The sequence below is a fragment of the Lutra lutra genome, chromosome 8 (genome assembly GCF_902655055.1).
Source record: "Lutra lutra chromosome 8, mLutLut1.2, whole genome shotgun sequence".
Taxonomy (NCBI): domain Eukaryota; kingdom Metazoa; phylum Chordata; class Mammalia; order Carnivora; family Mustelidae; genus Lutra; species Lutra lutra.
Window position 1 is genome coordinate 42715803 of NC_062285.1, and position 136737 is coordinate 42852539.

At 49.8% G+C, this 136737-nt stretch overlaps 9 protein-coding genes, 2 non-coding genes and 1 pseudogene across 19 annotated transcripts; 8 read left to right on the top strand and 4 right to left on the bottom strand.

Annotated features, from left to right (window-relative positions):
* Positions 1–398: 398 nt before the first annotated feature.
* On the top strand, positions 399–6376 carry LRRC23 (leucine rich repeat containing 23). Of its 4 annotated transcripts, none has more exons than XM_047739656.1 (8): positions 399–626; positions 1147–1290; positions 1374–1483; positions 1936–2189; positions 2830–2960; positions 3551–3687; positions 5083–5378; positions 5966–6375. In XM_047739656.1, the coding sequence occupies exons 2-7, from the start codon at positions 1168–1170 to the stop codon at positions 5354–5356; spliced, it is 1029 nt and encodes a 342-aa protein (XP_047595612.1). In that variant the 5' UTR covers positions 399–626; positions 1147–1167; the 3' UTR covers positions 5357–5378; positions 5966–6375. The 4 variants fall into 4 exon arrangements, 3 of the variants coding, with proteins under 3 accessions (XP_047595612.1, XP_047595613.1, XP_047595611.1); XM_047739657.1 differs by having other exon boundaries at positions 399–538; XM_047739655.1 differs by having other exon boundaries at positions 400–642.
* Positions 6377–6757: 381 nt separating this feature from the next.
* Positions 6758–14919, top strand: ENO2 (enolase 2). Its single transcript, XM_047739654.1, has 12 exons — positions 6758–6820; positions 7995–8093; positions 8602–8697; positions 8842–8900; positions 9203–9272; positions 9748–9881; positions 10113–10335; positions 11458–11655; positions 12918–13119; positions 13353–13461; positions 13628–13686; positions 13981–14919. Exons 2-12 carry the CDS (start codon positions 8009–8011, stop codon positions 14048–14050), a joined length of 1305 nt encoding a protein of 434 aa, XP_047595610.1. The 5' UTR covers positions 6758–6820; positions 7995–8008; the 3' UTR covers positions 14051–14919.
* A 4032-nt stretch (positions 14920–18951) lies between these two features.
* Positions 18952–31109, top strand: ATN1 (atrophin 1). Of its 3 annotated transcripts, XM_047739651.1 has the most exons (11): positions 18953–19313; positions 23894–24088; positions 24214–24351; positions 24505–24618; positions 25268–26482; positions 26534–27330; positions 27560–27782; positions 28136–28832; positions 29732–29875; positions 30219–30399; positions 30551–31109. In XM_047739651.1, exons 2-11 carry the CDS (start codon positions 24062–24064, stop codon positions 30582–30584), a joined length of 3570 nt encoding a protein of 1189 aa, XP_047595607.1. In that variant the 5' UTR covers positions 18953–19313; positions 23894–24061; the 3' UTR covers positions 30585–31109. The 3 variants fall into 3 exon arrangements, with proteins under 3 accessions (XP_047595606.1, XP_047595607.1, XP_047595605.1); XM_047739650.1 differs by having other exon boundaries at positions 18952–19313; positions 25271–27330; XM_047739649.1 differs by having other exon boundaries at positions 25268–27330.
* An 844-nt stretch (positions 31110–31953) lies between these two features.
* Positions 31954–32015, top strand: LOC125108115 (U7 small nuclear RNA). The gene has a single exon (XR_007129796.1). It is a non-coding gene; the product is annotated as a U7 small nuclear RNA (small nuclear RNA).
* C8H12orf57 (chromosome 8 C12orf57 homolog) lies at positions 31955–33765 on the top strand. 2 transcript variants are annotated; one of them, XM_047739659.1, is made up of 3 exons: positions 31955–32064; positions 32619–32795; positions 33548–33765. In XM_047739659.1, the coding sequence occupies exons 2-3, from the start codon at positions 32672–32674 to the stop codon at positions 33697–33699; spliced, it is 276 nt and encodes a 91-aa protein (XP_047595615.1). In that variant the 5' UTR covers positions 31955–32064; positions 32619–32671; the 3' UTR covers positions 33700–33765. The 2 variants fall into 2 exon arrangements, with proteins under 2 accessions (XP_047595615.1, XP_047595614.1); XM_047739658.1 differs by lacking the exon at positions 31955–32064 and adding an exon at positions 32071–32342.
* Positions 33766–34358: 593 nt separating this feature from the next.
* Positions 34359–49436, top strand: PTPN6 (protein tyrosine phosphatase non-receptor type 6). Of its 2 annotated transcripts, none has more exons than XM_047739652.1 (16): positions 34359–34483; positions 39153–39275; positions 39505–39699; positions 42338–42527; positions 42686–42802; positions 42908–43021; positions 43168–43264; positions 43664–43743; positions 43915–44064; positions 45558–45689; positions 45815–45969; positions 48004–48071; positions 48178–48329; positions 48427–48518; positions 48913–49033; positions 49244–49436. In XM_047739652.1, the coding sequence occupies exons 1-15, from the start codon at positions 34470–34472 to the stop codon at positions 49025–49027; spliced, it is 1794 nt and encodes a 597-aa protein (XP_047595608.1). In that variant the 5' UTR covers positions 34359–34469; the 3' UTR covers positions 49028–49033; positions 49244–49436. The 2 variants fall into 2 exon arrangements, with proteins under 2 accessions (XP_047595608.1, XP_047595609.1); XM_047739653.1 differs by lacking the exon at positions 34359–34483 and adding an exon at positions 38892–39058.
* A 4919-nt stretch (positions 49437–54355) lies between these two features.
* PHB2 (prohibitin 2) lies at positions 54356–59492 on the bottom strand. Of its 2 annotated transcripts, XR_007129327.1 has the most exons (11): positions 59221–59492; positions 58972–59056; positions 58613–58692; positions 57070–57254; positions 56517–56646; positions 56306–56409; positions 55810–55887; positions 55345–55421; positions 54888–54893; positions 54512–54709; positions 54356–54468 (listed from the first exon to the last, which is right to left on the bottom strand). XR_007129327.1 is itself a non-coding variant. In XM_047740521.1 (10 exons), exons 1-10 carry the CDS (start codon positions 59345–59347, stop codon positions 54682–54684), a joined length of 900 nt encoding a protein of 299 aa, XP_047596477.1. In that variant the 5' UTR covers positions 59348–59492; the 3' UTR covers positions 54356–54681. The 2 variants fall into 2 exon arrangements, 1 of the variants encoding a protein (XP_047596477.1); XM_047740521.1 differs by having other exon boundaries at positions 54356–54709.
* Positions 55971–56234, bottom strand: LOC125108147 (small nucleolar RNA U89). Its single transcript, XR_007129823.1, has one exon. It is a non-coding gene; the product is annotated as a small nucleolar RNA U89 (small nucleolar RNA).
* Positions 59493–59603: 111 nt separating the features above from the next.
* Positions 59604–65981, top strand: EMG1 (EMG1 N1-specific pseudouridine methyltransferase). Its single transcript, XM_047740522.1, has 6 exons — positions 59604–59908; positions 64353–64454; positions 64560–64701; positions 65084–65142; positions 65222–65371; positions 65708–65981. The coding sequence occupies exons 1-6, from the start codon at positions 59741–59743 to the stop codon at positions 65819–65821; spliced, it is 735 nt and encodes a 244-aa protein (XP_047596478.1). The 5' UTR covers positions 59604–59740; the 3' UTR covers positions 65822–65981.
* A 202-nt stretch (positions 65982–66183) lies between these two features.
* Positions 66184–105816, bottom strand: LPCAT3 (lysophosphatidylcholine acyltransferase 3). Its single transcript, XM_047740520.1, has 13 exons — positions 105574–105816; positions 72646–72753; positions 71842–71948; positions 71131–71224; positions 70927–70964; positions 70328–70506; positions 69374–69482; positions 68532–68618; positions 68259–68425; positions 67295–67442; positions 67058–67216; positions 66823–66951; positions 66184–66574 (listed from the first exon to the last, which is right to left on the bottom strand). Exons 1-12 carry the CDS (start codon positions 105722–105724, stop codon positions 66835–66837), a joined length of 1464 nt encoding a protein of 487 aa, XP_047596476.1. The 5' UTR covers positions 105725–105816; the 3' UTR covers positions 66184–66574; positions 66823–66834.
* An 11282-nt stretch (positions 105817–117098) lies between these two features.
* Positions 117099–121714, bottom strand: LOC125106853 (glutathione peroxidase 1-like; annotated as a pseudogene).
* A 1939-nt stretch (positions 121715–123653) lies between these two features.
* Positions 123654–133126, top strand: C1S (complement C1s). The gene is made up of 12 exons (XM_047739953.1): positions 123654–123834; positions 124712–124876; positions 125155–125362; positions 125495–125672; positions 126739–126864; positions 127309–127508; positions 127715–127868; positions 128285–128400; positions 128792–128870; positions 129276–129404; positions 130284–130358; positions 131887–133126. The coding sequence occupies exons 2-12, from the start codon at positions 124854–124856 to the stop codon at positions 132684–132686; spliced, it is 2088 nt and encodes a 695-aa protein (XP_047595909.1). The 5' UTR covers positions 123654–123834; positions 124712–124853; the 3' UTR covers positions 132687–133126.
* The last annotated feature ends 3611 nt before the right edge of the window (positions 133127–136737 follow it).

A 136737-nucleotide genomic window follows, 5' to 3' on the forward strand; every position in this document is an offset into this window, starting at 1 on the left:
TTTATTTATATTAGATCCCATAAGATTGGTACTATCTCTCTTTCTCCTGACAGGAATTGGGTCATAAATATTAACCACTCTGAGCCTTAGTCTCCTCTTCTTTCAAATATCTATCTCACAGGACTGGTGTCAGCCGAGCGCAAGGCTGGAGTGGGGGTAGAAACCAGACAGCATACTTTGGTGTTTCTTGCTCCTCTTCCCCCTTTAGCTTCGGAGCATGTTTCTTCTGAAGTCACAATACTTTTGCTTTGAGGATGTGCGGTCCCTTTAACGTCTTGAGTGACTTCCGCGTAGCCCTGCCCATCTCCCCTCCCCACTGCCCTGTTCCAAGCCCCACCCACTGCTTTTTGCCCTGGGCCAATTAACGCCCAGACTTCTCAGGACTGGGAAGTTGGATTCCAGACCGGGCGACTACTGGCCCATTTGCTCCGGGGCGGATGTTTCGCGTCAGTTGGTCGCAGACCCCTCGTGGCCCTCTTCTCAGCGGTTGCGCTGTTGTTGTAACCAAGTGTCCCGCCCCATCGTTTCCATAACAACAGTACACAACGCCTCCCGGCGCCTGCCCCCTCTTCCAAAACAATCCTTCCTTGTCAGGGCCTAGACCCTCTCCGGAACCTCATTTTTTAGTAGGGCGGAACCAGGGTCCGAGCCCCTTAGTGAAGGATTGGGTGGGAGGGTTGGAGAGGGCGTCAGTCTGGTGCCCCAGAGGGGACGGGGAAATGGGGCTAGAGAGGGTGGGAAAGTGAAAAGAAATGACTGGAGCAGGGGTTAGGGAAGGCAGGGAGGGGAGGGGTGTAGGAGGTTGGTAGGAGAACCTGGCTGAAGGGGGAGGCGGGAAGACCTGGGGAGAGGGGAAGTCAGGAAGCAGGGAGGCAGAGCTTCGAGAAGACAATTGGAGCCCCTGTGAAGGGCAGGAAAGGCCTGGGAAGGTACCCTGATGGGAGAGAGGTCCTTGGTGGGAAGTCAAGGTGGAGGCTGGGCATCAAAATGAGATGCTCACAGGGATAAGGAGGGAAGCACAGTTGGGAAGAGATCAGGGGTGATGGGAAGGGCACCCCGTCAATGGAGGCCAGGAGCTGAGGGTTTGCTAGAGCTCAGGTCACATTATTTTTGGGGAGGTGCACTGAGCTTGATCTCTCACTCCAGAGCCTTCAGCAGGGAAGAAAGATGTCAGATGAAGAGCTGGAAGACTTTGAGCCAGACCAGGACGATATGGAAAAAGAAGATGATGAGAAGGAGATGGAGGAGTGGGAGGACTACAGGAAGGAGGGAGAAGAGTACTCAGAGGAAGTGAGAGCTGGAAACGGTGGGGTCCTAAGGCTAAGGGAGGGGGTTGGGACAAAAGGGATGCCTGACTCCACTTCTTCTTGCAGTGGATGCTCAATCCCCTCACCGAGGACATGATGAAGGAAGGGCTTTCTTTGCTCTGTAAGACGGGCAATGGACTGGCTCACGCTTATGTCAAGCTGGATGTTAAAGAGAGGTGCGCTTATGGGGGGACCAGAAGAGGGCTGAGGTTGTAGGGTCCAATCTCCTCTCTCACCCTCCTGCCTGGCTGTTGCCACTGGGAGTCTGAATCTCTCTTACCTTGGCCAGTGGAAGGGAAGGATAGAATTTACTTTCCAGGAGCCCTGTGGGTCCCTGCTTCAGAGCTGGCCTGGGGAATTGGAGGCTATGAGGGTCTGTCAGGGGGATTCCTACTGGACTGGACTCCTCCTCTTGTCCTTCAGAGGGTCAGTTCTCGGCTCTTCACAGATGGAAGCCCCTGCTCCCTGTGAAGAACCCACCTACTTTCTCTCCCCCTCCCTCACCACTCCCATCAGTCACCCATTCTTCTCTCCAGTACAAGCCATCTCCACATTGCCCTCTGCTGTAGCGTCTCTGCCAGTCCTTGCTGGATTCTTCACTCTAACTCTGGCCTCTGCTGTCTCCTAGGGACCTGACCGACATCCACCTGTTACAGTCCTACATCCATCTGCGCTATGTGGATGTTTCCGAGAACCACCTCACAGACTTGTCCCCACTCAATAATCTGACCCACCTGCTCTGGCTCAAGGCTGATGGCAACAACCTGCGGAGCGCACACCTGAACGAGCTGCCATACCTGCAGATTGCCAGCTTTGCCTATAACCAGATCACTGACACTGAGGGCATCTCCCACCCTCGTCTGGGCAGCCTGGATCTCAAAGGTGGGTCTTTTAGTCGGGCTACACAAGAGTCTCTCCTTCCTAGCTTGGGGCCAGCAGAAGCGGGCAGTGTGGTCTTGGGCTGTGCCACACAGTAATCTCCATTCATTCATTCATTCATTCATTCAGACAGCCCTTATGATTCACTATGACATTTCTATGTGCTGGAGATGTAGCAGTAAACAAAACAAAATCCCTAGTCTCATGCAGCTTACATTCAAATAAGGGAGACAGACAGCTACCAATGGGCATAATAAATAAATTTATGTATGATGTGGTGAGGAAATAGGTGCTGTGGAAAACAGATTAGGGTAAAGGGACTAGGTAGAGGCACAGGTGGTAATTTCAAACAGGCTGGTTAGGACAAGCGTCAGTGAGAAGCTGACATCTGAGCAAAGAATTGAGGGAGAAGAAGGAGTTAAGCATGGGGGTTACTGGGCAGTCTTCATTCCCTCCTCAAAGGCTTGGATGGACATGTCCATTTGGCCCTTGCCCCAGGGCCCCAGAGGTGTCAAGTCTGGAGCTGTCCCTCCTCATAGACACCTCACATTAGAGGGACAGGATGATACAGAGGCTCCCAACATTCAGGTTCTACCTGAATTGGAATAGCTCTATGAGCTCATACCACCCTCTTGCTCCTTAGGGAACCGCATCCGCAGGGTGACTGGTCTGGACCCCCAAAAGCTGATCAGCCTGCACACACTGGAGCTGCGGGGGAACCAGCTGGAGAGCACCCTGGGAATCAACCTTCCTAAGCTAAAGAACCTCTTCCTGGTAGCTCACTGGGTTAGGGGGTGGTCGGTATGGGGAAGAGGGCACAGTTCAGGGCTGAGGGGTGGGGGGCAGGGTGCCTGGCTTCTAGTCGGCTCAGCTATTAACCTCACCATCATCATGGGCATTTGGTATCATTTACTGAGCCCTTCCTACTTTGTAGGGCTGATAATACATAACACAAGGGAATAGAGACAATTTGCTTTGATACAGGTAGTAGTGTAATTTACAGATATCAGACTAGAGAAGCCACTTGAATGTTAAGTCTTTTTGGCTCTTGAGCTTCTTGATTCTAGGGAGGTGCTGAAGCCATTTCTGCTCAGTGGAGCAGTGGGGCACATGGGCTTCGGCGTGGGTCAAAGCATCTCCTCCTGAATCAGAGGGGGCTTTGGTGGGATGGGGATGGTTACTGCTGACCTTTCTCTGGACTGGCAGCTTTTCCTAGACTTCTTTGATGTCTACCCCCATCTCTACGCACTTCCACTCCCCTCCTGCACCCCTGCACTGCCACTCTTACATTTCCTGTGTCTCTGACTTCTCTTCCCTGTCCCTGCTACCTTCTCCCGATCTCTGTGCTGTATCCTGGGGGCTAGGCCCAGAACATGCTGAAGAAGGTGGAGGGCTTGGAGCACCTAAGCAATCTCACCACCTTGCATCTTCGAGACAACCAGATTGAAACGCTGAGTGGCTTCTCCAAAGAAATGACATCACTGCAGTATCTCAATCTGAGGTATTCACCCCTTCCTGGCCCCACCTTGTCCCTGCCCTGGACCAGGAGCGGCTTCTGACCCCACATTCCTCCCTGGCTCCAAAGCCCCAATCCTAGCCTGCTCCTAGACTCTCCCCTCATCCTCCATCCTGGTCTTTAGCCCTCCTTTCCTTACTGTGTACAGCCTCGGACCCCTGAATCTTTACTAACTCAGTCCACAGTTACTGAGAACGTGTGACATACCAGGCTTGGTGCTGTATTCTGGGAACATCTAAAGGAATCAGAGTTGGTCCCTGTTTTCAAGGGATTCACAATCTGGCTCCAACTCTCTTTTCTTGGTCCTATTCCATGTAAATTTTCTCTGCCCTTCTTCACCTCCTGGACTCCCATTTCCCTTCCCATTTCCTGCCTCTCTTCTCCTGAGCCCTACTTGTAAGGTATGGCTTCCTTACTGGTATAAAAACACAAGATGTTCTCATATTTGAGAAGAGAAGAGTATTTGAAAGAAAATCTCTAGATGGAAAGGCACTGGGGATTGATTGGATTGGTGGGGGGGGTGGATTTTCTTTCAGTAACCCTTGTCCATCGGAGGATTTTATGTGTGTTTCTTTAAGCAAGATGGAAGGTAACTGCCTCCTTAGTCAACATAGCCAAATCCTCAAAACTGGCAAAGGAAAGAGAACCTCCAAGTAGGGAGAGATGGTTGCATCTTGGAGCTCCCAATTCCTGCCATGGCTCCTGGAGAAATCTCTTGTTAATTAGTTCTGCTGTGTTGGTCTGGTAGAGTTGGGGGGGCTTGCTCTTTTCCTATTAATAATCTAGTCAGAGAAAATAGACCCTCCTCAATGGCTACTAACTGGGGTTGTTTGGACATAAGTGTAGGGGAGATGCCCCTTAATGACTGGGAGATGCCTCTGGGGCCAAAGATGCTAGATCCCTAGCTCCAGGCTCCTTCCTAAGGGGAGTACAAACCTAGCACCCACCTCCATGAGCTCAGATCCCAGTTCCTTCTCCACTGGCCTGGGTCCTGCTTTCTAACCTTTGATTAGGTACGATTGATACACAAGCACTTTGACACTGCAAGGGAAATATCCCCCCTCCTCTCCAACTAACGAGACAGGGTTGGTGACATAGCTTTGCTGCTCCAAAAGGAGAACTACGACCAGCATGTTACAGAACAGACCGTGGCACTCACAGTGTTCTGGAAGGGCTGAGGCAGCACTAGAGTAGGGCTGGACAGCCCTGGCTCTGCTCAGGTTATCCAGCTATGCTGATCAAGCCAATCCACAGAGGCAGTGTTTCTAGGGAAACCAGAGCCCGGTGAGAGGTTCTCTCAGGACATATCTTCCTGGTGGTGGGGCCCCCAAAGCCCATTAATCCCCCCCGGGGTGAATCCCTCCTGACCACACCTGGCAGGGGCAACATGGTGACCCACCTGAGGGAGCTAGCCAAGCTTCGAGACCTGCCCAAGCTGCGAGCCTTGGTGCTGTTGGACAACCCGTGTACAGATGAGAACAACTATCGCCAGGAGGCCCTGGTGCAGATAACACACCTCGAGCGCCTGGATAAAGATTTCTTCGAGGAAGAGGAGCGGGCCGAGGCTGATGAGATCCGTCAGAGGTTGAAGGAGACCCAGGAGGAGGAGGCTGAGGCTGAGCATAACTCCGAACTGAAAGTGCCATCCGTGTAGCTCTTCCAGCCTCGGAGGATGGTGAGGAAGCTGACAGAGAGGCGGGAAGAGGAGGCCAAGGGTCTGTCAGCCGGAGCCAGAGAAGTTGCTGTAAGAGGAGGTGGTTGAGGAAGGAATATGGCAAGGAGATCCCTTGGAGAGACCAGGCTTAGGAGTTAGGGGGTATCTTGGGGTGGGGAGGAAGGACCAGAGGGGCTTGGCGGGGAGCTGAGAAAAGGCTTAGGAGAATACGTTAGGAGAGGAAAGTTAAGGGAGAGAATTGGGGTGGCAGGCAGAGATGCCCCTGTGCAGCCACACATGAAGGTCAGCTGGAAAGGACCGGTCTGGGGTGTGGTGGTGGGGGCGCTGGGGGTGGAGGGTGGAGGTGGTGGTTAAGGATGGGAGCTGGGCTGAGGAGAGGAGGCAGGGGAGGAAGATTTTGCACTAAAAATCTGAATCTAAAGATAACAGGAAACAGGGATGAGGGGAAGAAAGGAGGACAGGATAAGGCAGAAAGAGAGTGAGGTGACCAGCCCAGGGGAGTATGGTGGTTGGGCACTCTGGAAAGGGGCACAGGAAGCAAGGGGAATGCAGTAAGGCCCAGGGGCTTTCCTTCCGCCCTCTTCCTCCAGATCAAAGACGCTGGCCCTAAGACCTGAGAAGACTCCCAGAGAGCTCCGCTTCCACATTCAACCCCTCATCCTGAGACAGAGCATGGCTTCTCTTGGCCCAGACCTGGGATTTCATCACAGCCTGCTGCCCAGGCTCTGTAATGGGCACCTGGGCAGCGTCTGGGTGGGTCTGATTCCTGCCTGAAACCTGTGTGTGTGTGTGTGTGTGTGTGCGCGCGCGCGTGTGTCTGGGGGTAGGGGTGTGTGTGTGTTGGGGGGGTGGCTCAGGCAGGTGTAGGGGAACCAGGCCGGGATCTGCCCAGGGGATGCTTGCAGAATTGGCTGCAGAGGAGCTGCGGAGGCGGAGGGGTGTGTGAGAAACAGTTTGGTTTTCAAATAAAGAGACATTTTGATACTCTTGTGTCTGATTGGGGTTGTGAGACACCAAGTCTGTCATAGGCTTCACTGGTGTGAGGCTGTGCCTGTTACTTTCCAGGGTAGCGGGGCGTGGGTGTGAGCGCGCGTGGGTGCCGGGCCTCAGGGCCTGGGTCGCCCCCGCCCCCCCACATTTCTCTTCTCCTGGCCTCCCCCCATCTCCCCCATCGGCCTCCCCCCATCTCCCCTATCCGCCCCCCAACCGCGCTCCTACGTGCTCCTCCGCCGGAGGCTCTGACTCATCGGGGGCTCCGGGTCACATGCGCCCGCCCGGCCCTATCGGCGCCTCCCCCCGCCCGCCCCCCGCCCGCCGCCCGGGAGCCGCAGCCGCCGCCGCCACCACTCCCGCTCTCTCTGCGTCGCCGCCGCCGCCGCCCCTGCCGCCGCCGCCCCTGCCACCGCCACCGCCACCGCCACAGGCTGAATCTGCAGCCCCGAGGTGAAGCCCCGGCTGGCCCCTGCGACCCTCTGGGCCCCCTCCCCTAGCCACCGTGGCCCCCCCATCCCCGCCCGCCCGCCCTCTCCCCTGGCCAGCGCGCATCCCTCGCCCCGCGGCGCTCCGCACCTCCCCCGGGCATTCTCCCTCCCCGACCTTCTGGGACCGCTCCTCTTGGTTTCCGGCTGTTGCCCGCTCCTCATCTGAGCGCCAGGCCTCCCTGCACCTGTTTCTCTCTAACTGCGCCTTTCTCTACCCTTGTCTGACCCTCTCCGCACACCTCTTCGCCTCGGGTTCTGTCCATGTTAAGTTCGGGGTCTTCACGGGCCGTACATTTCTATCCTAGCACGTCCCCTGGCTTTGCATCTGGAGAAACGTCTTCTCCCATTCCTCAGCATCCCTAGACTTCTATCTAGACTCCTTTCTTTCCCACTACCCCCCCACCCATTGCCCCTCTCCTTTTACATTACCTCTCGATGCTGCACGGGGGAGGGATGGGAAGAGGGGAGGATTTGTCTAGGGGATGCGGGGTGTTGGGGAGGGGGGTATTGGGGAGTGGGGAGGATGGGCCCAGCCTTGCCTCTTCCCCCAGATCTCTTCTCCCTCCCCACTCAACTCCCAAGGACTGAGGGCTTCCCCAGGACCCTCTCGCCACTGTACATCTCTTGGGAAGAGAAGGGACAGATGTTTGGGAGAGGGGCTAGGATCTTGGAATGGGGGTTGGGGTGTTAAGTTAGGGTGGGTTGTGGGCTCTGGAGAAGAGGCCCCAGCTACCCAGACAGTCCATCCTTTTCTTGGCTCCAAGGAGAAATGCAAGCCTGGCAGCCATTACACTCTGAAATCTGGGGGAACCCCACCAGAGGGCTGCTGGAGCTACTGAGGGGGCAAGGGAACCTCTCCCAGGGCCCCTCCCTCCTCACTGCGGTGTCCTCCCTTCTCACCGATTGATCCTTCCCCTCCCCCCACTGCAGTGACCTCCCCTTCCTCACTGCATTGACCTTCGCTCCCCAGGGGGTGGGGGGGATCCTTTCTAAAGGCAGGACTGCAGCCAGCTCCTCCCCACCCCCCACCCACTGCAGTAACCTCTTTCCCATCCCTCCCAGCCTCTGGTCCCTCCCACTGATCAGGCTCCACCTCTCTAAACCTCTTATCTTTCTCCTTCCTTTCCTTCCACTGGAGATCTCAGCCATCATGTCGATAGAGAAAATCTGGGCCCGGGAGATCCTGGACTCCCGTGGGAACCCCACGGTGGAGGTGGATCTCCACACTGCCAAAGGTAGTGAGCCTGGCCTTGGGTCTTCCCACAGCCCTCAGTCGGGGTTTTCCCTGGCCCTGGAGGGGGTGATGCCTTGATTCCGAGTGGGGATGGGGTGCTGGGCCAGGCTTACAAGCCTGGATTATGGGGGTTGCATCCTCTCTGTCCAGGGGAGCCAGAATAGGCCAATCTGTATGTCCTGTTTCAGTGTATGAGGTATACCGTTCCAATGCACGTCTGTGCGTGCCCCGGGCATGTGGGCGTGTGTGTGCTGACAGCATAGCTTCGTGTCTGTGGGGTCCTCCTTGTGCATGTGGGACCTCAGCTGCACAGATGAGGAGGCCACTGCTTGTGTGTGTGTGTGTGTGTGTGTGTGTGTGTGTGCGTGCACGCGCCTGTGCGTTAGAGAGCAGTGTGGTGTGGGGATGGGACTGGATGTGGCAGGCAGCTTGGAGCTGGAAGGCTGAAGGAATCCCTAGGCCCCTGAGTATCCTTCTGTGCCCCTCCTTATTTCATGTTCCTCTCCCAGGTCTTTTCCGGGCTGCGGTGCCCAGTGGAGCCTCCACTGGGATCTATGAAGCCCTGGAGCTGAGGGATGGGGACAAACAGCGTTACTTAGGCAAAGGTGAGGCCCTTTCTCTTTTCCAGGCTCTCCCATGCCTCAGCTTTCTACTCTTAACCTTACACCAGTTCCCAACCCCCTTTTTGCATGCCCCCCACTTCTGGCCCCTTCCACCTGACCCAGCTGGGCCTCCCTGCCTCTCCCCAGGTGTCCTGAAGGCAGTGGACCACATCAACACCACCATCGCTCCTGCCCTCATCAGCTCAGTGAGGCCCACTCTTTGCTGGGGGCCAGGGAAGGGGGGTGGGCTGGGGCGCTGGTGGGTAGGACCACGATCCTGAAGGAATCTTGGATTAGGGGAGAAGGGATCCAGGGGAGAAAGGTCCACCTCTTGGGAATCATGGTTACCAAGGAAGGGTGGGAAGACTCCTTTACCGCTCCCTGTCCCTGTGGGGTTCAGGTTCTCTAATCCAGACAGGCTGCTCTCCCAGGAACCCTGGCCAGAGGGGAACCTGCCTTAGGGCCCAGCCTCCATGCTGGCCTGGGGTGATGGTGGCTCTGCCCACAGGGTCTCTCTGTGGTGGAGCAGGAGAAGCTGGACAACCTCATGTTGGAGCTAGATGGGACTGAGAACAAATGTAAGCTGGGCTGGGCGAAAGTGGGGAGGCGGGAGGGGGAGGACGTGTGGAGCACATACTGTGGAGCACATACTGTGGAGCATTAGGAAGGACTGTCAGGAGTTAGCCCAGCTTCCATTCTCCTCCCAAAGCCAGAATAAGAGAAGATGAATTTAACTGCAGTGGGAGGGAGTGACATTAGACAGAAGGAAGAACTTCCTTGCAGCATGAAGAGGGCGAGCTGGCAGGAGATAGCCTATGGTCTCAGGATGCCTAGAAATAGGTGGAGCTCTCTGCCCTTTCCCATCACGTCATGTTTGTGTGTGTGTGTGTGTGTGTCCCCCGCTATTTTCAGGGGAGCACTGATGACATGTTGTAGGAGTGGAGAGGGAGGAGGGGGTCTCCTTTACTGGCTCCTTTTGGGAGTGCAGGTGGAAGCCGGGGCTCGAAAAGATGGGGCCATTTTTGCTCAGTGCCTTCCTCTATAATCTCCCAGCCAAGTTTGGGGCCAATGCCATCCTGGGTGTGTCCCTGGCCGCGTGTAAGGCAGGGGCGGCCGAGCGGGAATTGCCGCTGTATCGCCACATTGCTCAGTTGGCTGGAAACTCAGACCTCATCCTTCCGGTGCCGGTGAGCCCGTGCCTGCCCTGCTTGGGCCTCTCCTGGGGGTGGGCGTTGGGCGGGGGGAGCATGAGACCTTGTGAGGAATGATGGGGGAGAGTGCATTGAGGCAGCTAAAGAGAAAGAATGGGGGCAGGAGACTTTGAGTCTGGGAAATGGGGGCAGACACTCTTGGGTTAACACTCTTGGGGGTGGAGGAGGGAAGTGCTCTGTGAGTTTTCTGTCCTGTGGCCCCCCCAGGCCTTCAACGTGATCAATGGTGGCTCTCACGCTGGGAATAAGCTGGCCATGCAGGAATTTATGATCCTCCCAGTGGGCGCTGAGAGCTTTCGGGATGCCATGCGACTCGGGGCAGAGGTCTACCACACACTCAAGGGCGTCATCAAGGACAAGTATGGCAAGGATGCCACCAATGTGGGAGATGAAGGCGGCTTTGCCCCCAACATCCTGGAGAACAGTGAAGGTGAGGCCAAGAGCCCCACTCCCTGCTTGAAGTTTCACTCTGTCCTGGGACATCAGGAAGGGCCACACACTTCACCAGGTCCTGAGGAGTATGGTGGCCCTTGAGCTAGCTCCAAAAGGTACCAGTACTGGAACTGGGTCCCAGAAAGCCTGCCACATTCACATGCAGGCCTAAGAGGACAGTCTTTACCGGCCCAGCTAGATTTGTTACCTATCTATCTATCTATCTATTTGTAGAAAGATAGATAATGTATCTATATCTGTCTATCTATCTATATATATAGTTTAAGATTTTATGTACTTGAGAGAGAGAGAGAGCGTGTACACGCATGAGTGGTGGGAGGGGCAGAGGGAGAGGGAGAAGCAGACTCCCCACTGAGCAGGAAGCCTGATGCGGGGCTCTATCCCAGGACCCCAAGATCATGAGCTGAAGACAGACGCTTAACTGACTGAGCCATGTAGGCACCCCTTGTTAGCAACTCTAAGTTCTTACTGGAGGCCCTGGGAATGCTGGGAAGTGGTCTAGGTGCCTTTTAGGATCCATCCTGGACTTGAACTTCATAGGACTCTCAGTTTGATGAGATAATATCATACTCTATGGATTCTATTCTAAGTCTGACCCATTTCCACCCCAACCTCTCAGTGAGCCTCTAAGATCCCTAATTTTTCTCTGCCTTGGCAAGAGCTGTATGGTGAATAAAAACAACAACAGGAAGTGGCTGAGAGTTCAGGTTCTGGGGCCAAATTGCCTCTATTTGAACCTTGACTTGAAGAGTTACTGGCTGGTGATCTTTCTTACTTAACTTCTCTGTGCTTGTCTTTCTTGTCTATAAAATGGGAATAATAACGGTATCTACCTCTTAGTATCATTGTACTTAGGTGACATAGTTAGCCCTCCGTAAATGATAGCTATTTACAAACAACCTGTTATGAACAGAATTGCATTCCTCTGCCATCTTAGAAGATGGCCTGCCCTTCCCAGCCCTGGGGAAGACCCCACCAGCAACTGTAGTCAGGTTTCTCCCCAGCAGTAGTCCTCCATCTGGGCTCTGAATTTCTTTCTTACTCTCATTCCTCTTTGCCCACCCTTCCTGCCGTTAATCTCTCTGTATTCCATCCCCAGCCTTGGAGCTGGTGAAGGAAGCCATCGACAAGGCTGGCTACACAGAAAAGATTGTCATTGGCATGGATGTCGCTGCCTCGGAGTTTCATCGTGATGGCAAATATGACTTGGACTTCAAGTCTCCTGCTGATCCTTCCCGATACATCACTGGGGACCAGCTGGGGGCCCTCTACCAGGACTTTGTCAGGGACTATCCTGGTGAGAACAAGGGGTGTGGGAGGAAGGGCAGCCTGAGGGTCAAGGGACAGGCAGGGATGTGTGGGCAACTCTGGACTGTACGTGGTGCTGGTAGGTGTCAGGCAGAGGTCTAAGAAGAGCCTGAAAATCAGGACCGAGCATGGGGAGGAGCCAGGTCCTGAGACCAAGAGCAGAGACAAGCTTTGTAGGTAGTTTAAATTTGCAGGTACCCATGGTGAATCTGTTTTATCTACTTCTGTCCTAATTAAAGTCATGTGTTCCAAAGTTACCAGGATCACAGGGAGGGCTTTGGAAGGAACCAGTGGTGGTGAGAGGGTGACGGGGCCCAGCAGGGAACTTGTATGTGTCAGTGTTTTTTGTTTTGTTTTGTTTTTAAGATTTGTTTATTTATTTGACAGAGAGAGAGAGAGGGAACACAAGCACGGGGAGCAACAGGCAGAGGGAGAGGGAGAAGCAGGCTCCCCACTGAGCAGGGAGCCCGATGTGGGGCTCCATCCCAGGACCCTGGGATCATGACTTGAGCTGAAGGCAGATGCTTAACCGACTGAGCCATCCAGGCGCCCTGTGTCAGTGTTTTTGACTGATGAAGTTGTGGATGCTGAGTGGACCGGCAGGCGCTGTGAGAGTAGAACAGAAAGGCTGACGAGGAGCCGAATTACCCTCTCCAAGACTTCAAGGGCTGTGACCCCCACAAGGAGGAAGCTGGTTTCCATTTTCCTGAGACAGAGCAAGAGAAAGTAGACATAAATGCAGAACGAAGGATTTCGAATAGCATTGAGGAAAAGCTTCCTAGTAGTGAAAGTGGGGAAATGCAAAAGAGTGAGAGTCTTTTGAGAAAGACTCTGAACCATTGGGTTTTTTGGGAAGGTTTTCCTTTTCTTTTTTTCTTTTATTTTCTTTTAAAGATTTTATTTATTTGAGAGGGAGAGAGCATGGGGGTTGGGGGAGCAGAAGGGGTGGGGGAAAGAATCCCAAGCAGACCCCATGCTGAGTGTTTGGAGCCCGATGCAGGGCTGAATCCCACAACCCCGAGATCATCACCTGGGCCGAAACCAAGAGTCAGACACTCAACCAACCGAGCCACCCAGGTGCCCCTGGTAGGTTTTCTGAAAGAATCGAGCTGAGAATCAGGCAGGCTTATCTTGGAGGCAGGGAAGCAAGGATAGGCAGGCTCAGTTAGCCAGGGGAATCTATCCATTTCAGGGAGCCATAGTGGGGAGGTGTTCCTGCCTGATGTGGAGCACCTCCTGCTCTCTCTCCAGTGGTCTCCATTGAGGACCCCTTTGACCAGGATGATTGGGCTGCCTGGTCGAAGTTCACAGCCAATGTAGGGATCCAGATTGTGGGTGATGACCTGACGGTGACCAACCCAAAGCGTATCGAGCGGGCCGTGGAGGAAAAGGCCTGCAACTGTCTGCTGCTCAAGGTCAACCAGATCGGTTCGGTCACTGAAGCCATCCAAGCGTGAGTGTCCTCTGGCTCTTCCTGACCCAGCAGCCCGTTGCTACAGGAAACCTCCGGCAAGTGCTCCCAGCCTCGTCCTGGCACAGAGGCTGAAGAGAGTGGGGAACCTGTAGTCACTTTCCACCCCATGCCTTTTGGCCCTCCCAGAGAGCTTTGTGCCAGACCAGTGTTGGGGCTGGGAAGGGAGTGCCCTGCGTGAGGGGCTGGGGGTCAGTGCTGGTGTGTGGCTGCAGGTGCAAGCTGGCCCAGGAGAATGGCTGGGGGGTCATGGTGAGTCACCGCTCTGGAGAGACTGAGGACACGTTCATCGCCGACCTGGTGGTGGGGCTCTGCACAGGCCAGGTGAGTGCAAGGGAGAGCTATGTGCAGTTGGTGGGTTCTGGTCAGGTGGCTGGGTCTCTCTTTCCACATGTTTTCGGGTGTCAGGGGAATGTCAAAGGAGTGTTAAGTTTTCTTATAGGAGACGGAGGGGCAGCCACTGAGCTGCTTATCTTTGGGCACGTTTCAGATCAAGACTGGAGCCCCGTGCCGTTCGGAGCGTCTGGCTAAGTACAACCAGCTCATGAGGTGAGGATACCTGGGGGCTGGGAGCCCAGGGCCCAGAGGGTTAAAAGCTCTGTTTGCTCACCATCCCACCTCCAGCACCCAGGGCCTGGAAAACAGTAGCTATCCAGAAAATACTTATTTTGGAATGATGGCTTTACTGATTAGCGGCTCCCATAATCACGTGGGAATGCCCACGCTTGGGCCAGGACATCAAAGCAGCTGCTGTGACGGATTTGGAGGATAGGGGCCCCCCGGAAAAGAAGCAGGATCCTCCCTGCTTCCCTGACTCTTTCCTCTCTGGCTCCTCTCTCTCAGAATTGAAGAAGAGCTGGGGGACGAAGCCCGCTTCGCTGGACATAATTTCCGCAATCCCAGCGTGCTGTGATCCCTCTCCTTGCCCGGAGACTAGGAACCCCTTTGCCACTCTCCTGGAACCTCTTTTTTCCTGTTCTGCTCTGTGACACCTCTCCCCAGACCCCCCGGCTGACCTGCTGCGCTCTTCCTTGGCTTGTCTAGCCCCGGCTGTGTGCTCTTCCTCCTCTGGGTTCCACACTCTCCACTTCTCTGTCCTTTCTATTCTCTCTCCTCAAAAACTGGCCATGGGACTGAGGATTATAAGGGAGTCCATGGAAGAACAGTCAGGGTCTGGGAAGGGTGCGTCTGGGTTGGTTGGTGAGGCGTGTTGAGAGGGGCCGTGTGTCACTGTGTGTGTCGCTTCCATCTGTCTTCCATGTTGTGTAGGAATCAGGAGGCATGGCCAGCCGAGGTGGAGGGGCATGCTGGCGGCATGATCGTGCCTGGCCTGAGCTCTTAGTGGATTATTTATTCATTTATTTATTGTTCATTTGTCTTAATCAATTTCTCATTTCTCCCTAACTCCAGTGTCCAAACCTGGCCTGACCGGAAATGAATGTGTGTGTGTGTGTGTGTGTGTGTGTGTGTGAGTGACGTGGCCAGAGATTCCGAGATGGCCTGGGGCTGGGAGGTCTTGCTGGAATGGGAAGGGTAACAGAAAAGGGCCTTGCTCATCAGCTCCTCTGTGTCCACCAGCCCTTAACCGAAAGCCGGCTTGGTCCAGAGGTAGGGCTGTGGGCCCGGGGACTCTTTCCCCTAACTCTCTCCTCAGCCCCGACTTCCCTGTTCTTCCTCCAGCTGCACCAGAGCAATGTCTCACTCCCCTGTGCCACATTCCACAGTTGCCACCACCTCTTTGGTGTGGAAATGAGCACCACCATTAAAGTCTGAATCACAGTGCTTTGTTGTGTCTGAAGAGTCTTACTCTAGTCCATACGAGGGGAGAGAAGATGGAGCACCCGGAAGTTGGTGAACCTGCATAACAGAGCTGGGGAGGACCCAAAAGAGGAGGAAACTGAACAAGTATGGCTAAGATGATGGCACTGGCTACCCCTCCCTGGCCAGGTGGGGACCCTGCTTCCCCTGCCTTGCCAGCAGAAGCCTGGCCCCAGGACCCAGGCAAATGAAGGGTTCTCAAGTCTGGAGTCTGAGCATTCCTAGAAGTGTCAAAGATTTTGTGCATGTGCGTTTTTAGGAAGAGGGGTTCAGAGTGTCCTCAGATTCCTGTAGGAGACCAAGCCATGGATGGACTAGAGAAGTTCCTATCTAGGCGTCTCCCCACGGGCCATTCCGAGCTGCACCAGCACTGTGTGGGTATCACCTGTGAGATGGGGAACTAGGGAGAGAAGAGTGGAAAAGAGTGGAACCAGTGGACACAGAGGAGGGTCTGAGGAAATGGAGTCTTCTAGTAAACTGGGGAGTCAGAACCATGAGTGCTGGGTTGGCCTGCGTAGGGCCCCCATGTGCGGCTGGAGACCCACTATCACTCTTCAGCTCCAAGGGGGCCCTGACTGACTTTGACTGGGGCCCAGCAACCACCCAGAGGGAGAAACCCTCTCTCCTAGGGCTGGGATACAGATGGAGCCCAGCATGTAGGGGCTACACATGGGGAGCTGTGGCCACTAGAGGGAGGCAAGGTTCCGCTGGACGCCATACTCACCCTAAGCTAGGGGTGGGATGGGAGGAATTTCAAGGTTGTCCCTTCTGTGGGCCTCCTAAACTGCTTCTACTCTGAGTTCTGGTCCTGCGCTCTCTGCCATTCTGCCCAGCTCCAGGACTAGAAGAGGATTTGTTCCTGTATGGGCAAGACCCATTTCTCTGTTCTTCTTTCTGTGTCACTGACACCTCAGCCATTTTCAGTTCAAAGAGCTTCTTGCCCCTGTTCCTCTATGCCTCTTTTTTTTTTTTTTCCTCTATGCCTCTTAATTTCAGTGTGGACATCTCATCTTTCCCTTCTCTCCTGTCTCCTGGCGCCCCTTTCCGTTTCCCTTGGGGCACACTGTACTTTTCTCTGGGCCTCTCGGTTTTCTCTGGGGTCCATGATAGCCATCTTTCTTCTCCAACTCCTGGACTGACCAGGACTGTTTCGGACCTCTGCCCTTTCCTCCTTCCTTGCTAGGTGGCCTTCTCTGGCAGCCATGCCCACCCCTAGCCACCCCCCCCCCCCCCCCGCCTGCTCCCGCCAGGTACCGGATTGGATTGGGTTACAGCTAGTTGTCTGGGCCTCCCAGGCCCCTCTCCCCACTTTCCCTTTGTGCCATTGCCTAGATACCAGTGGGTTGTGGGGGGCTGGGGCCATAAAGGGAGCTGGGATGTGTGATGATGGGGTGTGTGTGTGTGTGATGCACCCCAAAGCTGAGTGGTGAGCCTGGTCCTCAGGTCAGAGAGGAATTGGAGGTGGTAGGCCCTGGCTTCTCTGATGGTCCTTATCTTCCATTCCTACCTCTGCCTAAATTTTTCTTTTAGGTTCAGGTGTGTCACCATCCTAGCCTATCCCTCAGTGGTTAAAAAACAAGAGAGAGCAGTTCAGCCTTGAAGGGAGACGGGAAGGGCCTGGGCCACAGGCCCAGTGGGAGACTGAACTGAGAAGTTCAGAAAGAGAGGAAATGCAATGGAGAGTGAGGAGGAGGAGTCTTGGAACAAAGTTGTGGGGGTGGGGAGAAGGAGCTGGGGCCATTCTAGGGCACTGAGGAAGGGAGGGCAGGGATCGGCGGGGAGAAGGAGATAGGGAGCTGGCCTGGTCTCTGGAGGGCCCTGAGGGATAAAAAAAGGTGGGCATGGGCTAGAAAAGTGAGTGGCCAATACAGAGGCTTTGCAGAAGTGTGGTGATTCACTGCTAGGCCACAGAAGCCTTCTGGCTGGGTTCTCCAGTGCTTTAGAATCTGTTAGATCTTTTTGGTAGTCCCAGAACCTGGCTGAGCCTGGCCCAAGGAAGTATGAGGCAAAACCCACTGAATTGCTACAAATCCAACCTCCTTCCTTTCCAGAAGCCTGGTGGGATCCTACCATTCAGGGCCCATCCTTGGCCTCTAGCTGGCTTGCCCCCTCACATGCCCTACTCCCACCCCCAATCTGGAGAACTAGTAAGGGCTCCCAATCCAGGCTCCAGCTCCAGCTCTTCCAGTTTCCCAGCCCTCCTCCCTCCCATTCTCTGGCCTTCCCAATCTCAGCTGCCAAAAATCACCCAGTGTCTTGGTGTCCTTTGTCCTGGGAGATGTTGCTGTTTGGTGTGGGGCCAGGGAGACAGACCAGAAGAAGACACTGGTGGTGGACTGGTGGGGGTGCTGGCTTCAGGCTGCAAGACTGGAAATGGCTGGCTGGCAGACCGGGGGTTGGGTTGAAGGAAAAACCTGTGTTCTGGGGGTGGGTGGGGATTGTCTGCATAGTAGGAGGATTGGGATTGGGGGACCACGGTACCTAGGGATTTGGCTCCACCTTGAGCCTAATCCCCACTGGACCCCTTCCCGGTGGCCCAGAGTACAATCTGTGATGACTTGGAACAGGTTTGAGAAGGAAAATGGAGCCACCACCAGACATAAGGGCCTGAAGATGGTGCCCCGCTCTTATAAATTAATCCCTTCCCTACACGGGGGTGCTTGCCCTCTCCCATTTCTATCATTTCCTTCTACTGCTTTCCCTTCCCATCTCCACTCTGGTCTTTCCCATCTCTGACCTCCCTCCATACTGCCACCAAAGGCCTTGTTTATCTTACATTTCCTTCTAATCTTCTTTACCCACTTCCCCTCTGCCCCCACCCCACTGTATCCACCTTTGTCTAGCCAACCCAAACCCTCTTCAGTTCTCTTGGAAACCCCCCATCTCCAGAATCCAGCCATCCTGGTGTCTCCCCAACCCTTTCCCACCCAGCTCTACAGGTCCCCAAGAATATGCCTCTGCCCCCACCTCCTTCATCCCTTCTTAAGGTTCCTCACCTTTCCCCTTCTCTCCATGCTGACATCTCTGGACTTTCTCCAGCTTTCCATCATCACCCCCGCTTCTTATGTTCTCTATCCTTTTCCCAACACCAATCACCTCCAAACTACTCTCTTCCAGAAACACCATCCGCATATATATATATATATATATATATATATATCTATATCTATATCTATATCTATATCTATATCTACATCTTTTCAATTTCTTCCCCTCCCCATGACCTCAAGCTTCCATCCCATTCTCCGCATCATCGCCCCCACCTCTCCTGCTACGTGTCACCCCAAGCTTTAGTCACCCCTCCTTGTCACATACCTCACTGTCCCCCAAAGCCCCCACGTAGCTCCATTTTCGCAATGTACCCCCATTAGACCAATCTCTGTCACACACCCAACAACCTTCCACTTCCTCTCTGCCACAGACCCCCTCGGCCCCCAAACTTCTCCAGTCTCCCCCCTTCTCTGTCCTTAAAACCGATAGCCCCTCCCACCTAGCCCTCTCCGGTTCCCCACATTCCGCCTCGGCGAACCCCTCCCCGCGCCCCAGCCCCCTCGGCCGGCCTTGGCCAACTCACACAGCGCCTCCCCCTCTCCGGATCCCCCTCTCTCCCCCCTCGCAGCTTGCCTCGCGCTCCCTCCCTCGCGTCTCCCTCCTGGCCCCTCTCTCCTCCGTTCCTCCGCGCTCCCTCCTTCTCCCTCTTCCTCCCTTCTCCCATCCCCCTCTCCCAAGCTCCCTCCCTTCGCCGTCCGCTTTCCTGTGCGAGTCGCCGGACGCGCCGCCCAGCCCGCCCGTAGCCCCGCGTCGGGCCGGGGCCTCGGGCCGGGACCCATTTAGGGGGCACCGCTGGCCTCGAAGAGGGGCTAGGAGGGGGTGAGGCGTGGGGGACGACCGCCCGGGAAGGGGCGGGGGCCGCGGGCGGAGGCCGCCTAGGGGGGCCGGGGATCGCGCGAGTGCGGGCTGCGCGGGGCGGGCGCGGGCGGCGGGCGGGAGGCGGCGGGTCAGAGCCGCGCGGAGGGCCGGCCGGGCCGCGGGGGCGAGCGGCGCGGCGGGGGCGGGCAGCGCGGCCCGAGCATTCCGGGCGGCCGGGGGGAGGTGGCAGGCCTGGGGAGGGGCTGAACGAGAGCGCGGACCGGGATCTGCTCCGAGGGGCAGGCGGGCTATCGGGGCCAGGTGGGGGAAAAGCGGGGGGGATGGGGGCCGCCCTCCGGGGGGGCCGGGGCCGTCGCCGCCGCCGTCGCGGCGGCGACTGAAGCCGGGAAGAGGAGAGGGGGGCGGGGGAGCGGCCGCCGCCGCCCCCCGGAGGCGCCGGAGCCCCGAATCTCGCTCGGAGCCAGCCAGCCGTCCCGAGCTACGACCAGGTAAGACCTGCTGCCGTCCCGGCCTCGGGCCCGCCCGGGTTCTGGCCCGCGGCTCCCCACCCCCACCCCTCCCAGTTCCCCCTCCCGCCGCCGCCGGCGCCTCCATTTGTTATTTTCCCGACCCGGTACCCCCACTGCGGGCTCTGCCCGGGCTGAGGCTGCGGTTGGGGGGGTTCAGGGGGTGGGGCCGGACCCGGTGGAGGGATGGGGGCCCGGGCACCCGGAGGACCGGGAAGGTGGAGGGAGGTGGGAGGGTCTCTCAGGAGGAGGGCTGATGGGGCAAGAGGGTAGCCGGGACCCCGGGACCAAAAGAGAAGCACCGAGGTGGAGGGTTGGCAGAGGAAAAAGCGGCGGGGGGGGGGTGCCCGCGAGAGGGCTTCGGGCGACGGCAAAAAAGGAATGGAGATATGGCAGCGAGGTGGGGCATTAGGGCTCCAGGAAAAGGCCCAGAACCCGGGTTTCAGAACTCGGGGCTGGGGTGCAAGGTATAGAAGGGAAGTGAGAAATGGGGAAGGGGTGTGGTAGGTGGAAAGAGAAGGATTGTAGCTGATGAGGGAGAATGGAACCTGGGGAAAGGGAGGCTCTGAAAGGGCCGAGGAGAGGTCCACCTTCGAGAAGCAGCAGCAGAGGTGTTATGGGGTGGAAGTGGGAAGTGGATGCCTTTGTGATTCGATTTTCTTTCGCCCACTTCAGGCCACCTCTGACCTTGTTTTTCCAATCCCAGCCACAGTTACTTCTTGGAGAGGAGCACACTGGGGCCGAGTAGTGTGGTCCCCCTAGAACTAATGAGGAGGAAGATGGGACCATTGAAGGGAGAGTTAGGGAGAAAGGGTTTCTGGGAGGGTGGAGGAGGAGGAGAGAATTGAACAATCTTATAGGCACTCCAGGCAAGTTGTGACCTCCTCCCTCAAATCCCTAGAGCAGCAGCTGACCCTGGAGCTGTGGTTTCTGTGGAGGGGGTCATATCTTCATTTTGGATATCTTCATTTCACTTCTCTGTTCGGATCTCAGAGATTGCTCTTTGTGCAAGGGCTTGTTTCCACGGGGGCAGGCACTCTCCAGCTCCCTTCCCTGAGGGTGCCATGGAAGGGTAGGAGTTGCTTTGGCAACTGGAGGGGGAGTGGCTGGCAGATGGACTCCTGGGATAGACTCTTGAGGGGCAGGTTCTACCATTTTGTTGCCATAGTAGTGATCCAGTGGGATGTCCTCTAGGTGGGGGTTCAGGATTTTGATGGACCTCAGCCTTTCACTCTGTCGTTGGGACTCTTGGCTTGTTCTGGAAGGTGTTTCTGGTGCTGCTGGTGGATGGGGGGTTCCCCAGGGGGTCCACCCACCTTTCATCCAGCAGTCTGTTGGAACAAGTAGACATGTTATTTTCAGGTCATAGGTGTTGCTCCCGGTTCCTTCCCCTAGGCATGGTGAGAGCATGGGAATGCTCCTGTTCAAGTTACACCATCTTTTGGTAGTTCTTTCTGGCCTCTGCCTACCTTATTATTAGCAACTTTTTGTATTTGGTAGTCCTTTTGCTTCTTTGCACTGATATTCTGACATTTTCTTAAGCTTGAGTCTCCCTGAGTCTCCCTCTGCCTCTGTCCCGGACATCACAACAGTGACCCCTGCCCTCAGCTAACCTTCGACCTTCTATTTCCCTGACCTTGTGGGGCGGGGGCTGGGCTCTCCAACCAGCCCATCCCTTGTGAGGGTGGCCCAGGATAGAGGGCCATGGAAATACTCCGGAACAGGAGCCAGGATAACTGGGTCTAGTCCTCGCTGTACCTCTGTGGCCTTGGGTCAGTCACTTCTCTTTGAGTCTTGGCTTTGTTGTAAGATGGAAGGGGTTATAGATAAGATGATTTCTGAGGCCCCTCTGACAACCTGGCATTCTAAAAAGGCTTAGCTTGGTGCATTGTTATTTAGGAGTCACTTTGGACTGGTTTGCTAGTCTGGCAGGTCTGGAATGACTTTGGGGGCTGGGCCAGCAATCCTGAAATTCACCCTGCAAGCCTTTCCCAGAAAGCCTTGTACCTCGATTGTGTATTCCCTCTGACGTCCTTCTCATATTTCTCCCTTCTTTTCCTGTTCTTAGAGACTCTTTCCCTTTTTCTCACTTTTGCATCTCCCCAGTATGGTATTTGTCATTTTTCTTTTGCAGTAAGGCTGTGAAGGGGAATGTGCATAGTGTGTTGCTGGATACACAGTAGGTGTTCTTGAAGTATTAGTTCCACTGACGGGCTACTAGGGCAAGATGGAGTATAGCTCACCTTGATGCTAAAGCGTGCTCTGAGTTCAAAAACGTCATGTACAGCCCAACCCTAACTGCTCTCCCCTTGCCGCTCCTTTCCCCCAGGATTACCTACTCTTTTATGACTGCTTTTTTCCTTCAAAGCTACTCACTGATAATTTTATCAGATTTTATCTGTTTAAAACAGTGGCAGTAGGGGGAGGGAATCCTTATTGCTGTATTTTTCAGTTCCATTCATGCATTTCTCTGAGCTTTTGGATCTCCTCGCTCTACCTGACTTGGTGAACGGATTCTGAGATTGGGTGAGACATGGGGACTCTCCTCTAGTGGGAGTGGCAAAGACACTCCAGTCACAAATAGTCAACTTTGTTGTGCTTTTGTTGGGATTGTTTTCTCCTTCTCTTCTGTTGGGTTTTGTTCTTTGGATTTTGAGGGGGTTTGACAATGTCTTAAAACCCATCTACACAACAATTCCAAAATGTAATAGTTGTAGTTGAAGAAAGATGGCCGGTTTGCTGGGCAGAGCATGGGTTTTAAGTTCAGAAGACCTGGAGCTGTGTCTCAGCTCTTTGTGACTCTAAATAAATCATTATTTAAGTTTTCTGTAAAGCTTAGGTTCACCCCTCACCGCCTGTCTCAGTAGAGTTCAGTGGAGATGAGAAATAATTACTCAGTATTCCTTGGGAGAAATATGCTATCGACTGTGAAAATGCCATTTACCTAGCCAGGCCTCTGCCTCAGTAATAGGTAGCTAAGTTTACCCTGTTCCCACCAAAGCCAGCAGCATTTTATTCAAAAAGACCTACTGAAGTGAGTGGGCTTACAGGTCAATGGCAAGGACAGAACAGAGCACCCATATATATGTGACACCAGTGGGAGATAGAGAAAGGAAGAAAACGGTGGGAAGAGACTATTTTTGCTCTCAAAAGACTTCATGGTCAATAAAATGGAGAGATGTGACACTTAGCTAGAAAAACAAACAAGTGTGAGTGAAAATAGCTGGCTGTAGATACAGGTACAGACATAGACAGGTGGTGAGGTGTGTGTCCCTGTTAAAGCCAAGTGGGGGTACAGACTCAGAAACTGGTAACTTTGTATTATGTGCTCACTGATCCTCACTGCTTGGGTTGGTAAAGTGAAAGTCCTGACTTTCTAGCCTAAGGGAACCCAAGCACTAGACAGGGAGCCTCAGGGGGGCTCCCAGAAATAAAGTTCTGCACTTTGGGAATACCCAGGTTTGGGCTTGGGATTGGTAGGACTGTGTGCCTTTGTGTTAGAGAACAGGACATTCTTCTCCCACCTACTCTGATGTGAAAAGATTCTCTTCATATCTCTGGGACTGATCTGAGCCTTCTGAGAATCCCCCCCCGCCCCCAGCTTCTGATGAGACTATAGCAAAGTCTAGAAGAAATAGCATGGGCTTTGAAGTCAGGGAGATGTGGGTTTGATTCTGGTGCTGTCACAGGCTTCTGTGTATTTATCACATAAAGTTGGGCAAATCACAATTTCAATCTTTGAGCCTCAGTTCCCTACCTGTATAATGGAAATAAGAATACTGGAGGGTTGGTTATAAGTATTCAGTGAAATTGTAAGGGCTTGACATAAGACAGCACTCAGTAAATTACTATCTGATATACCTTTTTTTTTTTTTTTTTTTTAATATTTTATTTGACTGGGGCACCTGGATGGCTTAGTCATTAAGCGTCTGCCTTCTGCTCAGGTCATGATCTCCGGGTCCTGGGATCAAGCTCTGCATCCAGCTCCCTGCTCAGCGGGACGCCTCCTCCCTTTCCCATTCCCCTTGCTTGTGTTCCCTCTCTCACGGTCTCTGTCAAATAAAATCTTAAAAAAAATTTTTTTTTGAGAGAGAGAGCACAAGCAGGAGGAGTGGCAGGCAGAGGGAGGAGGAGAACCAGGCTTCCTGCAGAGTAGGGGGAGCCTGATGTGGGACCTAATCCCGGGACCCTGGGATCATGACCTGAGCCAACCAACTGAGCCACCCAGGTGCCCTGAGCTACATTTCTTTATGCTCCCTGGTAAGGTTCTGTGGAACTCATGGACACACAGGTATTTCCTAGGTATCATGAAGGGTAAATAATGTGACCTCACAGGTCCATCTGAATTTTCTACTTTCTCCAGAGATGAAAGAGATGATGTTGCAAGCAAAGTCTGCTTCACTTGTAGATAGCCTGGGTGGCCCGCGGGGCAGGCCAGCAATGTCTTATGGAAGCTTATGCCTCCTGGCCCAAAGGCCCAGGGCTGGGCTGCGATAAGCCCAGTGATATCCCCTTCAGACACTATTCCCCAGTTTGGAGACTCTGGTGGTCTCTTCTAACAGGCTTCACTGAAAACAGATCCTGCAAGTTCCAGGTGCCTGCACTGGACACTTGGGAGAACCTGCTGCCTGCTTCCCAGACCACAGCTGTGGAGAACTTGGGGGGAAGCAAAGAAGTTTCTGTATTCAGCTGCCCAGGCAGAGGAGAATGGGGTCTCCACAGCCTGAAGAATGAAGACACGTCAGAATAAAGACTCAGTGAGTAATGCTGAGATGACAGACATGAATGATGAAGGGTGGAGGAACTAGGGGTGAGGGCCTGGAGAAGTAGAACAGAAATAAGGCACACCATGAAGTTAGGTGCTTCCTTCCTTCTCCCTCAGATGTCAATGAGGAGTGGACGGAAGAAAGAGGCCCCTGGGCCCCGGGAAGAACTGAGATCGAGGGGCCGGGCCTCCCCTGGAGGGGTCAGCACGTCCAGCAGTGATGGCAAAGCCGAGAAGTCTAGGCAGACAGCCAAGGTATTCTGTCCTCGGGTCCTCCCACAGGATGCCCAGGCACTGGAGCTGAGGGTGTATGTGTGTGTGTTGTGAGGGAACTTCCTGTCTGGCAGAGGGTGACGGTGGAGGCTTTGGGAGGTAGAAGACAGGGATTTTCTCTTTTCTCTCTAACAGAAGGCCCGCGTTGAGGAAGCCTCCACCCCAAAGGTCAGCAAGCAGGGCCGGAGTGAGGAGATCTCAGAGAGTGAAAGTGAGGAGACCAATGCACCAAAAAAGACCAAAACTGAGGTAAGAGACCCTAGCAGCCATCCTGACCCATTTTCTGACCACTGTTAACTGAAAACTTCCTTTCACTCATGATTCCTACTGTAATCTCACCTGGGATATGAGACCTGGTGCTTATTAAAGGAGTCCTGTCTAACATGTCAGACAGGGATGTAGCCAGGTCACTAGATGACCAGGCAGGGCCAGAGGGGACTGGGAGTGTGGGGGATTCTAGGCTCTTTTTTCCCAGGTCCTGGTTTTCATGAAGGGGCTGGGGAGGAGATTAAAGGTGAGAGGTCTCAAAAGGAAAATGCAGGAGTGGTATTTTTAAAAACCACGGGTTTCTGGCATATATAGTTAATGGGGTGAAAGGAGATGAGAAGAGGGTGGATATGAGCTGGTGGAAGACAGGGATTTGGGTTTAGCTGTGGATGGGGAGAAGGTGCTTGAGATGGACACTTGAGGAAAGAATGGAGTTTCCCAGGGAGGGAAACAACGCTGGCTGAGAATGTGGGGAGGGGGGCGGAATCCCCACATGGTAGGTGGGCTTGAGCAAGAGTATTTATCACATGGTACAGTGGTATGTTGGGAGAAATGATTTTGTGCAAGGGAGGTCCCAAATGTAGGGGGAGCAAGGAAAAAGAAAAAAAAAAAGGTCCTCCTTCTTCTGCAGCAGGAGCTCCCCCGGCCACAGTCTCCCTCTGATCTGGATAGTTTAGATGGGCGGAGCCTCAATGATGATGGCAGCAGTGACCCTAGGGATATTGACCAAGATAACCGAAGCACGTCTCCCAGCATCTACAGCCCTGGAAGTGTGGAGAATGACTCCGACTCATCTTCTGGCCTGTCCCAGGGCCCAGCCCGCCCCTACCACCCACCTCCACTCTTTCCTCCCTCCCCTTCACCGCAAGACAGCACCCCCCGACAGCCAGAGCCTGGCTTTGAGCCCCATCCTTCTGTGACACCCACTGGATATCATGCTCCCATGGAGCCCCCCACATCTCGAATGTTCCAGGCTCCTCCTGGGGCCCCTCCCCCTCATCCACAGCTCTACCCTGGGGGCACTGGTGGAGTTTTGTCTGGACCCCCAATGGGTTCCAAGGGGGGAGGGGCTGCCTCTTCAGTGGGGGCTCCTACTGGGGGTAAACAGCACCCCCCACCAACCACCCCCATTTCAATATCAAGCTCTGGGGCTGGTGGTGCTCCCCCAACAAAGCCACCTAACACTCCAGTGGGTGGTGGAAACCTGCCCTCTGCTCCACCACCAGCCACCTTCCCCCATGTGACACCGAACCTGCCTCCCCCACCTGCCCTGAGACCCCTTAACAATGCCTCAGCCTCTCCTCCTGGCCTGGGGGCCCAGCCAATACCTGGGCATCTGCCGTCTCCCCATGCCATGGGGCAGGGTATGGGTGGACTTCCTCCTGGCCCAGAGAAGGGCCCCACTCTTGCTCCCTCACCCCATCCTCTGCCACCTGCTTCCTCCTCTTCTGCCCCAGCCCCCCCAATGAGGTATCCATATTCATCCTCTGGTAGTAGCTCTGCAGCAGCCTCCTCTTCCAGCTCTTCATCCTCTTCCTCTGCCTCCCAGTACCCAGCTTCCCAGGCACTGCCCAGTTATCCCCACTCCTTCCCTCCCCCAACAAGCCTGACTGTCTCCAATCAGCCACCCAAGTATACTCAGCCTTCCCTTCCATCCCAGGCTGTGTGGAGCCAGGGTCCCCCACCACCTCCTCCCTATGGCCGTCTCTTAGCCAACAGCAATGCCCACCCAGGTCCCTTCCCTCCTTCAACTGGAGGCCAATCCACAGGCCACCCACCAGCCCCAACACATCACCATCACCACCAGCAGCAGCAGCAGCAGCAGCAACAGCAGCAGCAGCAACAGCAGCAGCAACAGCAGCAGCAGCAGCAGCAGCAGCAGCAGCAGCAGCAGCAACAGCATCATGGGAGCTCTGGGCCCCCTCCACCTGGAGCATATCCCCACCCCCTGGAGAGCAGCAGCTCCCACCATGCCCATCCTTATGCCATGTCTCCCTCCCTGGGGTCTCTGAGGCCCTACCCAACAGGGCCAGCACACCTGCCCCCACCTCACGGCCAGGTGTCCTACAGCCAAGCAGGCCCCAACGGCCCCCCCGCCTCTTCCTCCTCTTCCAACTCCTCCTCCTCTTCTTCCTCTCAAGGATCCTACCCATGTTCACACCCCTCCCCTTCCCAGGGCCCCCAAGGAGCGCCCTACCCCTTCCCGCCGGTCCCTCCGGTCACCACTTCCTCGGCTACACTTTCCACGGTCATTGCCACAGTGGCTTCCTCGCCAGCAGGCTACAAAACCGCTTCCCCACCTGGGCCCCCGCCCTATGGAAAGAGAGCCCCGTCCCCAGGGGCCTACAAGACGGCCACCCCACCGGGATACAAGCCAGGGTCGCCTCCCTCCTTCCGAACAGGGACCCCACCCGGCTACCGAGGCGCCTCGCCGCCCGCGGGCCCAGGGACCTTCAAGCCAGGCTCGCCTACTGTGGGGCCAGGGCCCCTGCCACCTGCTGGGCCCTCAGGCCTGTCATCCCTGCCGCCACCGCCTGCAGCCCCTGCCACCGGGCCGCCCCTGAATGCCACGCAGATCAAGCAAGAGCCCGCTGAAGAGTATGAGACCCCCGAGAGCCCAGTGCCCCCGGCCCGTAGCCCCTCGCCCCCTCCCAAGGTGGTAGACGTGCCCAGCCATGCCAGCCAGTCAGCCAGGTGAGCCTCCGGGCCGGGGTGCGGTTGGGCCTGGAATGGGGAACGACAGAGCGAGGCAACGGAAAGAGCGGTGCGGGGAACCCCACTCGTTCTCGTGGTGCTTTCTGAAGTACTCCAGAACTTGGCCTCGCCCTCACGGTCTGCGCGGGCGGGCTTGTGGGCAGGGTCACCGCCGGGCCGATCTGGCAGCTTGCCGGGGCTAAGCGCGCGCCGCCCTCGCGCCCGGCAGGTTCAACAAACACTTGGACCGCGGCTTTAACTCGTGCGCGCGCAGCGACCTGTACTTCGTGCCGCTGGAGGGCTCCAAGCTGGCCAAGAAGCGGGCCGACCTGGTGGAGAAGGTGCGGCGCGAGGCCGAGCAGCGCGCGCGCGAAGAGAAGGAGCGCGAGCGCGAGCGGGAACGCGAGAAGGAGCGGGAACGCGAGAAGGAGCGTGAGCTGGAACGCAGCGTGGTGAGTGCGTCACCACATGCGCCATCCGCCTTTCTGGCCCTCTGCGCCGCTCAGGGTGGGTTGGGGTCATTGCGCCCCCTGTCGGAAAGGAGGAGGCACGGCAGCCCGGGAAATCGAGACGGAAGGATTCCAGCGGGAGGAATCCTCGCATTCCTGGGTTTGGGGGAGGACAAATTGAGATCAGCAGATGGTAGCGGGAGCCAAAATCCCGGAGAAAGAGTTGGGGAAATTCCCGCTTAATTGAGTTCTAGTAAAGTGAAGCGTTTTGATTTTCAGCTGCCGAGACAAATGAGTAGCTCAGGACCAGCTGCCTTTTTCCAGACCTGACACTGTTTTCCCCCTGTATTCCACAGAAGTTGGCTCAGGAGGGCCGGGCGCCAGTGGAGTGCCCATCTCTTGGCCCTGTGCCCCATCGCCCTCCGTTTGAGCCGGGCAGCGCTGTAGCTACAGTGCCCCCCTACCTGGGTCCTGACACTCCAGCCCTGCGCACGCTCAGTGAATACGCCCGACCCCACGTCATGTCTCCTGGCAATCGCAACCATCCCTTCTACGTGCCCCTAGGGGCAGTGGACCCGGGGCTCCTGGGTTACAATGTCCCGGCCTTGTACAGCAGCGACCCAGCAGCCCGGGAGAGGGAGCGGGAAGCCCGTGAACGAGACCTCCGTGACCGCCTCAAGCCTGGCTTTGAGGTGAAGCCCAGTGAGCTGGAACCCCTACATGGGGTCCCAGGGCCAGGCCTTGATCCGTTCCCCCGACATGGGGGCCTGGCTCTGCAGCCTGGCCCACCCGGCCTGCACCCTTTTCCTTTTCATCCGAGTCTGGGGCCCCTGGAGAGAGAACGTCTAGCGCTGGCAGCTGGGCCAGCCCTGCGGCCTGACATGTCCTATGCGGAGCGTCTGGCAGCTGAGAGGCAGCATGCAGAAAGAGTGGCAGCCCTGGGCAATGACCCGCTGGCCCGGCTGCAGATGCTTAATGTGACCCCCCATCACCACCAGCACTCCCACATCCACTCCCACCTGCATCTCCACCAGCAGGATGCCATCCATGCAGGTGAGACTCCTACTACTTTCTCTTGGTTCCTGGCAAGTGATTGGGCTTTTCTGTTCCTCAGGCCAAGACTTCCCTCCTCTAAAGTCTGGCATGAGCCTCTTTCTGGGGATTGCTCCCCTGATCTTTGCCTCCCTGTCATCCCCTCCATCTTCTCATGCCCCAGCCTTGCCACAGGGACTGTAATAGTGCACACCCTACCCCACTTCAGAGTCTAGCATTCCATGCATGGTAGAGGAAACTTCGGAGGGAATGCTACCTTTCTGCCCTCAGACCACACCTCCCAACCCCCTTCACATACCTGTTTCCTTGCTCCTTTGGATTAAACTCTTACCATTTCTTGCCATCTTTCCTCCTCCCAAGTGGAGGTGTTCTCATGTTCTTCCCCATCTCTAGATCTACAGCCTTCCAGAAAGAGCCCTTATAGCTTTGGCTGGGGTATCTTAGGTACTAATGAGCTTTATTTACTGTCCTTTTGCCATATTATTGTCCAGAACATTGCCTGATCTAACCTGATCTAACTGTAAAGTCCTGGTCATTCTGGGCTCCCTTGTGCTTTCTCTCTTAACCTCCTCTGTCTCTTCCTGTCTTACTTCCTAAACTTTCTAGTTCCCTCTATCTCCTTTAAGCAGTCCACATCTCTTTCCTTTTCCTCAGACCCCTCTGACAAACTGTAATCTCCTGTTATTTGGCCTCTGTGTGTCCCTGTGTCCCTTACTCCAGTAAGGTCTTGTCCTGGCCACCCACCAGTTCCCTAGTTCTTCCTTTGCTCTTCCTTGTTCCTCACTGGGTCTTTCTGTGTTTGATTGTCCATCTCTTCCTGGTTTGGATCCATTCACCCACATGTGTGGTTTTCTCCAAACTTGCCTTTTCGTGACACCTTCCTCTTCTCTACCCTCTAGCCTCTGCCTCAGTGCACCCTCTCATTGACCCCCTGGCCTCAGGGTCTCACCTTACCCGGATCCCGTACCCAGCTGGGACCCTCCCCAACCCCCTTCTTCCTCACCCTCTGCACGAGAACGAAGTTCTTCGTCACCAGCTCTTTGGTAAGGATGAAGGTGGGGATGGGGGAGGAGGGTCTGATGAGATAAGGAAGGAGGAGATTGGGTGGTGGGATGGGCCTCTTTGGGATTGGGGAGGGGATGCGGAGGTACCCAGAGGAGCTGGGAATAGAAGGAGGGCTGAGGCCCTGCCCAAGAGAGGTGCAGGTTTGAGTGCCAGGTGGAGGTTTGAATCATCTCAACGGCTGGCAACTTGCAGGACTGGCTTTTCCCTATAAGCGTTTTAGTCTCCGTCGCCTCTGTACGTAAGGAGGCTAGCTGTCTCCCAGCCCAGAGTAAGTGCTCAGCATTCCATCGGTCTTGTGTCCCCCATCCTTCCTGCCCACAGCTGCTCCTTACCGGGACCTGCCAGCCTCCCTCTCTGCCCCAATGTCCGCAGCTCACCAGCTGCAGGCCATGCACGCGCAGTCGGCTGAGCTGCAGCGCCTGGCCCTGGAGCAGCAGCAGTGGCTGCACGCCCACCACCCGCTGCACAGTGTGCCGCTACCTGCCCAGGAAGACTACTACAGGTGCATTGGCTTCCTGGGGCTGGGAGGGGCGGGCTGCGGGTTCCTGGGGTGGGGGGAGGAGCCCCTGCCCCACCATCCAACTCTGTGACAGGGGGCCTGGGCAGGGTTGACCTCAATCTCATGGCTCTGCTCTTCATCTCCTCTCCGCCAGTCACCTGAAGAAGGAAAGCGACAAGCCGCTGTAGGACCTGCCATCAAGAGAGCACCCATGGCGCCTGCATCTGGACCTCCAAGGCCTCCCTCTGGGCCCGCCCCCCAGAGCTGAGGAGGAAGGGGTGCTGCTCCTTAGCAGGGTTTCAGCAGCTGGGCAGAGGGAAGGAGGAAGGGACAGAGGAAGGCCAAGGCTCCTGTGGTAGGCAGAGGTGGGGAGGTGGTGTCGGGGTGGGGGCAGAAAGCGCACAGTATCTTGGACCAGGTCCCTTTTTCCTGTCCCCCTGCTTTCTTCCTACCCCATGCCCAGCCCTTGGTGGCCACCGCCCCTCCCCCACCCCGTTGGTGTGATGATTTCATCTGTTAGATGTGGCTGTTTTGCGTAGCATCGTGTGCTGCCCCTGCCCGTCCCCAGTCCCTGTGCGCGCGCCCCTTCTGCGATGTATGCCCCTTGCCCCTCCCCCACATTAATAATTTATATATATAAATATCTATATGACGCTCTTTAAAAAACATCCCAACCAAAACCAAACAAAAACATCCTCACGACTCCCCAGGAAGATGGCTGTGACTGGTTCTTTGCGGGCTCTGGGGGTGGAGTTGGGGGTGAGGTCGGGGGGTAAGCAGTGCCTGGAAAGAAAGCTGTGCAACAGGACACAGTGGGTGTAGAGATGTGGAATCGCAGAGGAGCTCTTGGCAGGGGCTCCGCTGGAGGGGTACTGCGGAGCTAGTCCCTCCTTGCCTCGCAATGCAGGGCAGTCCAGACGCTGGATGCCCGGGTGGGGTGCGGGAAAACAGGCACGCCTCTGATAGAGTCAGACCTAGGAAGCCGCTCAGACTTTGGAGGCCTTTCTGCTGCTGACCCCACAGCTAGGAGCCACCAGAGTCCAGAATCCTTTTTGTCGAATAGATTGAGAAAGGGTTATGAAGCGGAGGTGCAGGGCTGTAGTTTCATTGGGTTAAAGCGATTAGAACTCCGGAGTCAAAAGTACCCCATGGTTTGAGGAGGGCGACCATTTCAAATACCTAGAAAAGAAATTGGAAGGCGCTACGCTGGCGCGCACACTTGGCGTCCCAAGGCCATTTTAGGAGAGCACGAGAACCGCCTTAGCTTTCAGCGCTCATTGCTGCGAATCACTAAGTTCTCAAAAACTGAAGGGGGTGTGACCAGCCGTCCCAGCCAATCAGCTTCGAGTTGATTTGCATAAGCTCGAATCCAATGTTCCCAAACTCTAGAAATGGGTAATATAAATAAGTCTCTTTCCCCCCCCGTTTTTTCTTTTGAAAGTTGTAACGTCCCCCGTCGCTTATACAGCAATAGGGATTAGAAAAGGCCACTCTGAGCTCACCCTCACCAATAGTGGCGTTCCTGGATACCCCTTGTTCTCTCCAGGCTGTTTCCTGTAGTGTTACAGCTCTTTTAGAATTTGTCTAGCAGGTTTTCCGGTTTTCACCGGAAGACCCTCCCAGTGCTGAGTTTATAACAATAGATTTTTTTTTTTTTTCCTGGCCAAGGTTCGTTCTATCTTTTCGAACGTTCGGTGGTCTATATAAGGGGTGCTTTGTTTTTTAAAGCAGTTAGGCGTTTGTGGCGCGCTGCGCTACGCCCACAGGCTTCCTCGGCTTCCGGCTGCAGCTGATGCGGCTTCCCTTCCATCGGTTTTGGGAGCCACTCTGAGAGGCATCCCGTTTCTCCAGAGCATTTTGTTGGTTTCGCTGCACGTGCAGCTTTTGTTACCCTATGGCGTCCGCTTCGGCCCCACCCGCGGCCCTGAGCGCCGAGCAAGCCAAGGGTGAGAAGCATATTCTGGCCACCGCGTGGGCTTCCTGCTGGAGAAGGGCGCGGGCGGAGGGGACAGAGCGAAGGGTGTGGTTGCACCACCGGGAAATGGGGGCACAGGGTTCCATCCTCTCTCCCCCAGGAGGGGTTCTAGAGCGAGGGAATCTGGGTCGAGTTTATTGGGTTACTCTGGCTTCAGTCCACTAATTTCCTGCCCTCTTCCCTGCGTTCTCGGCTGGGCCCGCCGGCCGTGCTTCGACTCCTACCCGGGGATGCGTCTGCGGTGCAGTGGTCCTGGCGGAGGTAATCCAGGCGTTCTCCGCCCCAGAGAACGCCGTGCGCATGGACGAGGCTCGGGACAACGCGTGCAACGACATGGGCAAAATGCTGCAATTCGTGCTGCCCGTGGCCACGCAGATTCAGCAGGAGGTTATCAAGGCTTATGGCTTCAGCTGCGACGGGGAAGGTGGGTCGGACGAGGGTTGGAGGTGGCGTGGGTCCGGGAGAGGGCGCTGGATCCCACTGGGTCCCTCAGCCGTCCTCCCTTGCCTCGCCACACGGAGGCAGCCACAATCCGATGAACAGTATTGGCCATAGGAGCCGGGAGTCTGTTCTGAACTTGTGCCAGGTGAAGTCCTAAGTGCTTTTTGTACTTAACAGTAATTATATTGTTACCCACTTTAGGATGAGGAAACAGACTCTAGTAGTAAACTAAGTGCTCGAGGTCACAGCAGAGCTGGAGCCGAACCCTCTTCTGATGAGTTCTAGTGGGGTGTCTGCATGGCAGTATGCTTCTGCAGCCCCTCCGGGGGGTTTAGCTGTCTCTGTTGGAGGGCTGGCTGGTCAGTTTCCTTGAGATCGTGGTGTTCCCCAGGGTTACTGATTGATTCAGCCCGGCTGACCCACCGCCCTCCTGTGTTCCGGTTATAGACCTTATGCATGTTCATATGTGGGTTCTTGTGAGTAAATTGCCAGAACGCTTCACCTGATCTCGAGAGGTCGGCTGCTTACGGGTATTTCATTCACTGTTTTGCCTGGTCTAGACCAGGAAATGGTGGATCCAGACTACCCAGGACAGAGGCCTGCTTGTGCCTTGTTTTGTTGACAGCTACCTGACCAGAGGGGTAACAGCCAGTGACTCATGCTCAAGCTGCCCGCCTGCCAAGTCTGGGCACACCTGTCCCCTAAGGACAGCTTGATGCTCCCTTCCCCTTGCAGGTGTCCTAAAGTTTGCCCGCTTGGTCAAGTCTTACGAAGCCCAGGATCCCGAGATTGCTAGCTTGTCCGGCAAGCTGAAGGCACTGTTCCTGCCCCCCATGACATTGCCTCCCCACGGGCCTGCTTCTGGCGGCAGTGTGGCTGCCTCCTGAGGGTCGGCCCTCCCGCGCAGGGAAGACCTTAATGTTCCAGAGGATAATAAACGTGCCTGTGACTTAGCCTCGCGTCAGTCTTTTGTGACCCTGACAACCCCCACCTCCTGGCCCCAGGTTCCCTCCGCCATTCCTGGCTGCTTCAGCTCCCTGTCCTGCTCCTTCGTAAGCTCCTGCTGGGAACGACCCTGCCCCGGGGCAGGATGAGAGGAAGGACATGCCCCTCAATACCCTAGGGGAAGGGGGGGTTGTGTGGTGAGCCTGCACAGGTGCCACCTCCTCTGAGGAGAGGGGCCTCCTGGGCTGTTTTGGAAGCCCCTTAGCTTCTGGGAGCTGGGAGGCTCCCCCATTGGTCGGTGCTCCCTTGGCTGGGGTTACTTCCTGGTCTTGGCCCCCACCTCCCCCCACTCCTTCCAGTGGCTCTGTCAGCTTGAGCTCCAGGTGGAGCTCCAGGTGGCTCCTCCCCTCCCAGGGGAAGGGGTGAGGACAGGGGACACACGGGCCCTGGATGATCCAGTGGGACTGGAGGGAGAGGCCTGGGGCTGTGGGCAGTCTGAGGCTAGCCCCTCCCACCTGTCCCTTCTCCAGGGATCATTAAACCAGGGGCCTGCTGCTCTGGTGCCATTGGCTTGGCAGGCTGCATCGAGGAGGAAGTCGCTGAGCTCCCCGTGTTCCTCCTCACCTGTTTGGGCTGCTGTGCACAGCTGCGCCCATACTCAGCCCCACCCCTTGTGGCCCTCTGCCTGTGACTCCCCCGTCCATCTGGGGAGATGCTGTCCCGTGGGTAAGTCCCCTGGTCCCCCCGGGTGCCACAGTCTCCTTATTAGTTTGGGAGAGAGGTGCAGGGTGTATGCTCCCCACTGGCAGGTGTGGGACCATGAGCGTGACCTGCTGCTGGTACCCCGGCCTGGGTTTTCTTCCTGTCCCTGCTTCAAGATGTGAGGAGCTCCAATCTCGTTTATTCCCCTCTGCCTCCTCCTCCTTGTCTCTAGCACCTTCCTTGTGACAGACGCATCTTTCTTCTCTCTCCATTGCTTGTCTCCCTTCACTCTCTGGTCGCCCTGGTCCCCCGCTTCTGCTGTCTGCTTACCCCAACCCCTGGGTAGCGCACATCACCTGAAACATACCCTGTCTAAAAGGGAAACATACCCTGTCTGAAAGAAAATTCCCCGATTCCCACGGAATTTCCCGGCATCCGGGGTTCGCCCCACTTTCTTTCAGGGTCTCTTCCCTTCCCCATCCCATGCATCATTCATGCAACAGACGCTATCGAGCATCTCCTATAGACCAGGTACTTTGTAAGGTGCTGACAATAATTTAGCAAAGAAGACAGACATGGTCCTTGCTCTCAGAAAGCTTCATTCCAGTGGGAGCCAACAGACAACACAGAGAACCCAATAAGTAGGACTAATTTCAGATTTTCAGAAGTGTCATGCAGGAAATGAGACGGCTTCAGGTGCCAGCAAGTGTCTGGGGGTGCCAATGGCATTGTTAACTGGAGGGATCCAGCAGGGCTTTCCGGAGGAGGGGACAGGGGCGCTGAGAGCTGGATGATGAGGCAGAGCCAGCCATGTGTTGCCCAAGAGCAGAGGCCCTGCTCTGGGCACACGGGGCCAGGGACAGGGTGCAAAGAGAAAGCAGGGGGGAGGGAGGCAGAGACCTGAAACGGCATGTGCGGGCAGGATGGTGTGTCCGCGTGTAGGTGTCTGCCCTGGGCCAGGGACACGTGTAGATGGATGTGGATGGTGAGGTGTGTGTAGTGGGCCTGTGTATGCATGTGCGTGTGTACTCATCTATGTATGACAAGCAGGGTGTGTGTTTGCAGGACCGGAAGCTGATCATGCCTGTGCATGGCCATTGATGAGCTTGTTTATTGGATGCGTACTCTGCACTGTAGTGTGGTGTCAGCCTTTGAACTCCCGAAGGGAGGGGCCGGGCTGTGGACCCCCTGGGGTGGATCCCGCTATGTAGCTCCTCTTTCTGCCCCTAAAGCTCTGGGAGGGAATTCGTGGTCTTTCAGTGGGGCTCAAAATCCAAGATGGAAAGGGTAGTCAGGGTTAAGTCATCCAATAAACAGACCAAGCTTCCCAGGTACCAGAGGGAGGGGGAGAATCCATTTCTGGGGTGTGTGTGTGTGGAGAATTGAAGTTTGATATTTGAAAAAGTAATAAAGTAGTCATCATAGGAAATAGAGACTTTAGTTGAGCTTTAACACTCGGTTATTATTTTGCCTTATTTTTTAGTGAGGTGATAGCATACATAATGTGCATGAATGCTTACCGTGAGCGCTTAACCTGAATTAAACATACGGCCTGATGAACATCACGTCTCATCCACCTGTGCACACACCAGCCAGCGTTCCCAGCTGTTTCCTACAAATTGCCATCTCCCAGGCAATTTCTTTATTTTCATTAAAGGAAATACATACCCATGCGACAACTTTCAAAAAGGGATATGGGGGAAGGAAGACATCCACATGGCCAACAGACACGGATGCTCAACATCGCTCAATCTCAGGGAAATGCAAATCAGATCCCCTGAGATAGCACCTCCCGTTGGTCAGGATGGTTAGAATCAGAAAGATAAGAAATAACAAGTGTTGGTGAGGATGCAAAGAAAGGTGATGGTGGGAACGTCAGCTGGCCCAGCCACTGTGGAAACCAGAATGGAGCTTCCTCAGAGAATTACAAGTAGAAATACCAGGTGATCCAGGAATTCCGCTACTGGATATTTACCTGAAGAAAATGGAAACAGTAATTCAAAAAGATAGAGTCACCCCTATCTCATCGCAGCATTATTTACAGTAACCAAGATAAGGAAGCAACCTAAGTGTCCATTGACAGATGAATAGGTAAGGAAGATGTGGGGTACATATACAATGGAATATTACTCAGCCGTAAAAAGAATAAGATCTTGCAATTTTTGACAACAGGGATGGATTGAGGGGTTACTATACAAACAAAAGTCAGAAACAGATCTGTAAACACAGAGAATAAACTGATGGTTTGCCAGAGGGGAGGTGGGTGGGAGAGGGGCAAAATGGGTGAAGGTGAGTGGGAGGTACAGATGTCCAGCTATGGAGTGAATGAACCATGGGGATGAAAGGCATGGTGTAGGGAAGGTAGTGGTACTTAAAAAAAAATTTAAAAAGATTATTTATTTGTTTATTTGTTTATATATATATATATATATTTTTTTTATTTATTTGAGAGAGAGAGTGAGAGCATGAGCAGGGGGAAGAGGGAGAGGGAGAAGCAGGCTCCCCGCTGAGCAGGGAGCCCACTTTGGGGCTCTATCCCAGGACCCTGGGATCATGACCTGAGGTGAAGGCAGATACTTAACCTACTGAGCCACCCAGGCGCCCCTTGCCAGTGATATTGTAATAATGTTGATGGTGACAGGTGGTAGTTGTGCCATGGTGAGCTGAGGCATAATACCACGTAGACTTGTTGAATCACTATGTTGTACACCTGAAACTAATGTCATGTTGGGTGTCAACTCTACTTTAATTTTAAAAAAGAACAGGTATAGGGATGCCTGGGTGGCTCAGTCGGTTAAGTGTCTGCCTTCAGCTCAGGTCATAATCCCAGGGTCCTGGGACCGAGTCCTGCATCAGGCTCCCTGCTCATCGGAGAGCCTGCTTCTCCCTCTCCCTCTGCCACTCCCCATGCTCGTGCTCTCTCTCTCTCTCTCTGACAAATAAATAAAATCCTAAAAAACATAAAACAGGTATAAGGGAGAAGTAAATGTCACTCCCAGATCTCTCCCCCAGCCACCTAGTCTCTTTCCCTGGGGGGGAGGCCACTGATTCAAGCTTTCTGTGTATCCTTGGTTGGGTTGCTTTTCTTTTGTTTTGGTTTGGTAGTGTTTGTGTTTGTATGAGGAATTACACATGGGGAGCATCACAAGCTTCTGGTGTGTAGGGCTCTCAAGGTCAACCAGCCCCGAGAATATGAGCCACGGCAGGGACCTCAGTCCCTAGCCCCCAGGGGACAGGCCCCTGGTCAGAGTCCTGAGCTCTGGCTGATTGAGAGCAGGCCCCTGGAGGAGAGCCTATGGCTCAGGCACAGGGTGGACAGCACCAAGGGGGATGGCGGCTCTACTCCCCGCCTGCTTCCCTAGAGCTGCATCCCCTCGAGTTCTGTTCCTTGGCTCCACTGCCTGGCTAGGGCACGGTGGCACAAAAACTTGGGACAAGAAGTAGAAAAGGTGGGAGTCTGACAGCTGTGTGGGGGTCATTTTGTCCGTCCCTCTGTCCCAGCGGCTCTTCCAGATATCTGTGTTGTGGGAGGTGAGAGCACCTTTGTATGGTTTGTAAGCACCTGCTTGGCCTTGGCTGTTAGAAAGTCTCCTCTTGGGGTGCCTGGCTCAGTGGGTTAAAGCCTCTGCCTTAGGCTCAGGTCGTGATTCCAGGGTCCTGGGATCGAGCCCCCCATCGGGCTCTCTGCTCGGCAGGGAGCCTGCTTCCCTTCCTCTCTCTCTGCCTGCTTCTCTGTCTACTTGTAATCTCTGTCAAATAAATAAATAAAATCTTTAAAAAAAAAAAAAGTCTCCCCTTCCCTGCAACCCCCAGTGGCCCTGAGCTCCCAGCCTCTGTTTTTGGAAGCCCCCAGGGCCAGCACACAGTAGCTAAAATCACAGGCTTTGGGAACCAGTGTGTGCGTGACATCCCAGAGCTGCCACGTACCGAACGGCCAGCCCCGAGCAAGTTCCCTACATTCTCTGAGCGTCAGGTTCCTTATCCGTAGACGGGAGAGAGAGAGGCACCCGCTTCGCAGAGCTCTTGTGAGGAATAAATCGGCTAAGGCACATCAGTGACATCATAGCACAGTGCCTGGCATGGAGTGAGACTCCATGAAATGAGACTTGTCACTGTCACTGTCATCATGAGTGTGGAGTGTGGACCAGGGCGGGGGAAGAAGAGATGGCGTGTGACCGTGTGGGTTCACATTTATGAAGCACGGCCTTCGCCAATAGGGCGCAAGGCACATTTGTGTCCATATTCCGTGTGTTGTCACGCTTGGGAGTGCCATGCTGCCGGACTCCGATGGCAGATGTGTGGGAAGTGGGCCCCATCCCCAACCCCCACTGCCACCCTGCTTTGCAGTCTCTTCTGCTCTGCTCTAAAACGAGAAGTACAGTGAGTTCCCCCAAGGGGTCGGCCGCGCCCCTTCCTGTCCCCGCCCTGCTGGCTGCCCCCGGGCTGTGGAGTGGCAGCCCCAGCACCAGGACAGGAGGCCAGGGCTGTGAGGTGGCCTGGGCGCTCCAAGCCAAGCCGCACTGAGCCATTAGCCCCAGAGTGCTCGGCCTGCCAGGACTGCCCTGCTCACCTCACTCCCTGCACCCCCAGGATGGTGAGGTAAGGTCCTGGGACCCACGGGACGGGACGTGGGAGGCAGGGGCACCCTGCGGCCAGAGGGCCATCTCCTCACTGCTCCTCGGGGGGCCTGCAGGTGGTTTCACCGAGACCTCAGCGGGCTGGACGCCGAGACCCTGCTGAAGGGCCGCGGGGTCCACGGGAGCTTCCTGGCTCGGCCTAGTCGCAAGAACCAGGGGGACTTCTCCCTCTCCGTCAGGTAATGGCCCTCCATGCCAGCCTGGGCTAGTGTTTCGGCACCTCATTCCTGGTTCCCTCGTGGCAGTGCCTGCTCCCCCGGCCCCCCACTCCAGCACTGATGTGTCCCCTACCCCTGTGTCTGTGCCCATCCCATCCCTCTGTGTGTGTGTGTTTGTGCCCCAGCCCATCCCCCCATGTCCCCACCTCTACTCTTGCACCCACTGGCCTCACCACCGGGTGCCCCGCAGGGTGGGGGATCAGGTGACCCATATTCGGATCCAGAACTCGGGCGATTTCTATGATCTGTATGGAGGGGAGAAGTTCGCGACGCTGACAGAGCTCGTGGAGTACTACACCCAGCAGCAGGGTGTCCTGCAGGACCGAGACGGCACCATCATCCACCTCAAGTACCCGCTGAACTGCTCTGACCCCACCAGCGAGAGGTGAGGGACTTGCTGGCCCACTCCCACTGCTAGGGCTGCCCCACTGCCTTCCCAGTGCTCTGCAGGCCCCTTTCTTCCACATGATCCTGGGCCCGTGTCTCAGGGGACGGATCTCCCACCCCTTTCCCTCAACCCCCTGAGAAAGCAGGGGCCATGGCCTTGCCCTTCTTCAGGGTCCCAGTTGGCTGGTGCCCCAGGCCCTCCTGGGGATGCAGAGGCCTAGTGGCTGCATCTGGTAGTAGGCCAGCTCTGTTGTTAGAAAGCTCTTCTTCCTTCTATGGAGCTGAATCTGCCTGGCTGTAAATGGTCTCTCACTGAGAGGCTGTTGAGGAGGGGCACAGGGACTTGTACAGGAGGACATTTAATGTCTTGTCTGAGCAGCGCGGTGATGATGGGTCTGCTTGTGGGGGCTCCATGGGGCTTGACCAGTCCCTTGACCAGAACACGGAGCAGTGGAAAACTGTGTGACAGGGTTGCGCGTACAAGGGGCCTGGTACCTGGGCACCAGGTAATACTCAAGGCGTTGCCCTCCTCCCTCCTGTCCCTCTCCAAAGACGTAGTCCCCAGGACTGGGCAGGCCGCAGCACGTATGGTCTCCTATAGCATGGGTGGGGGTGGGGGACCCGGACCCTCAGGATCACACGGTGGCTTCTTTTAGCGGCTGCGTCCCAAAGACGGCTCCATCAAAGTGAAGGGCAGCCGAATAATTCCAGGGCCATTGTTTTTCACCTTCCTGGGGCCAAGGCAACTTGCCTTATCCTGTATGTGTGTGTTGATTGTTGTCATGATGGTGACCCTGGGTTCTGCCAGGTTTCAGTCTATCTGAGAGGCATGCCGCTCAACTTACATCTTTATTCCAGTCACTGGTTAAAAGTTGGAACTGGGTGAGGCTGAGGTAAGGGCCTCGTGGCCGCTGGATGCCACTCTCCAAGCCAGCATGAAGCCGTGGGTCCATTCCCTTTGAAGCCACCTCTTTGAGGAGTGAGGCCCAGGCATGGGTGACTTTGTTCATGGTGGCCCTTCTTGGTCCTTGCTTGGTATCCTCTCCCTCTTGCCCTTTTCCTCTGCCCGGCCTGCCACACTCATGGGGGTTTGCCACCCAGGCCCTGTTAAACTCTTCGTGTCCTCTCTTCCTCTTTGCCCAAAGTCAGCATCTGCCCTGCTACAGGGTGGGTTGATGGAGGCCCTAGAGGAGGAGCAGGAATGGATGGAGCTGAAGAGGGAAGGAGAAACTGGGCAGACCCCCCACCGCCCAGGGGGAGCCTGAGTTCCAGAGAAGCAGGAGAAGGACAGAGCTGGTGGCTGGGGGAGAGGGAAGGATTGAGGTAGCGGTGAAGGTTTAGCTGACTCTAAGAGGCCCTTTTGGTTCTCCAGGCCAGGATGCCAGGATGCCCGGCTCACCCCTGACCCTGGGATTTTGTGTGGGAGGCTTTCTCCATACCTCCCTTTGTGTTCCTTGCCCTAGTCGCTGCCCCTCCTCCTCAGAGGAAATTTGCATTTGTCCTGCCAATGGCAAGCTCTCTGCTTGTGGTCAGCCTGATATTTGCATGGAAACTTCCTCATCCTGGGCCAGGGAGACTAGGGTCAACCCCCTCCCCATTGCGGGGTGGGGGGTGGGGGGACCTCTGGTCTATCCCTGAGTGGTGGGATGGGGTGACCTCCCCCACCCGCCAGGTGCTGCTTCTGGACAGGGCAAGAGTGAGCTGGGGCCAGACAGACCAGCCCCTCCCACCTCCCCCCATCCCTGCGGTTGGAAAATGCCCCCTCCCCTGGTCCCTGGGCTGAGGAAACCTCACACCCTCACTTCTCACTCTCTCCCCAGAAGGAGTTTTGTGTTTTTTCCATCACGTGGTTTCCTGTGGGGCTGGGCATTGTGGGGCTACAGTTTCCTCCTGGGAAGGGGGTGTGCTTCGGGGAAAGGTCCTAGTTCTGCTTTCTGCCCTTCTGAGCCCCTCCAAACCCCAGCCTCATCTCCATCTCTGGGCTACCCCAGAGCCCCCCCACCACTTTTCCCATCCCCCGACCCCAGGGTTGTCTGTCTTCCCTGGTACCCAGGGGGAGTTGTCCCCATTGTGACTCCCTCGTGACTCCCATCTCCATTGCTCTCTGTGGTTTGGCCTCTGTGTTTCTCTTGGTCTCCCTCCTCTTTTGCTAGTGCAGCCCTGGCTTTCCTGAGACCCTTCCTTGGTTTCTCCCCTACAGTTCTTCTGGGTATAGCCTGCCTTTCTGCCTCTGTCTTATGCTCTCAGAGGCAGGCTTGGTTAGAACTCCCAAGGCTTCCCTATCAGCTCAGGGCCTTGGGCCAGTGTGATCCATAAGCTTCAGGTTCCTCATCTGTACAATGGGATGGTACCTACCTCTCAGCATTTTGTGAGAGCAATGGACCTAAACATCGTGGTGGATCTGAGGGGCACCTGGCTGGCTCATTTGGAGGAGCATGCCACTCTTGATCTTGGGGTTGTAAGTTTGAACGCCACGGTGGGTGCAGAGATGACTTTAAAAAGATATTTTTTAAAAATATCGTGGTGGATTTGAAAGCATCTAGCACAGTGCCTGGCCCTGTCCCTCTCTGTGAACATCTCTGCTCAGCGTCTGCCCCTGGGCTTAGGTGTCCCTTCCCCTATGTTGCCTTCTCTAGGTGGTACCATGGTCACATGTCTGGGGGGCAGGCAGAGACACTGCTGCAGGCCAAGGGGGAGCCCTGGACATTCCTTGTGCGTGAGAGTCTCAGCCAGCCTGGAGATTTTGTACTATCTGTGCTCAGCGACCAGCCCAAGGCTGGCCCAGGCTCCCCGCTCAGAGTCACCCATATCAAGGTCATGTGTGAGGTAAGGCAGCCAAGCATTTGATAGGGCCTCTTGCCAGGGATCCCGTCTATACCCAGAGCAGGGGTGGTGGCGTGGGTCAGCCTGGGCTTCAGTCCAAGGCTGAGGTCCAGGGAGGGAGACTCAGATCGTGCGGAATGGCCTGACTTGGCATCCCTCAGGGTGGACGGTACACTGTGGGTGGTTCAGAGACCTTCGACAGTCTCACAGACCTGGTGGAGCATTTCAAGAAGACAGGGATCGAGGAGGCCTCGGGGGCCTTTGTCTACCTGCGGCAGGTGAGAGGGGCGGGCCTGGCTGCCTCCTTCCCCTTCCTGAGTGATCCCGCAGACCCAGAAGCTCTTGGGATCTCAAGTCGCTGACTTCTTGCCCTCCCTGCCCAGCCATACTATGCCACTCGGGTGAATGCCGCAGACATTGAAAATCGGGTCTTGGAACTCAACAAGAAGCAGGAGTCGGAGGACACAGCCAAAGCTGGCTTCTGGGAAGAGTTTGAGGTGCATGGTGGGGCCATCAGAGTGACTGGTGTGGGGTCCAGACCCCATGCCCTCTCTCCCCACCCCTTACACTGGTCTGCCCCACCTTCCCTCCGGGCGTGGATGTCCCAGGGGCTAGCACTTTACTTCCTCCTCTCGCCCCTCAGAGTCTGCAGAAGCAGGAGGTAAAGAACTTGCACCAGCGGCTAGAAGGGCAGAGGCCAGAGAACAAGAGCAAGAACCGTTACAAGAACATTCTCCCGTGTGAGTACCCTACCCCTGGGGCAGCCTCCATCCCTCCCCCTTCCCAGGCAGTGTCACCCAGGAGATTCCCCTTCCCTGAGCCAACCTCCCCCCATCTCATACAGTCTCTACCCCCAGCTCGAGGAGGCTCCACCTCCTCACCCAGCCTCCCCTCCTCCAGAAAGCCTCTGCCCCACGAAGTGGAGCCTCCCCACACCCCACGTCCACCATCCTCCTTCCTCTGAAACCTTCATCCCTGCCCCCCAACTCCCCACTGTCGGAGCACTGCCCACAGTGCTCCGACAGCCTCCTGGCCTCAGAGACAAGAATGGCCTGTGAGCCTAGGAAGGGTCTGCCCCAGGGGCTGGTGAGTGCCTGGCTGACCCAGGCCCATCTCGTTTCCTCCCCGCCCACTCCCAGTTGACCATACCCGAGTGATCCTGCAGGGACGTGACAGTAACATCCCTGGGTCCGACTACATCAATGCCAACTATGTCAAGGTTGGTGGTACCTGCTCGTCGAGGGAGGAGAGCCTGGGCCCTGGGGATTCCCCATTCACAGGGGCACTGGATCCAGAGTCACGTAGGCACAGCCAACAAGTTAGGTGGTGAGGGAGGTGGGGATGCGGGGGCCCACAGGCCTGGGGTGCAGCTCTCTACACTTGCTTCTAGAATCAGCTGCTAGGCCCCGATGAGAACACTAAGACCTACATCGCCAGCCAGGGCTGCCTGGAGGCCACGGTCAATGACTTCTGGCAGATGGTATGGCAGGAGAACACCCGCGTCATCGTCATGACCACCCGAGAGGTGGAGAAGGGCCGGGTAAGGCCAAGTCCCATGTGCCCCTGACCCCCCACAGCCCTCCTTCCCAGGGTGTAACACCCATCACCATGAAACCAAAGAGAATCCAGGTGCCAGGGCAGAAAGGAACCTCAGAGGGCAAGGTCCAGCCCTTGTTGGGGAACTGAGGCATAGAGACCATCTTGGGTACACACTGTCTCCCAGATCCCTGCTTCCAACCTGGGGCTCTCCTGACCACCAGACCCAGGTTTTATTTTTTTAATTATTTTTTAAAAGATTTTATTTAGGGGCACCTCGGCAGCTCAGTCAGTTAAGCATCTGCCTTTGGCTCAGGTCATGATCCTGGGGTCCTGGGATCAGCCCTGCATCCACCTCCCTGCTCAGGGGTGAGCCTGTTTCTCCCTCCCCCTCTGCTCTTCCCCTCTCGCGCTCATGCTCTCTCTCTCTCAAATGAATAAATAAAACCTTTAAAAAATTTTTTTAGAGATTTTATTTATTTGACACAGAGAGAAAGCATGTGAGTGGGGCCGGGGGGAGGGGCAGAGGGAAGAGCAGACTCGCAGCTCAGCTCCGAACCTGATGCAATGCCTGGCTGGATCCCAGGATCCTGAGATCATGACCTGAGCCAAAGTCAAATGTTCGACAGACTGAGCTGCCCAGGCGCCCCCAGACCCAGGTTTTAAATAGGCTTTCTTCCTTAAAGTGTCTCAAAGCAACATGCCCCTTCCCACCTGTCCCCATCCTAGCAACAGCCCTCCTGTCCTCTCTGCCTCCTAAGTCTCTGGAGTCTGCCCCTCACCCTCCCCCCGCTGCCCAGCCCGGAATCCCTCCCTGTAGGCTGCCCCCATTGACAGCATGTCTCCCCTGGAGTCAGAGGGGTCCCCCTCAGAGCACACACACTATGTCAGGTTGTGCCTTCTCTGAGAATCTTCCTGTGGCTCCCAGTTGTCTTCAGGATCCAGTCCCACTCTAAGAGCCGGCCCTCAAGGCCTGGTGGCTTCCCTGCAACTGCCTGCCTCAGGTTCCCACGCCTTTGCACCAGCGCACTTTCTGCTAGGAAAGGACTTCCTCTCTCTGCACTATCTCTGCCTGACAGACTCCTTGTTTTTGAACCCCTGGCTCAAACGCTCCCTTCTCTGTGAAGCCACCTCTGATTTCCTCCATAATCTAGAGGGAGGATTAGTCCCTCCCTTTCTGCCGTGCTCCCCAGTGGCTCTGTTTCCCCTGCTCGCCTGTCTCTCTGTGGATGGTGGAGGCGCAGGGGCATAGGCTGCGTCTTTGTCTTCTTTGTGGGCTAGGCTGCACCAGCCCGTGTTTACTGAGTGAACTGTAAGGTCAAGGAGTTTGTCAGGTCTCACCACCTGTTGGTGGCTAAGCCAGGACCCGATCCACCGAGGATTCTAGGCCAGTTCATCCATTCATCCAGCTGATTGAGCCAGCACTGGGGACACAGGACCTTGAAAAGGGCCTGGAAGAGGCCCCTGAACATCCTCACCTCCACCCTCCCTTTGCAGAACAAGTGTGTCCCATACTGGCCAGAGGTGGGCACACAGCGCGTCTACGGACCCTATGTGGTCACCAACTGCAGGGAACACGACACAGCGGAGTACAAGCTCCGGACCTTACATGTCTCCCCGCTGGAGAATGTGAGTGTCCTCTAGCCCCACCTCGCTCCCCAGAACACCCTCCTTGGATCTGCTCTTGCCCGCTGGGGTGGGGGATGGGGCGACATGTGGGAACAGAGGGCACTGGCCCCATGCGCTCTGCCCAGGGGGACCTGGTTCGAGAGATCTGGCACTACCAGTACCTGAGCTGGCCTGACCATGGGGTCCCCAGTGAGCCTGGGGGTGTCCTCAGCTTCCTGGACCAGATCAACCAGCGGCAGGAAAGTCTGCCTCAAGCAGGACCCATCATTGTACACTGCAGGTGAGAATAATGAGGTTAGCAGTAGTAATCAAAAGAATCGTTGGCTGGGAAATACTGGGGACTGAGGGCCATGTGCTCTTGTAAATGATCATTTCCCGTTCACGCATTCAGTGCTCCCCCTGATCCCAGCAGCCTCCGGGCTCCTGGATGGCTCTAGACCCAAGGCAGAGACTTAGCTTGTAGCAACCTTGCTGATGGAGCCTCTGCCTGGGGTGGGGGGCCGGTGGCTTCTGTAGAGACTTAACTGCATGGGCCACCTCCCCCAACCTTCCTGAATACAGATGAGCAAACACCCCGGCGACTTGCCAGCCAGCCTGTGGGAGAGTCTGCGCGGGTGCTCACAACAGACCTAGGTCCCGGTCGCTCCTGCTTTCTCACACGGGCTTACTCAGCCTGTATTTCTTCTTGGCCCTGACACCTTCCATCTGGGGTCAGTGTGGCTCCTTACGTTTTCTTTCTCTGAATCTGTAGCCCTGTGGGTGCTTAGCCTTCTCTCTCACCGCCTTCCCAGCTAGGGAGTCCAGCTCGGCCTCCAGGGTGGTGCAGGGATGGGAGATGTTTTCCCAGAGGGGCAGCTGCATTACTAGCTCCATCAAGTTCATGATCAGGAGCCCCTGTTCCTGCTAGGTGGTGGGGGTGGGCAGCAAGGAGGAGTGGAGGGGCCCCTCAGTTCTGAGGGTTAGAGTCCTGGAGATGGGCCTACCCAGCTGGCCTGGTCTGGGTCTATGGGACCCTGTGGGTGCAGGTTCCTGGACAGAAGCCAGTAGGTTTAAACTCCTGCTGTTCTGCTCACTGGCTGGGTGATTGCAGACAAATTACTTCACTTCTCTGACCCTCAGATTCCTCATCTGTAAATTCAGGATCTCCTGTGCTTGCTGTGAGGATTCACTGAGACCCTGTCCCTGTGTCTGGAATGCAGTAATCTCTCCAGAAATGGGAGCTATTGATGGTTTAATAACACATCAGGCAGGGAATGGGGAAACAGGAGCCTGTTTCATCTACTTCCCTTCCCACTCCCTCCAGTGACCCCAGGCTGAGGGCCTCACGCATCTTCCTTCTTCCCACCAGTGACTTTAGTCCTGGGGCAGGGCTGGGTGGGCTGAATCTGGGGGTGCCCCCTGCCTGTCATCTAAGGGACTCTGCTCTGCAGGCAGGGGTAGGCTCATCATTAAGAAGGACCCTCCTTCTACTTCCCTACTACTTCTTGAAATCCCCATGGCCTTTATTTAGATGTTACAGGAAGGAAGTGGGTAAGGGGGGGTTATTTTTGACAATCTGGGTTTGAAATTAGTGCGACTCAGGCCATGAGCCTAGCAGCTCTGCCAAGAGGCAGGACTGGGGTCTCTGAGGGATCCTGAGGTTCCCGGGACCTGTGTGCCCCAGGATGTGGCAGAGGGTGAGGAAAGAAGGGAGACCTCATGCCTCACAGTGCCTCCACACCTCCCCATCTCCTCACCCCAGCCCTCTTTGTGCCCTACTGCCTGGAAGGCTGCCCTTTCCCTGTCCTCAGGGTCTGAAGAAACAAAACCCTCTTAAAAGCTCTAAATAAAACTTTTGAATGGTTGGGGCGGGGGGCTTGGCAGGGAAGGCCTCATTCAGGCCAAGGGTTTGGGAGAGAGCTGGGGGAGACCCAGAGTGCCTGGGGGGGCAGGCAGGATGCTGGTGGGGCTGGGGGGGGTCCTAGATCTTCCAGAGTAGGGAGTAGCCCCTAGCCAGCAATGAGGAAGTGAAGCAGGAAGTAGGGGAGTGAGGTGCTGGGAAGAAGGAAAGGGGGAGCGGCGTGGGGGAGGGGTTGGGATCCAGCCTGGGGGCACTGGAGAGCCAGGCCCCCCCACAGATCCCTGGGCTGAAGCGCTGAGCACAGGTGCACAAGCTGGCCAGCTTCTACCTCTGGCTAGTGTGCCCGGTGACCCTGGACTGTCATCTCCTCTTGCTGGAGCCTCTGTTTCTGCCAGAGCAGCCTCTGGGGCTGGGGCTCCCCTTTCCCAGGGAGGCGTGGCCTGGGCCTCTGATGGCACCCCCTTCCCTCCCCAGCGCAGGCATTGGCCGCACGGGCACCATCATTGTCATCGACATGCTCATGGAGAGCATTTCCACCAAGGGTGAGGGTGACTTCTGGGGGATGCAGGTGGGGGAGGGGGCTGGGTGAGCAGCCCCTTGGTGTCCACCCCTTTCTGGGCCTGGGGTCCAACTGCCATGCCTGCCCAGGGTTGGACTGTGACATTGACATCCAGAAGACCATCCAGATGGTGCGGGCTCAGCGCTCGGGCATGGTGCAGACGGAGGCACAGTACAAGTTCATCTATGTGGCCATCGCCCAGTTCATTGAAACTACCAAGAAGAAGCTGGAGGTCATGCAGGTGGGTGCAGAGCAGGGCCTGGTAGGGCGCTGGGGGGTTGCGGGTCTCGCCGTATGCTGCTGGGACCATGGCCCTTCCACCCCACCTCTGCCCACAGTCCCAGAAGGGCCAGGAGTCAGAGTACGGGAACATCACCTACCCCCCAGCCATGAAGAATGCCCATGCCAAGGCCTCCCGCACCTCCTCCAAGTGAGTGACCCCTGCCTGCCACCTCCCTGCAGCTGCCCGTCCCTCCTCCCTGCCTGGCCTTCACTTTCCAGAGACCACAGGGGCCACTGTTAGGGAGGCCTGGGTTCAAGTTCCAGCTTGGCTCTTCCTACCTGTGTGAACAAGTATTTCTCGAGTGCCCTCTCTGTGGGGCCTGTGCTGGGCACCGGTGGTGTTACTAATGTGGGAGATGTAGCCACTCCCTTGCAGGGAGCTTCTGGTCTAGTGAAAGGACTGTGACCTGCTCTCCTCTCTCCTGGCCTCAGTTTGTTCATCTGTGAAATGGGGAGAGAGGGGGGTTGCTGGTGCTGGGGCACTGGCCCTGTCTCCTGACCTGTGCCAACTGCCCCCACACACTTGCCCACCACACCTGCAGACACAAGGAGGACGTATATGAGAACTTGCACAGTAAGAACAAGAAGGAGGAGAAGGTGAAGAAGCAGCGGTCGGCAGACAAGGAGAAGAGCAAGGGTTCCCTTAAGAGGAAGTGAGCCAGGGTATGCTCCCCACCCCCCCTCCCTGCCCCACTCCCCCAACCCCCAACCTTCGGGCTCCTGCCTGCCTTGCTCCCAGTGTTCCCTGGATCCAGTGCTTTCCCCTGGTGGGATGGGGTGGCAACTACCTCACCCTGCTCTTCCCAGCCTTTCCAGACCCTTCTTGTACCCCTTCTGGGTTCCAGGCACCCTCTTACTCCCTTCTCTCTGCAGCCTCAGGCCTGATCCCCGCAGAGGCCTCCGTGGACCAAGCCACAGCCGGAACCTAGGAGCCCGCCCCCATTCTATTGTAATTTAAATGGCTGCGTCCCTACTTCCCTCTTCCTGACTTGTATATAGCCCAGCAAGGCCTCAGGCGGTGCTGGGGCCCTTTATTCTTGTAAATAAAGCCCTTAGGATTACTGTGTGTGGGGGTCTCTAATTCTGAATGCTTGGATGGGAGGGGCTCAGAAGGGGACAAAGAGGGAGGTGAGTAGGGAGCCCTGCGCGTGCGTGCGTGCGTGTGTGTGTGTGTGTGTGTGTGTGTGTGTGTTTTCCCACGTGTGTACATTAAAGCTCAGCCTTCATAGTCAGACCCTGTTCTGGACACTGCTTAACATAGGAGTATGGCCATGGGCTGGGCTCCTCAGTCTCTCCTTTAACGTGGAGACTGATCAAAGTTACAGTGCAGGGGTGCCTCGGTGGCTCAGTGGGTTAAAGCCTCTGCCTTCAGCTCAGGTCATGATCCCAGGGTCTTGGGATCGAGTCCCGCATCAGGCTCTCTGCTCAGCGGGGAGCCTGCTTTCCTTCCTCTCTCTTTGCCTACTTGTGATCTCTGTCTGTCAAATAAATAAATAAAATCTTAAAAAGAAAAGGTACAGTGCAGGAAATACAGTCAATGGTGTCGTAATAGTTGTGTGTTGTAATAATTGCGTGGTGACAGGTGGTGGCTGCACCTGTGGGGAGCATAGCCTGCTGTCCCAACTTGTGGGATCACTATGTTGTACACCCAAAACTGATATAACATTGTGCCAACTGTACTTCAATTAAAAAAAAATACATATCTGGGGCACCCGAGTGGCTTAGTGGGTTAAGCCTCTGCCTTTGGCTCAGGTCATGATCCCAGGGTCCTGGGATTGAGCCCTGCGTTGGGCTTTCTGCTCAGCGGGAAGCCTGCTTCCCCCCTCTCTCTTTGCCTGCCTCTCTGCCTACTTATGATCTCTGTCTGTCAAATAAATAAATAAAAATTTAAAAAACCCCACATATCTATACAATAAAATGGAGCCCGATGCTCCTGACAGGGTGGTCCTGAAGATCGTTGAGATAAGGGACGAAGGTCGCAACCTGCAACGATAACTCATTCCACACTTGTCATGGGTCGGGGCACTGTTTCAAAGACTACACATTCAATCTAGGTGGCTGTGCGATTTCCACTGCACCATGGTGGAAACTGAGGCACAGATCGACCACCCATGACTTGCTCGCAGGCACAGAACTGTTGAGCAGTGAGGCCATCTGGCTCCAGAGCACACGCTCCTGGGGCTACAGCTGGGGTCCCCCTGAATGGACACACGTGCATGCCTCTGGCCCTGACTTCTAGATCTCAGAGCTCAGGAAGCGCAGTCCTAGCCCCTGCCGCCCCCGCCCCTCCCTCCGCAGGCTCCTGGGGACTCCCGGCGGAGCGTCTCGCTCCTCCCTTCTCCATAGCCGCCACCTCCACCCTTGAGCTCCTGACCGACCGTTTTTTTTTTTTTTTTTAAAGATTTTATTTATTTATTTGACAGAGAGAGATCACAAGCAGGCAGAGAGGCAGGCAGAGAGAGAGGAGGAAGCAGGCTCCCCGCCGAGCAGAGAGCCCGATGCTGGGCTCGATCCCAGGACTCTGAGATCATGACCTGAGCCGAAGGCAGCGGCTTAACCCACTGAGCCACCCAGGCGCCCCTGACCGACCGTTTTATTTTTGTCCCCTCCTCCCTGTCCTGTGTCCAGGGTGAGCCACCAGAGATTCTGTCTTTGGGCTGAGGCTTTCTCTTGATTGGAAAAGCCCGTCTCTTCGCCCGTAAAGCCTGTGAGGGTCCCCGTTGCAGGAGAGGCCAAGGGACAGTCCCCCTTCACTGTCTTTGGCATGTGCTGTGTTGCCAGGTGTCCAGTGTGTCCCAGGCACTGGAGCCGTCCTGGGGGCATGGTGTGGGCACGACAGTTCCCATCGCTGTGGAGCTAGGAGACAGACCCAGAAACGGGCCACGGGCCGCAGTTACATACGGACGGTGTTAAGAAGGACGCAAACAAAGGAGACAGAGTGAGAGGGAGAGGAGAGCTTGGATTGGGCCACACAATAGGCCCTGGAGCCCTTGGCCTCCTGGGGGTGGGTGGGTGGGGCATCACCTGTGGGCCTCAGGGCTTCTCTCCCAGCAACGGCTAGAGCTGCACAAAAGAAAGGCGGGTCCCACCCCTCTAACCACCCCAGGGCTAACTGCCTGTGGGCTGGGACTTGCACCCAGGGCATTGAGGTGGGTCCAGGAACAGCTCTGCCCTGAAGGGGCACGGCCCACCCCTCCCGACATACCCCTCCCCCACAGCAGTGGCCGTTTCTCCCCTCAGGACGCCTGTGAGGTTTGTAATGGGTAGGCTCCGTGCTGGTGCTCCTGGCCAGCTCTGGCCTCCCGGAGGGGTGGGCTCCCCATCACTAGGGCTGAGGACAAGGGGCGCCCCGCTGAGCCCTGCCTTCTCATCAACAGGCAGGGATGCCCAGCATAGGCTAGGGGCACAACCCAATCCACGCCGAGCTGAGCCCTCGCTGACCTCAGGGCTCTCTGGCCCTGGGCCGGGTGGGAGGCCTCAGAAGAAGGGGCTAGCCACGGGGAGAGGCCAAAGGAGCTGGAAGAGAGCCCCTTTCTTTTCCCGTTGGAGACGGGGCTCCCAGTGTAGGCCCAGGGGTAAAGGAGGCAGGTAGGAGAGAGGGGACGTGTGGAAAAGGGTGGGAGGCCTAGCGAGGCCTAGCTAGCGCCTCAGAGGAGGTGCCTAGGGCTGGCCACGGGAGGGAAGGGGTTAAGGCCGTGGGGGGGCAGCCTATGGCAGGAGGACACACCTGTGCGCAGGGGCGGCGGGCGGGGCCCAGGTGAGGAGCCTGCGCTGCCAGGCGGGCGGAGAAGGAAGGAGGAAGAGTGGAGGCTGGGGCAGGCGGGCTCTAGGCCTTTGAATCTTGGGCCTTCACTCGCCTTCCTCTCCTCGGAACTCACTCTGCAGGGGGCAGGCGGCCCGGTGACAGGTAACTGGCCACTGGGAGAGGGAGTTTGGGGACGAGCTAGGGACCACAGAGCGGGGCTGAGGGCCGATGAATTAGTGTGTGTAAGGGGGGTGCAGGACAAACTGTGTGGGCTACGGGGGAAGGGGCTCCAAGGCGGAGAACAGGTGGGCAGGGGGCTGAGGAAGACCAGCCTGGGTCTCCCGGGCTCCGCAGCTCGGGGTGGGGCTGGTGGCGGGCTGCAGGGCTCACCCGGAAGTGTCTCCAGGGACTCGGGTGGTGGGGGGATGGGAGCCAAGGTTCTGCAGCCTCTCCACAGGGAGCCTGGGCGGAGGACTGCCAGGCCCAGAGGTGGGCAGTCTGGGTGGGGGCCCCCGTCTTACCCAGCAGTGTTTGGGTGCTGGTTGGGAGTCTCTAATACTGCCGGGTAATGATGGAGGCCCCTGTCTCCGTGTCAGCGACATCTATCGCCTCAGGCCCCCCGGGCCCCTCCCGATGGCCGCAATCCCCTCTCCGGAACCTCCCCGCACACCATGGAAGCCCCTTCATCTTGAGTGAAGGGTGCTGCAGAAGAGGTGGCTGTCGGGTTGGCTGGCTGCCCACTGAAGGGACACAATGGCCCCGAGCCCCTCCCCCCCCGCCAGTGGGATTTGTCATCTGGTGGATCCAGAACCCACCGCTAACCTTGGGCTTGGCTCGCACACTCTCAAGAGACCTCACCTGGCCTGTGGCCAGGGTCCCGGTAACAACGGGTCAGCTGTGGCCGGGAGCCTCGTGTCCGCCGGCTCTGGGTCCGTCTTCCAGCACAGTGTTGGATGGTCTAATCGTGAAGCTCCTAACACTGTCTGGTAAAGATGGCCCCCGGGTCGGCTCCCTCGGCAGTGACCTTCAGGGAACCCTGAAGACCATGGAGGCCTCCTGATGAACCACCTCTGAACTTTACCCTCTGGGTGGGGGGTACAAATCACTAGAAAGGGGGAACAATGGGGAGGAGACAAAATGGCTGCCCCTGGAGCCGCAGCAGGACTTGGAAACATAGTCCTTCACCGGGTACCTGCATTCTCTTCCCGCCGTGGGAAGGGGAAAGAAATAAAGTGTGCATAGGAACTCGTGGCGGACTGATTGGGGTCACTTGACCTGTCTTTTGTCTGGTTGTCGATTTAATCTTGGGCTCCTAGCTCCTGAGGAGTGGGAAGCCATACGTGCTTCATCTCCCTGTCCCTTTTACGACACTTACCTGCAGAGCAGGGGAACATTAGGTAATCTAATTTTCTTCAAGGATGCGGGAGAAGCGGAAGACGAATCCCTAACCCTGGGAGACTTATGTCCTCCCCTACCATGTACTCTAATTCCTGCACATACTTTCGCCCCCAGTGCTAATGGTTCCCAATGTTCCCCGTCTCCCTATAAAGATAAGGGATGGGAAGCCGTGGCTTTGTTTCTCTGGTGCTTGAGTTGTCAAGCGGTGTCTTGGGACCGGTATGAGGTAGCCGGCTAGGGACTGAAAAGAGGCACCTGCTCTGTTCAGAGCTCAAGGCTACTGGCATGAAGAGCCTACCTCCATAGGTAAAACCTTGTTCCACAAACAGCTTCTCACATCTGGCAACTGAGAAATCAAATGTGGGTAGCCCCCAGCAAGGAACATGATCCGCTAGGCTTTCGGAGTCCCTCGACAGGCGCAAATAGCTTCCCTCACAGCGACATGGAAACTTGTTACCAAGGAACCAGCTCGTGTTAGGGTCATCAGATTTTTTTGGTCTAGCTCAGCAAAGCCACAGCTGCTCCAGCCTTGAAAAAGGAAATGTTGGTGAATAAACGTTGGCGGTATGGTAGAAGTGGAGGGTGGAGTGAAAAGGGCAGCTGGGCCACGGGATCTGAGGACCTGTTGCTCCCAGCTTGGGTCCTGTTTTGGATTTGACTCAGCTGGGCTTTGAGGGTGAGCAGCAGGGCCCTGTCTGGCCCTTAACACTTTCTTAACCGCCATGGTTAGAATCTTTGCGCCCCCTGCTGGCAGATACAAAGACCCAGGAGTGCGTGATCTGAACCCACGCATGCGTGCCTCGCCTCAACAAGCTCAGACACAAGACGCAAAGAGACTTCAGTTTAAGTAATAAAAATTTATTGAGAATTCCTGGGATGATGGTTATGACCTCCCGACCTGGAGGGAGGAACCAACGCTGTAGGCAATCACTCTGAAGTCACACCGTCCCAACACCTCCGGCCAACACAGGGAGGAGCAGTATCACTGCTCCGGAAACTGGTCAGGCTTTGTTCATCCAAGAAGGGTTGGGAGGACAGATGCAGGAGGGACCATCACGTGATACTGGGGTGGGATGGGGGGTGTGCTGGACCCCAAGCTGGCTCCTAGAAAACCAGGGGAGGAACAGATCCATTTCTTCTCCGGGAGTGGAATTCCTGGTTACCAAGCTCATTTCTTACCCTTGATGAGGCTGTCACTGTGGAAATGGGACAGACAGACAACACTATTAGAGAACATAAATGTGAGAGGCCGAGCACCTCTGGCCACTCCCTCCTCCCCGAGGGGGCGTGTGTGATGATGCAGTGGGGAAAGAGGCAGGTACTGGGAGAGGAGCTGAGAGACCCCAGAGAAACAAGGAGGTGTCAACACCTTACCTGCCCCTGTGGATACCAGGTCACCAGACGATCAGGAAACAAAAGAGAAGAGAAACGCACAGGTGATTTGACAGTTTCAGGCCCCACCTGCTCTAAATCCTCCTTTGCTCCCAAGAGAAAAAGACAAATGGGTGGAGCCAGGAATCTCACTCCGAGAAGAGGCTGGTTCCCTTGGCCATCACCACTTCCCACCTCTCCTTTCTAGCATCCTTCCACGCACTTAAGCAGCAATTTTAGGGCTTCCGAGTAAGAGTATGGGGTATCGTCTTTCACTACTTCTCAGGACCAAACGTCACAGCTCGAATGCTTTTGATCCCATAAAACCCAATCTTAGGAGAGTCAAGCTAGGGACTGTCAACCACCCACATTTGTAACTTTGGTTCAAAGGTGTCTTTCAAGCAACCAGACTCAGGTCCCATGCTCTGTGACACCCCACTGTATCAGTCGTGTGTCTTACCGGGTGAAACTTTCATCCTGGAGGTTCAGGACGAGGTTGTCCGCAGTGAGATAGATACGGTTCTGTGATGTGGCAATCTGTAGGGCCAGAAATAAAAAACTAGATGCTAAATAAAATACTAGATGCTAGTATTCACACCTGGACCCCAACCTTGCAATTGAAGAACCACTGATCGAATACACGTGGGTTAGGAACAGGGCTATGGCAACGAGCGATAGCCTGGTTTCTGCTCACAAAGATCCAGAGCACCGAGCTGACTGTGATGTATCAGCACCGTAACAGAGGCAGAAAAAGGCCAGGAAGCCCACAGGAATCATGCGTGATGGAGGAAGTGTGTTGGAAAAGCTGGTTTGAGTTGAAACCCCAATGAGCAAGATTCTAATCCCCTCACTCCAACGTGTTTTCACTTAAAACGATTCCAGACTCACAGCTACCTTTCGGGGAACGTGGGGCTCCCAGACTCACCGTCTTGGAGATGTTCTGGGCTGCTCGGATCTTGCGCAGTTTGATATAGCCAGGGTTCTTACTCAGGGCTTCTCCCAGGTGAGCAGGTTGGGGTTAAGGGTTCACACAAAGTCCAGTTGCAGCCCCGGGCCCAGTCTTAATACTGCAGCCCTTCTCCGGGCTGTCAGATCCAAGGTTGCGCTCAGATATCTCGTGCCTGGTCCCACCTGGTCCCCACCTGTGGGCCCCCCTGCAGGCAGCTGCCAGAAACTGGAGGCAGCAGCAGAAATGGAGGCAAGGCCGGCAGTGCTATGGATCTGCATTACGGTGGGGAGCCAGGCCTCGGGCACCCCACTAAGATTTCAGATCCCATTCCAAACCTCCACCCCCAGGGAGCCAAGGACCAGACAGCACGGAGTCGCATTCGCCTTAGTGTCATCAGCCGGCCCAGGAGGGAGAAGGGGGGAAGCATCACGCTCCAGGGACTGGGCAGAGACCTCTCTCTGCAGCAGGATATCATTCTGGCTGCCTCAGCCTCACCCTCTGCCTGCACGATCTTCTGCCGCTGCTCCTGCTTTGCTTTTTCTACCAAAAACTGGGCTCGCTGGGCCTCCTGCTGAGCTGTGGTGGGAGAGAGTGGGGGGGGTGTCACAGATGTGAGGTCTCAGGGACCCCGTTCTGCCTCCTGCATTTGCAGAAGCCCTGGCCCGAGTCCTCCTGTAACTCACCCACTTGTTTGGCTTCCACAGCGGCCGTGTACTCTCGGCTGAAGCTCAGCTCCGTGATGGCCACATCATCCAGGATGAGGCTGAAGTCCTTAGCCCTCTCTGTAAGCTCCCGCCGGATCAACAAGGATACCTGGGGGTCATGGAGGGGTGGAATGAAGACTGGAGAACTGGAAGGGAGGGCGACTGCTGTGATCGTCTGAATATCAGAGCTCCAGAAAATGGCAGAAAATAATCCTTTCTTGGTTCTTCAACTAGCACACCTGAGTTGGAAGGGATTTGGTCCAATCTTTCCAGTAGGTCACAGTGACTCATTTCCCACTCTCTCCAACCTATGTACCTCTGGACTTTGCTAGTGTGAGAAAACACCATGCTTCCTACTGCTTGAGCACCCATCCTGACTCGCCCTGTTTCCCACAGTGGCCATCAGTGCAGCTCTGAGGTGAAAAAGGATCTAGGGTCGTGACCCTTTTCTAACAAGCTGCTCTTCCTAATATGCACTGCTTCAGGCCTAGGAAGGAAGGTGGGAAGCCACGTATACGGTAACAGCTCAGACCTGGGCCCGCTGGGTGATCAACTGTGATGCATTGAACTTGGCCACCACACTCTTCAGCACCTCGTTGACGATGGATGGCAGCACTCGCTCCTCGTAGTCTAGCCCTAGGCGCTGATACATGCTGGGAAGCTCCATGGCATTCGGTCGAGACAGCACTCGCAAGGAGATGTTCACCATCTGTAGGTCTGAGAGAGAGGTCAGCAGTAGCTGGCCACGGCTCCAGGGTCCTCACTTGGCCTTTTAGCCAAAGACCCTTCTCCAAGCGTTTTTTCCTCCATATGCCGCTCTCTATACCTGGTGCAGCGCTGTGCAAGGTGACAGGCCAAATGTAGCCTCTTCCACTGTAAAGTCCTGTCGACTCGCCAGCTCTCCAACCAGTAGAGCCGACCTCTCATTTTGCTTCTGTCCTGTGTTCAACCTCTACTGTAGGCTCTCTCACACTGCATGGTAATCACCTGCCTTCTTTATGAGACTATGTGGACTTGAAGATAAGGATTGTGTTTTATGAATCCTTTATCCCCAGGGCCTAGGATTCAGGGAATGTTAAGCCATTTGCACTAAAAACAGTACAAAACAGTACAGCACAGGTGAGCTACTTGAATTAGTGTGTACATGCCTGTGTGTGAGAAAAGGGTCTGGGGAATCTCAAAGACACAGCTTCTATGGACGGTGTAGAAGGGAACAGGTGCTCCAGTGAAAAGTGGGACCAAGTCTGCCCAGGACAGAGGACAATAGTGGACAGAATTAATCAAGCAGTTAAAGAAGACAAGGCTTTACACTAAGGCTTTGATCTAGCCAGTGAATAAGAAAGGACAAACAGTGCTGTCACTGAACTTACATTAGCGGGGGTGACAGTTGATAGGTATGGGTGAACACACTGTATGTCAAGAATGTACTGCTCTGGGGGTGCCTGGGTGGCTCAGTTGGTTAAGTGGCTGCCTTCAACTCAGGTCACGATCCCAGAGTCCTGGGATCGAGCCCTGCATTGGGTTCCCTGCTCCTCCTCTCTCTCTGCCTGCCTCTCTGCCTACTTGTGCTCTGTCAAATAAATTAATAAAATATTTTTAAAAATATTTAAATATTTTATATATTTATAAATATATGTATAAATAAATATTTAAATATTTTAAATATTTAAAAAATATTTTATTAATTTATTTGACAGACAGAGATCACAAGTAGGCAGAGAGGCAGGCAGAGAGAGAGAGGAGGAATCGGGCTCTCTGCTCAGCAGAAAGCCCGATGCGGGCCTCGATCCCAGGACCCTGGGATCATGACCCGAGCTGAAGGCAGAGACTTTAACCCACTGAGCCACCCAGGCGCCCCATAAATAAATAAAATCTTAAAAAAAAAAAAAAAAAAAAAAAAAAAATAGTATTGCTTTAACCAGAAGCAGGTACTTTTATTACAATTCTTTTTTACAGATTTGGAAACTAAGGCCCAAGAGACGTGACACTATCCTCTTGCCCCTGGATCTCCTGCCAGGCTCCCTCGCTTACTTTATGTAGACATCTGTTAAGGACTACCAAATGACCAGACCTACCTTTGGAGCCTGTAGGGGAGGAAATTTTTCGGGGTCTGGCCCGAATGTCATAGATGATGGGGTACTGGAACCAGGGGATCCTACAGGGGAGGGAACAGGAACAGGTATTAGGAGCCTGCAGTTCCATTAGTTTTGCCTGGTATTTCCTCCCCACGTGTTTCTTGGCCTGTTCCACCTCTTAATAACCACGGACAAGGAGAAATCCTTTTCCCCCTCTGGAGAAGAGGAGTTTGGGGGAGCTCCCAATGTCCAGGAAAAATAAAAGGCAGCGCGGAGTTCTCTGAAGTCCTACTGCAGCCACTGGTGGGTTGGCTTTCAAGGGTGAAGGGTCAGGGTCAGTCCGCTGGGCCCGCCATTACCTGAAGTGAAGGCCCTCGGCCAGTATGGTGTCCTGCTGCACGCCACCGATCCGATTAAAGAATATGGCTCTGTGTCCGCCTTCCACTGTGAGGAGAGGGGTTGGGATCAGGCTAAAACGCTGCTGAGAATATGTACTAGCCTCTGGTGGGGCGGGGAAAGGGAGTGGGTGTGCGCGGGGCCCCGGCGGGACCGGACAGGGAATCTGGGGGGGATGAGAAGAATCCGGAGAGCTGGCAGAGGTTGCTCACCGGTGAACACGGATTCGCGGACGCCGTAGGCCACAGCGCCGGCCCCCAGCAGCAGCTTCAGCGCCGTGCCCATGCCCCGGGGCCCGGAGGGCAGCCGTCCCGCTAAGTCCTTCAAGTTCTGGGCCATGTCCGATCCTGAGGCCAGCGACACCACAGGTCAGAAGCCCGTGCCGGCCCACCTCGACCCCACTCCAGTTCAGAGATCACACCCTTCACACGAGGGTCCGGGGCGCGAGGTGCTAGCGGGAGAAAGGGCACCGGAAGTGCGTTCGCGTCTAAACCCGCCCCATCGCCCACAGCGGACCCGAACTTCGCGTACAGGAATTACGTATTCGGAAGTTCCCGCCCCCTTCTGGAACTCTGCCCTTCCAGAGGAGCTTCAGTAGCGCGAGGCTGCTAGCTGTTGCCATTTCCGAGTGCCCACTTTCAAAATGGCAGCAGGAAGGAAGTTTGAGATTAGGACCAGCCCGAGGTTTAATTAATTTAAGGACCTTAGCGCAATTTCCGGTCCGGTGGCAAGATGGCTGCGCCCAATGGCAGATTCCAACCTCGTGAACGGCGCGGTGGGGAGCAGGAAGAGGGCTGGGATGCTGTGGCTCCCAAGCGGCCCCGACTCGGGGCGGGAAACAAGATCGGAGGACGAAGGCTTATTGTGGTGCTGGAAGGGGCCAGTCTGGAGACGGTCAAGGTAATTTGGGACAAGGAAGTGGAGAAATAGATCGATAGGATGGGACCCCGAGGGTTGAGCGTCAAAGTGGATGGGGAGGCAGAGTGAAACATCGTCTTGGAGGAAGAGTAGCGTAGTTTACTGCCTCTTGGTTTAAGATCCTGGCTTGGCATCACTCTAATTCCATCCTTCTTGAATCCCACCGCAGCTGTCCCGTTCTGGCTGCTAATTGATTTACTAGGATTCTGTGATAACGTCATCTAAGGGGAGGGGAGAGGAGGTTTGTCCATCGGGTCGTCCCATACCTTAAGACAAGTTCTTAAACAAAGGAGAAAGGTAGTTGCCCTAGAAAAAATAGCCCTGGTTTATAAGTCATACTTTGGTTTTAATCTTGTTTTTTTTTTTAAAGATTTTATTCATTTATTTGACAGACAGAGATCACAAGCAGGCAGAGAGGCAGGCAGAGAGAGGAAGGGAAGCAAGCTCCCCGCTGAACAGAGAGCCCAATGCGGGGCTGGATCCCAGGACCCCAGGATCATGACCGGAGCCAAAGGCAGAGGCTTTAACCCACTGAGCCACCCAGGCACCCCTTAATCTTGGTTTTTATACTTAAGCATGTGATCTTGATTTGGAAAACAAGTTTGTCCTCAGTTTATAAAGTGGGGGTTAATACTTTGAGAGTGCTTTGGAAGTATTACTATTTTTAAATTTATTTTTATTGGCCTCCCCCCCCCTTTTTTTTTAAAGATTTAATTTATTTAATTGACAGACAGAGATCACAAGTAGATGGAGAGGCAGGCAGACAGAGAGAGGAGGAAGCAGGCTCCCTGCCGAGCAGAGAGCCCGATGTGGGGCTTGATCCTAGGAGCCTGAGACCATGACTTGAACCGAAGGCAGAGGCTTTAACCCACTGAGCCACCCAGGCGCCCCTGGAAGTATTATTTTGATAGTAATGTATGCTGTGATTCTTTTCCATCTTTACTTCAACCACTTTTACTATACTAAGCTTGCAGTCTAGAAAGCCTACCTTTTTTTTCCCCCATTTTTCTTAGGTAATGATGTTTCTAATTATAGGATCTGATATTCATCCCTCACTTAATTGCTTGCTGTATTTCCAGCCCATTAATTCTGGATGTCATGTAAACACAAGGGGCTCTTGTTTCTTCATATGTTCACTGGGGATGATAGTACCTACCTTACTGGGTTGTTGAGGGGATGAAAGGAGATAGTATCAGTAAAGAGTTTAGAATAATGTCTCTCACTTGGAATTACTACTATTGTTATTGATTCTAGGTTCTTTATCAAGTTGGTAAGCATCTGACTCTTTGATTTTTGCTTAAGTCATGATCTCAGGGTCGTAAAATGCATCTCGCTCCACACTGAGCATGGAGCCTGCTTAAGATTCTCTCTCTCCCTCTCCCTGTGTCCCAACACCTCCCATGCCTCACTTATACAGTCAATAAAAAAAAAAAAAGTTGAAAAGGTCATAGCCAAATTAAAATTCTTAGAGCATGCTGGAAGAATTTGGTCAAATTGTCATTAACGGTACTCCGGGGGTGACTGAATTCACAGCTAGCTGACATCTGTACTGTTATCTTTTCCTTCCCTTGTGCTGCTACCTTGTACTAGCCTAACTGGGCCTCTTCTCTCCCATTTATTCCTTATACTTGAGACTCACTGGCCTTTGTTAAACTCTGTGGAAGCAAGAAGTTCTCTGATATCTTAAGGCCATTATACATAATGTTCTCTTAACGGAAGCCCCCTTTACTCAGTTCTTTGCTTCATTAATTCTTACTTAATGTTCATTCATTTAACAATTATTGAGTCTGTTATTGCTGTTCATTCTTTAGTTACTAGTTTCAATATTATTTCCTCATAGAAGTGACTCCCTTCCTGGTGTAAATCAGGCCTTCCTGTTTTATTTCTTCATTTTATGTTTTTAAAAAGATTTAATTAATTAATTAATTAATTTGACACAGCGAGAGACACACAGAGAGAGAGAGATCACAAGTAGGCAGAGCAGGCAGAGAGGGAAGCAGGCTTCCTGCTGAGCAGAGAGCCCGATGCGGGGCTCGATCCCAGGACCTTGAGATCATGACCTGAGCCAAAGGCAGAGGCTTTACCCACTGAGCCACCCAGGCACCCCAGGCCTTCCTGTTTTAATCCTTTAATGAACCCAGTGGTTCACTTTTCTTTTATAATGTTCATCAAAATTTGGTTGTGGTTTCAAGTCCCTTCTACTAGAAGGATCCATGAGGGCAGGGAATAAGGTTTTAAAAATTCTTGTATCTCGGGGCACCTGAATGGCTTAGTGGGTTAAGCCTCTGCCTTAATGCTCAGGTCATGATCTCAGGGTCCTGGGATCGAGCTCCATGTCCGGCTCTCTGCTCAGGAGGGAGCCTGCTTCCCGCTTTCCCTCTTCCCGCCTCTCTGCCTACTTATGATCTCTGTCAAATAAATAAATAAAATCTTTAAAAAAAATTCTTATATCTCCAGTACCTGTTATAGGAAATGAATACACATATGTTCATTCTCTGATTTACTCTAGTTAGTGGTTTTCAAGCTTATTAACCACAAACCACAATTTAAAAAATTATATTGTGAGCGGGTACACACAGGCAACTGTAAGATACCAGAAGTTTCATAAACCATTGCCTACCATTACTACATGTACCATTTTGATCTCTATTTCATCAAAAGAACAAAACCCCTAGTTATAACTACTGGGTAGAAACTGGGTTATTCTATTCAAGAGGTTCTTTTTCTCTGATAACTAAGATTGTCCCATGGAGGTGGTTCTTGGTCCTTTCTTCTTTTCCTGTGCTTACTCTGACATTTTTGTCATTTCAGTTAGTTACATATCTGAAGTTGTTGCCAGACATATACCAATGTTCTCTTGGTGCACAGAAAATATAGCCTTTCAAATCTGGTATTTCTATTTAATGGTATGTTTTTAAGACTTTTTATCAACTGTTTTAACACTCCTTGACTCCAAATTGCAATTTGCAATTATTTCTTTTAGCTGCTATAGATCAGACCGGATCTTGAGTTTTGCATTTCTAGCTGCTGACTTTTTAAAAAAATTTTTTATTTTAATATTTTTTAAAGATTTTATTTATTTATTTGACAGAGAGAGAGAGAGATCACAAGTAGGCAGAGAGGCAGGCAGAGAGAGAGAGAGAGAGAGAGAGAGAAGGAAGCAGGCTCCCTGCTGAGCAGAGAGCATGATGTGGGGCTCGATCCCAGGACCCCGAGACCATGACCTGAGCCGAAGGCAGAGGCTCAACCCACTGAGCCACCCAGGCGCCCCACTGCTGACTTTTCTAGTGTACACAAGTGTTCCCAGGATAACATCCCACCCTCACTCATGCCCCTATTATTCCAGGATTATTTCTGGCTTTGTGCTTGATACTTGAGGAACTTGTGGTTTACAAAGCAGTTTCATACAAAACCACTGTTCTTCAATACACTTTTTTCTTTTTTGAAAGAGTGCACAGGTACCTGGTGAGAGGGGAGGGGCAGAGGAAGAGGGAATCATGACCTGGGCCAAAATGAAGAGTTGGACGCTTGACTGAGCCACCCAGGTGCCCCTTAGTATATATCTTTATCCATTTATCTATCAAGGGACACTTGGGTTACTTCCTAATCTTGGCTATTATAAATAGAACACTGAAATAAACATACAGGGCTGCGTAGATCTTTTCAAATTACTATTTTCATTTTCTTTGGGTAACCACGGCAGTGGAACTACAGGATTGTATGATACTTGTATTTTTAATTTTTTGAGAAATTCCATACTGTTTTCCACAGTGGTTGCACCAGTAGTGCACCAGGACTCCCTTTTCTCCACATCCTCACCAACACTGAGTTCTCGTCTTTGATACTAGCCATTCTGGCTGGTGATGTATCTCATTGTGGTTTTGATTTGCCTTTCCCTGAAGAGTGATGTTGATCATCTTTTCATGTGTCTATGGGCCATCTATAGGTCTTTGGAAGAATGTCTGTTCAGGTTCTCTGCTTATTTTTGAATCGGATTGCTTGTTTTTTGGTGCTGAGTTAGGCAAGCTCTTTATAGATTTTGGATATTAACCCCTTATCAGATATGTCATTTGCAAATACCTCCTCCCATTCCCAAGGTTGCCTTGTTTTGTTGGTTTCCTTTGTTGTGCAGAAGTTTAGAGCATGTCAAACCACAGGCTGTGTCCTTTCCTTTTCCCTCTAAGAACAGTTATGGTGGGAGGGGAGAAAGGGTCAGTGGCCACATAGTAACCCCCTGAAGGGATTGATGGGTTCCATCTCCAGAGTTTCTGATTCAGGAGATCTGGAGCAGAGCTGAGAATTTGACTGTCTAACAAGTTCCTAGATGGTGATTATGAGGATGCTGATTTGGGGACCACACTTGGAGAACCACCAGTCTAGGTAAAAGAAGGTTATGTTACTTTTTGTCATGGTCCCTGTTCTTTAGGTAGGGAAGACCTATGAGCTACTCAACTGTGACAAGCACAAGTCTGTGTTGTTGAAGAACGGACGGGACCCTGGGGAAGTGAGACCAGACATAGCTCACCAGGTAACTCTAGGGACAGAGCTGGCAACCCCGAGCCTCTGGGCAGAAGATCCAGCAGCTGCTGCTTCTCTTCAGTCTGAACTAAGCCTCGGTTTCTGCCTCCCTCAGAGTTTACTGATGCTGATGGACAGTCCCCTGAACCGAGCTGGCTTGCTACAGGTTTACATCCACACACAGAAGAATGTGCTGATTGAAGTGAACCCCCAGACTCGCATTCCCAGAACCTTTGACCGCTTTTGTGGCCTCATGGGTGAGAGCTTTAGGACTTAATGTTCGGAATGAACCCTGCGCTAGTGAAGAAGGGAGGAAGGGGACATGGGAGAAATGAAATACGAACTTTTTAAGCGTGGGGTGGAGAGTGGGGAACACGTCTGACACCAGAACAGGGAGGGGCTCTTCATTACCTTCCCAGGTGTGCATGGGTTCCTGGCTGAGTGAAGAAGGGAGCTGGAACTCACTGTCATCCAGCTAGTCCTATGCTCAGAGCTGCTCGTTCAGAACATTTTTAGGACCGCAGTGTGGATGTGAAGGACATAGGGAGCCCACTTTAACTATGGGTTTTTCTGGTTAGATTTCTGGGCAGAAGAAATGGGGTTACCACCTAGCTCTGAACTCTCTTTCCCCTCTCCCAGTTCAGCTTTTACACAAACTCAGTGTTCGAGCAGCTGATGGGCCCCAGAAGCTCTTGAAGGTGAGGTATTGGTCCCCACTGGTTGGGGTTCTGAGACCGGTTTCTGGGGCTGATTCCCCCTCCCCCCTTCTTTCTTTAGGTAATTAAGAATCCAGTATCAGATCACTTTCCAGTTGGATGTGTGAAGATTGGCACTTCTTTCTCCATCCCGGTGGTCAGTGACGTACGAGAGTTGGTACCCAGCAGTGACCCTATTGTTTTTGTGGTGGGGGCCTTTGCCCATGGCCAGGTAAGGTCCGGGCTCAACTCTTGGGTTCCTCATCGAGCTGAGGCTTCGTATAGAATTCTAAGAACAGCTGGCATTTTTTGATGACCTTGGGAAATACAGGGTGAGAACAAAGCTGGGAGACCAGTGGGGCCTCCTTGTCCTGTCCCAGGCTGTATCTTTTGAGGGCCACTTGCATATTTTTGACAGTGACGAGTCAGGACCTTCTTTATCCTTTGTACAAATTTGGTATTAAATAGCTCTGCAAAATACTAGCTCAGCTGTGTTTTTCCTGCCCCAAAGAAGGGCTTCCCCTGTTAAGAGTGACAGCCAGCACACAGCAGTCTTTCTCTCTTTCAGGTCAATGTGGAGTATACAGAGAAGATGGTGTCCATCAGCAACTACCCCCTTTCTGCGGCCCTCACCTGTGCAAAACTCACCACAGCCTTTGAAGAAGTCTGGGGGGTCATCTGACAGTAGCGCTTTGTTCTGGGACAAAGACTGTGGCCATCCCTCCACCGTGCTTTCAGCTCACTGCTCGGAGGGGAACTTCCTGCACCGAGACTGTGGGGGCTTGGGGAAGCGAGGCTGTACATTTGCTATTTGTTTACCCTACAAATACTGTTCTTGCAGACCTGGCTGTTCTTTGAGGGTTTCTAAAATGAGCATTAGCTAATGGTGTGAACTGGCGACTCTCCTCAGCCTTCAGGAAAAGAGGTGAGGTTACAGTGTTTGTAGCGGGGTCCCAGACAGGGCCAGGAGCCGGCCCTGCTTACTTCATTAAGGGGGTGGGCGCAGAGAACTGTCAGTAAGAAAGCAGTCAGCAGGGCTAGCAGTGAAAAACTGAACAAAGAGAAGTGATTTATTTTATCTGGTACAGTTCCAAGGTAGAAAAAAGTGGAGCAGGTGGGGCCTGGTACCCTCTCCTCCCCCCCATGGGGGGGGTTGGTGGTAACGGCACATATACAATCAGAGTAAATTGGCAGAAGAAAAACACAACAGATCCTGGCTAGAGGGGGAGAGATAAGGCAACGTGCATGGGGGAGCCCCGAGGGGAGACACGGGCCCTCTGCTCCTCCCACGAGAGCTTCCCCTCTGGCCCCAGGTGGAGGCGTGGCTGGCCGCAGTACCATGTCTTCCCACCCCCTGGCTTCTCTGTTCTGTGCTCTGAGGCGCAGGAGTGCTGTGGAAAGGGAACATCTCTGCACCAGCCCCGCTCTAGGCCACCTGCAAGAGAAGAGACTTGATGGGCAGGTAGGTCAGAGGCCCTCCTTCTAGTGCCTGGTCTACAGTCCTTCCAGCTTCTTCCTGGCAAGCCCAAGTTCGAGGAGTCCATGCCCCACGCTGGGTTTCTGAGAAACCAGGCTGCCTTGGAATTTACTCCAGATGTCCCACACTCCCCGCCTATTAGCCCCAATCTAGTGCTCTGTCCTGTCACTTGGTAGTTTAGCTTTGCTATTGTGGTATTTACTCACCGGGGAAACAGATTATCCCATTTTCTTTAACTTTTCTTTCCTTGGCACCATTGCTTTGTGAACATAAGGCAATATGAAGAGTAGGCTCAAGAAGAAGACATGGCCGAGAAAATACACGGATTTGTACACCTGGGGAAGATAAAGGCCACTGAGGTAGACACAGGGCAGGGACTATCCCCTACTGCCTGAGCTCTCAGTGACACCTCCTCCCCTGTCCTTGCCAGAAGGCCCTCACCTTCAGCCATTTGTCCCATGTGAAGAGACAGAAGGCGGTCATTGAGTAACCCATGAAGAGCCAGTGGATGGTCTGCTGCACCAAGTAGTAGAAGGGTTGGAGGACAGTAATGGAAGCCAGCCTGCTCAGGGCTGGGCTCTCCTGAATGAGGCTGGCAGCCTGGGGAGTGAGCGGAGAGGTCATCAGTGTCTGGCCCCTTCTCATAGTCCCCGTTCATACACCACCCTTCAGGCCTACCTGTCTCTCCACAATAACAATGAGGAATTCCATCTGGAAGCAGACCAGGTATCCTGAGTGTAGTCCATGCCAGAGGGCCAAGAAGAGCAATGAGAGTCCCTGGGATAGTTCTTTATTTCCAAGGAACTTGAGTCGTTTGAAGAAGTAACTAGAGAGAAGGGTGGGTGGGGATGAGCCTCAGACCAGTCTATGCACTGCCGCCATCTTGCCTCTGGCTTCCTAGCACCCTGAGGTGTGCAGTGGTGGTGGCTGGCTCCTGCTCGGGGCCACCCCGGTAAGGGAGGCAGTGCCATCCTTTATTAGCTTTAGAGATGAAAGGAGAAGTTCCAGCTCAGTTTGGTGACAGAAAACAGGCCTCAAGCTTAGCCGGGTGAGCTGGGACAAGCCACTCCGTCAGGTGCCCAAGTGCTTGCTGCACACTTACGCCTCGGGCACAGGGGTGCGCAGGACAGACCAGCTCCAGCGCGGCTCCCACTGGTGCACTGGGGACAAGTTAACAACACCAACGGGGAACATAAAACCAGTGGGTAGCAGAAGTGGGATTAAAACTCGAGGCACTTCTTAGGGCGCCTGGGTGGATCAGGAGCATCTGACTCCTGATCTTGGCTCAGATCATGATCTGAGGCCGTGAGATTGAGCCCCGTGTTGGGCTCTGCTCTGGGCATGAGCCTGTGTAAGATTCTCCTCTTTCTGTCCCACCCCACCCTCTCTCTCTTCCTCTCTAAAAAACAAACAGAAAACTCAAGGCAGGTCTGGGTCTTGCTTGTGTCCTACAGATATGACAGGAATGGGTTCTGTGGGGATGGGAGCAGGGACAAAACTATGTACGAGTGTGTGGGTGTGAGGATGACTGCAGGTTCTCTACCCAGAGTGGGAAAAGACGGACAGTACATCTGTACCTTCAAATCTGGGAAAGCAGAGGGAAGGAGGAGCTAGGGCCCAGACCTCCCTGTCAGTGGCTTACCGGGCCACCCAGGCATTGGTGTTGATGTTGAACGAGGCAATGGTGCCAGTGAAGCGGGGAGTTGTTTCAAAGAGCCACACCTTCATGTTGGCACAGGCATCCCACTGTGCCTTCCCACGTTCGTCAAAGCCATTGAAGCCCAGCCCTGTCAGAATGCACACTCCTTCCTGAGGGAAGGAGCAATTCCATGAGCCTTCCTGCTATGCTCCTTGCCACAACGCCCCCCGTCCCCCGGCTTGTTGAACGAGGACCCGCTTTCATTTTGTGACTTACCGTGACCAGCCAACAGGTGACGTATTTGTTCAGCACAAACTTGCCCCAGAGCAGCATGTACATGCAGCGGAACCAGAAAGGGTGGTTCTTGAGAGAAGGAAGAACGGCCGCGTGTTAGGGATGCTCCTCGGGTAAGGCAAACTTCCCTCAACGTTCCTCCTCTCCGCACGCGTGGCTAACTGCCACTCATCCACCTGGCAGTCTGCTGGGTGGCCCTTCGCACAGGCTAAGTAAGAGGAAGACGTTGGGAACCCAGCGGACATCCATTCGCCTTTCTCTTTGGAGAGTCCCAGAAACAGCCTCTTCCCTAACTTTCTAAAGCACCGAGTATTTGGGACACCAAGTACTAAGGGACTTTTTAGATATCCATGGTCAATGTTAATTTAAGAGACAAACCTACCCAGAGTGCGTAGGGAGCTGCTGCAAGCCTTTCAGCTGGGCAGGAGCAAAAGCCAGCACTTCCCCCTCCCTCGGTTTTTGAATTCCCTAGAAGCCCCCAATCTATCAAGAGAAGAAAACAGGCTGGAGAGGACCGGAAGCTATTAGGCTCCAAGGAGTCCCTGGCTGCAATATGTCAAGCTATGAGCTGCTCCCGAGGGAGGGGAGGGGCCGCTCAACGTGCACCTGGCACAGCCCTGTGCCCGCGAAGGTCGTTCAGTGCTGGCTGATGAACATGTCCCGGCCCGGCTGGCATGGACACACCAACTCTCCCAGATCTAAGAGCAAAACCAACATGCATTTGTCGATGGTGTTACCCACTTCTCGCCTAGCTACAGGGATCCTTGCCTGTTCATTTCTAACTCGGACGCGGCCACGCGGCTGCTGCACCAGTCACCACTCACTTCATAGTCTTCAGTGAGGAGATAGTCTTCTGTGATGTGGGGGCTAAGCACAGTGTAGCCCACTAGGTAGACAAGGCCCAGACTCAGGCGCCTGAGAGCAGGTATGGTGCTGGAAAGGAACAAGCAGGGTCACAGCGGGCAGAGCCTCGTCCCTTTACCCTCTGACCTTAATTATGCAGAGGAGTGTTTTCAGAGTGTGTGGGACAAGGCGCTCTCGGTGCCAAGCCAACAGTCCGTGTCAGGGAGAGGCAGCTCGACGTGGCTGGCTTCGAGGAGTGGTTAATGCAGGAGCCTGCCAGTCCCGGGGTAGGGCAGCGTGACAAGGGACCAGTGTGTGCGAGCCTGTGGGACCGCATGGCCTCGCGGGCCTTCTCTGGCCACACTGGGCCTGAAGGGCCAAGGTGGAGGACAGGAGAATGCCCGATTCTCAATCTGCTCCTTCCTACCCTGGCCGAATCAAGGCTCAGCCACAGGCCAGGCAACTGCTCAGGAAAGGGATTTCTCTGGTAACTTCAATTTTCTACTCTGATACGTGTATGTATGTGTGTGTGTGTATATATGTATATACATATATACATATTTTCATATATTTAACATCCCCACCCCCCAAAAAACAGAGAAAATGGGTTTTAAAGGCAGGGACGTGGCTGTTCAGGCAAAATCCTGTGGCATAAAAGTGAATTTTTATGTCTGTATTAGAGGGTCAGAATGGATGGCTGGAAGTAGCCTCAGCTGAAAAGGACCTGCTGGCCACAATGAGCAGGGATAGAGTGCCCATTACAACAGTCCTGCGCCTGCCGTGGCCCAGGCCTGTGAGCCAGGGCCACGCTGGAGAACTCAGCCAGGGCCACGCTGGAGAACTTGGGCAGGGCTGGCCTTCTGGAAGTCGTCTAGAAGTGGCTTTGTATAAGGTGAGACACCTATACAGAGGTCTGGACCAAGAGGGCGATTTACCTGTTTGGTATCTTCCCTGGTGTGTCAGTCAGCTGTCCCTGCACCAGCTTCATGTAGTGGTTCATTGAGAACTGGGGTCCTACCAAGAAGGCCCCATAGAAGTAGGAGAAACCAGCAACTTCCAGCAGGGAAGGGACACCCCGTATGGCATATTTCTGTTGTTCGGAGGACAAGGAATTCTATGCCAAGAAGAGAAATGGTTTAGGATAGCCTTGCATCTCCCCTCAAGAGCCAGTCTGTGTGTTCCCTACCCTTGTACCCACAAAACCGGGCTTCTTCAGATAGCCGTCTCTTTGAGGGCATGGTATGGGGAAGAGGAGCCGCTTCACATGGAAATGAGGGGTAACTCAGCAACAGTTGACTGCTGCTTTTCCAAATGCCAGGCTGGCACTGATCTCTGGACTTTGTGCATGAGCAGGATCCGGGGAAATTAGATTTGTTGATCCTTGCTCAGTGCTCTCTGAACAGAACTCACACAGGCTGGGCAGGGGTGAGAGGCTCTGCTCCTGGCATCTGGGTGCAGTCTTTTGGTAGCAACAGCCCTTCTCCTTCCCTCTGGTTACATTCCTTAACCTCTCTGCGGAGGAATGGGTACTTACCTGATCCTTCCCTCCGTCAAAGTAGTCAACAGCCAAACCTGAGCAGAGAGAGAAGGCGTGGGTAGAGCAGAGGGAGGGCACTGAGGATGTGGCCTGTGGACTGAGTATAGCCAGGAGCAGACTAGAGGGCACACAGAGCAAGAAAGTTTAGGGTGGGACGGGACGGGGAGGAGCCTAGGTGTAAACAGGGAAGGCAGCACTCACCAATCAGCTTCAAGGTCAGGACACAATGTGGCATTGTCCACTTGATATCGTAGTTGCCAGTGGCTGTGTAATAGTATCCGGCAAGAAGGTAGGCCTGGTGGGGTGGGGGTGGTGAAGGAAGAACTTAATTCTACCACCTGCTCCTGCTAGGGTTTATTTTCTCCCTGCTCTGAAACCCACTGTATTCTTTCATTTTTCCTTTATCCTGATCTCCTTAAAGGCTTATTTATGTACCTATAAATGAAAGAAACTGAACCCACAGAGGGGAAGAGACTTGCTCAAGGCTTCTTGGCCAAATGAGGGCAGAACGGAGAATTCAGAGCTTAGAGTCCCTGGCTCATTCCAAGCTGAATTCCTGTCTTGCCTTTAAGCGACACCCCACATGGCCAGCCAGCTGGGCTAAGCCCGGTCAGCACCAAAGAACCCGAGTGGCCCAGCCCTGTGCAAAGGGGGTTAGCTGGTGCCCCTCCCTGGACGCAGGTAACATCTCAGCCCTGCTGTGTACAGGTGGGACACTTGGTGCCTGTGAAAAGTGACCTCTCCGAAGTTGGGCTTTAAGTGATGCTGGGAGAAAGGACTAGAAACTGGATCTCTAGTTCACTTCGGCTGCATCACAGTCCCTGACCTCCCCGCTCCCCTGAATCGCTGTCCACTGCGGCTGCGGTCTGAGCAGCCCGCCATCAGAGCCAGCCCAGGGGGTGGCGCGGTTACCATCTGGAAGCAGTAGGTAGTGAGGACGGCAGTGACTGTGCGGCCCATTAGTCGGAGGATGAGGAACTGAAGCACAATGCAGAGCAGGGAGTGGTAGAGCTGATTTCCTGCAGGCAGAGGGGAGCGCAGTTTAGGCTGTGGTTGTCGGGGTTGTTTTTTTTTGCATTCCCACCCTTCCTGAAACTTCTAAACACAAGAATTTAAAATTTACAGAAGAAACTTGGGTGTCAGGATTTTTTCTTTGAAAAGAGACTCATGGGGCGCCTGGGTGGCTCAGTGGGTTAAGCCTCTGCCTTTGGCTCAGGTCATGATCTCAGGGTCCTGGGATCGAGCCCCCAGTTAGGCTCTCTGCTCAGGGGGGAGCCTGCTTCCCGTCTCTGCCTGCCTCTCTGTCTATTTGTGATCTCTCTCTCTGCCAAATAAATAAATAAAATCTTAAAAAAAAAAAAGTAAAAAGAGACTCATGTTTTGGAGGAAGGGAAGGAAATGAATTGTATCAATAGAAGGGGCTGGCTGGGAGTTAACCGAGTTTCTGAATGTTTGAGCTAAAGGGGTGCTGCTGATGAGCGGACAGTGCCGGCAAGAAAATGATGGGGTCCGGCCAAGGTAGCCGCTCTCAAAATATCATCTGGGAGAGGAATGTCCGTAAGAGGCGAATTAAGCTGTTCCTGCGCACACGAACCCTCTTTCAGCAAGCACAGCATTATAACTTCCCTATCCATCGGATTCTCTGGAGAAATTCTGTTCAAGTCTGTTCCTTCCCGGGTTCTGGCCAATCGCGATGCCACTGCTGAGTTTACTCACCAAAGTTAAAATAAGCAATTGAGAGGCCTGTAAAGGTGTGGAAGAGATGGATGAGGTAGGTGTCCTTGAAGAAAAGGTAACGCCGATAAACCACAGCCAAGGGGTAACCTAGAGGGGAAAAAAAATCAGTGAGAGGGTGACCCATACCTGATGCCCTCCTGGTTTTGTCTTAGAAGTTTAGCAGGCATGAAATGCAGCCCAGAGTGCAAAACCCATACATTCTGTGGACATCGGCAGAGACGGTAACGGCATCCCCAAGAATCAGAAGTCTCTTTGCAAACATAACTTTAAAACTGAAGATAGGAGTTTTACATGGAGTCGGTACAAAACTGGGTCCCCAGACTAGGTGTTCCTTATAGCCAATCAAATATTGTTAGGAATTTTCTCTTGTGTTATTCTAAATGATTTAAGGAATTATTATGAGTGTCCAACGATGCCCAGGGACACTATTTTACACCTTTATGATCTATCTTATTTCTTTACCTCATCTGTTAGCAGAATAAGATCAGCTTACTAAGAGGACAAAAGTAAATTCATGCCAGGCTGCAAAGTCGGATTCCTGCCTGCATATACATTTGCAGACCTCACCTACTGAGGTCTGGACAGCAACTGTGTTATGACTCGGTGTGAATATCCTGGAAAAATGTTATCTACAGCTGTGATTCCCAGCACGGTCCTAGGGCCATGACTGAACTACAAGGGCTATCTTGGGCTGGGCTGAAAGCGGGTGAAAGGCGGCTTGCTGGATTAAAAAGGGTCAATAACATTTGGTATTCCTCAACTACAATGAGCCTGTTCTGAGGTTTTGCTACATGTTCCTAGTCAGTGTTCTAGCAAGAAGTCTGGCTCCCGTGCTCGGCAACACCCCTTTGGCAGTAGGTGTGCGTGCAAAGAACTGGAATCTTTGCATCTTTCTGGAAGGACACCTCACCTATCCCATCACTGCATAAGTAGTGTTCATGGTTTACAGTTGCTGCAATTCTCGCTTTCAAATTATAGATTGCACTTAATTTTTCATGGGCAATACGGTGGTGAGCTTGGTGACCTCCACGATGCTCAGCAAAGTGTTATACCCAGAGAAAATGCTCAATTATTTATCAGGTGAACAAGAAGATAGATAATTGTGTTACATATTGGCCTGTGTGCTTATAGTCTGTTTTCTCAGTTCCTGGGTGCTTATGCATCCTGTTTTTTGTTTTATGTTTTTATTTTCCCCCTCACGTAACAGTGTATCAACTATCTGATCTCCTTGGTGCCAAGATCTGCCCATGTTCTTGGACTGCTGTTCTCACTGTGGACTAGGCTCTTTATCAGATTTACAGCTTCGTGCAAGTAGTTAGTTTTACAGATATCCTGTGCATCACCGGCTCATTCATTCGACACACGTTTGTTAAATGCCTACTGTATGCCCAGTATTCTGTTTCTAGAGCATTTGATGGGGGAGGAGGTGGCATGGAACAGTTTATTTTCTCGCTAGCTGAGATGAAGCGATATAGGATTACTAGCTCAAGGGAGAGGGAGGCATCTATGACCCTTTCACAGTCAGACGAATGAGCAAAGAAAGAGGATTGAGTCTCATTACATATCACATGGGCAGAAATTTGGCAGGGACAGAGCAGCAGGTTAGCAGCAAGTTTTGCTAGGAACCAGAGCCAGGTACTAGAAAGTATATAGAATAGGGTCTGATAGCCTTAAATCTTTTGCTTTTTATTTTATTTTAAAGATTTTATTTGACGGAGAGAGAGCATGCACCCAAGGGGGCAGGGGTAGAGGGAGAAGCAAATTCCTCACTGAGCAGGGAGCCTGATGACCGTGGCCTCTGTCCCAGGACCCTGGGATCATGCATGACCTGAGCCGAAGGCAGATGCTTGACCGACTGAGCCACCCAGGCGCCCACAGGGGTATAAATGAATAGAAGCAATAAACAGGGTAGATCTCAGGACGCTTGGGTGGCTCAGTTGGTTAAGCATCTACCTTCAGCTCAGGTCATGATCTTAGGGTCCTGGGATCAAGTCCCACATCAGGCTCCCTGCTCAGTGGGAAGTCTGCTTCTCCCTCTACCTGCCACTCCTCCTGTGTTCTCTCTCTGACAAATAAATAAAATCTTAAAAAAAAAAAAAGGGTAGATCTTAAATATCTAGAGTACTGATAAGTAAGTTCTACACAGCCAAGAGTTTACCTTTAGGCACGAGGACCTTTGACCAACTGGAAGCCCTAAAACCATTTCGAATGTTTAAAATTAAAAACAAAACAAAACAAACAAAAAAATAAAAAACACAACACACACTACTCTGCTTCCTGAAGTTGAATATAACTTAATATTTTCTTGGGGATCTGGGCCATAATTACTCTAGAGTACAGTCATGACCTACTGAGGTATGTAAACCTGCTTGCTCTCACCCTTGTGGGCGCTCCACTGTCTGCATTCTGAGTTCTTGTATCCATTTCTTAGAGCTTTTATGCCCCTTTTATGCTATTCAGGGATCAGGAGTCACTTCTTGAGCTTTTTCTGTGTGCCTGCCAAGGACAGTTCCTTTCCCTATGTCTAATTTGCCATAGCATCCCTTAGAAATCATAACTATGTTTTAAAGGTGTTAAAAAAAGATTTAAGAGCAAGAGTCTTACGTGCTTTCCTTATAGACACAGGGCACAGGCCTGGTGACATTTGTCCTGGCCTCTCAAGGCCCTTTTCTCCAGTTTTCAGGTATATGCGGGGGGTGGATGGGGGCTGTTGGGTTCCACACAGGTAAGTGAAGGGTTAGTGCATGCTAGTAAACACAGAAGATGGAGCTTTGGCAGGAAAATGAGAAGGCAGGAGGCCAGGTTACCAAAAACACAGATCATCACGGAGAACAGCAAAGCCCGGGGTAAAGCCGCAGAGAGGAAGAAGGAACTGTGCGGGGTGAGTTGCTGGGACAACCCAGAGCTGATTTTGAGTGTGTAAACACCAAACCTTGGTCTTGGCTGCCACTCAGCTCAGCGGGCTCTGGAGCCTGGCTGCCCCGCAGGGATGTGCTGTTTTGAGGAGAGTGTTGTCCCACAAGCTGTTTCTGAGTCTTAAGGCTTTTCTGTGGGAACCAGTGCTTAATATAATGGCTGTAGTCCCCAGAAGAATCTTTAAAAGCCAAAGAAAGGGCGCCCGGATGGCTCAGTCGTTAAGCATCTGCCTTCGGCTCAGATTGTGATTCCAGGGTCCTGGGATTGAGCCCTACATCCGGCTCCCTGCTCAGCGGGAAGCCTGCTTCTCCCTTTCCCACTCCCCCTGCTTGTGTTCCCTCTCTTGCTGTCAAATAAAATCTTAAAAAAAAAAAAAAAAAAAAAAAAAGCCAACGAAAGCACCTCCTCACTCACTCCCTGCCCTCGAGTCTGATTCTATAGGTCTGAGGGAAGGTGATGTTCAGCCAAGGTTAAGAAAGATTGCTTTACAAAAAATCCCAAGACAGAGCAGCAGTTTGTACTAGGTCCTGAGAATAAAATTCTAAGCCTGTTGGGGCGCCTGGGTGGCTCAGTGGGTTGAGCCTCTGCCTTCAGCTCAGGTCACGATCTCAGAGTCCTGGGCATCGGGCTCTCTGCTCTGCAGGGAGCCTGCTTCCGGCTCTCTCTCTCTGCCTGCCTCTCTGCCTACTTGTGATCTCTGTCTGTCAAATAAATAAATAAAATCTTAAAAAAAAAAAAATTCCAAGCCTGTTGACTGGGGGTTATGGTCTTTCTTTAAAAGCACCAAACAGGGGCACCTGGGTGGCTCAGTGGATTAAGCCGCTGCCTTTGGCTCGGGTCGTGATCTCAGGGTCCTGGGATCGAGTCCCCCATCGGGCTCTCTGCTCAGCGGGTTGCCTGCTTCCCTCTCTCTCTCTCTGCCTGCCTCTCCGTCTACTTGTGATCTCTCTCTGTCAAATAAATAAATAAAATCTTAAAAAAAAAAAATAAAAGCACCAAACAGGGCGCCTGGGTGGCTCAGTGGTTTAAGCCTCTGCCTTCGGCTCGGGTCATGATCTCGGATCTTGGGATTGAGCCCCACATCAGGCTCTCTGCTCAGCGGGGAGCCTGCTTTTCCCCTCTGTCTCTGCCTGCCTCTCTGCCTACTTGTGATCTCTGTCTGTCAAATAAATAAATAAAATCTAAAAAAAAAAAAAAAAAGCACCAAACAAACAGAGGTTTGTTTTATAAAGTTTTTTTTTTTTAAGATTATTTATTTGTCAGAGAGAGCAAGAGAGAGCACAAGCAGGGTGGGCAGAAGGCAGAGGGAGAAGCAGACCCCACATTGAGCAGGGAGCCCGATGCAGAACTCGATCCCAGGACCTTGTGATCATGACCTGAGTCGAAGGCAGACACTTAACCGACTGAGTCACCCAGGTGTCCTGTTTTTTTTTTTTTTCTTTTTTAAAGATTTTATTTATTTATTTGAGAGAGAGAGAAATCACAAGAGAGGCGGGGTGGGGGGGGGACACGCGAAGCAGGCTCCCAGCTGAGCAGAGAGCCCGATGAGGGTCTCAATCCCAGGACCTGAGATCATGACCTGAGCTGAAGGCACAGGCTTAATACACTGAGCCACCCAGGCACCCCCAGATGCCCTGTTTTATAGACAAATTTATAGCTTCATGCAACTAGTGAATTTTCTAGATATCCTGTGGATCACTGGCTCATTCATTCCTTTGAGAAATGTTTACTCAACACCCACTAGTAACAGGTGCCCTGTTTATGAAACATACAAGAACTTACTTTGGCTATTCTGTAACCGTTTCTTCTTTGATTATTGTTTTAAAGAGGGGGGCTTCAGAAACTTATCAGAAGATGCAGAATGCGATCTAACAAACATGCTAAACCCAAGGATCCCCAACTAGAATGGGAATGTTCCAACGGCAAAAACTAGGGCATCCAAAATACTGTGAACCTCAAGGCACACTGAACTGGGTCCTCGTCAGAGGCACAAGGAGTCTCAGAGTATCCCAGCAGCATTCTCCAGCTAGTCACTGGATGTTTACTTGGGTCCAAGTGCCAGCTGAGTCAGAAACTGGGATCTGTCACGACCTAGATTGCTCATGGCACTCCTGATTCTCTGTATACTAGCTGTGAAATTACTCATGAATCCTACAGGTTCCAAAGTTTCATTTGAAGAAAGAGAAATGAGCTGTTTACATTCCAGTCTGATAAGTTTCTTTGACCTTTCAACCTGTATAGCTATTTCTGGACTTTGGAGGAATAGGATATGACCCTGTTTGATCACAGCATTTTGGCAAGTGTGGGGGAGAAGAAAGGATTAGACAGAACTGCCTGTGTGTTGGCTTAGCCCGACACTAACACCAAGTTTTATCAAAAGAGACGACCACCTCAAACACCATGCGGAGGGCTGACATGACATCCACAGCGCACCATAGGGGTGTTCAAACATTTTGGTCTTGGGACCACTTAAGGCTCTCAAAACTAACCGAGGATTTCAAATGACATCTGTCAGTGTGGATGCTATCTATTAATATCTCCTGTGTGAGAAAACAAAACGAAGAAAAATGTGAAGTATTTAATTACTAATTCATTCAAAAACAGTAAACAGAAGACTTTGTAAGTAACATACGTCTAATGAAAACAACTCTATTTTCCAAAACAAACCAATAAAGCCATTTAATGAGAAGCATGGCACTCTTTTACATTTTTACAAATTTCTGGCCTTTGTTTGGCTCAGTAAAAGATAGCTGGGTTCTCAAATCTGCTTCTGCATTTAGTCCGTTAATATGTTGTTTTGGTTAAAACATATGAAGAAAATCTTGCTTTACACAGATATACAGTTGGAAAGAGAATCTTAATAGCCTTTTCACATTGTTTTTTTTTTTTTTTTAATTTTATTTATTTATTTATTTGACAGAGAGAGAGAGAGATCACAGGTAGGCGGAGAGGCAGGCAGAGAGAGAGAGAGGAAGAAGCAGGCTCCCCGCCGAGCAGAGAGCCCGATGTGGGGCTCGATCCCAGGACCCTGGGATCAAGACCTGAGCTGAAGGCAGAGGCTTTAACCCACTGAGCCACCCAGGCGCCCCTTCACATTGTTTTGAATAGGATTCTTTGATACCATACCAAAAGTGGACAAGTAGTTTCTTAAAGGTTAACCTGAAAGCAAACTGGTTAATTTTCCATGCTGTTACATTAAAATCCATTGGCCCCTCATGTGCTTTTAATGAACCTTTTACCCAGGCGTGATTTTTATAACACCATGGGCTGGTCATTTGGAAAATACTGGTTCACTGAGTTAGGCAGATCTCCCAAATATTGACCTTTGTTGTTAGAATACGATATCAAAAAAATCCTATTTCTCAATATCACCACTGATTTCCAGGAGCCAAGTCTTTATATATAGGGAAGTTGTCAAGCTCCTGGTGATGGATATAACTTTACCTGTTCCAGTTCCCAGACTCTGGGAGGCACTGGGGTTACTTTCTGTCTATACGGACTGTCTACTCTGGGGACTGAATACAGATGGAGTCATATAATATGTAGACTTTTATGTCTGGCCTTTTTCACTTAGTATAATGTTTTCAAGGTTCATTTATGTTGCTGCACATATTAATACTTCATTAATTTTTTTTAATTTGAGTATAGCTGACACACAATTTTCTATCAGTTTCAGGTGTACAACATAGTGATCCAACTCATCTCCATGTGAAGCTATGCTCCCAGTGCATTATTCTTTCTTTATGGATGAATAATATTCCTCTGTATGGATATACCGTATTTTACTTATCCTTTTAATAGCTGATGGACATCTGGGTTGTTTCCACTTCTTGGGTATTACTGAATAAATAGAACATTCGTGTCCAATTTTACGTGTGAACATATATTTTCTGTTCTCTTAGGTATATATATATACCTAAGAGTGGGTCTCTCAGTCCTTTTACCCTCTAACCCTGCACCTCAGTTGGTGGTGTAGACCAGTTTTTCAAATTTTCTATTTGTTGTGGACCAAACTTCCCATTTGTTGTGGACCAATACAAAGTCACAGGCTACAAAAGTTCCTAAACGTTTGCTCTCACTTTCTCACCTTGCTTTGACTGGCAAAGGGTGGCCGGCTATAATCTGAATAGATTGCACTGATGACTATTTTCTATTTCAATGAAGGCTGTTTTTCTGGCTCCTCCTAACTATGGCTGATTTCCAGGATTCGGTGTTGACCCTGCACCTTGTCGGTGACACTGCCTCTCTGGAAACTGCACTACTCTCCTGTGCCTTAATAGGATGTTCATGCCAAAAACAAACACATCTTCAGCTTTAATCCTAACTTCTCAAGTTTCAGTTCCCCATTTCCTACTTCCTGGTGGGGCATTCTTAGTTTGGCATCTCATACCATCTAAAACACGGTCTTTAGGAAAACACCACTTCCCCCCTACTCAGCCTTCTCTTGGCTGCTTTTTTTAATTTATGGGGCTACCATTCTCCAGGTCACACAACCACATTCAAAAGCCTGAAGGTGTCTTGTCTCCTTCCTGTACTTAAGTCTCTGGACATCCCTCTTTTCCAATGGTTCTCGCCAATGTCCACCCCTCCTTTGCTTTCTGTACTATGTTCAATGGGAAGGCCTTCAAGCACTCGCCCTTGAACTCCTGCTGCACTTGAGTGCCGGCTGTGACCTCCCACGTGATCTCTCCCACAGCCTGAGGCTGCCAGCCACCCTCCACCAGAGTACTCTTCTTTCTACTCCTGCTCAGAAAACAGTGACCCCCTAAATGACTACTCACCAGAGGACCAGTCCCTAAGCCCAAGACTCAAGGTCTATCTTCTAAACTACATTTCTAGTTTCTCTGCTGCAGCTAAAACCGATCTGCTAGTTTTTGCCCCAACATGTCTTACGTCTTTTGTCTCTAGACCTTAGGTCACACCAACCCCTTTACGTGGAACACCTTCTCCAACCACTCCTCTACCAAGTGAAGTCCTATCCGTTCTCGGAAACCCAGCTCAAGTGCTTCCTTCTGTATGGCTACCCTCAGACCACAATGAACCCATGGCCCCCTGTATTACGGATTCATACCTTATATACATGGCACTTAGTAGGACTAAGACTCGTTTGGCAAATCATTATATACTAGAATATGCCACTCCTTACATTTTTGTTTTATATTACACTTTTTACATGTTCAATCTCTTTTCCTCAAGGCCTATGTCTTTGAATTTCCCATAGCACACTAACCTATATACTTGATTTTTTGTTTGATTGATCAACAGTAATGGACACAGTAATGGACAGAAGCATCGGTTTCCTCATCTGTAAAACTGGGGACAGTACTTGCCTCAATGAGTTTGTTTAAGGACTAAGGAAGACAATGCATATAAGGTAGCTAGCACAGTGCTAACTAACTATTATAGGTGGTCAAAGACTTATACAAATACACATTCACAGAGAGCGAGAGGGAGGTAAATGGGACAAACTTTGTTTTCCAAACACCTTCTTTCACCGTCCTGCTAATGGCCTTTCCCACCCCTTGTCTCCCCAGACCCTTACCATACTCCTTAGCTCAAATTTCTCTCTCTCTCTTTTTTATTTTTTAAAAAGGGGCACCTGGGTGCCTCAGTCGACCTGCCCTCGGCTCAGGTCATATTCCAGGGGTCCTGTGATTGAGCCCCGCGTCAGGCTCCCTGCTCAGCGGGAAGCCTGCTTCTCCCTCTCCCACTCCCCCTACTTCTGTTCCCTCTCTCGTGTGTCTCTCTCTGTCAAGTAAATAAATAAAATCTTAGGAAAAAAAAAAAGTTAGTGGGAAGAGCAGGCCTTTTCTGAGAAATTCTGGGGCAAATGGGTATCAGAGCTTCTGAATCTAATCTTCATTCCATGTGACAACCAAATGACTAAGGGATTTCCTTTCCATCTGCATTTCAGAAGAAGATTCATAGCATATTTATTTTATAAGGATACTGACTTTGGCTTGCCAAAGAGCACTCTTTCCAAAATGCAATGCTGAATAAAGGCGCTGGATGGTTGGAAGAAGGAGGACGTTGGAGTGAAGACAGATCTTGGTTTGAATCCCCATTCTGCTACTTACTAGCTGACATCTCAGGCTGGTTGATCCTTAACCTTGTAGTCCTCAGTTTCTGTTAACCTTTTCGTTCCTCAGCACAAGGCTTAGGGCTTGTATATTAAGCCTGGTACATATCAGGTGCTCAGTAAACACGAGACTGCCCCACACCTGCTTTAGTGGTGAGGGGCCCAGTGATCTTGTCCAGTCGCACCCGTTTGCCGATGTCTCCCAAATTTTCGTCTTCTGCCCAGAACCTCTCCTCAGGACCCCACACTGGTATGGACTACTCAACACTTCGAGAAGGCGCATGCCTAAACAGATACCTCAAATTCAACAAGCACTGCTGCCTTACCTTCCTCACTGAAGCTGCTCCTCCCCTTGGCCTGCCCCATTTCAGGCAAACGGCATCTTAGCCTTTGTTCCCTTAGGACTGAAACCGTGCAACTTTGCCTCCATTCTTGACCTGCCCCCGTTCTGGCCTCAACCCAATCAGTCCACAATCCTGTCTGTCTACCTTGAGAGTAAACCCAGAATCTGGCCGCCTTGACCCCTGGTCCAAGCCAACACCACCTCTGGCCTGTGTTACCATATAGCTGGCTGCCTGACTCACCTCTGGCTTCTACCGTAACACAGCACCCTCGAGGCTTCTATTCTAAGTTAGATCAGCTCATTCCTCTGCTCAAAACCCTCAGAAGGCCTCCAACCTCGCTGAGCAAAAGCCAAAATCCAACCAGAACCTACGGGATCTGCTTGCCCTTCCCAGGCCGAGCTTTCTCTGACTCATCTCCACCACTCTGCCCCAGCCAAAGCTCTCCCTTCTGGGTAGTCGAGCAGGTTCAACCCAGAGCCGCCACCTTAACAGGTTCCGCGCCTGAAATGCCCTTTGCACAGATAAGCTCAAGCCGCTCAGGTCTTTACTAAAATGTCACCTTATCAGTGAGGCCTTCCCTGACCTTCCTATCTAAAACTGCACATGCTTCCCCCCAACCTTCACCCGCCACCAACACATACTTCCTGTTCTCTGCTTTACTTTTCCTTTTTCCCCTTAGCACTTATTAACTGCTTTTTTACACGGTTTTTTATTTATTTACCAGTCTTTGGAAGTAGGGATTTTTGTCTATTTTTCCCCCCTGCTGTACGCCAGGGCTTAGCACAAATCCTGATATAATAAAGATCTCAAAAATATTTGTTGAATGGGTGAGAGAATGAAAGAATGAATGAGGGAATATTCTGTTCTCTAGGCTGTCAATAAAATATTGATTAAGCAGCCATTATGTGGTCAGCACTGCATTAGGCCAAAAGGGGGCTGTGGCAGAATTAGAAGAGGTTTTTTAACTCTTGAGGAGCTTTTTAGAGACAGAGAGAAAAGAGGTACCAAACACTGATGTTCTCTATGTGTTACACAGAACAGCCAATGCTGGAGAAGTTAGAAAGGAGAGAGAGCAATAAAGACCAGAGCAGTCAGGACGAATTAGTTAAGGAAGACAGTAATGTGGACACACGGAGATAGGAAAGAGCCTAGACGAGTCACTTCAAGAAGGGCCCACTAGCAGAGGGGTAATACAGCATAACAGAGCAGACAGGAAGGTTCGGGAAACTGGGCAGAGTCTGAAACTAACACAATAGGAAAAAAAATATCCATAGGATTAACTGGATGTGGGGGACAATGGAAAAGGACAAATTGAAGATGAGCAAACCACTGTGACGGTTTTCTGGAGTTTTGCTGGAACGGCCCCTAAAATTGGAACAACTCTCTATCCCCTGTCATATTTTTAAGTCACCATCTGTCACTGATAAGCTTAAACAAGAGCAAATGATGTGGTTTTTTTTTTCTTTCCTAAGTCAGTTGAAGCTGTGCTGTACATACACATGGAAAATGTCTGGCCAATGGCAGGCTAATTGGCTCAATCAGACTTCCTGTTGAAAGAGGTCTAAGCTCATTTTTAAGTTCCGGTAAACATGTTCATATGTTCCCCTCAGAATGACCATCTTATTTCCGAATTCTAGTTTTAAGATGGGTAGATACAGTTGCCGCGAATTTGTCACCTAGATAAGACAAGGGCTGCTCATGCTATACATTAATTATACTTAATAAAAATAACTAAGGGGCACCTGGGTGGTTCGGTCGGGTAAGTATCTGCCTTCGGCTCAAGTCATGATCTTGGGGTCCTGGGATTGAGAGCCCTACTTCCGACTCTCTGCTCAGGCAGGGAGCCTGCTTCTCCTCCTCCCTCTGCTGCTCTGCTCGCTTGTGCTCCCTTTCAAATAAATAAAAATCTTAAAAAAAAGAATAATTAAAAAAAATAAGGGGCTGCTCCTCTTTGCTTTACTTTTGTGGCATCCTGTGAGATTTTTATACTGTGGGGCAACTTACTATGCCTTTTTTCTCCTTGTCTAAGGCCTAAAGGGTGACTTTAAGGTAGTTTGGAAAGGAGCGTCTTTGGAGCAGTCTCGAGCACATCTGTTTTAGACAAGAGCACATATGGAAGCTGCAAATCTAGAAACTGATTCCTTATCCATGCCCACGTACCCCCTGGAAAGTCTTTGTGTACCCCTAGAGTACACATACCCCAACATGAAGACCCCTGACCTTGAGGTTTCCCTTCTGGGAAGTTAAAAAGAAGGCAGTACCACTGACAGAGACACAAAGACTGGAGGGGGGAAGCTGGCTCTGGTGGTGCTGCTGCTGGTGAGAGCTGGAGCCCAGGAAAAGGATAAGCTCTCCCCGCGACAGGCCACGAAACACAGGCGGGCCAGGGGCCGAGTCTTGGAAAATGCCTGTAATTCAAGGCAGTGGAAGCAAAAGAAATGGAGATAAAACAGGAAAATAAGGAGGTAAATCAGGTTGGTGGACACGTGAGTAAGGAAAAAGTATTTTAGCAGGAAAGGAATTTAATCACACCAGACCTTACAGAGCCCAGGGAGGGTGAGGAAGAGGATAAGGTCACTGAAGTCACAGTGACGTCATTAGGAACTCATGGCAGCAATGGCAATGGCAATGGCAGCAGCTTGATGGATGTGGAGACCAGGAGAAGGTGGCCAGTTAAAAAGGCAGTGAGCAGAGTGCCTGGGTGGCTCAGTGGGTTAAAAAGGCAGTGAGTGGATAAAGGGGAAATGCAGGCCGGATATGAAGGTTATCAGTGCGAGAAGTTTGGCAATAGACAACTGGCCAGAGAGCATGGCTGCTGAGTGAAGGTAACCATTCCTCAAACAGAGGCATTCTGTCCACATGTGTTTTCTGGAAGAAAGCAGTAGAGTGGAAAGGAGACTGCGTATGCCACAGGCGGAAGGATTTACCTCAGAAAGGAGGAAAGAACCCTGGCTCTTTCCCTGAGGCTGGAAGGCCAGGAGAAGAAGCCGGCAAAGAAACATGGAAGGCGCAGGCTGAAGTTCATGAAAAGAACCTTAATCTCCTGGGCACCTGGGTGGCTCAGTGGGTTAAGCCTCTGCCTTCAGCTCGGGTCGTGGTTGCAGGCTCCTGGGATTGAGCCCCGCATCGGGCTCTCTGCTCGGCAGGGAGCCTGCTTCCTCCTCTCTCTCTGCCTGCCTCTCTGCCTACTTGTGATCTCCATCTGTCAAATGAATAAATAAAATCTTAAAAAAGAACCTTAATTTCCTCAGTGAAAAGGGTGATGGGGCCATTCTTGGGAAGAACAATGTGACCGGGGGTAGGTGGGTAGAGGGGAAACACAGCCCATTCCAGGGGCATCGATCGCCCAGAGGTGAGTCTCTTCTCCTTGGGAAGGTTACTGAAAACCGCAGGGGGCAAGTCCACGGCTGTGAAACATTTCTCCTTCTCCAGAAGTTCGAAATTCCATAGGAATACGGGGGAGTGCTTGGACTTCTGACTGAAAACATCACTGCCAGTTCACGCCTATCCTTGTCTGAACAGGATCTGCTCCAGCTGGGGCACTGGTGGATGGCACGTCTGCCCTACGAGAAGTTTCGTAGAAATGATTCCAAGCAATTTAACTGGTAAGTAACTTCATTATATGAAAACAAATAAATCATACACAACAGAACTTGCAGCTGGGCTGTATCTTAAAGACACAACATGAGACCTCAATGGCATGTGTCTGAACAGCCACTGTTTGCTAAGGACGCCGGAGCCCAAGAGCACACATTTCCCGCGTTTTCCACCATGGTCTACATGGAACTGTCTGAGAGAAAACTTAAAGATTTTATTTATTTATTTATTTGTCAGAGAGAGAGAGAGAGAGAGAGAGAGCGAGAGCACAAGCAGGCAGAGAGGCAGGCAGAAGTGGAGAGAGAAGCAGGCTCCCTGCTGAGCAAGGAGCCCGATGTGGGACTCCATCCCAGGACCCTGGGATCGTGACCCAAGCCAAAGGCAGCAGCTTAGCCGACTGAGCCACCCAGGTGCCCTGGGAGAAAACTTAAGAAGCTCCACTTGAAATCTATGCTTTTAGGGCACCTGGGTGGCTCAGTTGGTTGAATGGGACTGCCTTCAGCTCAGGTCATGATCCTGGAGTCCCAAGATCAAGTCAGCAGGGCGGGAGGGGGGGGAGGTCTACTTCTCCCTCTGACCTTCCCCCTCTCATGCTCTCTCTCTCTCAAATAAATAAATAAAATCTTAAAAAAGAAAAAAAAAATCTACGCTTTTACTTCCTTTCCTCCAGATTCAGAGGAAGATGTCTCTCCCTCCTCTTTAAATATCTCCTCCTCCCCTTGGGTCCCGATCCTTGGAATTCTACCCATCTCAGTCTTTCCGCAGAACTTCCCTTCCAGTCTTTCTTGCTAGCTTTCTTATTCTTTCCTTCTTCCTTTATTATTGTCACTGACACCGGTTAATATCGAGGAACCTTTACTGAATTCTTACTACACGTCACGCACTGAGTTAAGCACTTTACACACATTATCCCACTTAATCCTTAGAATTATTTGAAGTAAGAAATAATATTACTGTCTTCAGTGTCTGAATGAGCAAAAACACATCAAAGCAGTTAGATAACCGGTCTGTGCTGATCAGCGAGTAACTGACGCAGTTGGATGCGAACCTCTGGTTTCACCTCTAGGTCCATGACTTAAGTAAGTCCCTAGCAAATGATCTCCCCTACCTTCAAATAGCACAGGCTCTCGGTTTTCCCCTTCTAGCCACCCGCCCACCTCTGTCCCTTTGCTGCTGCTTCTGGCTACTGTTCAGTTCCACTTTGTCCTTTTGTTAATCTCCTAGAATCATGGTTTAACTCATTGTCTCTATTTCCCTTTTTTTTTTAAATTTTATTTATTTGACAGAGATCACAAGTAGGCAGAGAGGCAGGCAGAGAGAGAGGGAGAAGCAGGCTCCCTGCTGAGCAGAGAGCCCGATGTGGGGCTCGATCCCAGGACCCCAGGATCATGCCCTGAGCCAAAGGTAGAGGCTTAACCCACTGAGCCACCTAAGCGCCCCTTTGTCTCTATTTCTTGTCTACCCCTTTCTTTCTCAGCCTTCAGCACTGCTTTTAAGGACTGTTACTGACAAGATTATGGCAACTCTTTGGAATTTCTAGTTACAGATGGCTGAAAAAAACCCATTTCATCCTTATTTTACCTGGATGTTGTAATTTTTCTAAACTATGGAAGGTTACCATGGATAATGGGTATTTTGCTTTGGGCAATACTGAAAGGCCATACTGGAAGTACCTATCAAATTTCACTCAAATTTTTCTAAGAATCCCAGACCAGAATATAAAACAGGACTGCTTTCGAACCTGGCTTACTTGTAATTTTTGTTTTGTAGTTAAATTTTATCAAATATTGTCCCATGAAAATTTTATCACAATTACTTCTACTTTGAAGATCTGCCACTCAATTCTTTTTCCATCAAAGTGGAAATTCCTCGTGCTAAACAACTATGTAGAGAAAAGAAAGACATGGAAATAGGATGGACACTGCCTGACACTGTCTAGTCAATGGATCGGTAACTGATGAGGCATTTACACTGAGTTACTGATCACTCTGTAGCAGGAAGAGTGCTTGTAGATTACAGATATTTAGGTGAGAATGAAGCTGTCACCTTTGGAATTTGTTCAGAACTGGTCCTTTGTTTCTCTTCACCAGATTAAGCTTATAGACAGTAAGGGCAAAGTGTCAACACACCTTCCACCCTCTGACAATCTTGTATAGCTCGGGCTGAGTCATACGCTGAATGGTTATTCACGGGACATACGGATTCTTAGAATCTGAAGCAATTTTAGAAATCACTGACTCCAAAACCTTCATTAGCTAAGACACAGAGGCCCAGGGCGGATAGCTGGCATGCTCAAGGTCAAGAGAGAACAGCTCAAGTTAGACTCCACATCACCTGATTTCCATTCTGATATTCTTGCCACATGCCTTGGCACTTGGCAGTGACCTGTGAGTGAATCACTAATAACTACCTGTGTGCTTTTAAAGCTACAATCTACTGCACCTAGTTGCAGACACAGGCACACTCATGTTCATGTTTGCTTCTCCTCCTATCTAAAAACAACTAAAAACTACATTTTCTTCCCAATGATTTATTTGAGAGAGAGACACACACATAGAGAACGAGAAGGGGGATGGGCAGTGGGAGAGGAAGACAAGTAGATTCTCCACTGAGCAGGGAGCCCAATGTGGGGCTCGAGCCCAGGATCCTGAGACCACAATCTCTGAGCGGAAATCAAGAGCTGGACGCTCAACTGACTGAGCCACCCAGCTGCCCCCCCACCCCAAACTACATTTTAATGTTAAATCTAGGTGCTCTCCTGTACTCGTTTTGTTCATCTGATTCTTGGGGACTCCCCGTCCCTATCTTCACGCAGTGTAGTAAGAATACAGCAGTTCCTTTATGAAAGTCTCCTCCTGCTGAATATCTCAAATATTTTGACAACTCTGACACAGGATTGAAGAAAACTGGGACAAGTGATCAAAATGTCCTGGGGATAAAAGAATAGAGGGGACATTTCAAAGGTAAATGAGTGGATGGCTATTACTTGTGAGAAAGAACAAAAAAGGGTTTTCTATGAAGGTTGAGAAATACTAGTTTTTTAGTCATTTAACCCAACCAAACCACCTAAACGAGCTGCCCCAAAGTCTCACCAAAAGTAATTCTTTAATTGCTCCATTTAAGCCAAGTGCTCTCAGTAAGAAGCATGGCCATCTGAAGCTCACAGACACACACGCTGGCTAACTGGTAAAAGTTACAGAAGCTGAAAAGTTATGACACGATGCAAGACTGACTCTGATGTCACCAGTGTTGTTTGGTGTCATGCCACAGGGAATGAAACACATGGAGGTTGTCACTAGCTTCTTAGTCCCAGAGTTAGCTGTCCATCATGGCGAGCCCTCCTGAGCGTTTCAAGTCTGACTAGACGGCAGCAGGGACATCAAACACGTGATCTGCAAGTCTGAACATCTGGTTATAGTATTTTTCTGTACTACTAGTTTGTTCGAATGGTCACGGAGTTAGTTACTTTAGAGAACTGTTTTTTCCTAAATCTTAATCTACATAAATTTACAGACGGAAGGAACGTTAAAGCTCAAAGAGTCTGCTGACTGGCATTTCTCCCTTGCAGTGGAACAGGGACAAATGCTGTTCAAGACTGATTCTGAGGTGCTTTAAGATACCAAAATGCCTTAATGAGCAAAGATAAAATGATACTCCTGTCACCTGTATTCAGTACACTTTTTTAATTTTTATTTTTTTTTAAGATTTTTTTTTTAAAAGATTTTTTTAATTTATTTGACAGGTCACAAGTAGGCAGAGAGGCAGGCAGAGAGAGACAGGAGGAGGCAGGCTCCCTGCTGAGCAGAGAGCCCGATGCGGAACCCGATCCCAGGACCCTGAGATCACGACCCGAGCCGATGGCAGAGGCTTAACCCACTGAGCCACCCAGGCGCCCCAAGTACACTTTTTTAAAAAGTTTTTTTTTTTTTACTTTTTTTTTTTTAAAAGATTTTATTTATTTGACAGAGAGATCACAAGTAGGCAGAGAGGCAGGCAGAGAGAGAGGGGGAAGCAGGATCCCTGCTGAGCAGAGAGCTCGATGCGGGCCCGATCCCAGGACCCTGAGATCATGACCCAAGCCGAAGGCAGAGGCTTAACCCACTGAGCCACCTAGGCGCCCCAAAACTTTTTTTTTAGATTTTATTTATTTGTCAGTGAGAGAGCAAGCGGCGGGGTGGCAGGCAGAGCGGCCAGAGGGAGAAGCAGGCTCTCTGCTGAACAAGAAGCCCAATATGGGACTTGATCCCAGGACCCTGGGATCATTACCTGAGCTGAAGGCAGACGCCTAACGGACTGAACCACCCAGGTGTCCCATCAGTCCACTTTTATCACATTTTAATTCTTTGTAAATTAATACACCACATGGTGACAACTTCCAGCCAGATTATCTGATCAACCAGAATATCCCTGGGCTCAGGAATCAGGAGTCATCTAGTTCAGAAATTCAGCTCTGCAGCTGGGGTGAACAGATCCCTTGGATCTCAATGTGTTCAACTGTGAAACAGGGAAAGTGCTAGCCGTATCTGCAGGCTGTGGTACAGATTAAAAGAGAAAATACCTGTAAAAGTGTCACATGTGGATGTCCTTGAGGCCACTTTAAAAATATTGACATTTGAGCAAATATTTTATATAAGTCTATCTATACCGAACTTAAACTTCGAGGCTTCTTTTAACTGGCCTGGCCGCTGCCCACCTCACGATTAAACTAAATTAAACCTACAGCAAGTTTCAAAAATAAAGGTTTGTAAATTGCACCTCATACTCCCAGGAAGAAGCCCATTGGCCACAAAGCTACTAAAGCTTCTGCTTCAAGGCCCTTCCTTTGCAAAGGCCCCTTTTAAGGCCCTGGGGGGTTGGGGCGGTGGTGGAGGCAGGAGCTAAGGACCAGTTCACATGGTCATATGTATCCATGAAACTTATAAGCTATTTTTGTATCCTTTTTCCTAAAAAAAGGTCCCCACGATTATATAAGCTTCAGGTCCCAAATCCAAGATTTGGATCTGGGATTTAAAAAAAAAAAAAAAAGCAACCACCATAACAAAACTAGGCACTGGTCAGAAAATCCTTCTACTCCCAGGATCCCGTGGGTACAGAGCTTCAACCAAGGTCTTCCAAATGACAGGCATACTCCCCAACTAAGTTCCACTGGGGGTTCCAGGTGGGGGTGGGGCATTTGGCAGCAGGGGGTTCTTGGCTGTCGGTGGATGCATAGGCCTGAGGAGGGGTGAGGCAGAGAAGGCTCTGACAGGATTGAGAATGGTAGGCAGGGAGAGCCAGCTGGGGCGTGGGATGCAAGGGTGGTATGTGGGAAGCAAATGTGGAAGAGAAGGGGCACAAAGACTGTCAAATGTAGACTTTGGGTACACTGTCACCCCTAGGCGAGTGTGTGGAGTAATGGACTGCCTACAACCCCTCTTCCTTGCTCAATAACAGTCTGACACACAGAGGCTGAAATGCAGTGTACATCAAGAGACTACAGGAGGCAAGGGAATACTGCCAGAGCTAGGGCGGGGAGAAGGGAGGGAAGGGGGGTACCCTGGGGTAGGGGTGGGATGAAGTGGCCCGTATTGCATATGCTAAAGCAGTGTGTTTCAGCCAGCAGGGGCATCCGTTTAAGTCGAAGAGAGAGGAGAGGATTGCAGAAATCATCCAGCAGAGATGTTTATCACCTGTGAAAACAGGCCCTTTCTGGGCACAGTGAGAAGCAATGGGCTGACTGGGCTCCCACAGTACACCCCCCTCCCCTCCTCTCTGATGGGTCTGCCCCTCCTCTTGCCTCTTCTTTTCTTTTCCTGCCCTTTCTGTTCCTGTTTTCTCCTCTTCCTTCCCTTGTACAGGCCTGAAGTATCTTAACCCCCCTTTTAAAAAGATTTTATTTATTTTATTTATTTGAGATAGTGAGGGAGAGAGTAAAAAAGAGAGAGGATGAGCAGGGAGAAGGGGCAGAGGGAGAGGGACTCCCGGCTTAGCACAGAGCTCGAGGGACTCAATCCCAGGACTGTGAGATCATGACCGGAGCTGAAGGCAGACACTCAACCCACTGAACTGCCCAGGTGCCCCCTCTCCCCCATTTTCAATGCTTTCTGGATTTTATACATTATGGGTTCTCTCTCAGTAATGTCTAGCTAGTTTCCAGTAACATGGGTTTTCCTCCCCTTTTAATTCATGGCATTGGTCTTCAGTGGAGAAATGGCCCTTTGCTCCTGTTGTGACTTGATCTGGCCTAGGGCTGCCCAAGGGTTGCCCTGTCCCATTGCCAAGTGGCTAATTAGCTGCTCTTTCTCCAACCCTCCCAAATACTTGTCATGAGAATTTCTCTCTTGTGTTTAGATTTGCCAAATCTAATCTTTGTAAATACAAACAAGGTGAGACTTTTTCCTTAGCAGGCATTTTGGCAAATGAAACAATAAATGCTTTCTTCCAGCCAAGATTCTAACAAGAAGAAAGATAACAGCATTACACCCTGTAATTGTCCTCATGAATCTGAACAGGTGTAATTGTTGGGTTCTCACTCTACCTGAGATCATATGTGGTCCCTCTTTAGTCTTTTTTTAAGTCTAGAATTCAGTGAATTTTTGTCTATTCACAATGTTGTGCAAGCATCCCCAGTGTCTTAATGCCAGAACATTTCTATTCCCCGGACAAGAAACCTCACCCCTCCTAGCAGTCACTCCCAATTCAACCCACCTTTCATCCCCTGGCAACCACAACCACAAGCCCACCTTCTGTCTTTAAGAAATCTTATACTGGCGTCTCCTGAGTGACTCAGCTGGTTGAGCGAGGAGTCTCAGGATTGAGTTCCCCATTGTGCTCCCTGCTCAGCAGGGGTCTGCTTCTTCCTCTGACCTTCTCCCTCTCATGCTCTCTCTCAAATAAATAAATAAAATCTTAAAAAAAAAAAAAAAAGAATCTGCTTATTCCAGGGACGCCTGGGTGGCTCAGTAAGTGGTGGCTTTTGGCTCAGGGCTCAGGTCATGATCCTGGGGTCCTGGGATCGAATCCCACAACAGGCTCCTGGCTCGGTGGGAAGCCTGCCTCTTCCTCTGCCTGCTGCTCCCCCTGTTTGTGCTCTCTGTCTCTCTGACAAATAAATACAATCTTAAAAGAAAAGGGGGGGGGGCGCCTGGGTGGCTCAGTGGGTTAAAGCCTCTGCCTTCGGCTCAGGTCATGATCCCAGGGTCCTGGGATTCAAGCCCCGCATCGGGCTCTCTGCTCTGTGGGGAGCCTGCTTCCCCCTCAATCTCTGCCTACTTGTGATCTGTCTGTCAAATAAATAAATGAAAATTAAAAAAAAAAAAAAGGAATGTGCTTATTCTGGGCATTTCATATAAACAGAATCATACAGAATGTGCCCATTTCTCAGCATGACATTAACATAACAAAAACATCAGGGTAACAGTTTCAAGGTCCATCCATGCATTCATCTGTCGGAGCACAAATAGTTGTTTCCACTTTTTGGCCTTTATAACAATGCTATCAACATTTGTGTATAAGTTTTTGTGTGAACACACGCCTTCAATTCTCTTGAGTATAGAACTAAGAGTGGCATGGCTAGATCACGCTGTAACTATTTAACTTTGAGACACTGCTCAACTGTTTCCCATGGTGGCTGTACTGTTTTCCACTCCCATCAGCGACCCATGAGGGTTCCAAGTTCTCCACAGCCTCACCAACACTTGCTTATTCCATTTTTTTTTTTTTAAATAACCATGAAGTGGTATGTCACTGTGATTTTAATTTGTATTTCCTAAATGACGAATAAGCTGAGCATTTTTCTGTGTGCTTATTGGCCATTTGTATGTCTTGCTTAGACAAGTGTCTATTCATATCCTTTGCCCATTTTTTAACTGAGTTATGACTTTTTATTATTGAATTATAAGAGTTCTTGACAGATTCTGGGTACTAGATCCTTATCAGATATATGGTTTACAATTTTTTTTAATTCGATGGGTTATCTTTTCATTTTCTTGGTAGTATCCTCTGATGTACAAAAGTTGGAAATGATCTACTTCTTTCTATATCGAGCATTTCAATATTACTTGAAGATTTGGGAAGAATTTAAAAAACATTTTAAAATTATATATTTTATTTATTTATTTTTTAAAGATTTTATTTGTTTATTTGAGAGAGAGTGAGAGGGGAGAGGTCAGAGGGAGAAGCAGACTCCCTGTTGAGCAGAAAGCCTGATGCAGGACTTGATCCTGGGACTCCAGGATCATGACCTGAGCTGAAGGCAGTCGCTTAACCAACCTAGCCACCCAGGAGCCTTATTTTTAAAAATTTTTTTTAAGTGGGCCCACACTCAGCATGGGGCCCAATGCTGGGCTTGAACTTATAAACCTGAGATCAAGACCTGAGCTGGGTCAAGAGTCAGATGCTCAACCCACTAAGCCACCCAGGCACCCCTAAAAATTACATATTTTAGAATAAAATAATACTTTATAAAACCAAAGGATAAGACTTGAAAAAAACTGGGAGCTTTTGGTGATCTGATGACCTAAGTCCCCACAAATAATTATGTCAGGTTCTTAGTATAAATAATATAAATGCATACCATCTAGTTCCTAGTTTTGCTTTTGTTTACTACTCTTTCATTTTTCATTAAAAAAAAAATTATTTAAAAATAATCTCTACACCCAACATGGGGCTTGAACTCACAACCCTGAGATCAAGAACTGGATACTCTACTGACTGAGCCAGCTGGGTGCCCCTGTTTACTACTGTTTCAGAAGAACCAACAAAGAATTTAAAAATGGAGTCAGATTATCCTTTGGCTAGAGAATGAGGATTTCTAGAAGCACTTACAGCTCAACGTTTTTTGTCAGGGCCCCAGTATATTGGTACTCGAACTATAATCAATCTTTCCCCCTTTTGTCGGAGGTAGATACCATAGGAGCCTTACAGGGCACAACTCCAGCTGGCCTGCTTGCTGGCTTCCAAACTGAAGTTTTGTATTTATGGACAGCGATCCAGAGTGGTGTCCAAGTCCATCTGAGTTTAGAATTGCTACCACAGCAGAAATCGGAAACTTCAGGAGCTAGAAGGCCTGACCATGTCTACGTGGATGCCACTTCTCATTACAGCATACACAACTATACAGTGATCAGAACTTTAACCTCCTGGGATCTCATATCCTCCTCAGATCTGCACACAACATGCGCGCATGAATCCTTTTTCTTTTACAGTGAACTGCCTACAAAATTACTATCTCACTGTTTATAATTTTATGTAGCAGTATGACCATGTAGGCTTTTCTTATGAAAATGCCATAGCAACATGAATACTTGGTATTGAAAGCATCTTTAATGGACGAAAGCTTTTTATTTTGCATTTAAACTTAGCCTGTGCTTGGACTGGGGGCATTTATTTATTTATTGTTGTTAAAAGATTTCATTTATTTATTGACAGAAAGAGAGAGAGCACAAACAGAGGGAACAGGAGAGGGAGAAGCAGACTCCCCACCTAGCAGGGAGCCCGATGTGGAACTTGATCCCAGGACCCCGACCCGAGCTGAAGGCAGATGCTTGACTGACTGAACCACCCAGGTGCCCCAGAGTGGGGCGTTTACATAGTCAACTTGTTGACTTCATGTGAGCCAAGAACAAAACTTGGGTCTGATCATTTTTTGGCCTGATCTTCGCCCTGCTTTCTGACCAATGTCCTTATAGCTAGAAAGCAGTAACATTCTACCAGAAGCCTCTATTACTAACAACTTTGGTACATACGGCGCTTAGATAGAATACTTCATTCAAGGTGTCCGGAATTTAATGAATCTCGCTTTATCTTCAAAGCCAGTGCCTGAATAGAGAGGAACTTGGATTTAAAAACCAGTCCATTTTAAGCCCAAAGGCAATTCTTACCCAGAAATTACTTATCTTTATTTTTAGTGTCTTACTCGCTACCTCCCTTCTCATTTTGAAAACAGGCAGAAATAAAGACACATGCAACATCTTTTGGGCTGCATGAATCATGGACAGGCTTTGAAGGTCTCTAGGGAACTACTGAGGCTTCACCATGAGAACTCCAGGGGGGTTCCTAAATCTCCTGGTCCCCGACTTCAGCAGTTGCTGGAAAAATGTCAACACACACACACACACCCTACCTTAAACAGTCTATGCTTGAGAAGGGCAGTTTGCCTAGAACAGCTTTTCCTGGCAGCTGCAACTAGGCCACCTCATTTTTGTTAAAGCTACAAGTCACAGTTTATTAACTGTATTCAGAAATGTGAGTCAGTCGATGAAGAGAAGGCTGGAGTGCTCGAGGTAGGTGACGCAAGCCAGAAAGGGAAAGATGGAACTAGGAGTCCAACCCCCTTATGGAAAAAATTCCTCCATATTTAACCTTCTCATCAAAAGTGTGAAACAGACAGTGGAGGTAAGGATATGAGTTAGATGGTAGAGATGACCATGATATCATTGATATAATAATATTAACAGTAACATTCAGTAAGAAGAATATATTTGAAGAACAAGTGATGTTAGCAAATGGCATTTCTAACAAGTTCCTAGGACACAAGCCAGGAGATGCTAGGAGGTGCCCATGCTGCTGGTCTCAAGACCATGCTTGGAAAGGGAGGGATAAGTATTTATTAAGGGAAGGAAGGAACAATTATTTAATTATAATTATTTAAAACTACTTTGGGGGCGGGGGACGCCTGGGTGGCTTGGTCTGTTAAGCATCTGCTTTTGGCTCAGGTCATGATCCCAGGGTCCTGAGATGAGCCCCGAGTTGGGAGCCTGCTTTTCCTTCTCCCTCTGCCTGCCGCTCCCCCTGCTTGTGCTCACTTGCTCTCTATCAAATAAACAAAAATCTTAAAAAACAAAACTACTTTGGGTCAAAGGTTTACACATTTTACCTCATTCAGTCCCACCGAGCTTCCCAATTTGCTCTCCCCACTTTTCCAGGGCAGAGGAGAATGAACACATCTGCGCCACGGGTATGACTGAGTGATTCTCTGGAAGTCGGGCATTTCTTTGATGACTACACTATTTTTAAAAATTCACGTAAACTTCACACTCTTTCCAAATATTGCTTGTTATGAATTAAATCCAATTTAAGTAACTATTAGATAAACTGCTTAATGCTTAACCTTAATCCTTTAGTGAAACTGCCCTTTGGGAACATGAGGAAATGGATGGCTGAAGTTTAATAATTAGTCTGTGGTGATGCAACTAGTACATACTTAATCTGAACACAGTCTGCACCTGGGCCAGCAGGTATTGGAAGACAATGCACATCCCACTCTTTTATGCCGCCATTTTACCCCCACCTACCCGAAAGGTCTATCAGGTTTTTCTCTCTGACTCCTTTATGGGTCCTCTATTGTTCTAATCAAACTGGACCACCTGCTGTTCCTCAGATTCTCTTACTTTTCCTCATCTTCACATGTATGTTCATTATTCTTTGTAGCTAGAAAGATTCTTTCTACCTTACTAGAATCTTCTATAACCTTTAAGGTCCAGCTGAAATACCATTTCCTTTTTGAAGACCAGTCCCATTTTTGAAAGGCTGCTGCACTGAACACCTCCAGTGAGTTCTGATGGTGCCCAGACAGATTTAAGGTCAGTGGGTATATAATTATTTTTGTTGAATTAGGTTGGGCATATAATCTCATGGGTCCAAATTTCCACATGCCTCTGTAAATGAATGATTCTATTTGACATTAAAGTTATAATGGCATTCAAAACATGAAGTTTTGGGGCACCTGGGTGGCTCAGTTGGTTACGCATCTGCCTTCAGCTCTGGTCATGATCCCAGAGTCCTGGGATTGAGCCCTGCTTCCGGTTCTCTGCTCAGCAGGGAGTCTCCCTCTCCCACTGTCCTTCCTCCCTGCTCTTGCTCTCTCTCTCTCTCAAATGAATAATCTTTAAAACACAAACAAACCAAAAAACAAAACAGAGCATGAAGTTTTGTGCAATGTAAGATATCGAAGTGCAGACAAAAAGGAGATGAAAGAATGTATTTAAAAGAAATTGCCAGGGGTGCCAGGGTGGCTCAGTCCATTGAGTGTCTGGCCCTTGATTTCAGCACAGGTCTTGATCTCAGAATTATGAGATGGAGTCCCACGTCAGATGTGGCACTGGGCGTGAAGCCTGGTCAGGATTCTCTCTCCCCCTCTGCCCCACTACCCTCTCTTAAAAAAAAAAAAAAAAAAAAAAAAAAAAAAAAAAAAAATCTTCAAAGAGAAAGATTTAGATTATGATAAAATCTATAGCTATGAATTAGAATAAAGTCTCAAAATGTAGACTTTACCTAGACTTTAAGAATTGGAAGAAGGGGGCGCCTGGGTGGCTCAGTGGGTTAAGCCGCTGCCTTCGGCTCGGGTCATGATCTCAGGGTCCTGGGATCAAGTCCCGCATCGGGTTCTCTGCTCAGCAGGAAGCCTGCTTCCCTCTCTCTCTCTCTCTCTCTGCCTTCTTCTCCGTCTACTTGTGATCTCTCTCTGTCAAATAAATAAATAAAATCTTTAAAAAAAAAAAAAAGAATTGGAAGAAGACTTGAAAATCATCTAAGACTACCCCCTTATTTTCTAGTAATAGAATTTCTGGACCCTGTTTGTATTATGGTCAGAAGTCACATTTGTTTAGTTAATGCTGTTTAATTTCCATCTAGCTTGGCTTTGGTCTCTTTATATTGTAATTTCAGTGCTACCGGAAGAAAGCTTTTTGCACTGAGGAACAGATTTAGTTCCGAAGGGCCAGACCTGACTTTGGTCCAAGGGGAACTGAACTGCAGAACCTACTTTGATTTTAAAGGTTTTTAACCTTAGTCATGCCAACCTGAACCTCTGAGGAATGAATCCTTACCCCATCAAGTGCAATTTCTTCCTTCCTTCCTTTAAAAAAAAAAAGAAAAGATTTATTTATTTATTTGAGGGAGAGAGAGAGGAGGGGCAGAAGGAGAGAGAGAGAATCCTAAAGCAGACTCCCTGAACGGGGAGCCCAAAATAAGGCTCAATCGCATGACCCTGAGACTATGACCTGAGAGGAAATCAAGAATAAGACACTTAGGGGCGCCTGGGTGGTTCAGTCGTTAAGCATCTGTCTTCAGCTCAGGTCATGATCCCACTGTCCTGGGATCGAGCCCCACATTGGGCCGAGCTTTTCCCTCTCCCACACCCCTGCTTGTGTTCCCTCTCTCACTGTGTCTGTGTCAAATAAATAAATAAAATCTTAAAAAAAAAAAAAAATCAGCCTCTTAACCGCTGGAACCACCCAGATACGGCCCAGGTGCAATTTCTGATTGGTCTAACAGCCAAGCCACAGTCATGGCCAACACTAGAGGAGACCACTCATACTAAGTAGGTGGCCATCTAGTCCAGTTGGCCAGCTCCAGCTTTGGCCGCTGAGAGGTATTTCATGTGCTGACTCCATCTTGGCTTACCCACATAAGTCAAGAGAACAGGACACCAAGGGCATTTATCTTTTCCACCCCCACACTCTCTTCGCAATCCCAGTGTGATCAAGAGCAGGGACTTTAGAGCGGGGTAGAAACAGGTTTGACTTCCGACAAGTTACTTAACCTCTGAAGGCCCCAGTTTCCTATCTGCATAAGGGTGAGGATAACAGTACTTTAATTATCTCATGGGTAACCTGGCAGGCGTAGGTGGGGTACGTTGAGTACTTCAGATGATGTCGTAGGCATACGAGTCTTTCATGAATGTCAGCGATTGTTACTACAGGCCAGGTGTGGTGAATGTTAACATACTCCATCAACAAGAATTGTGTTCTCTGCTCTTTGTACAAGCCTCTCCATGGTGTTTTAAGCCCCCCCTGATTCCATTATGATACCAACACTGACTCCTAAAACCCTATCTGTATTCCAACTTCTCTCCTGAGCTCAAGCTTGGGTTTTTTAACTCTTAAGCCACCTGGAGGTGGCCTGGGAACCTAGAGCAAATCCAAAACAAGACCACTGCCTGGCAGGGCCCAGTATGGGACGCTCCTCTTGACCTCTCTGCATTTGTGAGATATCATTATTTTTCCAGCAGAAGGACTGAGTAGGTTTTTTTTTTTTTTTTAATTGCTTCTTCATCCTCCATTTAATCAGCGGCCAAGTCATATAGTCACATGCTCACTTAGTCAATAAATACTTCTTGCCTTTTTCAGAAGCCAGGTACGGTGTTCCACTCTGGGAAATACTGTGGTGGGCAAAACTGACATGGTTTCTGCTCTCATCCACAAATACGGAAACACTAATGGGAATATACAAGTGGGAGGAAATTTCAGTGGGTATGAGAAAGTGCAACAGGGGACATCATACAAAATCAGAGTCAGGGGCTCCTGGGTGACTCAGATGGTTATGTGTCTGCCTTCAGCTTGGGTGGTGATCCCAGGGTCCTAGGATGGAGCCCCACATCTGGCTCCCTGCTCAGCGGGGAGCCTGCTGCTCCCTCCCCCTTTGCCCAACCCTCCCCCTGCTTGTGCTTTCTCTCTCTCTGTCAAATAAATAAGTAAGATCTTTAAAAAATAAAATAAAATAAAGTAAGAGTCAGGAAAGAATTCTCAGATCACAGGAAGTGACAATCTGAACTGAGACGCCAAAGATGAAAGGAGTCTGTCAGGTGAATAATGAATGAAGAACATTCTGGGTAGCTGCATTAGCAGGTACAAAGGCTCCAAGGTAGGAAACCACTTAATGCCTTTCTCTGAGGAACTAAAAAGAAGGCAGTGTGGTTAAAAAGTTGTGAACTTGCTTGAGATGAGGCTGGTAAAGCAGGCAGGGGCTTACTAATTGTGTACGGAAGGGTTCTGAGCCAGAGAAGCACCGGATCTGACCACTTTGCTTGGGGGTGGAGGTGGGGGCAAGAACAGAATTAGAGACCAGTTGGGAGGCTACTCCTGTGGTTCTGGTGACAGATGGCTGGCGGCTGTGGCGAAGGAGAAAAGGGGATGTATTGGAGACACAATTTGGAGGCGATATTGACAGGACTTGGGGACTGGGATGTGGGGAGAGGTTGAAAGGGAGGTGCAAGGCTGAGTCTTAGATTTCTGGTGTGAGCAGCTGTAGATGCAAGTGTATGCAGAAGCTACTTTTCAAAAGATTCTGTGAAAATACTCACATGAGATCCCTATCTTCCCCTCTTGGTGCAACCATCTTGTCTCCGAGTCCATATAACCATCTGGATCATTGTTCTTTCTCGCTGGCTTCCGTACTTCCTGTGTCTGCTTCAAATCACCCCATGCTGATAATCACCCCATTATTTTCCCAATACAGCTCTGGTCATATTATTTCTCTTTCAAATACCTCCCATGGTTCCCTATCACTGACTTAATTAAGCACGAACCCCTTGCTTTGGCTCTCCAGGCTCTATGATCTACCTTTCCAGACTTCTTTATTATTTTTTTTATTGGGGGGGGAGGGGCCGAGGAAGAGGGAGGGAGAATCCCAAGCAGCCTCCATGACTGGCGCAGAGTCCAACGTGGGGCTCCACCCCAGGACCCCAAGATCATGACCCGAGGAGAAATCAAAAGTCGGACCCTCAACTGACTGGACCACCCAGGTGCCCCTCTGGTCTGATTTCCACCTCTTCTCTATTTAAGTCCTGTTTTAGTGCCAGTGGACTACTTCCTGTTCCACCATATCCACTCCATGTCTACCACTCCAACGCCTTTGCTCACGGTATTCCCTTCCGTCTCACCATCTCAGTCTGCTGGAACCTTATTCAGCTTTCAAAGTTCATTAAAGGTCCAATCTCTCAATCTCATACAGCTTTGTAATTCTCTTATGGCACTTAGATTTCTGTCTTTTATTTATTTATTTATTTATTTATTTATTTATTTGACAGAGAGAGATCACAACTAGACGGAGAGGCAGGCAGAGAGAGAGAGAGAGAGAGAGGGAAGCAGGCTCCCTGCTGAGCAGAGAGCCCGACGCGGGACTTGATCCCAGGACCCTGAGATCATGACCTGAGCCGAAGGCAGCGGCTTAACCCACTGAGCCACCCAGGCGCCCCAGATTTCTGTCTTTTATTGTGGCTGTTAGAGTACTTATCTCCAGCTCATTCCCTACCCCCGAACTGTAGACAATACTTTGGAGTGCCTGGCTCTGATTACTCATACTGCAGGGTCCATTGTAGGGTTTAACTCCCAGTAGGTACCTTTGCTTGAATTTACTTGGAACAACTTGTGTTATGGATGAGGGAGCAGAAGGCTAGCTGAGGACAAAGCACAAGCAGACACCCCTCAAGCTCTCCCCTCCCTCCACTCCTGGATGGGATAGGTGTAACATTCCTCCAGGAAACTTCCAGCTATCTTATTGTTAATGCTTGGCTAGAGGGAAAAATAGCCTTAGCTTGATAATAGCAATGCAACCAGTGTCCAGAGGGTCTTCTTTAGCATATCAAAGTCCTTTTGGACACCTCCCATTTTCTCTACCTCTCCCAACTCCGGAGTATATAAATGGCCACTCTTCACAACCCAGGTGCCGAAGTTTTTTTGGCCCACAGGTCCTGTCCCTGTGCTTTCATAAAATCACCTTTTTGCGCAAAGATGTCCCAAGAATTCTTTCTTGGCCCTCAGCTCCAGACCTCACCAACATTCCAGAACTATATCATTAAGTATCCTAAAGAGTAATAAGACCCCAGGTGTTGAAGGGGAGGTTATTTTCAACACCATAGCAAAACACCATAGCAAAATTGACCTTCCATCAAATTCCTTGTGATCTTACAAAAGACAAACATACATGCATCCCTTTAATGGAGTTTTCTGGCTGTTAAAATAATCCAAGGCAGCGGTACTCAGAAACTTATCCTTTCCTTGAAGTACTGAATATAAAAAATTACGGCGTCTAACTCAGGATTTTTCAAACTACTTGTAACCGACTAATAGGTCCTGAAACTAATTTAGTGAGACAAAGCAGTGCTGAAAAACAAAACAGAAACTAGCTACATACACAGCTTATATAAGGATAAAGAATGTTCCCTGAAACTTTTGTTTCATATATATATATGAAATCAAAAGTCGGACCCTCAACTGACTGGGCCACCCAGGTGCCCCTCTGGTCTGTAGAAATTTTATATATATATATATATATATATATATATATATATTTGGGTCATGATTAAATATTTCTTACCATGGGTTGCAGTCACAAAGGTTTGAAAGCTACTGCATAATGATTTACTGCCTACCCCAAGATCAGTACATAGAACTTGAGCAGGAAAAGTAAGATGTTAAGAAAATAGCAATGAGACTGTCTAATTAAAAGTTATTCACACTTTAGGGGCACCTGGGTGGTTCAGTCTGTTAAGCATCTGACTCTTGATTTTTAGCTCAGATCAGGATCTCAGGGTTGTGAGATCAAGCCCCTTTCTCGCTGGAGCATAGAGCCTGCTTAAGATTCTCTCTCTCCCTCTGCCCCTTCCGTCTCCTCACCCCAAACTCTCTCTCTCTAAAAAACAAAAACTCTTATTAAAAAAAAAAAAAAAGATTCATACTTTAAAATGTGAATGTCTGATATACCTAACTCTTCCCTTGGGGTATCTGTAAGTGCCTTTAACCCACATTAATTGTGAATTAATAGAAAGTGGGTCAGAATCATTTTGGACTATAAGCCTTCTTGGTACATCTGACAAGGATTTCCTCTAGTATCCCCATTACCCAAGACAGCGGGGGTTCTGGAACCAGGAACTCCATTGCTCTAGGTTACAATACGCAGAAATGGTAATACCTTTGTAAGGAAAACATTTACAACCAGAGTGCACTCTTTCTTCCATGCACGTGTCAAGCCTATCAGTTTCTGTCTGCATGTAGATATTTAATCCATACCTAGAAAACACAATCCTATATATCAATGTGGAATAGCTATGCCTGATACCAGGCAACAACAGCACATGGGAGATAGGAAGGGGGGATCTGGGAAACGGCAGAATGTCAAGGGGGGTTCAGGAGTACAGTAGATGTTTTACACCAAGTGTTTATCGCTTGATGACTGATGGTGATGGGAGGAGAGTAGAGGGAAAGGATATGGAGAAAACAATTTCCCAGTCAGCTGTATGCCCCATGATAGCACGGCAGTAGCTCCCCAGGAGTGCACAGGCAGTATTCGATCACATCAGCACAAAACAGACAAATTCCAAGCCCTAATTTCAGCCCTAGGTCCATTCAACAGGTTGCCCCAAATAATTTGTTGCTACTTATGTTACATTCTCAATTTATAGTGGAGAAATCAGTGAGCTTCCAAATGAATGAATGTAAACACTCTTAATTGCCAATTACAACACCAACAAATAACTGGGTGAGAAACAAGTCTCAAGGAGTAGAAGTTCAAAGCTGCTGTGGTGTGAAGAATTCTAGATTGGGGGTTTTGATAAATCTGGGTTAGATCTGAGAGATACTGAGGTGCCTTTTGCCTCCAAAGTTTTACACTTCTACAAGGGAGGGAAAAGGGGAACTTTAGTTGGAAGAAAGGAAGATCAGCTTGGTTTTATCTGAAAAAAGCAAGTAACAATTATATCAGCTGCTAAGATTATTTAAATATAAATTAATGCCTCTCACATTATCTAGATCTAGTTAACACCCTTAGGTGATATCATATTCAATGTCTCTACTGACTACTGGATACATTCCAAACTTCTTTCTGGCATTTAAGGAATCCCACATCTAACTTTTATCCCCAACTTCTCATGACTCTGATCTCTAATATGCTCTTGTCCCAGTCCTGTTTGCTTAATTCTTCCCTACCCCTACTCTCCCAGCTGGAAGTCCCATAACCTTCATAAAACCTTCCAACTACTCAAATGTTTATGCATCAGCTCTTGACCTTTGAATTCCTATAGGACTTTACAAGCTGTCCTTTTAGGTAGGCATTAGTGTCCTCATTTCATAGATAAGCAATTGAGGCCCAGAGGGGTTAAGGGACTCGCCCAGGGTCCCACGGTCCACCAGCAGCAGCAAGGTTGGGTCTGACTTGCTTGCCTTCCCAAGTCCACACTTTTTTTTTTTTTTTTTCTCATTGTGCCATGCTGCTTCCTTGTATTAAGAAACCAAGGAGGAAGGATGCAGCAAAAAAGCCTATAAAGCAGTTACAATACAGCTTGTTGTGACATAAAGTCAGACACATCACATCCTTTGAACCATATGGGTAATAAACGTTTGGAGTAGCATAGTTTTTATTTTTTTTTAAAGATTTTATTTATTTATTTGACAGAGAGAGATCACAAGTAGACGGAGAGGCAGGCAGAGAGAGAGAGAGAGAGGGAAGCAGGCTTCTTGCTGAGCAGAGAGCCCGATGTGGGACTCGATCCCAGGACCCTGAGATCATGACCTGAGCCGAGGGCAGCGGCTTAACCCACTGAGCCACCCAGGCGCCCCTGGAGTAGCATAGTTTTTAAAGGGGGTTGTCAGTCCTGTTTCCCAAGCCCAGTATTAAAATGATATCCCAGGATAAATAACAGGTGACTAAAGTTAAGAGGGGGGTTAAAGCAACAAGGTATAAGAAGAAAACATCAGAAACAAGACAGAAAAGAAAAGTAAGTGTAATATAAGCTGGCAATGCAGAAAAAGACTCCGAACATGCAAGGACAGAATTCGGGGCTTAGGGGCCCACAAAGCTAATACCTAAGTCAGGGAGCCTATCCCTACCGACAAGAAGCGCGCATGTGTGAGAGTTGGTATTAATAACAGACAGCAGTACACATGGACAAAGAGTGGAACTCAAGAGAGAGACAAATAAGGATAGGTCGTGGGGGCACAGGGGAGATCATGGCACGATGAGACGGTGGTGGCGCCAAATGAGGGGCCAGAATGGTACAGCAGGGGTCACAGAGAAAGGTAAAGAGGTTCAGAGGGCACGGCGCCCCCAGACTCGAGGAAAGACTTGTCTTCCTCTCGATAGCTGGTCGGCGTGATTGAAGATTCACATCCGCACCCCACAAAGCCTTCCTGGGTGGCTCGGGAAAGTGAGGGGAGGTCATGTCCCCATTCCCCGGGGACTCCGCGAGGGGGCGGAGCGAAGCAGGAGGGTCCTTACCCATAAAGATGGAGATGATGAGCCGCAGCGCCTGTTCCGACGCGCCCAGGGACGTCGCCAACTTGTTAAGGCTCAGCTCCTCGAAACCAAACCGCAGCACCTTCGCCAGCTCCGCCACCGTTCCCACGTCCCCCTCAGCTGCGGACGCCATCTTTGCTCCGGGCGTCCCCCAGGGACCCCCCAGCTCCGCGCGCCCCGAATGTGGGCACAAGGCTGTAGCTTCACCCCCAATTCCGGCCCGGAGCCCGCCCACGGCGTGCGCATTGGCTGCGGGCCCGCCCAGCGGCTCCAGACTCCCCCGGCTATTGGTCAGCCTGAGACGGGGGCGGGGCCTGGGGCGCAAGGTAGGCAGAGGGCGGGTCTGAACGTTTGTAAAGCAAAGGTGACTCCCGCCGAGAATGAGCGCGGGGCGGGCCGGGGGCGGGGCTTGGAATCGGGAACTGGAGTTGCGATTGGAAAAGTCTAAAGCCGGCGGCGAGGTGATTGTACAACTCGGTTCTAACTGCTTGGGGGAGGAGTCGGTGAGGGTGAGTGTCCTGCCGGCTCGTGCGCTGCCTTCCCATTGGCTGAGGCGGGAGCAGGCGAGAGTCGGGACGGGGGGGGGGGCGGCCGTCACCCCACCGCGAGGTTACTCTCGGTCGCCGGCGCGCCGGGGTTACTGGGGCATGTAACGGAGAGGGCGGGAATTCCTGGAGCGGCTTCGCGAGCGCCTCCTAACGGCAACTCCGGGCCGTTCTCAAACCGTTAGCACGCCGCCTTCACTGCGCATCGCTTTTCGCGCAATCTCCTGTGTTAAACCCTCACCTTTCCCGAGAGGCGAGGAAACCGACGTATGCAGTTTTAGTCTTTGTTGGTTTCATTGACAATAAACGAGTTTGTCACTATGTAAGTAGTGCAGGTTCATGGTAAAGGTTCAAACAGTTTAGAGACATAAAATAAGAGTTCTTTCCTCCCACCTTGCTTCCCAGTCTTACTTCTTACGGGTAACCACCGCTCGGAATGTATTAACGAAAATGTGCCGAGCGCTTCGCGTGTGCCTGGGACTGTGCTGGCCTCTGGGGAATGTAATGATGAACCCAAAGCAATGGAATGGGCATGCTGCACGGTCATAGTGTTAATGCATGTGTAATTGAAAGCAAAAGTAAGTGCTCTGAAGCAAAGGAGCAAGGTGCTATAAGAGTATGTAACAGAAAACTGAGTTTCTTGTAATAACTGGAATTTGCGGAACATTCTTGTACATTATAGCTTATACTTCTGTAGCACTTTGCTCCTCACAGAGCATTTATAACCATATTATTTCATTTAATTTGGCTGTGAAATAGGATGTTAATTATTATGATTCCGTCTCATGGGCAGAGGCTTGGAGAAATTAAGGAACTTGCTAAGTTCCTTTTCCAGTAAGTGGCAGAGACAGAATTTAAACTGAAATCTGTTAAATTTCACTTTCCTCTCCCGCGTTTTTAGGAAAAAAAATAAAAATATGAAATATTCAGAACAGCTGAGAATAAGATACACTCCCCCCCCCCCCCAGATTAGGAAACAAATATCTCATATACAATTGAGGAGCCTAGTATATATGCCTACTCCGTGGCAATTCCCTCCTTCTCAGAGGTCAAAACTTTGCTGACGTTGGTATTTATCAGTCCCAGGCCTATTTTTATACCTTACATAATGTGTACATCTAGAGAGAATATACAGTAAGTTTGCATGCTTTTAAACTTTATATCGCTGGGATTACAGTGAATGGATCATTTTGTAGGTTGTTTTTATGCTTAATATCTTTATTGAGATATAGTCGTGTTTTCATGTGTAGTTCGAATCCACTCATTTACAGTGATGTAATATTCCACATTTAGCTTTTCATGGTTGTGTTGAGGAATACTTGGGTCATTTCCTATTAATTTGTGTATTGTTTTATGACAAACATTGCTGCAGTGAGCATTCTTTAAGCAAGAGTGAGAGTTTCTCTAGGACTGTGACTCCAAACCTTTTTTTTTTTAATTAACTGAGATCTCCTGTATGAAACACATTGCTATCCAGTAAACACACATATTCATAAACTAGACAACATATATAATACTCACACAAACATACCCACAATACACACGGCCATACTGATACTTTCTACTCTATTTTAATTCATTAAAAAATTGCTGATCAGAATCCACTAACTTGATCAATACCTACTGATAGTTTGTGATCCTCACTGAGGAAAGACTTCCCTAGTGTTTATAATCAGGAAGGGAATAATGGGTTGTAGCTTATGCACACTTTTAACTTTATTAGATTTTGTTGAAGTGTCTGGGTAGATGTTATTTAAGACCCTTAAAATATCTGACTTACTGAATAAGTAAAATATATTTGTTAAAGCATCTAGTCAACTGGACCTTGTCTAAAAATGTAAGTTGTGGGATGCCAGGGTGGCTCAGTAGTTTAAGCAACCGACTTGATTTCAGCTCAGGTAATGATCTCAGGGTCCTGAGATTGAGCCACGCCCACAAGCCCACCCATAGGGCTCTGCAGGGGAGTCTGCTTTGGATTCTCTCTCCCTCTCCTTCTGCCCTCTCCTCCCTCTCCACTTGCGCATACATGCACACATTCTCTCTCTCAAATACATAAACAAGTCTAAAAAAATGTAGAAAGTTGTTTTTTGTTTGTGTCATACAACTGGATAACATGTCTGCCCCTTCTTGGGCTTCTGGTGTTCCAAGAGAAGGGTGGGCATGGGACAGAGGCTGTGTCTATGTTGACACAACAGGTGCCTATTTTCCTTTCTCCTCAAGTGTTTGGTTAGCCACATTCTCTTCATTCCTTCCCTTCTCTCTACTGCAATCTTGGTGGTTTGTCTTTCTATTTCTCCTTCCCACCTTCCCTTCCTTCTTTCCTTCCCATTGGCTCCTTGATCTCTATGATCATCAGTACGGTTTCTCATCTTAGAACACATTGGCTTTCTCTGAAGTTACTGCCCTCTTTTTCTTTTTCCTCCCTACTAATTTTGTGAAAACAATCTTGCATTCTCATCATGGCAGAGATGGTTGGTATTTACTCAGCTAACACATTAACCCACTTGTCTTTACTCTCATTAAAATGTGGTGTTCATTTTCACCATTTATGAAACTAATGACCCAAAGACCACCAACTACTCCTTAATAGTTATATTTACTTTCTCTACTCAGTCTCAGATTTTTAATTTCCAAGAGCTCTTTTTTTTTTTTTTTTCAAATGCTGGAATAACTTCTTTCTTTCCAGCATTCTTTTTTTTTTCTTTTAAAAAGATTTTGTTTTTAAGTAATCTCTACACCCAACGTGGGGCTTACACTTAGAACCCCAAGATCAAGAGTTGCACATTCCACTGACCGAACCAGCTGGGTCCCAGCATTCTTGTTTTATGTACACAATCTGCTATCTTAGCCTCCTGAGAACATAATTAGGGATTTTGGAGGAAGGTTTCTTTCTTTTCTTTCTTCCTTCCTCTCCTCCTCCCTCCCTTCCTCCCTCCTTCCCTCCCGCTCCACTTCTCTCTCTCCTTTTCTTTCTTCCTTCCTTCCTTTCTCTATTTGTCACTACCCTTCTATTTCTTGTATTTTTCCTTTTTCCTCTAGATTTTTGTTTTCTTTTTGTTTCTTTCATATATTTTATGGTGATGACTGTCCTTCCATATACAAACAAGGAATCAGTTGACTGGGTATAGGGATGACTGATATATATGTGGATTATATATATGTGATTGGGCTGGGAGCCCTCCTTTTGGTTGAGAAACTCCCAAATGTCAGCATGTGGAGGGTTTATTCTTTAGGATTCTACAGTTTCTTCAGAGGAACTGGCCAGTCTTTTGCCAGGAAGGCATGTACCTGTTTTTAGCTCCATATCTCTCCTTTGTTCTTTGGAATGCCTACTGTTCCACAGTCCAGAGTTTCTCATATCCATTTTCTCAGATTATAGCATCAGTTATCTGCCTGCTACTGGTGGGGTTGGGTATTTACCTAATGGTGATTGGTCGGGGAGGGGGTTTGAGTCTAGGCTTTCAGGCCTCCGACTTGGCTCCTGGTCAACTACTGCCCTCTGCTGTATCATCTAGCTCCCCTCCCCGACCATCTTTCCATTCTCCAAAAATGTATTTAAAAGATTCACCTGAAACTGGGGTGCAGGGGTGCAAGAGCCCCCGGTTCTGGGGGTTCCAAACAGACCAGGCTGAGCCACCTGCAGCTGACAAAATCCAAAGGCACAGAGATGAGTGGTGGTGAAACCGGAAAGGAATTTATTTCAGTGAGGCCAGGGCTAGTCAGACACAGGCTAATGTCTCAACGACAGTCTCCCAAGTGCTGAAGCTACTTCTAGGCTTATATAAGGCAAATGTGGGACAAGGGTCGGTCGGTACACACAGGTGAGCAGTGCAGGCGGGGTCAGTCATTACCTTGGGGTCAATCACTGTTGGTGTGCTCCGGGCTCAGGGGGTTTTGCTTGAGGGGGTAGTTTTTGTTCCCATCACAGGATGTATTGTTCACAGGGTCTTCTGTCTGAGTTAAGAGATAAGCTGGGAAGAAGAACTTAATCAGAAAGTTTGAGGTTAAAATGGAAGTAGCTGAAGTCCTCTTTCATCTTCACTTTGTTCTTATAGATTTATATCTTACCCCTCCTATCCTTCACTATTATTTTACAGGATCTTAGGTAAGTCAATCTGCCATCTTTATCAGCAGCCTCCTTCTTTGATTTAAAAATATTTTTTCTGGGGTGCGTGGGTGGCTCAGTTGGTTAAATGTCTGACTCTTGGTTTTGGCTCAGGTCCTGATAGATCTCATGGGTCATGGGATTGAGCCTCATGTTTCAGGTTCCATGCTCAGTGGGGAGTCTGCTTGAAGGTTCTTTCCTTCTGCCCCTCCCCCATTGCTCGCTTGCTCTCAAATAAATAACATCTTTAAAAAAATAAAAAAAAATATTTTTCTAGATGGTCTACTTTAAAAAAATACTTTTGAAGATTTTATTTATTTATTTAGAGAGCAGGTGGGGAGGGGCAAGGCGAGAGGGAGAGAGAGCATCTCAAGCAGGCTCCTCGCTAAGCACGGATGACCACACAGGGCTGATCCCACAACCTGGAGATCCTGGCCCCAGCCAAAACCAAGAGTCGGATGCTCAGCCAACCAAGCCACCCAGGTGCCCCTAAAATACACTTTTGGGTAACCTATTTTTCTAATAGTTTTAGATCTTTAAAGAACATGCTTAGGCAGCTATATTACTCTGTTCTATAGACAAAACCAGTAGGATCTATTGATCTATCTATCTTTCTATCTATCTGATTGGCTCATGTGAATATGGAGTCTGAGAAGTCCCAAGATGTGCAGTCAGCAAACTGGAGACCCAGGAGAGCCCATGGTAAATGATTCTGAAGGCCTGAGAACCAGGAGAGCGAATGGTGTGAGCTCCAGTTTCAGTGTGGGTAGGAAGGCAGGGGTAGGAAGGCAGCTTGAAGACAACCAGAGAGAGCAAATTTTCCCTTACTCAGCCTTTTGTTCCATTTAGACTTTGAAAAGTGTGGATGAGACCCACCTCCTTTGGGGAGGGCAATCTGCTTTACTCAGTCTACATATTCAATCTTTAATCTCATCCAGAAACACCTTTATGGACCCAGAATAACGTTTAATCAAATATCTGGGCACTTCTAGGCCCAGTCAAGTTGACATATAAAATTAACCATCACAAGTCTATCTCTTGTCAACTTGGCATCCATATTCATCTCCTTAAACCATACTTATTCTCCAAATAAAGACAACAGCAAGGTCATATTTCTACCTAACACAATAGAACAATCCTCTGTACTACTGAGAACATACCAACCTCTTCACCAGAAGAGGAGGTGAAGTTATTGAGTGATGTTTACTCTTCTCCTTGATATCTCATAATTTAAATACATGATGTAAAATTTAAAATACTTAAAAACTATGATATAAGAGAAGGAAGAAACCAAAGATACTTGATATGTATATATTTATAACGAAATAAGGAGGAATATTCATGACAATTACAGTCTTCGTTTCTGTAACTAGTCACATGGTTATAGCTGTTATTTGTAACTACCTTCTTTTATCTATTCTGTATTCTCTTTGCCTTCAGCAAGCACCTCAGTTGGTAGTGGTTCTTTATCTGGTGGAATTGATGTAGGAAAGATGATAGGGTTCGAAGCTGACCACCAAGAAAGAATTCTTGAGATGTCTTTGGTGAAAAAAGGTGGTTTTATTAAAGTACGGGTTTTGTTAAAGGCAAAACCCAGGGTACAGTGGCCTATCCAGCCTGGGGGAAGCCGTGGACACAAGTTAGAGCCACATAGTCATTGGGTCCCATTAGGAGACAGTCATCCAATTCTGGGCCTCCTTTAACTGCAGCCAAGGTAACAAGGGCTATTCTGTTTTGGAGGGCCATCTTTTGAATTAGTGTAATAAAAGACAGGTCCATGGTCACTTTGTAGGGACCAAGGGAATCCAAATCTAGGGACAATTTCACTTAGCAAAGTTTTTGTCACCTCTGTGGCCTTTTTACCCAAATAAGTCTCCTGGTGTAAACTCTGTATTACCATCTACTGCTTATTTTTAGGTATAAAGATCTTTCCTTCATTATTAACAAGTCAGTCCTGTGCTTTTTTGAATATCCTTGTTCCTGGGCTAGGTGAATTTCTTGATCTGAACAGACTGGACTTATGGACCTTACTGGAATTAAGACTGATAAAAGACTTACTATTTGTTGATTTTGTTTTGCCTTCTTGGCTGCACAGTCTACTGAATTGTTTCCTTTAGAGTCTAAGGTCATATCCTTTGGATGTCCTTTGCGGTGAATTATGGCTACCTCCTTAGGTAAGTATACAGCCTCAAGAAGAGTCATAATTTCAGGCCCATATTTGATTGGGGAGTTATGGGTTGATAAAAATCCCCTTTTCTTCCAAATTGCTTATGAGCATATAGGACCAGGAAGCCATATTTGGAGTCAGTATAAATATTGATTTTTAAGGCTTTGGCAATTGCAAAGTACAAGTGAGCGCTATAGCATACCCAGTGTTTCTTATTCCCTTTTCCATGGAACTATAGCCATCAGTAAACCGTCTGCATTTTCAATGGGGGTATCTTTTAAATCTGGTTGAGTAGAATAAACAAGATCAATAACCTCTGAATAGTTATGCTCTATAGACATATGGTAGTCAGGTCCAGGCATAAGGTAGCTAGGTTTAAAGTTTGACAGGTTTTGGGGTGCTTGGGTGGCTTAGTCATTAAGCATCTGCCTTGGGTTCAGGTCATGATCCCAGGGTCCTGGGATCTAGCCCAGCCTCAGGCTCCCTGCTGGGCAGGAAGCCTGCTTCTCCCTCTCCTACTCTCCCTGCTTGTGTTCTCTCTCTCACTGTCTCTCTCTCTCTGTCAAGTAAATAGATACAATCTTTAAAAAAAAAGTTTGACAGGTTTTAAGTATTATTTCAAGCATATCTTTTAAAAAATATATTTATTTATTTGACAGACGGAGATCACAAATAGGCAGAGAGGCAGGCAGAGAGAGAGGGGGGAAGCAGGCTCCCCGCTGAGCAGGGAGCCCGATGGGGGGCTCGATCCCAGGACCCTGAGATCATGACCCGAGCTGAAGGCAGAGGCTTTAATCCACTGAGCCACCCAGGCACCCCTATTTCAAGCATATCTATAAGTACAGCCTGGTATTTAATAAGTCACCCTCCCATCATTCATTGGTGGCCTTTGGTCTGTAAGACACTTTGGCCTTATGTGAAGTCGTTATAGTCAGGGACTGTCCCATAGTGAGTTTTGAGGCTCTTTCTACTAGGAGGGCTCCTCTACGCTTAGCTAAAGCCTTTACTTGCAATTTTATATCAATGGAGGTGACTTCCAGGATAAATATGACTAGGGATAAAACCATTGAGAAGCCTTCTTTGTTTGAGGCCCAGCCTTAACAATGCCCTAATTACGAGGAATCACTGGCAAGTGGGAGAAGACTCATCTCGAGAGACAAGGGCATTCTCAAGGGCATAATCTAATCCAATCATAAAGAAAGTGGGGTCATCCATTACCTCCACAAGTCCATAGTTAATCCCATAGAGGGGGCATGCTCTGGCTTAAGGAGCAATTTTGTCATCCCTCAGCCACACAGAATTGGTCAAGGTGATAGCTGAGTTTTATAGTTACAATGTTGGGAAGGTTTATAGAACACGTCTGTAGTACTCCTTGATTTATTTTGTAACAGGAGTACTTTTCATCATAAGACTACTGTTATGTGGTATAATATGGCTTTGCAACTCAAACAGAATTACCTGATGCTAGCAAAAATTATACTGATATGATATTGACGACCAAGTGTTTTGGGAGAGAGAATTACAACCACCACAAGATGTAATATCTATGGAAATTAACTGGCTGGAGAAATCGTTACAGGTAACAGAAAATTTAATTACCATTTTAAGCCAATCAACTCAAACATATCATAACCATAGATAAAGAAGATACTCAAATTAATTCAAGATTATCGGAGCACCCGGTGGTTCAGTGGGTTAAAGCCTCTGCCTTCAGCTTAGGTCATGATCCTAGGGTCCTGGGATGGAGCCCCACTTTGGGCTCTCTGCTTGGCGGGGAGCCTACTTCCTCCTCTCGCTCTGCCTGCATCTCTGCCTACTTGTGATCTCTCTGTCAAATAAATAAACAAAATCTTTAAAAAAAATTATCGAGGGGCGCCTGGGTGGCTCAGCGGGTTGAGCCGCTGCCTTCGGCTCGGGTCGTGGTCTCAGGGTCCTGGGATCGAGCCCCGCATCGGGCTCTCTGCTCAGCGGAGAGCCTGCTTCCTCCTCTCTCTCTGCCTGCCTCTCTGCCTGCTTGTGATCTCTCTCTGTCAAATAAATAAATAAATAATCTTTAAAAAAAAAATTATCGAAATTCCTGGAAGGGATTTTTTTTTTTGATTCATCTTTTGTCTTTCTAATCCTGTACCTATTCCCTATTGGTTACTTCAAATATTATTAACTGGATTTTTATTACTATTTCTATAGCTATGTTATAAATGTTACAAAAAGGCAAAGGGAAGAACTCACCACAAAGCACATGTACAATGTTTGCATGACAGATCTCACTGGAAAAAAAAAAATCAACTGTAATAATTCCTATTAAAAGCCATATTGTTAACCCTGTCCCTACCCCCACATAGACTCCTAGGCCACCTCAATCAGGCCTAGCATCGAGGGACATGATGGACCCATGGCATATAAGGAATCACCCTGACATTAAGGGACAAAACAATGATCATCAATGCTTTCTGCCAGAAAATTATTGATCAAAGTGGGAGGGACACTACGGGGAAGCAATGAGAAAAAAACTGTCTAAAGGCCCTGACATAAGGGAGGCCATTTTTTAATTTCTTTCTAAGTCAACACGACTACATAAATTTTGTTTAAACCAGAAGCCTGATTTAAGGCCTCAAGCGTCTGCTTTACAAATGAGCAGCCTGAAGGAAAGCCTCCTGTCCTTACGAATTCGATCAATGCTTATTCCTATATTCTATGCCTACATAGTAATCTATAACTTTTTTGAGAGATGGTACCTCTGACATATTGATTTATGGCTCTTTATGTAAAAAAAGTATATAATCCTGTGAAAACTGTTCACTCCCTAGAGCGCTTTCTCCCCTGTGAAGACTGTTTTCCAGGCAGCTGTCCTAATTTGGGCTCCAATAAAACTCTCTTCTTTCTTCTCATATTAGAGTTCTTTCGGATCAATTTATGTTGACAGAACGAATATAGCATGTTGTGCTTTATAAAGCCATAAGTATGTGTACCTTTAATGTGGCAGTTTAGGTGGCATAGAGGGACCCCCCCCCCCCCCAATTGGCTTTGTTTCTGTCTTTGTCCATTTGGACTGCTGTACCAAAATACCACAGACTGGGTGTCTTACAAACAACAGAAATTTATTTCTCACAGTTCGGGATGCTGGAAGTCCAAGATCAGGGTGCCAGCATGGTTGGATGGGGGACGACTTTGGTGTTGCAGAATTTTTCGTGTTCTCACATAGGGCTGGGGAGCCATCTGGGGTTTCTCCCCAGCCCTGGGGCTCTTTTAAAAGAGAACTAAGCCCACCCTTAGAAGGCCCCTCTTCTTAGGGTTTTTCTATGTCAGGACTTTTCACTGTTTGGTTTTACTGAACAATAAGTGAATTGGTATTTTGCCAAGCATTGTTTATATTAGAGTTTAAAAATTTTTTTTTTCTTTTTAATTTATTGGACAGACAGAGATCACAAGTAGGCAGAGAGGCAGGCAGAGAGAGAGGAGGAAGCAGGCTCCCTGCGGAGCAGAGAGCCCGATATGGGGCTTGATCCCAGGGCTCGATCCCAGGATCCTGGGATCATGACCTGAGCCGAAAGCAGAGGCTTAACCCACTTAGCCACCCAGGCACCCCAAGAGTTTTTGACAATAATGCTGATACCCTGTATGTTGTAGTGATGGAATTCTCTTCCTGACTCCTGATGTTTCCTTATAGGAATCCTCCTCTAAGAAAGCTGAAATCTACCTGTGTGCTACAGAGCCCTGGGGAGATTGTAGCTTTGAGTTGAGTGCTTGGCTAAGGGAGGCTGTGCTAATTTGGCCAATGGCATTCCACATTCAGGACCAAGGAGGAAATTGTTAAGACTGACTGATCTGGAGTTCAAACGGCTTGTTCACAGGCTGGGGAGTGGCAGAGTCTCAAAAATTTGCTGGGTGGGTTTCAAGGTCATACACATATTGCAGGTGGGCTTGGTGGCATTGCCTGTGCCCTAATTCGTGAAGTCACTGTAATCTGTTAGTGAAACTAAAAAGGGGAAGAAAAACTGGCATCAGGGCCTCTGGCAGAGGTACTGGTCCTTAAACTAAGGGCACAGGCTTCTGAAACTTCAGTAGGAACTGCAGTTTCAAGAATCTACTGGAGGTCTTCTCTAGCTGAAACAAACACGGGGATCAGGTCTTTAGAGATTCCATAAAAGGGGCAAAAGCCACTGAAGGGAAACCATCTGTCCTCTACATTGTGGAGTCTGGATTGTAGGCAGAGCTCACCTATCAATGCAACACTGGGCACCAGAAGTTTGGAACCAAGGGGGAAACTGGAAATGAAATGTTCCATTCAGGGAGACCCGCATATGGTAAGCATAGAATGTCCAAATTAACCTTTTTCGAAATGATTCCTTTCACTTGTGCTTAAGTTCACCAGCTATGGATTCTGAACGGCTAGCATAAACCTAAGGGCATTAAGGTGAGGTCAAAAAATATTTTCTCCTTCCCTCAGATACACATAAATTTCTTCGTCAGTCCTTGGCAACATTAAGTATGGATTTGGAAATATAATTGTAATTTTTTCTGGGATGTTTGCTTTGGGGTCTGGGGTTGGCTGTTTTTAGACATTTTGTGGTTGTGGGGCTGGTGGTGTGATATTCTTGCGCCTCATGAACTCTTTGGATTTTTCAAAACTGGACTCGGGAAAGGTTGGCTTGGGAGCTAGCACAGTCTCCGAAATCTTGCAGGACCTAACTCACGCAGATTTCACACCCTCGCTGTTGAAATCGCCAGAGGTTAACGCTGTGACCGCCGAGCAGCGGGGATAGGTACGGTGCCCTAAGCACGGCTGGGGCTCGATGTCAGTCTCACTGTCCTTGGTTAGAAAGCGGGAGGCTGTACCTGCGCCCAGGCACACCCTCTGGGCCCACCAGGAACTTCTCCAAGTTCCAGGCGCCGTCGTTGGGGCACACGGGAGATCAGGTGATGAACTTGGGGTCGGTCCTGAGCGCAGTGGTGTGATCACTGGGGGCGGGCAGAGTCCCCGCAGGAAGGCGGAGACACGGTGAGCGCGGTGAGCCGTTCCCCTCTACGTCTCGAAAAGGTGGGCTCGAACCTGCTGCCGGGTGGGACGTACTCAAGGGGATTCAGGGGATTCAGGATCTCTTCGTTCCTGGCGTTTACTCCTGATGCATGAACTGGTTGCACCGGAAGCCAGGAAGCTGAGCACCACCAGTCCCCCGAGCCGGAGGCCCCGCTGCAGCTCGTGTATCTGGGCGGAGTCCCGGACTGTTGTGCCTCAGAGAGAGGCCACATTCTCAGCACCTTGTCCCGCGGGGAGCCCGGCAGCCTGGGCGCGCAGAGAAGCCTGCACCGAGCTAGGGGCCACAGCCAAGAGCTGAGCTGCGCACTGGGGTGGGGGTGTGTGTGTGTGTGGCTGTAGGACCGGAGTGCCTATTGTTGGCATTTTTTTTTTCTTTTTAAGACTGTATTTATTTATTTGACAGAGAGATTACAAGTAAGCAGAGAAGCAGGCAGAGAAAGAGGAGGAAGCAGGCTCCCCACTGAGCAGAGAGCCCCATGCGGGGCTCGATCCTAGGACTTTGAGATCATGACCTGAGCCAAAGGCAGAGGCTTAACCCACTGAGCCACCCAGGCACCCCATTGTTGGCATTTCTTAATACTGTCATTTAATCTCATTGCTGAGCTCTGAGGGCTATCTTGGTTAACAAGAATGTAATGCAGATGGGAATGGAAGAGGTGAATTTTCGATCTTGGGTGCAGAATGTATTTAACATTAATGCTTTGCTCAGAATCATTCTGGGGACTGCGTGCTGGAGGGCGCAAAAGAGGAACAGCAATTGGCCCTGGGTGAATGGAGCCCTAATTAGATTCCTGTTCTTTTTTCTCCTGGGTAGACTGCCACATCCTTAGTTGATGATATGTTTAATTGTCAAATCTACCAGGTTAAAGAGGAAATGCCGTGGAAGTGTTGGGGTGAGGGGAAATGTTTGTACCACCTCTGATAGAGCTTTCCTGATGGACAGAGCTCCACCATAGGACTGTTGTGGCCACTCCATTCCATCTCTCACTTATCCCCTGGGAGGAAGAGTGACTTATTTAACTGGTAAAGATGGGAAGAATAAATGGGGGGGCGGCCCTTACCTTGGCCTTTCTTCCTTTTGAGAGTTAGCTGCCCACAGGGAACATATGTTCTCTGCTTGAGAAAGTCTTCCCTGGCCTAGTACTGTCTGTGTCTAGAAGGGTAATTCTAATTCTGGGGTTTAATTAGCCACCATTTGTCTTTTACGCTAGGCTACTTACTCTATCTTGGCTTTTATTGCCATTAAAGATAATATTTTGAGCTCCATTTGCTGCTTTTGTTTGATTTCTCACTTTCTGTAAAACTTGGAACAGAAAGAAGGCTGGTAACTGACATTGTGAATACGATATTTATGATTCTGAGTAACACTAGTGATTATTTTCTAAAATAGCCTTAGGACTGGGTGTTACACGTAAACAATTGAATCTTGGAACACTACACAAAAAACTAATGACGTACTGTATGGTGACTAACACAACATAAAAAAAAATATTAATAAAAAAATAAAATTTCCTTAGGGCACCTGGGTGGCTCAGTGGGTTAAGCATTCTATTCTTGATCTCAGCTCAGATCTTGATCCTAGGGTTGTGAGCTCAAGCCTTACACTGGGGTCCACGCTGGGTGTGGAGCCTACTTAAAAAAGAAAGAAAGAAAGAAAGAAAGAAAGAAAGAAAGAAAGAAAGAAAGAAAATCTGGGGTGCCTGAGTGGTTCAGTTGGTTAAGTATCCAACTCTTGATTTTGGCTCAGGTCATTGATCACCTCAGGGTTGTGGAATCTAGCCTGAGTGCTGAGTCTGCTTGTCCCCCTCTCTCTACTCCTTCCCCTGCTCTCTCTCTTTCTCTAAAATAAATAAATAAAAAAAATAAAATCTTAAAAAAAAAGTCCTTTTCATGTTTATACACATTTAATACTAACATGTAAATTTCTAACTTTTGTTTGTATATTCGCATTATCACATCAGCTGGGGTTCAGATGACCCTGAGGGTGACAATGAGCAGCACCATTTTTATGACTCCCAATGATACTGAGCAGATTATGTAACGGTTTCAAGGCTGTCACTGTGAGAGGTCTTGGCTTGTGCTCTTGCTGAACGGGAGAAGGTGGCCAGGCCCAGAGATGCCATCTCATGTGTGATTTGTTGTCTTCTTGAGATTTATTTATTTATTTAAAAGATTATTTGTTTATTTATTTGACAGAGAGAGAGAGGCAGAAAGAGAGAGAGGGAACACAAGCAGGGGGAGTGGGAGGAGGAGAAGCAGGCTTCCCACGGAGCGGGTTGCCTGATGTGGGACTCAATCCCAGGACACTGGGATCATGACCGGAGCCAAAGGCAGACACTTAACCGACTGAGCCACCCAAGTGCCCCTCTTCTTGAGATTTAGAGAGAAAAACAAAATATTGTCGTTGGACGGCAAAATTGAAGAGTTGAAGTCAAAACACATGTGAGGGTAGGAGGGAGTCACTGACTTTTACAATGAGTGTTGAATTCAGAAGGCAAAGGAGAAGCAAGCTTGGACAATTTGGTAAGATGTTCTCCACCCCCTGCCCCCTGCTGTGTACTGAGGCATGCTGGGAAGCTCTTGAGGAGACCGCCTTTGCTGCTGCTCTGGTGGTACTTGGAGATGACGTTGTTGTTGTGTAAGGGCCTATTCAGCCAGAGTGGCCCCACCCCAGTTGAACTGCCATTTTGTTGTAAAACTTAAATTGACTCTGCACCCCGCGCCCCCGCCCCCTCGTCCCCCCGCCCCCAGGGGAACTTACTTTAAAACAAGTCCCGGAAACCAGTACCAGGTAACAAAGCCCAAATACAAGGGTGGGTCAGGCCAGGTGGAGGTATTCAATCAGTGGGGGCGCATACTGTTTCCTAGCTACCAAGGAGTATGGGCCCCACCCTTTGGGCACCTTTTGGGCACCAATTCTAACCAAGGTGATAGGCTGGTTCAGATTCTACTAGGGTAAATTGTAATTCATTTGGTCACTTAGCATGACTGTGCAGCTTTCTCTGTGTGTTACAATTTCATTGGCCTCCTGTGTGTGGCCAGGTCCAACCACATGGCCTTTGCTCTATAAAAGTTAGTCTGTGAAACAGAGAGGCGTCGTCCTCTCTGTAAGGGGCGGCCCCAACTGGTCTGCTTGATGGTCGGTTTGATTCTTGATGCTTGGTGCGAAATAAAGCTTTGCTTGATCTTTGCTTTGTATCAGTCTTGCTCCTTTAATCACGGACCCATTATTGGGGGACCCAACAGTTGTTTATTGAGGAAGAGCTTACTTAGCACTAGATACATGCTGATATAGGTCTATATGCTAGATATCAGGTTTCTCATCTAGTCATGGCTACCGTAGGTCCTGATGTTACAGAATTGCAGGGTTCTTGTCTCATGGAGTCAAAGAATGAATCTCACGGACATGAAAGGGGCAAGTGAAGTGATGGTTTGTTAAGTGAAGGTGAGAGCAGAAAGGAAAGAGAAAAGCTCTCTAGAGTGAGAGGGGTCCTGAATGGGTGGCCACTGTGGGCTCTCGCTGGAGTCTTTTATGGAGAGCTGACTGGGAAGATTGTGGCCTTGAAATTCTTGGTGCTGTCTTGGTTTGAGCAAGGACTGCTGACAACATCCTTAATGGCTCACTTCTCTGAGGTCTGGTCATTTTCTGCGATTACAAGGAAGCTGGCAACCGCCCCCCCCCCCCCCCCCAAAAAAACCCACCCTCCCTAACGTCCAGGACCAGGTGGGCTGGTTTGTTCCCTTACCTCTGGTTTTGTACACCTCAGCATTTCTCCACATTTGGGATTTCTGTGAGCCTAGTCAGGAGTCAGGGGCCTCCTGTGTCTCCCTGCCTAGACCTTAACCCTTTCCTTACTCACTGACAATGATAGCTGTGTCTGAGGGAAGTGATACATACGTACATATATATTTTAAAGATTTTATTTATTTACTTGTCAGAGAATGAAAAAAAGCACAAGTAGGGGGAGCAGCAGGTCAGAGGACAAGCAGGCTCCCAGCTGAGGAGGGACCCCCCTGATGCAGGACTCGATCCCAGGACCCTGGGATCATGACCTGAACAGAGGGCAGACACTCAACCGACTGAGCCACAGGTGTCCCTGAGAAAGATAGTATTATCCCCATTTTACACATAATAAAGCTGGAGCTTGGAGGGATTAAGTAACTTTTCCAAGGTCACACTCCCCAAAGCAGCGGTAAATGGTCAGAACTCATTGACTCATTCCGTCAGTCATTTCTCAGGTACTCACTGAGTGTGTTGTATCAGCCATTGTTCGTAGTTGCAGGCATTGGAGACCAACTCTGATAGATTTGAGCAGAAGAGGAATTTATTAGAGGGATCCTGGATTGATTGTTCACAGAAATGCTGGGAGCACTGGAGCACCAAGCGTGGAAGCTTCACAGCAGGAGCAATGGTCAGAATATGGCTGCCTTGGGGCGCCTGGGTGGCTCAGTTGGTTAAACTCCCGGCTTCGGCTCAGGTCATGATCCCAGGGTCCTGGGATGTGGTGAAGACAGATGAATCAGACCCTTCGGAGACCTTACAGATTCATATTCTCTTCCTTCTAATGTGCACATTTATTTGGCACCATAGTTTGCAAAACTCTTTCATTCTTGTTATTTTCCTGACAGCCATGTAAAGCAGGCAGAATGGATGTTATCTCTATTTTATACTCGAAGAAGCTAAAAAGTTAGGTAAGGAGCCAGTGCTCTGATTCCAGGCCCAGTGCTGGTGAGTCAACCAGCAAATAATTCCAAGGCATCTGGTTTCCCCACTCTTTTTTTTTTTTTAAAGATTCTATTTATTTATTTGAGAGAGAGAGAGAGATCCGGGGAAGGCTCAGAGGGAGCCCAACTCAGGGGCTGGATCTAGGACCCCAGGATCATGACCTGAGCAAAGGCTGACCCCTAACCCACTGAACCACCCAGGCGCCCTTCCCTCCCGACATTTTAATGCTCCCCAAATTGGGAGGCATCTTATAATCAATGGTATATCATAGTTTATTTGGCAGCTCCTTATTCCTAGTGGTATGTAAACTAAGAGATCTTCTTCCATTGATAAGGTGTAGAGTCCTTGGAATGCAGTCATTAGATAGGAGTAGGAAGTAAAGTAATAAGGGCCCTAAGGTGATCCAAGAGATCAGGTAAGACTGTGGGGGAATTGTGCAGCCCCCATCCCTTGGTCCCCTTTACAAGTCTGAATTCCAAAAGGCTTTTTATCTCCCCCAAGTGTGGCACCAAAACTCATTTGTCAGCAAAACCTGATCCAAACTGATATGAAGTAATTTATAAGGGATACATAAATATAATATATAATTATAACCAAATTATAATTTTAATTATTCTGCTTACCATGAAGATCAATATGTGTAGCTGCAGACATACTTTTAATTTTAATTTAATTTATTTATTTGACAGATGGCGAGAGAGGAACACAAGCAGGGGGAGTGGGAGAGGGAGAAATGGGCTCCCCGCTGAGCAGGGAGCCAGATGTGGGACTCGATCCTAGGACCCTGGGACCATGACCCAAGCCGAAGTCAGAGGCTTAATGACTGAGCCACCCAGGCGCCGTAGCTGCAGAAATATTAATGTTTGATAATGGAGCATTATTCCAGCCCCTTGAGGGGAGGGAGGGGGGAGGTGTTACCAAATATTGGGGCCATGTACTGCACTGTCTTTTTAAAATCTGCAAAATTCTGGATTTTGAAACCCATTTGGACCCAAGGGTTATGGGTAAGGGATTCTGGATTGTATCTGAACCAGGGCTTGACTGGTAGATAGAATTCAGATGTTTGGAGATGTGGGTCTAGGTCTCAGTCATTATCCAACTGTTAAGTGTGCTTTAGGAGCAGAGATAACTCGCATTTTTTATAAGTACTCTCCCTTAAGTCATGATTCATACACTGTTGGAAGGTTGGACTTTCTGGGTTTGGTTCCCCCCGCCACAGTACTAATCCCCTCCTTTTCCCACAAATCACCTGACTTCCCTGAAAACTCTAACACACCCTTTGGCTAGAAAAGAACATTGAGTAATTGGTGGAATTCCCCTCTTTTTTCCGTCCCTGGAGCCCTGGATGGAGGGACCTCGGGTACGACCGAAGTATGCAGTTCTAGTTTCAAAAGCAGAGGGAGCTCCAAGATCAAGGCTGAGTTACCATTTCCCTTATCATGGTCTCCCAGCCCCCTCTTTGTTTAGATCAGGGAATTTCAGACATGCACACTGGGATAGAGAATCATAGGAACAGAACCAGGACTGAGAGGCCGGCGGTGGTTCCTGCAGAGGGAGCGTCCAGGCCCGGTGCTGCTCTCCCTGGGAGCTGGCAGGATTGCCCAGCATGCCCACTGGCATGAGAGAAGGGACCTACCCACTTGTTCCCGCCTGTTTCTGAAGGTAAAAACCTTAAAAATTGAAGAGCAGGACTTTGATGGAAGGAAAAAGAAAGGCAGAGAACTTCACACGGGAAGGTTTTGGGCAAAGATGGAGGGCTGGAAGGAACAAAATAAAAGGGGGCAGAATATAGGCAACCTCTTTCTCTTAGGTTGCCCCTCCCTTCCGTTGCTGTTACCCCACTACTTACCATGGTTTTCAGGCTTAGAAACATTTTTGGCAAGACTCTTTGAGGAACTGTGGAAAGATATCTCATATTTTTTAGTAAAGGAAAACACCCCAAACCCTGGAAAATTAATGTAGGAAATTGAGGGAATACCTTTCCTTTCCTTTTGTGTTTCTTGTCATTCAGCTGCCCTTTGTCTCATTCCCTACCCAACCCTGTCTCAGACCACTTCTCCCAAGGTCACTGCCTTCCCCTAGTAAAAGCAGCTCATCCCTCCATCTGTGGTCATTGGGAGCGCCCACAGAAATGCACCATCATAAATGTAGTAAAGAGAGCTGGTGCGAAGTGATGAAGGGGATCTATGCCAAAAGAGGAGGGAGAAATGTGCTAGATTGATAGTCATGATGGGAAAAGACTCCTGAAAACCTGAGTGGAAATGGCGATACTGTTTTGTGAGGGCGGGAGAGAGACTGGTAGAGAGGGGACGGGGGTCCCCGGTGGGGGTGAGGGAGGATGAGGAGAAAATTGAGAGAATGCGCTCATTTTTTTTTGGAGAAAAACTGGGAGAAGATCCAGAGAAGCAATGGGAGAAGGAGAAGATTGAGTTTTAGTCTAGAAAATGAATTGAGGTAGAACCAGGGACGGTGTGAGAGGACAGGCATCATGTGGTGATTGGTGTGTGGCTTTGTTTAACTTGTGTGTTACTGTTATAAGGTGACACTGAACCCCAGGTGACCCCCACCACCAAAGCAAGTGCCTGTGTTTGTTTGACAAATACGGCTAGCCCTACCGCCCCTGTGCTCCAAAGTCCATTGGCGCAGAGAGCCAGGACCTAGAGGCGTGCTGTTCACCAGGGATGAACAAATTTCCAGAGATGTGGTAAGTGATCACGAGTCTACAGAGATGTCTGTGGTCTCTACTCCCTTTATCTTCTCGAGCAAACGGCTCATATCTGAAGCCCAGGTTTTGGTTTGACTTAGGTCTTTTTGCTTTACCCCAGCCTAAGATTCTCCCATGTGCTGCTGCCATCTTCCCTTCTACCTAGTTTCCTCCCTCCCCCAACCCCTTCTACCCATGACAAATGCTAGGGCAGCGCACTAGTCTGCCAGTAGTACCTGGGTCACCCCTCTCTCCACATGTGTTTTTTTTTTTTCCAGGTCCTTTTTCATATTTTCCCTTTTAGCATCAGTTTATGCTGAGCCTACTATGTATGGGGAGATCCTGTCCCCTAACTATCCTCAGGCGTACCCCAATGAGATAGAGAAATCTTGGGATATAGAAGTTCCTGAAGGGTATGGGATCCATCTCTACTTCACCCATCTGGACATAGAGCTGTCAGAGAACTGCGCATATGACTCAGTGCAGGTATTTATGATAAGCACATAAAGGACAGGGCTGGGGTGGTGTCGGTGAAATGTTCCATTCTCTCTGTCCCCTTCTCCGACCTCCATGCCGAAATATTACCCTTTCTTAGCTTCCTTTGGACTCTTCTCTTAGATAATGTCAGGAGACTTTGAAGAAGGGAAACTCTGTGGGCAGAGGACCAGCAAGAATCCTGGCTCCCCAATTGTGGAAGAGTTCCAAGTCCCCTACAACAAACTCCAGGTGGTCTTTAAGTCAGACTTCTCCAATGAAGAGCGTTTCACTGGGTTTGCTGCCTACTATGTTGCTGTAGGTAAGGCTCAGCCTTCTCTATGTGCCTTAGTGATCCAGCCAAAAGATTAGAAGGAGAACGAACACTGAGTGATTGATTCTATGAATAAGGATTCTGTTCATGAGTGTAACTCTTAGAAGGTGTTGGCTGGACTTGGGTCTATGAATTGCCTTTGTGAAATTCCAACACAAGATTATATCTCAGTGGTGATGATGATAATGTAAAAATAGGTAAATAAATAGTAATTTATGGAGAACCACTATACATTGGGCACTGTATTAGGAATTTTACCTATATTCACTTAATCTTCACCTCAGCCCTTCAAAGTAAGTGTAATGATCTCCACTTAAAGATAAGGAAAGTGAGGACCAGGGAGGTTAAGTAACTTGCCAAGAATCACACGGGGAATGCACCATATTCAAACCCACCCAATGGCAAACAAACCTTCAAATTTGGTGTGCTTCTACCCCTAACTCTAGGTTAAAGTGAAGTTAGAGGGGCGCCTGGGTGGCTCAGGGGGTTAAGCCTCTGCCTTCGGCTTAGGTCATGATCTCAGGGTCCTGGGATGGAGTCCCACATCGGGCTCTCTGCTCGGAAGGGAGCCTGCTTCCTCCTCTCTCTTTCTCTGCCTACTTGTGATCTCTGTCAAATGAATAAACAAAATCTTAAAAAAAAATTAAAGTGAAGTTAGATCATCTCATAAGGCCTAACTATTGTTTAGATTTGGCAGAAATGCCCAAATCCTCTAGAGTGGTGAGCGTACTGATTGCTCTTCCCCTCAGAAGGCATCTCATCATGTTCAGCCTTTGGAGTGTTGTTTCTGGAGCTGAAATGCTCCATTTGTGAGAAAGGCCAAGGGCCTCTCCCATTGAGAGTTCCCTTACAGACATGTGACGGTGGGGCACAGCTCCACAATTGTATTTCAGAAGCGTAACGTAGAATATAATACCATCCTGAGATGTGATTCATCCATTCATGTTAGCAACAGGCCTTTCCTACTTCTTCTTACCCTTGTAGTTTTGGGTTGAAACTCATTTTTCCTTCTAGGTCTTTGTTCCTGACCTCAATATTTCTCTACTTTTTTTAGATATAAATGAGTGCACTGACTTCGCAGATGCCCCTTGTAGCCACTTCTGCAACAACTTCATTGGTGGTTACTTCTGCTCCTGCCCCCCAGAATACTTCCTCCATGATGATATGAAGAATTGCGGAGGTGACCTTGGCATCAAGTGGAGTGCATGTCCCTGGGATCTGGAGTGGCTTGAGGCTTCGGTTACAGCTTTGTTGACCCTTCCAATTTTGACTAGCCTCAGCCTTGCTTTGGCACCTATCTTTAGTTACCCATAAGCTGGGGAGGAGCCACAAGAGTGGAGGAAGACAAGCCCACAGGGCCAAGTTAAATGATTGGAGAGGAGAGATAGATGACTGTGGAGAGTCTGCCTGGGGCTGTTCTTAAGCCTGAGGGGCTCTATCACGAGCAATGTGATGGAAGCCCCATAGGCATTGGGTATCTCTATTGATTCATATTGGATATGTAACTGTGGCATGTGGGCTCCAGTCTGGGATGGTCAGTTCATGAGAAGAGTCATAGAATGGGGCAGGATCTCCTTTGCTTGACTCTGTATTTGATTTGTCTTTTTTTCTTTTTCTCTCTCAGTCAATTGCAGTGGGGATGTGTTCACTACACTCATTGGGGAGATTGCAAGTCCCAATTATCCCAATCCATACCCAGAGAACTCAAGGTGTGAATATCAGATCCTGTTGGAGGAGGGATACCAAGTGGTGGTGACTATGCGGAGGGAAGATTTTGATGTGGAAGCAGCTGATTCGGAGGGCCACTGCCCTGACAGTTTACTTGTGCGTGATGAGTGATTAGTTTTCCTCCCATCTCATGCAGAGATTTCTCCTCAAAGACAAATTCTCTTTCTTTCTGTCCCCTCTTTTCTTCCCTTCTCCTTCTTATTTGATGCTTCTTTTATTACCTCCTTTACTTTTATCCCCTCCATCATATCTTTCTTTTGGTCCCTTCTCTCTTCTGATTTCATCATTTCGTTTCTTTTTAGTTTGTTGCAAGAGACAAGCAATTTGGTCCCTACTGTGGTAATGGATTCCCTGAGCCACTAAATATTGAAACCAAGAGTAACACTCTTAATGTCATCTTCCAAACTGACCAAACAGGGCAAAAAAAGGGCTGGAAACTTCGCTACCGCGGAGATCGTGAGTAACCTAGAATTTGCTCTTTGGTGCTATCAAAGTCCTCGGATGATGTAAAAATCCAAACAGGTAGATTGTTATATGGCTAAGTATCCTGAGAGACTTAACTTCTTCAGCAAGATCTAAACCTGTCAGTAGTTGTAAAAATGCCCAAAACTCTAGGAACCCTTCAACTGGCTTGCAGGTGAGGACAACTTGGGGTGGCTAATTAGAGTGTACTAACATGGCTGGGAGGATGGAAATGGCTCAGTGACTCTTCCTGGAGGATGTCATGCCATATTATTTTAGACATCTCCTTTGGAATCTTAGGCACCAGGATTAAGGACTATTGAATGATTTCAGAAAGTATGAGGATGATATAAATAGAATTGAGATTCTCCAACTCTTTAGTAATTTTTTTTCCCCCTGTCCTTTCCAAGCAATCCCTTGTCCCAAAAAAGTTACTGCCAATTCTGTCTGGGAGCCTGAGAAACCCAAATATGTGTTCAAAGATGTGGTAAAGATAACCTGTCTGGAAGGATTTGAAGTTGTACAGGTAAAGTACCATTAGGGTCTTCTCCCTAATCCCTACATCAGGATGAGCATACTGGAATTGTCTAATGGTTTAATGAATGTCTTTGTTTGAGCAATTTAATACCTTTTCTGTAAACAGAACCCCTCAGGTCTTTAGTCCTTCCTTGTGAGTCATGGCCAGATTGACACTCTCCTTCTGCCTTAATCTTCCTAAGGAAAGGGCTCTGATATGTGGGGCAGAGTTGTCTTTTAGCCTCAACTCCTGGGTGTTTTGGGTCATTCTGCTAAGATGTCCCCAAGCTTCTTGTGGTCAGGACTCCTCATTGATCCAAGGCCAGAGATCAATTTCATTTTTGATTTTGATTTCCCATTTCTCTCCTTATAAATTAATGGTGATGTGTATTATTCTCCAGGGAAGTGTTGGCTCGACATCTTTCTATTCTACTTGTCAAAGTAACGGAAAGTGGAGTAATTCCAAACTGAAATGTCAACGTATGTATTTTTTTTTATCTTTTTAAAAAGATTTTATTTATTTATTTGACACTCAGAGATCACAAGTAGGCAGAGAGGCAGGCAGAGAGAGAGAGGAGGAAGCAGGCTCCCCGCCGAGCAGAGAGCGCGATGTGGGGCTCGATCCCAGGACCCTGGGATCATGACCTGAGCCGAAGGCAGCGGCTTAACCCACTGAGCCACCCAGGCGCCCCTCCTTGTCACTTTCAAGGGGCTACCTGAACTGGCAGGACTCAGTGGTCTGGGGAGATTCCTCGAAGGTGGGCTCGCAGATGTGGGGTGTGGGAAGGAGTGAGGGACGCAGCTGGGAGGATGGAGCTGGCTCAGTGACTCTTCCAAGAAGGAAGTGGCTCTCCTGACCATCACTTGCCTGCCTTCTTCTTCTAGCTGTGGACTGTGGCTCTCCTGAACCCATTCGGAACGGTAAAGTCGAAGATCCAGAACATACTTTATTTGGCTCTGTCATTCATTACACTTGTGAGGAGCCGTATTACTACCTAGAAGATGAAGAAAGCGGTAGGTTTCTTTGATTAGAGAAAAGGGGAGAAAGAATAAGAGTGCTGGAGAGGAAATAGAACAATCTTTCTGGGTTGGAAGAGAGTTTGGAGGGAAATGGAGGCCATGGGATGGACTTTGTTTATCCTCTTGGCTTCGTCTAAAGATACAGTTTGCCTATGGGGATGGATATAGGATCCTCCGTAGGGAATCCACAGAGGTCACTGAGCTCAGCTTCCCAACTGTGGTGGGAATTCCCCCTCCAATAGCCATTTTCATGTGGTTACCCAGCTTTTCACCAATTATTTAATGTAGAACTTACAGGAACAATGCTTCCAGTGTTAAGTTACCATACTGTGGGACTGGCCTTCTTGAGGGAGAGGCCTTGGTAGGATTAGATGAAGGCCCGGATGAGACAAGATATGTACCACCTCATTGCTTGTAATTTATTATTATTTTTTAAAGATTTACTTATTTATTTTAGACAGAGAGAAAGAGCATGAGTGGGAGGGGCAGAGGGAGAGAGAACATCAAGCTGAGCATAGAGCCTGTCATGGGGCTTGATCTCACGACCCTGAGATCATGACCTGAGCTGAAAACCAAAGAGTCAGACACTTAACCAATTGCACCACCCAGGTGCCTCCCTTTTGATTTAATTCATTTTCCCACTTGAAGTATTTTTCTAATTTTTCTCTGATTTGGAGACTGTTCCTTCCCCTCCCTTGGCAGGATGAAGGCCAGAGGGATGGGGCAGAGGGTGTTCTTAAGATTCTCTTCTAGCTGATTTGATTGGGTCCCCTCCTCAAATCCCAGAGGAACTGGGGCTCTGCATGGAAGGGGGAATGGAAAAGAGGAGATGTGGTGGTGACTGTGTGTCCCGTGTCTCTCACGCTTTTCCAGGAGAGTATCACTGCGCTGGCAACGGGAGCTGGGTCAACAAATTGCTGGGCGCGGAGCTGCCGAAATGTGTCCCAGGTAATCAGGGCTCTGTCTCAGGGAGGGAGTGTGGGCACAGGGGCTGGTGTGTGGGGCCACTCTCTAAAAGTCGCTGCAATCTTCTTGGGAAGGGACTTAACAGTCTGGACCTAACAGAGTCTATCTAGCTCAGTGAGGTGGAGGCAGCACTGGACGGTGGGCCTGCCAGGAGCTGGGGATCCATCGCAATGAGTCAGGCCAACTGACGGGAAATAGGAAATCAGCCAGAGACAGTTGGTATGAGATTCGGCACTGGTTAGGTTCGTTAATCCCTAAGAACAGGACCTGAAAATTGAGAGTGAGGAATCCACACGCAGAAATGAGACCAGCTGACTCGCCCAGTTATTTATTATTTTTTAAAAAACATTTTATTTATTTATTTGACAGAGAGGGAGAGAGATCATAAGTAGGCAGAGAGGCAGGCGGTGGGAGGGCAGGCTCCCCAAGAGCCTGATGCAGGGCTCTATCCCAGGACCCCGGGATCATGACCTGAGCTGAAGGCAGAGGCTTAACCCACTGAGCCACCCAGGCACCCGACTTGCCCAGTTATTATGTGCATGTCTATCTGGCACCCAGATATGGAGCAATGAAAGAAACAAGGAGTTGCAGACAGATCAGAATTGGATAGAAGGCTTTCAGGCAAAGCCGGAATAATAATAATGATCCTGGTAGTAACCACAGTGTTCTTGAGACCCAGGGGCTGAGCTAGTTAGTTGCATTTATTAGCTCATTCCAGTCCTTGCAACAACCCTTTGAGAAATAAGTAGCCCCATTTCACAGAGGAGTGAACTGAGTACAAGGTCACAGGGTTAGCAGGAGGCAGGAATGGGCTTTGAACCCAGGTCTGTCTGGGTCCAAAGCCTTTTATGCTGACTTCAGAGTCTATCCAGGCTGACTACAGAGAGATTTTAGGTAAGCTGACTTCCTCTGGAATAAAATTCAATTTTAGTGCTATTTGGTGATGGCAAGGTGATCAAACCTGGAATCAGTGGGGGCATGAGATGAAAGAGGAGAGAAGAGAACGCTCTCTTTGTCCTCCTTCCTTTGGATCGCTGGGAGGCACTCAGCTGCAGTTAGGACTTCAGCAAAGAAGGTGATAAACTCTCCATCCGGGCATCAGAAGACGGTGGCATGCTTGCCTCCTCCACCATCTGTGCAAGCAAAGAGTTTCCCAGCACTGTTTCCAGCTGGGCCCCTGTCCCCATGGGCCGAAGCTGGGACGAAGTGTGCCTCTAGAGGGGCCATTCATAGCAATTGAGGCCCTAGCTCGTTTGGACTCAGGAAGTCATACGCTGCTTCATTTAAACACGTCTCTCCCACAGGCCTGCCTGTGGCTTTGGAAAAGTGAGTTGTTTGGTGATTACGTTCGGGATGAATCTGGTACTGAGATAGCTGACCGAGTACAAGGTTGGCTGTATGGCACTAGAGAATTCGGAAGCCTGGCAGGTTTTTGAGTGTTTGGAGGATTTGCAGGAGGCCAACAATTTATTTCTTGCTCTCTCTCTGCCTTGTTCTTCTTCCTTCCTAGTCTGTGGTGTTCCCAGTAAGCCCTTTGAAGGAACACAGAGGATATTTGGAGGAATCTTTGCAGACATTCAAAACTTCCCCTGGCAAGTCTTCTTTGAGAACCCATGGGCTGGGGGGGTTCTTATCAATGAGTACTGGGTACTGACAGCTGCCCACGTCGTGGAGGGGAACCGTGACCCGGTCATGTACGTTGGGTCCACCTCAGTGGTCACCTCAGAACTGAGAAAAGCCCAGATGCTCACAGCCGAGCGTGTGATCATTCATCCAGGTTGGATATTCCTGGATGCCCCCGAAACGCGGAAGAACTTCGACAATGACATTGCTCTTGTGCAGCTTAGAGAGCCGGTGAAAATGGGACCCACTGTCTCCCCCATCTGCCTACCAGGCACCTCTTCAGAGTACAACCCCTCAGTGGGAGACCTGGGACTGATCTCAGGGTGGGGCCGAACAAAGGTAAGAGATCACGTAATCCTGCTCCGAGGGGCAATGTTACCTATCGCTCCCTTAGAAAAGTGCCGCGAGGTGAAAGGTAAAAATGTCAAAGTGGATATAAATTCCTATGTGTTCACGAATAACATGATCTGTGCTGGAGGGGAGAAGGGTGTTGATAGCTGTGAAGGGGACAGTGGCGGAGCCTTTGCTGTACGGGTTCCCAATGAAGAGACCCTCAAATTCTATGTAGCTGGTCTGGTGTCCTGGGGCCCCCAGTGTGGAACGTATGGAATCTATACCCGAGTGCAGAACTACATTGACTGGATAACGAAGACAATACAGGAAAATAGTACCCCCAGAATGGACTAATGCATAGATGTGCTACATGGCCCTCCAAGGGCTATGACCAGTCTGTTGGTGTCCGTTCTTTTCAATATTCCCATTATTTCACCGTGAATGAATGAAGACTTGGGAGTATGATTTAAATAGACCTTGATTATTGGGGTATCTAGCTGGAAGTAGTGTTTGGTCATTACACTGTGTCGGTCATTTGGTGTGGTTGAATCTGTGGGGTCTTCTCTCCTGAGTACCAGCTATGGATAACAACATGAGAAGAGTTCTCCTATCTTACACTGTTCTGTAAGGACTCCCCTTTCCTGATGGTTGTCTGGTATTACAGTTCTGACTCTGAAATTTATGGTTGGGCATACCCTTGATTTTTTGTTTCCCCTTTATCTGTTTGAAGTTCCATTTACTTTATCATACTCAGTGTCTACTATCTCCTTGTAATAAATCATGGTTATAACCCAGTTCTGGCTGACTTGTCTTATTCCACATCAAGACCTGAGCCGCAGAGAAGGGTGATGAAAGGCTGTTGTGTCGTGGCGGTTCAGGCATCTAGCAGCTCGTACTGCATTGTCATGAAAACAGGGAGTTCAGATTTCCTCCCCTCTTCCAGCTGAGATTTATCGTGGATCAGCAGGGACACCACCAACACAAGTGCCATAGTTTGCTTTTGAAGCTCATGAAAAAAACCTGAGCTTCATTCAGAAGTCCACATACAGAATGGGCTGTTTAAAATCTTTAAGCATAACTATGCAGCCATCGAAAACCCCCGAAATCTTGCCATTTGCAGTGACGTGGATGGAACTAGAGGGTATTATGCTGAGCGAAATAAGTCAACCAGAGAAAGACAATTATCATATGATCTCCCTGATATGAGGAATTTGAGAAACAAGGCAGAGGATCATAGGGAAAGGGAGGGAAAAATGAAACAAGACAAAACCAGAGAGGGAGACAAACCATAAGAGACTCTTAATCTCAGGAAACAAACTGAGGGTTGCTGGGTGGGAGGAGGGTGGGGGGAAATGGGCTGGTGGGTAATGGGTAGTGGGGAGGGTATGTGCTATGGGGAGTGCTGTGAATTGTATAAGACTGATGATTCACAGACCTCTCCCCCTGGACCAAATAATACATTATATGTTAACAAAAAAAAGTGTATATAAAAAAAGATCTTTAAGTGTAAAATTTTGAGGTATAAGTTGTTTTGAAGTCTCTTGAAAATTAATTTTCTTTTAATACATTTGTATAATATAATATTTTTTGTATAACACAGTATTACAACTTAGTAAAATGAAAAAAAAAAAGAAATTGAACATGCTCTCATCTGCTTTCCTCGTGGTTTTGATCAATTTGTCAGTCAGACAACAATGTGTTCTTTGAGTTAAACTCTGTGCCAAGATGTTACAGGTGAAAATTCTGGTGAGGATGCACCCAAAGGCTCTCCCTTCTATTTTTTCCCAAGGGAATGGAAATTAAAAAAAAAAAAACTTATTCTTCACCACAAATTGATTAGTAATGAAAAATGATGACATAATTGAGGCTAATTAGTTCTTGAACTGTGGACAGGAAGCCTCTCGAGGGTGGCAGCTGTCCCAACAGGGTGTCTTATGGAAGCGATGGACTGGGAGTGAGAGGAGGACTCTCTCTGGTCTGTTGAATGGGACATGAGGCTTTCAGAGATCAGTTTTCACCAGAAGCCAAGAGGTCTGTATTTGGGGCCCATCAGGAAAGGACTTTGATTTTTAGTAAACCAAAAGGGCTACATTCAATGATTGACCTTAGACTGGCGGTTAACACATGATGAAGTCAACAGAACTGTCATTGAAAGGTCTGAAGAATCAACGGAGAATTGTAATAAGGAATCTTGGAAGGACAGTGTCAAGTGAACCAAACAGCCTAAAGCCATTATTCCTTGACTGTGTACCTCATAACCACCTTTGTCTACCTGCCTGTCATTACATATGCAATGGAATTGACAGAATAACCTGGACTACCATGTTTTGGGTGGGAGAAGGGTGATTCCTCTAGAGAAAAGAAGAATTGGAAAAATATTAAGAAACTTCCTCATGTTGTAGAAACTGTCCTTCTTTTTAAATAATTGAGATAATATGAAAAAATAACCTGGAATCAGACAAGCAACAGATAAAGGAAATCCGTCTATGCCAGGATCTTCAGTCTGTTTGGGTTACTCCTTTGCGGATGACCTGGGCATTAGTGACAGAATCCGCTCATTGTTACCTTGTGCAGCAGGATGGTTATGGTTAACTTCACTACAGGATCATTTCCCTGAGTGAATGGTGGAGAGGGGTTCTTGATGAATCAGCCTCAGAGACTTCAGAGCCAGGAAGAACTCAACACCAAGGCCTGGAAGGGCTAGAGAATCATTCATTGTGACTTGAAGGATATCAATCATGTGGCCTCACGCCTCACTTGGGAAAGCAATGTGTGTCTGCTTCACCTGAAACTCAGGAAAAGACAACTTTTAAAAGCAGGTGAATTGTCATCTTTCTTTGGTCAGAAGAAAATGGACTGGTGGATCAATTTCTCATGCCAGGGAGAAAAGATGGTACCCAGGGGCTGAAGGACTTAATGGAAGGAATTGAATGGACCAGCACAAAAGGCGCTGGCAGGATTTTGGGACCCTCTAAAGTCGCTTTTAGTGTGACAATATATTCTATAGAAATGTGATGTTACACTTTTTGCATACCTGTTTGTTTTTTAACTAAAAATATGAGAAAACTGTTTTTTTTTTCTTCAGCTCTATTGAGGTATAATTGACAAAATTATAAAATATTTTAAGTATTCAATGTGATGATATCCTATACATATATATTGTGAAAGGGTACCCCCCATCACATTAATTCATCACCTCACATATTTACCCTTAAAAGTATTTTTTTGGGTGAGAACACTGTAAGTTCTAGTCCCTTAGCAAATTTCAATTATACAATGTAGTGTTATCAACTGTAGTCACCTTGTTATGCATGAGTCCTCAGACTTTATTCATCTTATACCTGAAAGCTTTTACCTTTTTACCGACCTCTCCCTGTTTCCCCTACACCTCACCTCCTGGCAACCACTGTTCTACTCTCTGATTCTATGACTTTGACTTGAAAAAAAAGTTTTTTGAAATTTCACATATAAGCAATACTGTGCAGTATTTGTCTTTGTCTGGCTTATTTCATTTAGCATAATGTGCTCCAGATTTGTCCATGTTGTCGCAAATGATAGGATTTCTTTTTTTAAAAAGCTGAATAAGTATGCTGGGTGGCTCAGTCAGTTAAGTACCTGCTTTCAGTGCAGGTCATGATCTCAGGGTCTTGGGATTGAGCCCCTGCATCGGGCTCTCCTTTTAGTGGTGAGTCTGCTTCTCCCCCTCCCTCTGTGCTCTCTCTGGCTTTCACTCTCTCTTAAATAAATACTATCTTTTTAAAAAAACGAAAAGCTGAGTAATATTCCATTATATGTAATATACACTGTATTTTCTTGATCCATTCACCTCTTGACAGACGCTTAGGTTCTTTCCATACCTTGGCTATTGTGAATAATGATGCAAAGAACATTGGAGTACAGATACCTCTTTGAGATAATGGTTTAGTTTCCTTTGAGTACATACCCCGAGGGGGTACTGCTGGATCATAAGTATTTTTATTTTATTTATTTATTTGAAAGATTTTATTTATTTATTTGACAGAAGACAGAGATCACAAGTAGGCACAGAGGCAGGCAGGAGAGAGGAGGAAGCAGGCTCCCTACTCAGCAGAGAGCCCGATTCGGGGCTCCATCCCAGGATCCTGGGATCATGACCAGAGCCGAAGGCAGAGGATTTAACCCACTGAGCCACCCAGGCGCCCTGTATTTTTATTTTTAATTACTTGAAAAAAACTCCATACTGTTGTTCATAGTGGTTGTACCAGTTTACATTCCCAACAAGAGTGTATAAGCATTCCCTTTTCTCCACATCCTTGCCAGTGTTTGTTATCTTTTATCTTTTTTTTCATAGCCATCCTAACATATGTGAGGTGATTTTTAATTGTGGTTTTGATTTGCATTTCCCTGATTAGTGATGCTGCGCACT

Coding starts and splice junctions, on each gene's coding strand:
- LRRC23 (XM_047739656.1), top strand. CDS start 1,168: ATGTCAGATGAAGAGCTGGAAGACTTTGAGCCAGACCAGGACGATATG. Junction 1,484..1,935: donor AAGCTGGATGTTAAAGAGAG/GTGCGCTTATGG, acceptor GCTGTCTCCTAG/GGACCTGACCGACATCCACC. Junction 2,961..3,550: donor AGCTAAAGAACCTCTTCCTG/GTAGCTCACTGG, acceptor CCTGGGGGCTAG/GCCCAGAACATGCTGAAGAA.
- ENO2 (XM_047739654.1), top strand. CDS start 8,009: ATGTCGATAGAGAAAATCTGGGCCCGGGAGATCCTGGACTCCCGTGGG. Junction 8,094..8,601: donor GGATCTCCACACTGCCAAAG/GTAGTGAGCCTG, acceptor TTCCTCTCCCAG/GTCTTTTCCGGGCTGCGGTG. Junction 9,882..10,112: donor ACCTCATCCTTCCGGTGCCG/GTGAGCCCGTGC, acceptor TGGCCCCCCCAG/GCCTTCAACGTGATCAATGG.
- ATN1 (XM_047739649.1), top strand. CDS start 24,062: ATGAAGACACGTCAGAATAAAGACTCA. Junction 27,331..27,559: donor CATGCCAGCCAGTCAGCCAG/GTGAGCCTCCGG, acceptor CGCGCCCGGCAG/GTTCAACAAACACTTGGACC. Junction 29,876..30,218: donor TCTTCGTCACCAGCTCTTTG/GTAAGGATGAAG, acceptor TCCTGCCCACAG/CTGCTCCTTACCGGGACCTG.
- C8H12orf57 (XM_047739658.1), top strand. CDS start 32,291: ATGGCGTCCGCTTCGGCCCCACCCGCGGCCCTGAGCGCCGAGCAAGCC. Junction 32,343..32,618: donor GAGCGCCGAGCAAGCCAAGG/GTGAGAAGCATA, acceptor TCTGCGGTGCAG/TGGTCCTGGCGGAGGTAATC. Junction 32,796..33,547: donor CTTCAGCTGCGACGGGGAAG/GTGGGTCGGACG, acceptor TTCCCCTTGCAG/GTGTCCTAAAGTTTGCCCGC.
- PTPN6 (XM_047739652.1), top strand. Junction 44,065..45,557: donor GAGAGGTGGAGAAGGGCCGG/GTAAGGCCAAGT, acceptor CTCCCTTTGCAG/AACAAGTGTGTCCCATACTG. Junction 48,072..48,177: donor GGAGAGCATTTCCACCAAGG/GTGAGGGTGACT, acceptor ATGCCTGCCCAG/GGTTGGACTGTGACATTGAC.
- PHB2 (XM_047740521.1), bottom strand. CDS start 59,347: ATGGCCCAGAACTTGAAGGACTTAGCGGGACGGCTGCCCTCCGGGCCC. Junction 56,647..57,069: donor TGATCACCCAGCGGGCCCAG/GTCTGAGCTGTT, acceptor CATGACCCCCAG/GTATCCTTGTTGATCCGGCG. Junction 55,888..56,305: donor AGGCTGAGGCAGCCAGAATG/ATATCCTGCTGC, acceptor CAACCTGCTCAC/CTGGGAGAAGCCCTGAGTAA.
- EMG1 (XM_047740522.1), top strand. CDS start 59,741: ATGGCTGCGCCCAATGGCAGATTCCAACCTCGTGAACGGCGCGGTGGG. Junction 59,909..64,352: donor CCAGTCTGGAGACGGTCAAG/GTAATTTGGGAC, acceptor CCTGTTCTTTAG/GTAGGGAAGACCTATGAGCT. Junction 64,455..64,559: donor GACCAGACATAGCTCACCAG/GTAACTCTAGGG, acceptor TGCCTCCCTCAG/AGTTTACTGATGCTGATGGA.
- LPCAT3 (XM_047740520.1), bottom strand. CDS start 105,724: ATGGCGTCCGCAGCTGAGGGGGACGTGGGAACGGTGGCGGAGCTGGCG. Junction 72,754..105,573: donor CATCATCTCCATCTTTATGG/GTAAGGACCCTC, acceptor TTTCCCCTCTAG/GTTACCCCTTGGCTGTGGTT. Junction 69,483..70,327: donor CCAGGGAAGATACCAAACAG/GTAAATCGCCCT, acceptor GTTCCTTTCCAG/CACCATACCTGCTCTCAGGC.
- C1S (XM_047739953.1), top strand. CDS start 124,854: ATGAACAAATTTCCAGAGATGTG. Junction 127,509..127,714: donor ACTGCCCTGACAGTTTACTT/GTGCGTGATGAG, acceptor GTTTCTTTTTAG/TTTGTTGCAAGAGACAAGCA. Junction 128,401..128,791: donor AAGGATTTGAAGTTGTACAG/GTAAAGTACCAT, acceptor ATTATTCTCCAG/GGAAGTGTTGGCTCGACATC.